We start from the raw sequence: 122,673 nt of genomic DNA, 5'->3' as shown, positions 1-122,673 counted from the left end.
AAGAAACTGGGACGAGGCAGCAACAGCTGCTCTTCATCACGGCACGTAGTAAGTAATGCACATTCTGGTATTGGATTAATACTATTGTTGTTGTTGTTGTTGCTGCTGCTGCTGCTTTGGTTGCTGGAGGAGGAGTGAGAGAGTGAGTGAGTGATTCCAGGGGTCTCGCCAGATGGCTTGCTGCTTATTATAGCCAGAGGATGCTGCCACTTGGGTGGGGGTCTCTTTTATCCCCCCCCCCCCATTGACCCAGTTCCTCGCTGTCAGCCAAAGCTTGCTCATCTCAAATGTCAGTCAGTTACACATAATATCTTTTCGGGAGAGATATTCCGTTCCGTTTTCTTTTTGCTTTTTGGTGCTATCGGAGGGTGGATATTTTTGCCTCGCATTTTACCTGTGTTGAGATTAAGATATTGATGTAAAGTACGGAGTGTGAAAATGTTGGGTCGAGGATTCGATCTCCCATTGCTACCCTTATGTCGCGAATCTGGTTGCAGTTTTCGAATCGCAACTGAAGTGGCGACTTATCAACTTCGCTCCAGATTGAAGAAGATGCCCACCCTCGCCCACAACCCCCCTCTCATTTGCCAAACAACAAATGCTGCGCTCGGGCATGCATTCACCCCACCACCTGAAAGCCCCCTCCGACACAGACTCACTTTGGAGAGTCTGGAACACATCATGTCCAGGGACGGAGCGCACTTTTTTTTTATTTTTACCGCGGAGCAGGGATTAGGGACCCAATGCCGCCGTGTCGTTGGCGTCCGTCTCCGTCCCATGCTCCCCGCAAGGAGATGTAAGCAATGATGAAAGCCTGGCGACACTCCCCCCAAACCCTAAGAGATTCCATACCCCCGAAAGCGATCATTTCACATGCCGTTTTCTTCGACACAAAGACCTCGCGTCGTCCACCATCGGATAAGGTTACCCATTGTCATCGTCAAGGGCCCTCTGCGCAGCAGCAGCAAGGAGGCGGGGGAAGCGATATGGTGCAGCCCTAGGAGAAAGGATTTACTTTTTACGCAGGGACCCTTTTCCCCGTTTTATCTCTGCTTCCGCTTTGCTTTAATTCTCCGCAGTCTCATGCCACTCTGAAAGCAAGAAGACAGCGGCAAAAGGTCTCCCAAGCCCCAGAACCGAGTCCAAGCCAAGTAGGAAAATGGCTTCAACCAATCCGGCGATGACGCCGCGTGAGGGTCCTCGCCACCGTCGACGAATGCGGCGAGTCTAAGGTTCGGAATGACGGAGGGTCGGTTCGGAGGGAGGGGGAGGAGGGTAGGAAGGGAGGGTGGGGGGGAGGAAGGGAGGGAGGGAGCAAAAGGGAGGAGGGGGGCTTGTTTGTTAGGGGCTGTGTCACTGACGCTCTCATTTGGCCTCTGCAGGCGACCCGCCTCGGATATATCGAGCGTCCCCGACCCAGGGTTGTGCTTCGGTGATCCTCCGCAGGCCCCCTCGCCCCCTCCCTTGTGCTCCTGGCTTCGTAAATTCCCCGTGGAGTGATTCATTCTCAGGAATTCTCGGGAGGTTGCTTGGTTTGGGAGGAATTTGCTGCCCCTTGCAGCGTTTTGGTGGGGGAGGGAGTGGGCGAGGAGGAGGAGGAGGAAGAAGAGACATGCAGAGTCTGTATGCAGCTTCAGCGGCCACCACGCCCGCGTGGTATGCCAGGAGTAACGTAGCGGTGAATGGGTTGAGGATGAAGACGGCGAGGCCGTCGTTGTCCACGGCCATGCCGGGGATGGGTGCATTCCGATCTCAAGCGTGCTTGAGCGGGTTGAGTTTTATGGGTACTCGGCGGAGCGGAATGCTGCATGAGATGGCGGGTTTGGGGATGCCTGCGTTGCTCCCTGCGTCGGGCTTGAGGAAGAGGCGCGAGGTGGGCGTGAAGAGCGAAGAGGGCCCGCTTGGATTGGGCTTGGGCTCGCGACTGCCCGTGCGGGCGCAAGCGGCTGCGGGAGGCGCGGCCTTGCCGAGCCAGCCTCAGAAGAAGATCCTCGGAATTGAGGCGACCACGTTTAAGAAAGTGATTCCCTTGGGTTTGATGTTCTTCTGCATTCTCTTCAATTACACCATTTTGCGAGACACGAAGGATGTGTTGGTGGTGACGGCGAAGGGAAGTAGTGCTGAGATCATTCCATTCTTGAAGACGTGGGTAAATCTCCCCATGGCTATCGGATTCATGGTTATCTACACGAAGCTGTCGAATGTTCTGTCGAAGGAGAACCTGTTCTACTCGTGTATCTTCCCCTTCATTGCCTTCTTCGGCGCTTTCGCCTTCTTCATGTATCCGATTGTGGATATCTTGCACCCTACTGCATTCGCTGACTGGGCTCTGGAGAAATTCGGAACTCGGTTCCTTGGTCCCATTGCCATTATTCGTAACTGGACGTTCTGTCTCTTCTACGTCATGGCTGAGCTATGGGGTAGTGTGGTGGTGTCAGTGCTTTTCTGGGGTTTTGCAAACCAGGTGTGTATTATTTTCACCTCGTTCTCTGCCCTGTACACACCTATACTGTACGTGCGCGCGCCTCTTTACTTTTGGTTGATAGCTTCCCGTGTCTCGTCTCTCTTGTCCACTCGAGTGTATTTAAAACAGTGCACGAGGGAATGGAGAGGTTCTACCTGTGTAGTAAATCTTAAGTTCTTCTGGATTGTACTTAATGCTTCCTAACGAGTGCGGGAAAACAATGTACCTGTGCTGAGTTTTTGTATGAACGCCTTTTGTTTAGCATGTAAAATGTGTTCGGAGCTGTGTGATTGAACCACACTATTAATGACTAACACATCTTGTCCCTCGATGTGGATAACGTTTGGATGCCCTGTTTATCATGTTGCTGGTTTTCACAGATTACAATTCACACTCACATCTGGGCTCATAATAATGCCAGGGAGGTTTCGCATTTCGTTCTCATAAACACTTTTGCTGCGCGTGACAGATTACGACAGTGGATGAAGCCAAGCAATTCTATCCCTTGTTTGGATTAGGTGCGAATGTCGCTCTTGTCTTCTCTGGAAGAACCGTCAAGTACTTCTCCCAACTCCGAACGAAGTTGCCACCCGGTGTGGACGGATGGGGTTACTCATTGAAGGGAATGATGGGACTCGTTGTCATTCTCGGTCTGGTTATCGTGGCTATTTATTGGTGGACCAACAAATATGTTGTGAATGATCCTGCATTGCCCAAGGTCGAGGTTCGCAAGAAGGTGAGTTCAATTCCTTTTCATTTATTGAGAAAGATTCTGCGACCCTAATTTTTGTTGTGATTGTGGAAGTCTCGTAGTCTCAAACCAAATTGTCCTTTAAGAACGTGAAGGAACTCGGAGGTAGAGTGTGTTGTCGAAAGGTTGTATTTATCCTCTGTATCATCAGACGAATTGTGAATACAAGCTTGTGTAGGGCATCAGCGTCGTCTAGTTTGATATATTCGCTTAATTTTCAGAGAACTGCCACTTACACGTGAGTATGTCTTTCTAGTGAAGGTTTCTATTGAGGGTCTCGTTTGAGTTCCAATGACGGATGCTTTGCTTTCACATTCCTGATACATTTTGTGTACTGATGTGGGTTTTCAGAAGTCAAAGCCCAAGATGGGAATGGTTGAGAGTGCGAAGTTTTTACTCACCTCACGCTACATTCGTGACCTTGCTACGTTAGTGGTTGCCTACGGTATCAGTATCAACTTAGTGGAGGTTACATGGAAATCCAAGCTTAAAGCTCAGGTATCAGTTCTTGCGATGTGTGATTTTCCTTGATTTTATTGAATTGTTTTGTATGGGTTGTCGTAGATTTTGCAAATTCCAGCTGCATCCGTAAGCCTGTAGTTTTTCGAGGATCGTCCTTGACATTTGTATGTTTGGTAGCCTCAGTTTCCTGAATTTGTGTTCGCATCCATGGTTGCAGTTCCCAAGCCCTAACGACTATTCCTCATTTATGGGAGATTTTTCAACGTACACTGGAGTGGCCACATTTATTATGATGTTGCTGAGTCGTTACATCTTTAGGAAGTACGGATGGGGAGTGGCAGCAGCCATTACACCAACGGTTTTGTTAGTGACAGGAGTGGCCTTCTTCGGTCTGGTGCTCTTCAGCACCCCATTGACACCTATGCTAGCCGGCCTTGGGATGACTCCCTTGCTTGCTGCAGTATACGTCGGAGCTCTTCAAAACATCTTCAGTAAGAGTGCCAAGTACAGTCTTTTCGATCCTTGCAAGGAAATGGCGTACATTCCTTTGGATGAGGAGACCAAGGTATGATTATATTGAGGAACTGGTTGTGCAGGCGCAATATGCTTGTTAATGCGTGGCAGTAATGTGAAAAGAAATTGCATTTACTTATGCAGCATTCTAATTACATCAAAGTTTTAACTGTGGAATAGAACTGCAACCTTCGGGAACGTGCTACGATTAGGAATTTGTTGAACTTGAATTTGTTCGTCCTTGCAGCTCAAAGGAAAGGCAGCTATCGATGTGGTCTGTAACCCACTTGGAAAGTCAGGAGGTGCTCTCATTCAACAGTTTCTCATTTTGGGCTTCGGATCATTGGCAACCTCAACTCCATACCTAGGAGCCATTTTGTTGCTCATTGTGCTGCTATGGTTGGGTGCCGCTCGTTCGCTAGATGCCCAGTTCACTCCTCTTGTGCAAAAAGACTTAAAGGGCAAGCTCTTGGAAGGAAAACTGTCTGCCATTTCTGCTGCAGTCTTGGGACAAAACAAGCCTAAGAAAGAGGTGAGTCTAACGAGTTTCTTGGAAATCTCTACTTGCTGTACAGTTGTGAAAAGGAAACCGCATCAGGGTTCCCAATCAATTCTTAAGCTTACTTTCTGAAGTGTTAGATGAATGGAATACTGCGTGATTAATCTAGTTAATTATCGTACGATATCATTTGACATCGAAAAGTGCGCCTTGCAGGTGACATACCGATTTGTGAGTGTTCTCAATGAACAAGGGTTCTTGGAAGGACGTTATGTACCCATTGTCGATGGGCAAGCCGAAACCCTAGCAAAGGCGCCTGAGACTCCTGCGTCTGAAACTTCTGCACAGACCTCTGAATCATCGCCATTGTTGGGGTCCAGCAATGGTGATGGCTCAGCAGCTCAATCTGGAGAAACCGATGTGCCATCCTCGGAAACAGCACCTTTGAAGTGAGGTGACATTTTGTTGGAGAGTTCAGTAGTTAATTGTTGGTTGAACCACATGACTAGTTGCTTGATTTTTCTTCAAGCATCGTGTTCATGGCGCGAGTAGTCACTGCCAGATTACTGATACCGCACTTTTCACTTAGGGAAGAAGTGTGGTACGATAAGTCTTGGCCTCGGTTATTAGGAAACATCATGCATGGAGCCTCCTGGTTCCTGGTGGGGCTTGAATGTAGGATTAGCTGAGAGTTCAGACACAAGATCATGAAGAATAACGTTAGAGAGGTGTACATTGGCTGTTGTATGAAGTTGATTGATAGTCTGAAGTTCAACCAATACCGCATCCTATTTGGGTCCGTACTACTTTGCTGCTTTTCCCGATTACTGCCTTTCTTTTAAAAACTGACGGCATGCAGTAAGATAAATTGTCTCTGTATCGGATTCTCATCATTGAATGATTCCTTAACCGCAAATCCTGAAAGAATTGGTGAAAGGAGTTATCACATCACTTGCTATTTTGTAGATCTGTGGTTGCCCAGCCTTTGGCAAAACTATTTATGAACTCTTAAGCTTCTTGTTATAAGCACTATCTTCCATCGTTTTAAGGAAATGCAGTCCGCACTGTTCAGTCAGAATTTTGAAAAAATTATTTGGATTGAAAATGACGAAGAGATACTTAGCATCAGCGATGACTGGACGATCTACACATCCTGGGACATTTTTTCTCCCACTGGAAGATTCTCGTCTATTAATACTCTTCGAGCAGAGAAACTGTTGTGATCTGGTCGACGAGGAACCCAGGCGTGTCGGTCGGATCACTTGTGGTTTGTCATTTCCAATCACTGGGGTCCTGGTGGTATTCGTGTCGAACAAATTTCAGTTGAGCAATCTGAGTCCTGTAGGCGTGTGCTCATAAGCCACCTGGTAGCCAGAAGGAAAAGTTCAAGAGCCAGGAGATAAAGGTTCTGTAGCAATCGATTCTTTTGCCCGCTCTCCAAATCTTCAATTGCAGCGAAATAGTATGTTCGTTTGGGGTCATTCATGCCATCATAATATGGGGCATGGAGATTGCAAGAGAGTGGTAGGTGTTGGAAAGGGGAAGGAAGGACGATACGAAAGGGAGAGTGTCAGTGTGTGAGTCTGGTTTCATCCTCGTTGGGAGGGAAGAATGTGTGCGAGTTGTGCACGGACCATGAAGAGCTTGGTGAGGTAACGCCGAAATAAGTGCTCGCGTCATTGGGTACAGATTTAGTTGCACTCGAGATCGCTTAAAATCCTCATGGTTGGCTACATGATATGGCGAGGAGTGCTGCGGCCGGGCGCACGAGCGAGAAGAAATTGGTGGTGCAGAAGCTTGGGTGATGGATATGGATACCCACGTCGCTCCCGATTTGTGCACGCGCCCGCGGAGCCCTCCGACATCACCCTTGTTGATCAGACACTGAAAATCTCGTCTCTGGTTACGGCCTTCCGCAGTCGAGGCCATTTCGTTGCGGCTCTTGGTAATTCCCTGTGTTCTGGATTTGACCGGATTGGGTACTTTCGCTAAAGTTGTGTATCGATCGACTTTCCCAAGCATTTCATTGAGATTCGCATTCCTCCCCTGAAGCTCGAATTTGGTGTTGTCTCGCTGAATGGCAGTGAATTTCGTGAGAGCAAGCTGCCCCGCTAGATAGTGCAGTTTATTTCTCCTGAATCTCAATGCTGTGAAATTGGAGAACCGTAATTGGGAAGTAGATTGAAATGACCATGGCGACTCTCACATAGCTTGCTTGAATCCGCGGCTGAGCGGACGATGTCCGCGCTGTCTGCGTCTGTTACCCACCAGCGAGTTTGAAAGAATTTTGAGTAATTGAAGTGATTGTGTGGCAGATCCGCTGGGTAGAACATTGGGACGATTGGTGGAAGGGAATGATGGCGCCGAATACGCTGAGCCCGAAAATGCGAAAGATCTGTTTGAACTTTTGAAAAACTATCCCTCTCTTAATCTCGACGCTGTCGGTTTGAAGGGTGTAGATCCCAATAAAAGGTTTGCGCCTGATTTTGCACTCGCTATGCGTCTCTTACTACAATTTCTTTAACCTTGCATGTTTGAGTGGGATTCTTTCACGGTTTCATAAATACTTGTGGTTGGGGGGATGACAGGTTCTATTTGGGTGACCATCTGCGCATGTCACGCGCCACGCAACTGTTTTGGACAGTGAATGAAGTGGTGGCGCTATTACGAGCGAGCTACTGCGGCACCACGACCGTAGAGCATGAGCATGTGGTTTCCAAGCCTGGAAAGGATTGGATCCGCCTCATGGTGGAGCGGCCTCAGGCACGGTCTCTGTTTCTGCCCTCTGTCCAGCGACGGATCTTGTACCACTTACTCTACGCTGGTTGATTTCTCTACCTCGACATTAATTTCGTTAGACATGGTGTGATCAGTTATGTTTCTTACTTTTCAGTTTTCTTTTCAATTATTGTGAGCAGAGTGATCTTATTTCAGATTCTAGTCCTTAGATTGTTCGTTACTGGATGCGCAGATCATTTTGAGCGTTTTCTTGCAAGAAAATTTCAGGCCTCCAAACGTTTTGGCATAGAAGGATGTGAAAGTCTAATTCCTGGCCTTTTCGCTCTCATTGAGGTGTGGCACTTACGACACATTTAGAGAAAATACTAGTTGAAAATCTATTTCTTCATTCTACATTGCTCGACACTTACTAGAACGTAGTTTTGTGTGGGTAAATTTGTCTTATGTGGTGTCAAAAGTTGCCATTCTAAGGTAGTGGGGCTGAAATGACGCAGCGTGCAGCAGAGGGTGGGATTAAAGCCATTGAGCTGGGAATGTCTCACAGGTTCTCTTCCTAACCTTCTACCTCTTATGTTTTTGAACGAGATCAGTGTCGTCAAGATTAAATGAGAAAGCTAGCAACTATCCTTACTGATTTTTGCGTTGTGGTCTTACGAGCGAAAGTTTTGTATCTAAGTTTGACATACGTTTTCAGGGGGCGGTTGAATGTCTTGCACACGATCCTTTCAAAGCCACTTGGAAGCATCATAACAGAATTCAAAAATGTTGGAGACCGACATTTCTTACAGGTTGGAGATGTCAAGTATCATTTGGGCAGTCGCGGCACTCTGTCGTATGGTGACAAAAAGGTACATAACGTCTAGTTATAACAGAAGGCAGATGATTTCTGTATGTTTCAGTGACAGGGCTTTTAGATCATTTTGAAAAAGAAAAAAAGAAAAAAAAGAAGAAGATTATGAGCACTTTAAATAAAAGTGTGGGATTTGCAGATTCAAATATCGCTTCTGCCAAATCCAAGCCATTTGGAAGCAGTCGATCCTGTCGTTCTGGGCAAGACTAGAGCTAAGCAGTTCTTTACTGGGGATATGAAACGGTTGCAAAACATGGTAGGTGCTGTGTACGGCAAATGCATCATTCTTCCGTAATACAGGATCTAGTCGTCATTGTGTATTTTTCTCAAATTTCCATCTCTGGTATCTAAGTAGTGTAGCGTATAATACACGACATATTGGGTGCAGGGGCTTTTACTTCACGGTGATGCTGCATTCAGTGGACTGGGATTAGCTGCAGAAGTTATGCAGGTATGTGTTCGAACTTCTCTACCCCTTGATCTTGCTTGGTCTTAAAGTGCTACGAAGTAAATACCAGTATAATTTTGTGCTGATCGAGGCATACTACGTTGCGTTGGTTGGATAAATGTTGTTTCTACCTCAAGCTTTCAGATCTACCCCAATATACCACAGGAGGCACTATCCATGTCATTATCAATAATCAAATAGGCTTCACGACTGATCCCAAGCTCGCTCGTTCTTCTCCTCATCCAAGTGATGTTGCAAAGGTACCCTAAATGATATTGCTTCTGATTATGTTCTGGTTCCTGTCGCACCTCAATAAGTGGCATTTGGTGGCAAAATGTTGATGTTCTAAGGATGCATTGTATCTACGACTAACTTGCATCAAGCTGCAATATTGTGATGAAAGTGGCATGGTTGCAGCTACTGTTGAATTTTTTTAGAGCGTTAAAATTTGATTTCTCAAGCAAACGGTGATATTTGGTATTTGTGCAGGGTGTCGGAGCTCCAATTTTTCATTGCAATGGAGATGATCCGGAAGGTGTAGCTCATTGCTGTCGGCTGGCTGTGGATTGGCGCCAGGTGACCACCAACTATTTAAAACAATCTTTACTCTCGACATCCCATACTCTCCTTTTGTTGGGTGTGACCTTGAACTCATCTAGACACTTTCTTCTCTTAAACTGTGGATGTGAGGTTTCGAGACGGTCAAATATGGTATATCAAAGCTTTCTTCTGAGAACCAGCTCTCAAGTACATATTGATTTTAAAATATTCACTAGGGGGATATGTTAGTAATATGCTGGTTATGTGACTCCGGTCATTTTGAAGGTACTTGGAAGCTTTGATCAATGGTTGTGACTCGTAAGCTGGTGGACTTTACTAACTGTACTGTTTGCTTTCTTCAGAAGTTTCAGACGGATGTTGTCGTGGATCTTGTTTGTTATCGGCGCCATGGTCACAATGAGCAAGTTCGTCTGGTTATCCTATCCTCTGTTTTTCTGGCTCCTGTTGCACCTCAATATTTGTTTTCTCAGTGCTGGCACTCATCAATTCTCTTAGTTTTGAGATTTTTTTTGGATTGAACTGACCTTCTTGCAGACTGACTTCAGTGCTGACGAGTGCACTACTGGATGTTCCAGGATGATCCAAGAGCAACCCAGCCTTTGACCTACCAGAAAATTCTTAACCATCCCACAACTCTGGAGATATATTCGCAAAAGCTTCTTCAAGAAGGCATCATCACCCAGGACGTATGTCCCTTCACTCTAACTTTTGTGCTCGCCGTTCTTGACCAGAAACCGAGTCTTTTCAATTCTTTATCTAAACATGTGAAACTTACATTTAGAGCAAACTGAATATTATAACTTATTTGCAGGTCTTGACTAAGTGGGCTGAGGATGTGGATGCCAAGTTTGAGGCTGAGTATGCTGCCGCCGATTCATATGCTCCCACTTTGCATGAATGGCTGGCGAGCAACTGGCAAGGTACGTTGAGTTACTGTTCTTTGTGAAAGATTTAATGAATTGACAAATAACTAGGGTTTGAAAACTATGTAATGAACCAGCAGGTGAAGTTTCTATTAATTCGTTTCAGTAAAAACAATGCAGGTGAGGCCCTTGGATCGTCGAGTTCGAAACGTTACATCCAGCCAACTGGCCTGGATATTGAGAGTCTTAAAAGTGTGGTGAGTGAATCACTACTGATTGTACTTGAGGTGTGCTTAAATTTTATATATAGAGTTCAACCTAATTTTCGAAATGTACTTGAACTGGTGTATATTTTCATGTGCTTTTAGTTTTCCTCAACTTCAGGTGACCAAAATCGAGAGTAAATCTGCTGTATGTTGATTGGCAGGGAATTGCGATCAGTACACCACCTCCTGGGTTCAACTTACATCCTGATGTTAGCATTCTCTCCCAAAAGTCAGTTTTGCAGAGTTATGGATTGTAGCGACTGGGTTTCAGAGAGTTGTGCAGGGACACCATATAATTTTTGGCTAGTTTTGTTCTTTTTGATAACAGTCATGATCTGTATTTAATTAGGGCACCTTGCAAACTGCAGGTAGCAAATTTGCTTAAATCAAGAGCGCAGATGATGGAAACTGGAACGGGAATCGATTGGGCAATGGCTGAAGCTTTGGCAATGGGGTGCGTGTTAAATGACTCTCTGCATCATGTAATATTTAGAGCAGGTACAGAATGTCACGAAGTCAATATTCTCAATTTGGTTTACATGATGAGCATTTTTTTCTGATGAATATCGACGTTCATTTACAGGTCGTTGCTGTTGCATGCGGATCCATCGCGGGGGCAGACCCCTGTGAAGAATCCTCATTTTCCTGTGAGACTTAGTGGCCAGGATTGCGAGCGAGGCACTTTCAATCAACGTCACTCTGTCCTCTACGATCAGTCTACAGCAAAGCGGTCTGCTCCTTTTCCTGTCCTCTACTGTTGAGTAAATTATTATGTCCTGGAATGCTTGGTTTCAAAATTGATGCCTCATGGAAACCGGTGGCGTGGATGACGACAAGTTTCTTGCTGGTTGGTTTTCAGATACATACCATTGAATAACATTTGTCCTGGGCGACAAGCCGAGTTCGTCGTGTGCAATTCAAATTTATCAGAAGCCGCTATTTTGGGATTCGAATATGGTTTCAGCTTGGAGAACGAGAATGCTCTGGTTCTTTGGGAGGCTCAGGTGTGCATGACTTCTTATCATTTGTGGCTATAGTCATCTATCTTCTGAATAGCAATGTGGAACAACTAAAGGATGATTGAGGGGGACGTTTGACGTATCAACAATTCTATCTTAATTTTGTGTCATGGACATTCAGTTGTTTTGACTCTCAAATGTTTTGTTTTGCAGTTTGGAGACTTTACCAATAATGCGCAGTCTATAATTGATAACTTCATCGCCAGTGGCGAGGAGAAGTGGATGACACCTACAGGTCTAGTTCTATTACTGCCCCACGGTTATGATGGTCAAGGACCCGAGCACAGCTCTGCTCGATTGGAGCGTTTTTTGCAGGTACTCTTGGCGCCAACTGTAGAATTCTTTGGCTAGTTATATTTTTTCTTTCACGGTCTAACAAATTTCTTCGTTGTCAGCTCTGTAATGACGATCCAGACCATCTTCCTGGATTTGGGCCTCAGCACAAGTTGCAAATGGAGGCCGGTTTTGCTGCTGCTGATGAAGGTTTGTAGGTGGATTCCACTAATCATTGAGATCAGCGGGATTTGGAATTCACAAGCAATGGAGCTACTGTCAAGTTGAATGCAGCACTTCTTGTAATGGTGCATACTTACCCTGTGTCTATGGCTTTGTAGATGGCAAAGGCTACTTGACTCGAGCCGATCTGAAGGCGCTGATTAAAGGAGTTAGCCCTGAGCGCGTTGAGGTTCTGATGCAGGAGCTTGATTTTGGGCAACAAGACCGAATTGAAAGGTGATATTATCTCTATTTTTCTTTTTTCGTTTTTTTCGTATTCATTTGTACTGGTATCTATGCTGATTAAGAATTCCGACCGACAAATGTCGCAGCGCGGTTGAACATCAAACGTACCAGATTTTTTTCGTGATGGCAAAGGAGTAAGTCTGCATTATAGTTCTAGACTCTGCAGATCCAAATTGCTTTGCTGCATCTATTATTTCTATGAGGATGTAATTCGGATCGATGGTGGTGGTAGTATTTCCTGGTAATATTGTGCTCTCATTCATGCAGACGAGATTGGGATGTGTTCATGGCGCAGTGGATGCGACGCAATGCTGAGAAGGATCACAATCTGTAATATGTTTAACTCGGATACACTTGCTTTCGTCAGCTAATTCTAGTGCCTCTTTCATGGGTCTTTGTAGTTGGTACCTCCATCGTTAGAACGTTTCCTTCGTCTTTGGAGGATGTTGCACTACTTGGTAGCAGACTCACTTTATTCTGAGTGAGTTTTCAGGTTTATTTAAATTTCTCAACTTGTTTCTGAATTAAATGCTTCTTGTCGAACTGGCAGATGTGTGGTGAATATTACAACGCCAGCAAACTTCTTCCACTTGTTGCGACGTCAAGTGAGTTGTTCAATTGCAATAACCCATGAAGCTTTCAAGTTTGAGATAAGTTAATTCTTCTTGTGGTTCTCATGTGGCGGAAATCTTTGTTTTGATGCAGATGAATCGGCCTTATTCCAAGCCTGTGGTTGTGATGAGTCCAAAGGTGGGTTACGTTCCTCAGTGTAAGTGGTTTCATAGTCATATCCGAAGAATGAAAACAGGAGTTTTAATAGCTTAATGCGTTGCAATTGGAATATGAATTTCTCTTCCCAGTATAAACGTTTAGTAAACATGCCCCTAACGTGCTACAAGTCGTAAGACACACCAGTGAAATAATATTGTACTCTTGATGCGTGGCTTAACATTTTACTGGTTGTGCAGTATCTCCTGCATCATAAGCTATGTGTTTCTAAGCTTGCTGATATGGCTACAGGAACTTATTTCAGGTAAGTAACTATCCTTGCCTTCGAATTTATACCTCTGAAATGTTCGATTGAGGTCTTTTTTGTGTCTCAATCTTCTATAATTTCTCCTTCATTGACCTCAACTTTATTTTTGCTCCATCAGGCGAGTAATTGCAGACGGAGATGCCGCTGACAACGTTCGGAATACAATTGAATTACTTCCGCGGAAAGACATACAGAACCTTCTTGTGTGTTCTGGAAAGGTTATAGAAACGAATCATATCTTTCTACTCTATTCGTGTTATATGTCTGTGTAATTTCTGGAAGCTAGAAAAGGACTTCAATGCTGTGAGTAAATACGGTGCATGAGTTTTGATGAGTAATTGCCAACATACCTTAACTTGGGCTGATTGCAGATTTTCTACTTGCTCAGCAATGCAAGGCGTAGCCGGAAGCTGCGCAATGTGGCCATAGTGCGTCTGGAGCAGATCGCTCCCTTTCCGTTTGATCGAGTAGCTTCGGTTATCAACCGATATCCAAACGCCCAGCTGACATGGGTTCAGGTATGGATAATGAATCCTCCCGCTCGATGTGTGACGAAATTAAGCTTGCGATTAGATGATACTTTCCAAAACACGTGTACTCGGAATCTCTAATGCTTGGAAGCCAACTTGGGGAGTGTAGGAGGAGCCCAAGAACATGGGAGCGTGGGCGTATGTGCAGCCCAGACTAGCTACCGCCCTGCGAGAGCTTTGCCGTGGACGTGAGCATACCAACGTCCGGTTTGTTGGTCGTGCAACCAGCGCAACCACCGCTACAGGGAGCTTCCAAGTGCATCAAATGGAAATGAAGGCTATCATCAACGCTGCTTTTGAACTGAAGGACGTCGAAAGCACTCCCACAATTACTAGTACAACGCATGCCACTGCATTCGTGTGAGATACCAACGCTACTGTTGGGTATCATGTAGCATCTATCTCATCCCCATTCAGTCCCATTTGGTGATGGCAGTGCAGCAACTTGTCATCTCGCAGAGGTTGTCTTTCTTGCCAGAATCTTCAAGTGACATAGCAGGTGGTTGAGCTGGCTTGCATGAGACTGGACGGCATTTAGTAGCTGTAATATTTTGAGGGTTTGCAACACTTCAGCAGTGAAGCTGGCTACACGTGGTCTAGAACTCTGTATCAATGGTCTTGTTTATGAGCTTGTTTATTGAGTTATTTGTAGCTTATCTCTACAGCTTCCTCGCAGAGCCGGAATGGTAGTGACGAGGTTTAGTTCTACCTGACTGGCCAGTGGGTTCTACCTTTTAGTTGGCTTAGGCTTCCGCTACCTGATTTTAACAGGTTGCATATTTTTCTCAGGAACGGATATTACATGCTTTCCAAATTTGGTGCCAGACATGATGTTTCTCTAACTGGTTGCTCAGTGTGTTAGAGTTGCTCCTGTAGCTCATCTGCATTGGAAACTGTTTATGTGCATTGGTCTCCTACATCTTTATATAAGTTTGTGACCCAACCAATCAATCTAACAAAGAAGCTACATTTGTTGAACTAGTTGTGGCATGCGATTCAACATTTCCCAGGGCTCTCATAATTCTTATAGATGTTTGCACATCTTTAAGAATAGGAGCATAGAAATATACATCTGTAATAGTCGCAAACTCTGCTAACACCGTGCTTCCCGTCTCCAATGCTCCGACCCTACCAGTTCACAACCACTCGTGAGGTTACTTTGCATGCAATTTCTTCTGTGAATCACTAATTATTGCGGTTAACTTACTTCTGGTGATTGTGGGTCCTTGCAAATAACGTCTGATTTTGCTTAGATGAACTTGTTGACACTAGTCGTTGTATGAATTCTATTAGCACTTCAACCATTAGCTCCGGCTGTGCAATATAAGCAAGTATTTTCCTAATAAACTATCCATATGGATTAGTATTTATATGTGTATTGCTTCCACTACTTGGGTATGGTATTAGAGCAATGTTGTGAAACTCAAATGATCATAGTGGACTTATCTCTTAGCCTTTTAGTATGATGTAGTTTCTAATCTCAAAATTTCTTTATTTACAAAATTCTTATGCTTATTCACTAATATTTAGAAATAGTTTTAATTCTTCCTATGTCTATTCTAATTAACTAGCACTATGTCAAAGAATAATCTAGTTCCGAAGGAGGCCAGGCTAATCAGTTCATCTAACTTCCATTTGTAGAAATATATGATAACTTGTATAGCTAAAAAGGAGAAACTATGGTCAATTCTTTCAAGACAAGCTTCTAATTTAAAGATGTTAGGGAATTTGGATGATGTGAAGAGAGAGAAATTTGATGATGATAGCATGGAGCATTTGATGTACATAATGACTATGTCCATTAAATCAAGTATTCTATCTTAACTTATCAAGTTCTTGAAGGCAATACGTTTGTGGGATTCTTTGTGCATATTATTTGAAATAGATAATAATAATAGTCAAAAGTTCAATTTCAAGAATTGATTGGCTTTTATTTCCTTTTCTAAAAGTTGAGGCATAGTAGCTTACTTCTCCTAGTTTAAACAGACCTTAGCTCAATTGTTAGCAATCAAAATTATGGTTGACAATTCTGATCTTGTGCAAATTGTAATGAAGTTGTTGCTTGAAAATTTTAATTACTAGGTGTAGAATTATATGAGCTCTTAGAATTTTCTAACATTAGACCAACTATAAGCTTGCTTAATATTCATAGAAAATAAAAGACAATCTAAGACTAGTAGCAGGAGATCTCTTTTGATACCAAATATTGATACCAAAGCATTACACTTTTGAAGTCATTAACACCCTTAATTTAATAAAAAAAATCAACTCAATATTATTATTTCAATATCTAGAAATATGCCCAAGAAAACCAAAATCATAGTGAGATGACTCAATTCCATGAGTCAAGTGTAGAATACAAAAACCACAATATCAAGTGTTTTATTGCAAACATCTTGGTTACCTCAAGAAGATGTATCTCAAATGACTTGCAAATATTTAAAAACTCCAGGTTGATATGAGAGCCAAACTTGGTGTTCATTATTCAGCCCATATTATTCAAGATGAGTAGAATTAGCCAAAATTTGATACTTACGTAGTCATTGAGATTGTAAAATCACTAAACAATGAAAATTATGAGATGTTCAAAGCTGCACTTTCTTCTTTAGACTTGAATAACTCCAATTCAAGGTAGTACTTAGATTCAAGTATAATTGAGCACATCCATGACAATCATAATAGCTTCTCTATCTTAAATAAGTACATTGGTAGTATTAAAACTACCAATGGATAAAGCCATACTATTTTTAGAAAAAAATTATACATTTCAGTTTACCATGTGGAGAAATAAAGGATGTCTCTAATATTTTGTATGTGCATGATTTTAAAAAAAATATATTCTTGATTGGCTCTTTCATTGATAAGAGAATAATAGTATGTTTTGATAAACACAAATGTATCTTCTATAATAAAAATCAAAAATAAATAATTACAAATGGCATATAAAATAAGCAAAATGAATTTTATCAACTTGCAGCTTGCAACTTGGATATCATAATAGGGCTTGTACAAACTAACATTGACTTAGTTAGGCTTTGATATTTTCAACTACTACACATTGGCTTTCATCATTTATGTGAATTTATATCCAAAGGCATGGTATTTGATATTTCATACATACCCATTTACAACAAAGTTTGGTTGGATTGCTAAGTAAGTAATTCAAAGAAGGTTTTCTTTGTCAAAGTGAATCTCAAGCAAAAGACCACTTAAGTTATTACACATGGACCTATGTAGACCATATAAATTGCTCCTCTTAGCAAATCAAAAGTTATCTTTACTATTATAGATGGTTATAGTCACTACATTTATATATACTTTTTATGAAAAAAATTAGCTATGCTTTAGAGCGTCAAGACCTTTAAAGTCATGATTGAATTATACCTAAATAAGAAAATTTAAACCATTAGATGTGACAATATAAGAGATTTTTTATATGACAAGTTTATCAAGCTATATGAATCAACAAGCATGAAGTGCTAATTTACAAATGCCAATACTCCAAAACAAAATGAGGTCATAGAACAAATAAATTGAAACCTACTCAAAACAATGAAATATATGATTCTTTAAGCAGCAGCTCTAAGATTCTTGTAAATAGAATCACTTAACACTGCAACTTTTTTTTATCAATTACTTACTAACAATCACTATTTCTTTTCAAGTTACTTCCTTCAAATGTGTTTTTTTTAAAAAAAAATAGATATTTTATTTCTTTATATTTATGGTTCATGTGATTACATTTTGATTGACAAAAAGAAAAAAAATGAGACAAATTACAAACAAAGACTAAATTAGAATTGTTTGTTGGATATGACAACCAAACCAAGGATCATTGCATATAGATACCAAGCAACCACAAATTAGTAATAACTAAAAATATCCACTTAGCCGAGTCTAATATGCTTTTAAAATCAAATATTTCAAACTATAGATTTGTACTTATCATGTCAACTTCAATGCCCACAATCACCATGATATCCAAAAGTTTTAGATTTGATTTATTGCTTGCCTCAGCAGTACATGTGTTAAGTCTAATCCAAGTCATATCAATTTGTTCCCTAATTATCCATGAACTCAAGCTCCTTGATTCATTCACATTTGATATACTAGAGTTTGGTACATTGGTTCATAAACCTATTCAATAGATATCCTCTCAAATCAGAATTTAACCACCCAAAACAAGACAACTTTCTATTTTTTTATATGATAGTATTACCTACACCTCTGAATAAGTAGCAACTTCTTGTCATTATGCCTTGCTACAAACATCTATTGATTCTATTAAATTCTATGAATTAATAGAAATAAATTTTTTCTTTTAAAAAAATTATTTTTTAATAGAAGTTATCAAGGAACCTATCAATTTGATTTACTTATAAGAAGCCAATTCTTATACTAACTTACATGAATCCGTGGAGTCCAAAAGAGATTCTTTATTAAAAAGTAATACTTAAAAATTCTATAATAGGTTTTAAGGAATATTGTCTATCATAATTCATTAAATCTACAAAATCAAGATAGGATCCAAAAGAAAATAAAAACCTAAAGTGCTATTAATTCCTCATAGTTTCCAATAAATCAAAAGAATTAATTTTGACAAAATCTTTGTACTTGTAGCAAACCAAAAGATTGTGAGATCAAAAATTGAACTTTTGGCTAACAGTGATTGACCATTAATTCATAAAGGGTTTCAAAACTCTATGATACAAAATAAGGTGTATAGGTTAAAGAAGTCCTTATACAAGCTCAAAAAGACTTAAAGAGCTTGGTTTGAAATAATAAATTCCTTTTCTAATTAGTTTGGTTTATCTCAAACTAAGGCTCACTATAGCTTGTTTCATATCACTGATACCAACAAAATCATTGTATTGATCTTATATGTTGATTACATATTGCTCATTGGGTCAAACTTTGGTCTCATCAATCAACTTAAGTAGCAACTCATGCAATTATTTGAAATGTCCAATCTTAAAAATGTGGCCTTATATATAGGCATAGAATTTATCAAACTTTATATTAATATATTTTTTTTTTGACTCAAAAGTCTTGCTCTTTATAGATTTTATGTGAGTTTGATATGTTATAATGTACCCTTGCATGACTATCTATGATCAAAGACTTAAAATTAAAGGCAAAAGATGATTCTTTTAATGTTGATGCTAAGCTCTTTTAATAGCTTGTTGGCATTCTAATATATTTGGTCAATATCAAACTTGAATTTTTTGTCACTAGTATTTTGAGTCAATTTATATATAGTCCTCAAACTCTACACTTAGAAGTAACCAATCAAGTACTTAGATATTTATAAGATGCATTAAAACTTGATATTTTTTTTTAGTAAGTATGAGTGTCCTAAAATTATAGGCTATATATAGATTCAAATTAAGAAAATTTCTATGTAGACAAGAAATCAATCATTAGTTTGAAGACCAATATAATAGTCATCTAAGAAGCAAGATACAATAATCATTTTTTCTATTGACACCAAATCAAAAGCTTTGTTAGAAGGAATTTAAAAAGCCATATTGCTTTTCATCTTGTCAACCAAGATTCATGGCCTTGCACCTAATTCCATCATGATTATTTTTAATAACCAAAGTATTTTAAAAGTAGTTTGAAATCCAATTTATCATGAACAACTTAAATATATAGAATTATGGTTGTATTTTATTTATAAAAAAAAAAAAAAAAAAAAAAAAAAAAAAAAAAACTTACTCATAGAAATAGTAAATATTATGCATATTCAAACTCATGATCAAATTTCTAACTTCTTTACAAAGCTGATAGGAAAGCAAAGATTTATTAAGCTTAAGAACAAGTTTGGAATTAAACCTAAATATATTAAAGCAAAACTAAAATCTCTGCAAATAATATTTAATTTCTTCTATACTCTTAAAACTACAAATCTTTACATTGCTATGCTTGCTAATTTTTCTTTTGCAATCAAACCAACTATAGTAAAGCACCAACTTGAAGCCACATCATATAGCATAATATTTCTTAGCATTTGTTGTACGTGGTTGTGAATATCCTCAATTCCCACTCAATGTGTTAAAGTTGGCCTCTAAACTTCAATAGATGAACATGAACTCAACCTTTGAGCTTCATCTATTATTCCTTAACTTTTACTTTTAGTTGTCCACTATTTAATTAAAGCCATTATTTGGATCAACACATCCAAAAAGAAGTCCAAGGCATAATGAAAAAAGATGAGAGATAGGAATTAAAGACCTCAACCTACAACAAAACAATATTGTTTAAATTTTAGTTAGTTATTTAGTATACAACAACAATCTTAAAATCAAGAATAATTTACACTATTACCAATGATATGTTGGTAACTTGACACCAATTTTGTAATCTCTCCTTAATTATTGTCATCTTATTCATTAATTGTAAAAGCATCTTTTTTCACCTTTGTTTTTTTTTTTTTAGTATATTAGTATTATTTATGTATTCTTGCATCTTTATGTAAAGAAATGTTGATATAAGTCTGTCCACCTCAATGGATAGCATCATATGAATTCTGTTAATACTTCATCTATTAGCTCCAGTTATTTAATATAAGCTCAAGTACTTTCCTAATAAACTATCCTTATTGAATCAATATGTATGTATGTATTGCTTCTACTACTTATCAAATACTTATTTGATCATTAGATGGAAGGATGTTAGTAAGTTGTGTAGTGTGATTGCATGACTTTGAGCAGCAACTTACTCTCTCTATTACACACTTTTAGACATTGTGATGCTCATGAAGTTTTTATTTTTGCTTTGATTTGAAATTGTTTGCACTAAACTAAGTTGATGATGCATACAAGAACTTCAGCCTTCAAGAATGTGCAAGTGTAAGTTATAAGTATAAGTCACATATGTATTCTTTATTTTGGTCTTGGTTTGGTTTGAGTATACAATTGTGATCCATTGGATTCCAATCATGTATTAATAATTTTTCTTGCGACTTGCAAACATTCTTGTATAATTTATAAACTAAAATGAGATCTTTTTGTAGGATTTGTTTAAATTGACTGAAGAGAATTTGATAATTATTTTTATTCATGAATATTTACTTTAATAAAATAATTAACAACCTCTTTTATTTAACTTAAAATCAGATTAATAAGTTGCTTTCATAATCAACATGTGAGAAATATAATAGTAAGCTTTTTTATTTTTTTCTTTTTTCTTTTATATTTTTATTTTTTCTTTATTTTTTCTATTTTTTCTTTTCTTTTCAAATAATACTTTTAGCTTCGTAATTGCTTTTTAGAATTTATATGCAGTCCAAGAAATGTATCAATAGATACTTTGAGTTATGACATAAACAGAAGGAGATTGTCTTATGAGATGGAATAATAAAAACATCAAAATTAAAAAAATATATTATATATCATTTATTTCAAATCTCTCTATAAAATAACCTTTAGAAAATTACAAATTAAAATATATATATATATATATATATATATTTATTTATTTGTATATTACATCATATTTCTATTGATTGCAAATAATAGGATACAATCATATGTAAAAAATGTTAATCAATTAATAATCAACATATGTCACTACCATCTATTATTTTTGTAATTATTTTATTAATTACTACTTACGTTCTGAAGTTTTATAATATATAATAAAGATAGCTCGAATTTATATTGCATTATATAAAATAGATTACTTTTACCTAGAAGATTTGGTACAAATAATAATAATAATAATTATAAAAAGTCATACTATAATTTCTAAACATTCAATACCACCACATTCTACAGTTTACTTTCGAATCTATACCACCACCTAGTTATCATCACCTTGTCAGGAATCTCAGATTTATTCAAAACTTTAACAGGAAGGTTCATCTTTCATAATTCTTTTATACCTACAACCTTCATGTCATGGATACACACAAATCATTTCAACTCACTCTCCACTGCACCCAGTAGAAAGTTACTGCAACAAGCCACAACTTATTAAGGTAACATTATAAACACATGGTGACTTGGGTGATGGGCATGGCAAGCTTGGCAAACATGTGATAGGCTGTGGATACAATTTGGTACTAAGTTAGGCTAATGTTTAACATAGATTCTAGCCCACTTCCTGTACGAATGAAGAGTATTGTGTCTTTCCCTGCGATCGAATCTCTAACAATCATGATCCATGGAGAATTGGTCTATTTACTGAAGTGAAGGTAAAAAATCTGGAAGCACTCGGGAACAGTGTGCTTCATCAGTAGGTTGGTGATGTGCTACCTCTAGACTGCAACAAACCGTAAGCCGGCAACCCTGCATAAGCGTCAAATGTCCCACTAGCCGCAACAATTGGTGGGGCCGGCAAAGCCAAAGGTAAAAGCTGCGCATACATATTCTGCAGGCAGCACGATGTTTTTAATCAACATGCCCTTCTTTTCAATATTGCAACTCCAAAAATGAGCAGACAGGCTCTACCAAACTCTTAGATTTAATTCCATCATAAATTTAGCACGCTGATAGAAGTGCATCATATCAAACTTCATTTACTGTACTGCTCAGCATGTAAACCAGCGACAGGATTTGTTGTACCGAATCTGCTACCAAATTGTGGTCGAGTTTCCCATGCACATCATCCTGGTTCTTGTAGCTCATGAGATGAGCAACCTTCAAAGAGTACTCTCGGAGGTACTGCGAAATTAGACGACTCAGAGAATGTAGGAAACCGATGTTCTGCATACCACAAGATCATACCTAGAGGAGAAAATTTTAACAATCACATTGACGTTACGAAAGCCACTGTTGCACTACACACCTGGAGCAGGAAAGGGTAGGCGAAATCCATCATATTGTTCATCCAAGCCAACTCTATCACCACATCAGCTTGAATGAGATCATAACAGGTGTACAGGCATGCGGCAAAACACTCTTTCTTGCCCTACGGATCAACCAGATTGAGGTTCAAACTCACACCACACCAAGGGTTCCCGAACAGTTAATTTCTTTGGTTACAATGGTTGAACAGTCAAATCCACTGGAAATCTCATGAGCAGCAATGCAAACAATCACAGATGGCCAAACTAATATACCTCTTTGACAAAGAAAGTTAGCAACTCTTCTACAAATACACTGTCGCCAGACTGTGACGTGGTCTCCATGGCATCCGAAAAAAGGTTATCCTTTTTGGAAAGAGCTACTGATTGCTGCCACCTCCCAGCCTTCTTATATATGTAAGCAGCAATTCTTCGCATTTCCAGAAGTTCATGATTCTCGATCTAATTGCAAAAAAGGATAATCGTTAGCCATTCAAGATAAATCAATCACACCTTTCGTTCTCCTTAAGTCATTTACTGCAAGTTCAAAACAACCCTGCAACTTTTGTCTTCCGATCGGAAGAAAACATGTGGTACCAAAACGTAGAACTGCAATTGTTTGAAAAAACTCGGAAAGCATGAAAAACTCAACTATGTAAATTACTTGTATGGATGGAGTAAAGATCAAACACTCACACGCTGTGCCATGGCAATTGGATCAAAATTATCATAAGTGTCGATGGACTCTCTAATCATTTCATAGTCCTCTTCTTCGATGTAGAGCTCATTGAGAGCTTCATTCACAGCACTCAAGTTGCAATTTTGAACAGCTTGCATATACGGCTTCACCAGAGGCAAATGTCCTGCCTGCGAGAATTAGTACTACGTCGCTTACGTAAGAAAGAAATGATATGCTCTGATTTAGCATCTTGACTCTATCCACATATTTGTTCTAATGAAGAGGCGCTGCTTTAAGTAATCGTACCTTCCTCATGATATCCACTGCACGGCTGTGATCAACACGGGTTACCAAAACAGCGAGAAGGTCGTTGAGAATTTCTGGATGCTCTTGCAGATAGAACTGGATAGCTTTGTAGTACAATTCTACGTTAGCCACCTTGCTAACCACATCCTTAAACTGAATATGATCCCAGGCGTCGGGAGAATGACCCATGATGGTTGCTGCTGCATTGTCATACTCTTCATATTGGATGTATAAGTAGGAAAGCTCCTTCCAGTGGTGATGCTCGTCACAGATACGAAGAAGCTTGGGAATATTAATGCGGGTAGAGAAGAGATTTAGATGTTCCATGAGCTTCTCTGGACGGTATTTCGCATATAAAATTCCAAGCTCCGTAAATATCCCCATGTGAGCCCGTTCCAGACCAATTCCACTTTCCATCAACATTATGAGCTCATCGAAGTTGCCCTTATTCTGGTAGTATTCGCTAACCTCTTCCAAAAGATCCACCTTCCACAGCCACAAAAAGCCCATTTCATTCAAATTCAAAAATGAACTAGGCATGGTGTTGATCCTGAAGATATCAGGTTTCATCCATTAAATTCTGTATGATACATTATGTTGACTAAGCCAATACCTGAATAATGATCTTAAGGCCACAAATTTGAGCCAACCGAAATTCCTCGGTATCCACGCAAGCAAAACAAACTTCCCTCCATGTTTTAGAGCTATTTGCTTTATGAGCAACTTCGATTGCAGCTTGGAACTGATATAACTTCACCAGAGTGCTGGTAAGACGAGGCCAATTCCCAATGTGAGAGAAGACAACCTTGGCAGCTTGATAAAGCTCTTCATTAAAGAGACGGTCCCCAACCACGAGTAGATTTGCTACACAGCCATTGGGTTGTGCGACAATTTCTGTAAGATCGTCAAGGCGACTCATTTTAGCATAGGCAAAGATTAGCGCCGAATCTACCTGTGGCTCCTTAACCTTCTGGCGCACCATAATCAAATAACGCACTAGATTATCATAAGCTTTGAGCTTTCCAGCTTCTCTTATGACATTAGTGAACTGGGAAGCATCTTTGGCGCGAACAAAGGAATCAATTGCATCACTTATGGGACCGTCTCTGAGTTGTGCTTTGCCAACTTGGCTCCACACCTCGTCTACTTCCACACGTTCGGCAAACTCGGCAGCTCGCCCTATGCTGTGAAGATTGTCTAGAAGGACATTGACAGCTTGCACATTCAAGTTAAATTTCTTGAAGATCATAAACGCTTCCTCGTACAGCTGGGCTCCAACAGCAATCTCTCCAACAGCTGGACCATCAAAGTTCTCCAAACGGTGGATGTAATCCATCACTCGTGATTTTTCAGTTTTCACGGCAGTTAAAATCAAGAGGTTTTGTAAATTGGGGTTGCTACTAAAGGCTGTGTTTTGAAGGACAATCTTCTCCAACAGTTCAATAAGTTCGTTTGGCAAGTTGGCAGACATGAAGGCTTTCACAGTAACTGAGACCTGCTCAGGGCTCTTGCTCTCTGGTAGTGCTGTAGATACCACCTGGTCAATCAACTGACGCCTGAATGGGTTCTCAGGGTCTAATATCTTAGCCCACAAAGTCGCATCCATACGCTCCACCACATATCTATCACAAAATTCAGGACATGTCGATATTGGTTAGAAAATGCTGGTTGTAACAATTAAAAGATTTATGCACTTATTTTGTAACGTCACTTCAGTTCAGAAGAATTTTCAGAAACATAAATTTCATATCTTAAGTTAGTAGAGACATCAAAGAAAGAGAGACACCTAGCCTGAAGCTTGAAAAGGGAGTTTCTTGTTGTCACGTTAACTAGTTCATCATCACATTGACCCCGCCGATATGCCACTACCGCTAGTGACGAATCCCGTTTCTCACAATACTTGCCAACAACTCGAGAATCATAGTATGAATTTGTATATAGGAACTGCTCTGGGTTGTTATTTGTGTCGATAGTAACCTTCCCCAAGGCATTGTGAACTTGAACGTCTTTGCTTCCCTCGCTTACAAGGTGCTCCAGTAACGGCGTCAGCAGTTTGAGTCGATTCCTGAAAAACATGATTCAAACGCTAAAAATCCTCATTATTGTAATTGAATTCACTTAAACTAGGAATCACATACCTGTGGATTTGGTCAATATCTGAGCTAATATGAAGAGAATTAGGTTCAAAGTTACTAAATAAATTCCAGGTTTAAGTCACACTAATTTGCATACCAAATAAATAACAGGCAAACTAAATGACCTTTTCTCACATTCGTCCACAAGTGCCTCCACCGACAATAGTGACCGAACGGAGAGCAGCAATCCTTTGATAAATTCTTCCGGGCAGTCATCATCCAATAATTGACTTAAGACTTGTGGTGCTTTGCTTGGATTAACCTGTCAACTTATCACGACAATAGATTATGAGGAGACATAAACTGTGAGCAAACAAGTTAGTTTCAAGTGGTGAAAATTGCAGACATAAATGATAAGGTAACATCTGATACATTGCAGCATTGGATTTGATTCTTATACAGCCAAAAGGAATAACAAATGTAGCAAATAAACAGGGCAAACTAATGTTGTATCGGATTTACCTTTTGAACATATCCTTCTATAAACCGCAGCATATTGTTCACATACAGATAATGTATTAAATCGGGCACAAAATCATGGCGATCACAGACATTTATAAGAGGGCGAGCATCCTGTAGTTTAGCTTCCATTAGAAAAGATTTTGTTCGCTCAGCTGGATAGAAATTGGACTCCCTTGTGATGCGTTCAACTTCCTTAAACTGAGCAGTCTTTGCTGCAGATTCAATGTATTTGAAATGAACCTCTGGATCCTCACTGCATCAACCTCTTGCAGCAACGAAGCTTGTTGATTTTTCAAACCGGATAACATAAAAGTCACCAAATTATATATATTGAAATAAAACCAAGCACAATTATGTATGAAAGATTTAGGAACAAGACGTTCAGGCAAGGACAGCTGTCATCATTACAAATTAAAATCTCCATGCTAGTTTCATTAGCGGAGAAATGGTTCTGGAGTGAAAAAGTCGGAACATAAACCTGGAGTTCACATAGAAATTGAGGAAGAGAAATAAACCCTCATAGGACTTGAATTCATCAAACATGTTAATACAAGCATTAATGCCTAGTTGCTCAGCATACTCCTTGGCCACCTTATACCACAAGTAAACATGGGTGCATCAAAGTTTGTTGGCTTTTGCGGAAGAGGTCATGAGTGTTTAACAATAATTATGGTATACCTCTGGTGTAAACAATTATTGTCTTAATTTGCGTAATTGCAGTATCATGAACTAATGGCTCGCATGAAAGTTCTGTAAGATATCTCCGTTGTTAAATATTTGTATGACAAAGTGGAAGACCACCTGTACTTTCAGCACATGAAGGCTCACTACACGAACAAGGTCAGCATAAACACTTTACCTATAGAAGCACAATAAGATCAACATAATTGTACCTGGACCACAATTTGCAAGTTGGCTCGCAAGTTAGCCGAAAGAAGTTCCTTCATACATTCTAATGCCCAATCTTTGGAGAGCGTCCCAAAGAAATCCATCAATGCCTGAAACAAATTAAAATAAAATAAAATTTTATTATCTGTAAATAGAACTTTGGTCTTACCTGGTTGTTTTCAGTACCTATAATTTTACAAAATCAGAACCAGAAATCCAATTAAAGACTTCGCATTTAACAGAAGAACAAATGAAGTATATACCTGAGATTCGATGGCATGGGTGTTGATGATCACACGCTTGATGTCGCTCAGCTCCGTATAGAGCTGAAGTGATAAAACATCAACGCGGCGATTTAAGTCGTGTAAAGTAGTTATGCTCAATTCTAGACGAGGTTTATAGTTGCAGCGGATAAAAAGTATGGTATAAAATGTCATTACACTAGCAAGCGAATTTCTAAACCTGCATAGCACGCATATACACGCCAGCCTTCTCACAAAGCTGAGCAATTCGAGGACGGTCATAATGTTTGAAGATGCCATTAGTCAAAATCGCATCTGCGACGTTTGGAAAAGTGACAAGATTGATTTCGAGAGCCTGTATACACGTGGAAAGTACAGCATGAGTTAAGGAATCATAAAAAATCAGCAAATGTAACTGAGAAGCTAGATTTAAATTTTTACCTTTGTTTGAAGAGCACCATGTTCCGGCAAGTTGGGCTTGAGAACATCAAGTAGGAATGCAGTGGCCTCCCTAATCATGTTACGCTGTACAAAGCGATAAATTAAACGTATTAGCACTTCCTGATACGTAAACCACACAATTCAATAATGGATTTACATCTTTTCAAAATGTTCGTACATATACTCAATATGGAAGCAGAGAGAGGTGACATTGGAGCATAACAATATCGGTGGGGTGCATTTCCAAGAAAATTTTCAGGAAAGTAGAAAGAGCAAAAAACTTCAACCTGGAGGAAAAAATCTGTAATGGTATTATAGTCCACTGGACTGCCACCTTTCATTTCTGACATCTTTACTGCAAAATTCACCGCCCCCTACATTGAAAAGTCTCAAGTCAACTTGGCATGTGAAAGAACATAAAGTGATGCAAGTTGAGATCTCTCATGCTTCAACTTCCATACGTCAAATTAACGGTTGGACTTAGTAGCACAGCTGTATACCTGAGGATCTGTTTGTGTGATAGTTTGCAGCAAAGATAAGTAGTCTGGAGTGTAGCCAACCTGAAAAACGAAACCAGGATGCAGTATTAACAAATGAAACCTTACCTTTGCAAATAGTAAGATCCAGTGCACTTAAAATGAAAAAAATTGTTGGGAAGTGAAAATCAATGTGTCAGAGTTTGCAACATGGTTTCTAGGAGGCAAGATTGGACTGCTCAAGCTTGTGCAGGAACCAGAAAACATGTTTTACTTGAGCAATGTCAACCGTAGATTCACGTACCTGATTGGAATAAATAAGGATCTTTTCAAATTCTTGACGTTGGGCAAACAGTACCACTACTTTTGGAGAAGCCCTAGCTTTAATGTAGATCTTTAGTGCCAAATCCTTATCTACGCTCTGCAAGCTCAGAAATATGAGAGTTAATCATATAATCATATAATCATAGAATACTGAAAGCAATTTGGTGAATGTGGACAGCATGGTTCGAACTTGCGGAACATAATTGTCACCCACCAAGGTGCACAACAAAGTCCAGATATTTTGTAATAAAATAATAACGTTCAGTGTGATGGAAAAACCTACCAAAATTCCTATTACGGTGACAATTCCAATATCAAGCACTTGCGCACGATACCCGAAAATGTGGAGTTATCAACATAACTTCAAAAGGATTCGCAATTTATTACCAAGCTTGCAAACTAGCCTTAACAAGTCCTTCTAATGTCCGGTCTCCTGTAATACCGCACTTTTGTATACCAGCATCGACAACACCGTCAAACTTTTGGTTCACGTTACCATTACTATTCTCACCTTTACAAGATCTCCCAGCTCCTCACTGCAATCTAGTTTATCCTCTGTTAACCATGTTTCCAACAAATGGTTCTTCTTTTGGCTTACAACCAAACGGGTAAGCTCCAAGGATTCGAAAGCATTTAATTTTCCTTTGTTCAACAAGGTTCCAAAGTATCGCAACAATGGAGAGGTCTGCCCTGCTTGTATGGGTACAGTCTGTCCAAACAAAAACCAACAGAAATGCAAATAAACCATGCCAACATTGCGAGTCTCACAATTTCGAAATAGAATGCATGTTATAGCTACATGGTCAATTATTTTTCAGCATTTACAAATCATCTTATCTTTTGCGTTGAAGCTTTCACAATTTAAGTTCAACATACCCGAAACCTGGCTATGGTTTCTGGAGTGCGGAGAATGCCTTGGGGCGACTCTGCTGCGAGCTCTGCTGCTTCTGTGTGTTTATGCTCGAGGAACAACTCCTGAAATCGCTGTACAATCTGCGTGGCACACAAAACGAAGTGGCCTATGCAATTACATTTTTCACACAAATTACCAGGACTATGCGAGCACAAACCCACATGAAAGCACATGGTTAACACATATTAGGTAAAGCATGATTACCAAATTATCTGCCCCTGGTAGATTTCCTCGCTTCGCAAGACTGACGGCAAGCTCCAGATTATTCAACTGTAATTTCCGTATATATTCAGTAATTCAAGGGTTAATCCATACCATTTCAACAACTGGAACTGAGACAAGAACCTCAACGCTTTAGAATCGTTACCCAGCAAAGTGGACTTGAAATTTTTAAGAGGGTAAAACAAATAAGAATATTCTTCAAATACTTTCACACTTCGTACCATATAGCAAATCGTTACCTGTATGCTAACGAACGGAACAATCGTTGCTTCATTCACAGTGGCAAGCAAAACTTGTCCACGGCGATTAATTGCATAAAACCCACCTGCTTCAGTAGCTTCTGCCGTCAAAAAGATTGGATCGGGGCTAATTCGGTTTCTGTAAACGGCTGTTGCAGTCTCTAGGTCGTAAACAAAAAGTAACCCGAGCTTGGTAATAACAAAAATCAGGTTGTATTTGGAGGTTATCTGCACAAAATTAGGAGATGATAGTATTATGCTTCACGGTATGCGTCCTCAAATGTCAACTCAAAAGGCTGTCTAGCGTATTGCAAGCTCCTGTGAATAAGCATTAGGGCTCTTCAACTCACTTGCATAGCCACTGGGAAATCATCTGCGAAGTCCGGCGGGAAGAAAAGATCTGCTTGCTTTTTGGTAAAACTAGGTTTGCCTGATTCAGCTTCAATCAAGCAAGAGTATACATCAAAGATGTGCGATCTCGCAGATAGATATGCAATATGCTTCAGAGGAATTGTTTCAGAAAAACGACGAATAGTTCTGGGAAAACAAGCGCTCTAAGTCTGCTTAATTAAATTAGAAAAAAAGTAAACAGTACTTTAATAAACGTTCACGATAGTGCAAAAATCACTCCAAATGTATGTGAAAGGATGACAGTGCACAGCATTTACCTGGTTGGGCTCCTAGTTCAATAACATGCAGCTTGGAGATGATTTGCCCCGCCACAACCGTTTTAGTCGCGAATGAGATGAGAGTGGAGGAATGATCACCACCTGGAAGCTGAGCAGGAATACAACAAATCAAAAGTCATAAGAAGACCTAGTTTATTAGAAAGACAATGACCATAACCAACATCGAACATGGTTCATACTCTAGAGAAGTTATATTACGATGTTCCTGAAATTCATGAAGGCTCATGATACCTCAATCGACGCGAAGACTGCTGCATGAGCTTCCAGGGCCTGACTCCGCTGCTGGTCCACGGAGAACAGCTGCATGTTGCCCTTAACCAGTGCCGGACGCTGCGGACGCCCGCATACTTATTTCAAAAATTCAGAAACGAGGGAGAACATGTTTATGAATTGAACAAAAAAATCTATGAGTAGGATTATATTTTCAAATTCTGTCCTCATTTTACTCCGCAGTCAATCAGTTTTACCTCCTGTGATCCAGGTGCAATGCCAATGAGCACGAGCCACTTCTCAGATGCGTCGCATCGGTAGTTAATTATCTGGTTGGACATGAGACTCGCCGTCCTCTCGAACATTTTCTGAGGCTCAGACTCACCTGTTTCGACAACCATGCTCCCTAATTAACTGCAATATGATGCAAGGCCTTCCCACACCAAGAACACTGACTATTTTGTTCACAACGGTTCTTTCGAATATGTTGGTGACCAGATATCTCTTGTGAAGAATGTTCACCTTCTATTGACCAGTGATACACCGCTGTCTGTGTGACAAGCCCTAGCAAACTTGATGTAACCCATTTCCAGAAAACAACCTGCAAAGTGATTAAAACAATGTGGCTCATGAAAGTTGCCATGGTTCATACACCGCTGATTGTCCCGTTTCCAAAATCAGAAAGTAGGTTTCCCGATTTGACAGTTTATCAACATTCAGTTCAATCATACCGGGGTATTATCTTGCCATATTGAACAACTTTTAAGAAATACAAGACCCGCGTTACATACCTGCTCCAGCATCATGTGAGCCTTAACTTTCGACTTCAACTCGATATTGAAGATCTGCAAATGGTCTTGTGTTGTTCCAGGAATTTGAGCTGTTTCCACCACACTTTTTGTTATAGCATGCGATATACTATCAAATCCGTTAATAACCGCATGAAAATCTCCGATCGGAATCTAAAAACAGAAGTATATCAACTTCAAATTTGTCAATCATCCTCTGAGACAATTCATGGTACGATGTTTTACACTTTGAAAACATAAGTGATTTCTTTTACCGAAATGTATACAATTATCGTGACACACACTGGAACAAGGTTACATTTGGAAGTAATCCGTGAAGTTCGAGATAACGCGCCTGCCCTAGAACTGCAACGTGCAAGATGCTGTGAGAAATTTCTCTAGTTCGTGATTTGTTAACCTAACTTGCCTTTGAGGGCGAGAACTTTGCTGGATGGATTCATAAGAGCCGAGTCTGCTGTTATGGGTCTTCGTAACGGCTGCATGGGCGAAGCCATGTCGATAATCACTACATTGTTTTGTGGCGATGTCTCGCGCACGCAGATGTACTTGTCAGAATCCATAGTCACATGTGTGAATGTGACAAACTGTGGGAGGATTCCGATGCTTGTAAGCTGAGAGACAACTATCCAAAAACATGGTTAGTCTCGAAAGGAATTTCTGTGATGATACAATCGTGGATCTTACACAAGAATCACATACTCCCCACAATAAAGTGAACGCGTTGAATTGTACCGCCAGAGCCTCTTTCACAGTAATCGGACCGTTCGCCGCCATAGCAACTTCACTAGCCTTCGGTTACCGAACTTTCTTTCTTGAACCCAAAAGGTTGATGGAAGAATAACTCCGAATGCCTGATTCGACGATTTGTGATCACGATGCCTCGAGGAGATACTTGCCCTCTTGATAATATTTCAATATAGGGGGTTCACTGGAGTGATCCGAATTGCAGAAAAGATGAGAAGGATGCTCAAATTTGACGACTGTCTTGTGCTAATCAAATTACATATGATTATTCAGTATCTGTGGTGACTTCAGTAAGGCACAAACAGTGTATGGGTTTGCGTGCGAACAAGCACTGTCATCAAATTATGCTGGTGCACAATTTCAAATAACTTATCATACAGAGACATGATGTTTCTCGTGTGATAAGCGAAAATTGTTGTAACGAACATATTTTAGCCAATTAGCCCGATGCCCATGCTCGACTACTTTCCCCTAAGCTACTTTAGACATCAATTTTCTCCTTCCGTGGGCCCAGACGAATCAAGAAGCACAAGAAATGGTTCACTATTGTGGGTTACGACAACGACGTTTTCCCTAACAAAGTCTGGTCAGATACACGTGCAAGAAAATGTTGGGGGACAATGGTGGATGTTGGTGCTGTGTGAAAGTCAAGGGATACTCCTGACAGATCTCCGGCTTTCACTAATGCTCATAAAATTAACACGGTTTGTCACGACCAATCATCGACCAGCAGAAACCATTTCAAGTTCCCGACTGCTCTCGTTCAAGGATTCTACTCAAGAAGTGTGCAAACTTCGACAGACATTTCGGAATACGTGACAGATTAACTAAAAAACCTTATGATCTGATTCGAAGTCATACATAACTGCTAATGAGCAGCCTCTAGTAAGTTGAGATGTAGCGAAATCGTATGATTTCATTCTTCGGAACCGTGCGAATTCATACTAAAAGACGCTCCCCCGCAAAACACATGTAACGTGACAATTTTACTCGCATTCTATGCAAACCATGCGGCTCGCCTTATCGATTACCGTTTACTACCTAGACGAAGACGAGACGATATCCCATATGACCCGGTTGTCCAGAATGGTGCTAGACGGATACCGTGTTAAGACATTTTTAGATCTGTCATTAAGTGCATCGATGAATGGAACTATACAAGAAATATTAAAAAAACAAAAAAACAAAAAACAAAGTATCAATGCAGTGCACAGTGAACAATAGCATCCAACAATTTCGTACACCGGAAACTGTCACTGAAGAGATACCACAAATCTCGACAATTAAGATGCTGACAATATACATAAGACAACACAAACTAAGTGAAAAGCTGGAGTCAGGTCTTGACTCATGAAACAAACTTGATGACATCTGGAGTCACTAAGCCCCAGTAAGCTCAAATGTGCCAAGCCTAAGACTAACAGGGCCGTCATGACTCTTATCCTGATTGCACACAGCTGGGAAAACGGCAATCCTTTCTGACTAGTAAACACCACTCAACCGACAGAAAAGTAGCATCAGCAAAGCATGAAGGCTGGTCTTCAACAATGGTATTGCCATCTAGACCTCAATATAAAGCCGTCACTAAAAAAAGAAAAAAGAAAAGGAAAAGAAACTTTCAAGCGTTGTAATAGCTTCACATCCCAACGTCGAAGCGCTTCATTCATGCACAACTGTTTGTCCAACACAAGGGGTCTTAGCATCTTCAAGTTTCATTCCTGCCTGCAAAACCAATTAATGCACATGATATTAATTCAGAAGGTGGTATTGTAGTCGGATCAGGAGGGGACTTGACGTACGAGAAAAGCGACTCAAACTCATCGCCTTTCATTTCACAACTGGAACATGCTTTTACATGGAAAAGAACCGACAAACAGCTTAGCTTGTCAGTTGAGTATGCAAACAATTACCTGAAATGTAGTTGGGAGATCTACATGTCCGCCTCCTGGAGCCTCCGTTCGTCGGGTGAGTATTGCCTCGGCGATGGGGACCTTCGTCTTCTTGGGGGAACCGATGGTGAACTACCCGGACTTCGCGACCTAGAAAATTTTCAAATTGCGATCAAACAAAGCACCAAAAAACATTTAAGGGACATTGGTTTAGTTTCGTTTGATATGTGTTTCCTGAACCCATTATAAGAACCGCGAGTACTTACCGAGAACCGTACTGATCCCTACCGTTTGCGCGGGCTTGAGGATCTCTAGATCGAGATGGTGGAGATGGAGACCTTTTAGACGAATCAGGAGTTCGATCTCGCGTCCTCCTATGAGATTTTACAGGAGAGGGTGATCTGGAAGGAGCATTACCATGATATCCTGGAGAGGGCGTGTATGACCTACGGCGGTGACCCCTGCCTGTTCGGGAAGGTGACCTGTACATCAGCGCAGCATCATTATCGGCACCCACCACAAAACGCACCTTAGCGAATTTCTCGAAACAATGTGAAAAAATGTTACGACTTGACATCATTAATCAATAATAGCTTACCTTGACCTGCGACCACCACGGGGAGAAGGGGAAAATCGCCGTGGAGAACGTGAACGTGATCCTATTGCATAAAGTAGCCATGAGATCAGAAATACAACCAAACTGAAAGAATACAGTAAATTTACACTTATCACCAGCTCATGAATTAGACCAGGTATTTGGCATAGACAAAAGGAGAAGCAGAGTCAGAGAAAAATATGCCAGGACAAGGACACACCTCTACGCCCTCCAAATCCAGGTCGACCCCTGCAAAACACACCAGATCCCTTCTGAATTTCGTAGCCAGTATGGTGACTTCTCTAAGGAATTATACCTCATTAATGCCTCTATTAAGTCAATATTGAATAACTATTTTCCACCTCAATAATGGCCAGCCACACCCATATACCAGTTCTCTCGATCCAACCAGACATAGCACCAAAATAAGTACCTGATACGCTCCTTTATGCGCATTTCTTGAGGTTTCTTCCGGTTCTCCTCGGCGAACACTACAGTAATTTCACGTCCTGCTATCAACTGGTGATCCAGACAGTACTGCGCTTCTGCAGCATCTCGTGGTTCTAAAAATTGCACAAATCCAAACCCTCGTGGTAGTCTGCAATCTCACACAAAAATCCTGTTAGAAGGTGAGGGACAGTTGCATCATGACTATCTTGTCCTGATACGAACCCGGACAAAGTGTAAGTTTCCAGCGCCGTGTGTGTTCGAGAATGTGCAAAACCCTGGTAAACCGTCCTCTCATGCATGAACCCCTGGTTACGCACGCTCTGAACCGAGTTTTTACTTAAAGGATTCTTTCGTACATTATATCTTAATACGACCACCCGTGATAATAGCTGCTAACCTTGAGGCCAACACACGCCCCTAATGACCGCCTTAATTGTGTATTCTTTCATCTTCCAATTCTTGCATAACATTCTTCCAGTAAATTTTGGGACTGCATGGTACTTCATACTTCATAGGATTTGATCTCAACTTCCACACTGCTGGGTAGACATCATTGACCCTTTCCATCCCTTCCACCACTTCAATCACCTTGGGCCACCGAATAGACACTATCTTCTCTTCAACTTGTCTATCTTGAAGCTTTCTTGGAACTTCATAGAACCTTCTGGGAACTGATTCCAGGAATAGGACCTTCATCTCTACAACCTTTCGGGAGCCAAGAGTTAGGCAAACCAATATCATTCAGTATTACACTTGTTTCTTTGTTCTTTTCTCTTTTTTCTTTTATTTGGAGAGTACCTTCAGGTTTTGTCGTACCAAGTACTCCTGACAAGTTTTCGTTCATCTACCGAATATCTGCTAATTTCCAAACAAAGTGGTCCTTCCACCCTTGTTTCACTCATGCCAGATAACAGCCAGAGTCCAAGCCCTCAGCATGAGACATATAAACATACCCTGTGTAGTAGTCCCTTGGTAAATATACGTCCTTTACAACCCCGTAACGCTCGAAAGGAATACGAAGATCGTCAGCGCTGTGTGATCATAAATTCACGATGTCAGTTCATTTTCGTTCCACAAGAGAACCCTATCGAATCCAAATCATGCAAAGCAGTACGACTAAAAGTGTTTCAAAAATTCACCACTAGAGGCCAGCCACGTGCCAAAACATAGAAACCACTCTTTAACTTACGTGCAGTCGCGCGGGATATTGCGAACGAGGAGACTAGTAGGAGGCTCGGGTTCCCTCCCATACCCACCACGACCACCTCGAGGGGGAGGGCTAGGACTGCGCCTCCTCCCGCCATAACTCCTTCGCGGAGGACTATCATAACCCCTGCGCGGAGGGCTGTCGTAGCCCCTGCGCGGACTGTAGTACGGGCTGCGCCCTCTCATTGCAACCTCTGCAAATAAAAACAAATAAAATAAAAAGAAAAATAAAAATAAACACACAATTAACCACAAAATTAACCACAAAAGAAAACAACATCGATCCCAACGAACACACACACACACGCAACTCCTCGAAAACACCAAACTAACCAATTCACAAGAAAGAGAGTAGCCACGAACGGCACTCAAACCCACAATACTGACAAAAGACGAGACGCTTGTCGAGGTACTCAACCAAACCAAAAACCCTAGCACTCCGCAAACTTTGACACGCGCTCCGCTCCTTTCTAAACAAGCTCACCAGCAGAAAAGACGACAATCACCACAGTCTCACAACGGAACGGCAAGGCTTGAGAAAACTCACCACACGTGATTGATCACTTGCCACAGAATCGACGTGGGCACGGGGACGAGCACGCACGCACGCGAGGCGATGGAGCGGCGGAGGAGGAGGAGGGGGGAGGGGGGGCTTACAGTAGTACCGCAACCAGAAGGCAGCAAGCCCGCATGCAGAAAAAGGTTAATAAGCGCGACGGAAAGTGACCCCCCCCCCCCCCCCTGACTGAGTCTGAAACCTCTCCCATATCCTTCTCATACGGGTATCATCTAACTGACAGGGTCTGATACCAATTCACACCCGCCCCGGACGGGTGTAACCCCCCCCCCTAATAGCCGTGACTTGTTCCTTGAACGCTATCCTCTTCGCTTTCATGCTCCTCGAGGCTGGCTGCTCCGCTCCATTTGGATGAAACTCATGGATGAATATATGAGTGGATGGATGTTACTTGGATGTGAAACTGGTTCGTCTGTGAAGGCTCTAATTGCTTTTACTTTAAAGTATGAGAAAGGAAAAATCTCGTCGACTTTGCTTTTTGGGAAATACTTTTTCAGTATTTTAATTGGCATATGCAGCTGTGGTAATAACGAAAGGTACTTTTTAAAAATAAAAGCCACCTCGAAGCCCCCTTGCTCCATGTCGAATGCTCAGTACACCACCTTGCTGGAGCCCCCCTCTCCAGGACCTCCCCCGTAGTGTGGGTATCGGCAGCATGGATCCACCGCTTTGATGTCCTGATTGCCACTTTCCATCTCCGTATGCGTGAGACGATGGGGATTAAGTGGGCATTCAATCATACAAGCAATGCACTCAAACTTGCGAAGAGTGACCGGCAACGATGAATTGGAGACCTTCAACACTCTCCCCTGCTCAGAACAATGCGAGCAATCAATCACTAAACTCGTGCATCGGCCATTTCCCAATGTAGAGTTGTAACTTCACATCCCCCGCTGATTATAGTTTTGCAAATAATTAGAAATGGTTCTAATTTTACGTGACTTCTGCGCTTTCAGTACAGTTTTAACTGACGTGTTCACCCTTTTGACTCATGTTCTCATTCACATCCTAATATACGAACACAAGCTCACTGACACATCCTCACTCTACCCAGTCATTACTTCATACATTCACTCATTAGTGTGAAAACATCCGATCAATCTCCGCAACTGAGAAGCTGTTGCGGAGATTTAACTTTTGATTTTTTTCTTAAAAAAAAAAGGGGGGCAAAAAGGCGCTGTTTGTAAAGTTGGCGATATTTTGGAGGCGCATGCAATGTAGCCTGTGCGACTGCATCAAGAGTTAGATTTTCTGTAGCCAACAAATAAGGTCATCAACAATGAAGCTCTTATCCCATACTATATTATGTTGTCCGAGCTACATGTTTTTTACTTCCAGCTACTGACAACTCAAATTTCATAACAATAGTGAAGTTGTTTCAGAAAGATATGGGCATACAGGTAACAATAACATGTTGGATTCTTTAAAACTGACACTGCCAATATATCATCAAAATACACTCGGTACTCCAGCCTAGTTTCGACTTCAGTTTTATTGCAGAGGAATTCGGGCTTGGGCCATTACAGTCAATCACAGGCTTTGATGCCCAGAGTGGTGTCCTGAAATGTAAAACTTTCTACCGAGGATATCAAGCTATAAACGCTTAACCATGGTTGGGATGACAACATCACGATGTCGCTCAGGTTAGAATATCTCTCATGCTTCACAGGTTTCATAACGGTGTTTCATCTTCCCCTAGTGCCTTCAAGCGGATGCTTCTGTCCAAAGAGTGTCCTAAGCTCCAGAAAATCTAAACCTAAACCATTTTTAAAGGAGGCTATTCAAGCAGTAGTTTTGTTCATGAGAAACCTATGAGGAGTCCTCAGGTCGCACCTCCAGGATCACCAATAAGTCCAAGAAAGTCGTCTTTGATTGTGCCAATACAGAACTGCATCGAAAGAGCGAGTTGAAAGTTAGTATACAGATTGAGAAGATCCTCGCGATTAATTGGTTCCGGTATTAGTTGAGGTTCTTCCAATGAGCTACTTTTGAAAATTCTGAATCTGAAGAAAAACAGGACGAAAGAAGCTCAAGGAACTAATCAATAAACTGTGTGTGTACCCGTTATGAGTCCACATAGTGCCTGCGAAGGTGAGAAACACTTACAATCTCTGTAGCGTCAACCCGGGTACCCACAATCTTAAGCCGAACTTCACTATCCTTCTGTATTCTTACCTGCATACAAAGAATGCTATTATAACTGACAAGCCAGAAATTGAACTAGGCTTTGACATGTGTCACCAACTTTAGCCTCCAAGATATCAATGCATCGAAAACCTACGGTTTGTGCTAAAGACCGTACATGAACACAGAGCTATCTCAACACTAAGAATATCATTAATGACACTCTTTTTTGGAAGATGAGCAATCATACCGAGCCATCCGAAGTTTTATAATTCGGTACATCGTCTGATTGAAACGCCATGTCATCTGGTATCAACTGCCAAACCCAAAAGCAGACAATGAGGACTCTCCAGTTGAAATATAATAACTCCTTTCCTTCAAAAAGACGTGGACATTAAATGTTCACCTTCAATAGCTTGCTTAAAACACGAACATGGAAATTGCGATTAAAAAGAGCAAATCCCCTTCGGAAACTTAAAACGTGGGGGTGGAGGGAGAGAGAGAGATAGCTCGTAAGGAAAAAAAATTGATGAGAGGTTTAAGCCACAGATAGCGTTAAGGAGCAGTCAGTGAGCTTACGTGATTTGACACAAAGATTTGAACAGGCCCCGCTTCAGCAAAGAAGCCCATCTGCACACACCAAGCTGAATTCAGATAATCACATCATAGAATTAATAATGCTTGATTTCTTCGACCTTTCCTTGAATTGGCACCTCTTCAAGCTTATAGAAGCATTGAAAGGGACGTCCATAAAAGTTGAGATTCAGTTCATGTCAACAAAAAAAATAAAAAATAAAAAATGACCACGGACTCTCATACAGGAAGTTTCGACAGGGAAAGGTGCAGATAAGTTACAACTAGTGATTTCATGTGATGGGACAGTCCTGAAAAACAATCTCAAGAAGAACAAAACCGACATATCAATAGCATATCCAGCTTCTGGACAGCTTAAGCAAACATACGTGAGCCACGTGTATCCCGACCTCATAAAAACTACACAGTTGAGGCCAATTCGTGGTAGATCTAGGGACTTCATTCCATCAACTGACAAAACGTTAGAATTAAAATGCCATCATTCTACCTTGTTCACCATCGTAACAACGCTCTCTAGTATTTCGCCTTTAAAGGGTCTGAAAACGACACATTGGTACTTGACGGGAAACGTTACGAATCCAGTTCCGTCACGGATGAGTCCCGAGCCAATTGTTTCTACTGCAGTAACTGCAACCACAAATCCATGACGTCCACTGCAACAGCCACAAAAAAAACATTAGCGGCATTAACAAGGGGATGATTATTAATGATAACTATCGAAGATCTTGAAGTGACGCTCCTGATACAGACATGCGCATGAGTTACTAGAGAAATACATTTTCATTAAGGATGAAGAACCAAAGCTCACAGCATCACTAACAGTTCCAAACAGGGTTTCCAAAAATTTAGGATGGCAAGACATAAAACAAAATACTCCCTATTACAGCCAGATTGTACGCATCAGCCCAAATTTTCGGCAGAGCATTCCTAGCTGGTGCAATGCGCTGCTACCGAGCCAGTGTGAAGAAACTGAACAAACGGGCATTCTCAGCGAACTAACACGAGTCCCGGTCACGTAGCGAAATCATTCTTTGCAGCGTGCCTAGGATGGACAGCGACTGTCCAAAACCCCATTTCGTCACAACACAGAAGCTAAACAAACCCACATACGCACCACCCTTCTTCCTACAACACTCGGCTAACCCACAAAGGGACTTACGCCGCTAACGAGGGTTTTACGCAAAGCCAAGGTCAGCAGCAAATCCACTATCGTCGCGAGGTAACCCACTCGGACATAGCGAACACCAGTTGCAGATTTCAGATTTTCCAAAGAAACCCACAATTCTACGACCCTAATCATGAGACTGAGGAGGAAGGGAAAGCAACACCTGCAGGTGCCCTCAACGTCCTGGATGAGCTTCGCAATGAGCTTGTCGCGCAGATGCGGTCCGAAGTGACGAGGGTGCAGCTGCAGATTCCGGTCCAAGTAGATGTGGAAAAACATGTTGCCCTCGCTTTCAATTCCTCGAAGAAGTGGAAAAACCTGCCTGATGAAGCACCGACAGTGCCGTAATAGCCCCAAAACTGGGACGGGGGTAGCGCTACGGGTGGCGAGAGCAAATTGTTTTGAAGGGTTTGCCGACTCGTCGGACACGGTGAAAGGAGACCCCTTCTTTTTTGTTCCTTCTCAAACACCATATGGGTCCTATCACCGTATACTTTGCTAATAGGTCCTAACTGTGAAGGCAAACGAAAATCCTCTGAACTCCCTCCGCTTTCGAGTTGGTTTGGGTTTGTTTACTGCATAAATGTAAAAAATTAATTAATTAAAAACAATATACATAGTTTATATATATATATATATATATATATATATATATGTATGTATACACACACCTTTGTTGGTGTTTTTTTTTTTTTTTTTTTTTTTCTCTTTAACATTTTGAGATTATACATTGGATATAAAAACCATAGTCAGATTTTCTTTACATACAGATGTATCCTGTTTATTGATATCCCTTAAATATTATTTGTTTATCTGATAATACTTTTTTTAGGTTGTTCCTAGGTTGTTAACTTATAATCTTGGTTTTTTCGTAATTAATATATTAAAAAAATTTAAATTTTTATAATTTAAGTGAGAAATGTTTGGCAACTATGTATTCATCCTAAACCTGTACGATTACTTCCCACATGCTTTCTCAATATGGCTTTGATCATGTGCTCAAATCCATTGTTCTATTTAGAATTCAAATTAATCATGGTTTCAATTCTCACAACATTTATTTTTATGTGTTTAAGGTCATTGCTAAATTAATCTCTGACGATTAGTCTGATTAGTCTCCTATATCTTCTCTTTATGCAAGAATATTCATAGAACTGCCTAAAATTTTGTTGATCTTCTAGTTGCTATTAAAAGTATAAATCAATTACTGTGATTGTGGGTGCATTGTCTTCTACTAATTACACTAGTCTGTTATTGTTTGATCATATGGCTTCTCCTTGTGCAGCCTGCATAAATACTTAATTCTCATTCAATTAATTGGAGAATTCTGTAGTGTTTGCAACAACCAATACCAATTGATTGCATGTGATGGCATCTAACACGTTACAAATTACAAGTCGTATTGCAAATGCTTTGCCATTGCAATTTGCATTGATTGATATTGATTGTAGAAAAGGCTCATGATTGCTGAAGTAATGTAATAGAGAATAATGAGAGAGTTTGGTTGCATTTGAACAAGGTTAAGTATTAGACAGAGATGAGAAGTTGACCAAGGGAGTTGTAAAGAGGGCTAACGCAATTGGATACTATTGTTTGGGAGAATACATGTGATTACTTGGGGGCTATGAAATTTCATAATCCCACCTATATTATAAAATATTTTATAATTCACAATATTCTATCTGCCAAGGTTATAATTTAAGCAGAGTGCACATATATATATAATGCAGAGGAATCTAAAAAGTTTTGCATGATACTATTATTATATAACATAAAACCAAAAATACTATAAAAGCTAGTATATGCAAAATATACTTCATATTTGAATCTATAATTTATAAATATATTCACATAATAATGTGTGTATATATGTATATATATATATATATATATATATATATATTGCATATAAATTTTAAAGACTTTATTCATAAATAATGTATCAACTAATATATATATATATATATATATATATATATATATTTACACATGTAAATAATCATATGATTAACTATAAAACATAAAAAAATAAAATTTTGAACTAATTTTTTTGATAAAAATTTAAAATCTTACTGGATTTGAAATAATAAAATTATAACATAAGAAGAAGTTTACAAATATTTTATATTTTATGTATAGGAAGCTAATATTTAAATTATTAGTTTCTATATATATATATATATATATATATATATAAAATTTTAAACTCAATAAAAAATCCATTTATAAAATATCTCATATTTTTATAACATAATTTGTATATAAGATTCTAATCTAATATTTCTTCTTTTCTTCTATATGTAGAGATTCAATTCTTCTGTATTTCTAAATTTAATATTATTTAATATTATTACAGCAATGTATAAGTTGTCTAAATCCTACTAAATCCTTAAGATGTATATACTCCTTCACTTATTCATTTTAAATATTTTTTAACCTTTCAAAGTTGTCACATTTTGTTCTATTAGGTACAAAAATATGGCTCCTACATATCTATGTTTAAAACTAAAGTATGTTTTACAATACTCTAATATATATATATATATATATATATATATATTTATTGTGTGAACTTGAAAATATAAAATTAAGAATACTTCTTTTTGAGAAAATTTTATGTAATTTGTTTAAATTAACAACATAAATAAGCTATAAATAGATTTCAGACTATACAACTATGATATTTCAATTTCTATATATAATAATAATAATAAACTTTTAGAATTTATCAATTGCAACACTTATCAATTTACTCTTCTTCTACATTACAATATTATAAATTCACTCAACCATCTTTCTGGCACACCACAATAAAATTTACTATTATTTGTTGTATTTTGAGTTATAAAAGTTAAAAGTCCATTTAAATACATTTTAAATTTACAAGCTAATTTATGTATATATAATTATTTTAAGCATCCTAAATAATAGTAATTAAATGTTGATATATAAAAAATGTTATATTATCCTATAGTTAGATTATTTGTTTTAAAATATTTAAAACAATAAAATACAAAAATTACAATTTAAAGTAATTAATTGATAATATACAAAAATGAAAGTACTACAAAAAAGGTAAAATTAAAAGGAAATATAATCAGATTGAACCTTTTATTACAAACTTATAATTAATGTTTTGAAGAATTGCTTGATAGCATAAACCTTGTGTTTTGTAGATATTCCCGTCATTGTTTGAACAATTTTCGTAATACAATTGTATTCTGTTCTTTGTAGAATGTTGTAAGATAAAAATATTCTACATTCCCAACAGAACCTTTGAATCAACAAAATTGTCACTATATGTATTCAATTATATTGGATATATCACTCACTAGTCTGCCACAAACACACATATTAAGTATTTATTTTCTATCTTGCTTTCCATGAGACATCCTCTTCATCTACCCTCTTCCACTAAGCCACTACATGTTGAAAGTGATTTTTCAGACTGTGTCTATCACCGTAGTTCATTTTCCACTGGTGGTCTTCCTCATTTTGATGCAGTTCTACGTCATGCGATTAGAAAGCAGCGGAAGCTACAGTAGAGGAATTTGTGATCTTAAGAAAAGAGCGACTTGTGAGAAAACTCTGCAATGTAGCATTACTCCGATAGTAGGCAAATGCGATCTGGTTTTTCTTACGTTCTAACAAAGAGTTCATTTAAGGTTTCGAGGTAGTTAATAAGATGACAAGTTCTAAACAATTTCATTCCGAGATCATCAGGCGAGAGGATTTTACAAAAGCAGACATAAATTCCAATACTAGCAACAGTTTATAAGGATTTTTTTTTTTTTTGTTTTTTTCGTAATCTGTCTACATGGGTTTCGTTGATACCGTGTCCAGATTAAGCTCACCCCAAAAGACATTACCCGAGGGACAGGACTGGTAGACTAGTATCGAGTTAAAACTGAGCGGCACACCACTTTCCAAATAACAGAAAAATCCATCAAATACATAAAATACACAACTAAAGCAGGAACTGCCTAGGAAAATGACTGGATTTCCAGCCAGCTACTCGAACTTCGGTGCAATTACATCTACATCTCGTTTTTCAAGGAGAAGGGTTGTATCCATTGAATACATATTTGTACAAGAAATCTAGGAACCCTAGACCTGCCAGGAATCCCTTGCCAGTAACGAGCTCTTGTATGATGAGCATGAAGAATCCAATCATAGCCGCCCTCCCGTTGATGATCTCATTCTTCCTTGTCCAGCCGAAGCCTTCCTCGGTCTCGACCACCTCCATCTTGACCTGAAGAAGAGAGTCAAAATGCAATTAGACAAGCAGGGACCATGGCACAGTTTGGCTATCTTCAACGTATAATTCTACTTGGAAAGAGTAGGCATGACGCGACATAATTCCACGGAGGTAGAGCATGCCTCGTCGACATCAATGTTTGTGGCAGTTCGGCCGGCGTTTCCAGAAGCTGCACCACCGAAGACAATCTCGGCGTACCCTCCACCTCGCACGTTGATGTAAATCGATTCGTCTTCAACTTTGACGGGGTATGTTACGAGGTCCCTCAGGGAAGGTGTCAGCACTCTGAGAACGGGGTTGGTGGGCATCCACTCCTTCACTTTGCCGGACTTCAAGTCGTACGTACTTTCGGTAGACGGGCAGACGATGCAACCATCCTGCCATTCAAATGAACCATAGTAATTGTCAGACAACCGGCGTGTGATGACGTCGCGCATAACGAGTAGTACAAGTTTTAGTACCGCTAGTCCAGAGCTAGTGTAAACATGCATGTCTGAAGGGGGCATGAATAAAAATGCAGGCCTCTAAGTGCAAAGCAAGAATCTCGTGTGAGACGACTGTTCAGAAGATTGTTTCCTTCGAAGCGAGTAACAATCATCTAAAACTGACATGTAGAACCAGATCTGAAGTGATTGTAAGTGGGAATGACGAAGAAAACACCCAGGGCAATTGATCTGCACTGTCTACGCAACTACTTCTGAAACCTGACTACCAAGCGTGCACATGAGCTCCGGAATGCATACCCTCACACATTGGCCATTGAGCTCATGGATGTGCACATGAGTTACACGCCACAATCGGAATTCAGGTTAAGAGAAATCGAGGCTCCATCTAGAGACGACTGGGCAGAACAATGCAGGGCACTTACGGGAGTAAGACGCGCATTGATGAGCCCCTCGCTGTAAGCTCCCTCCGCGGGACTCTGGTTCTCGATGGCATACACATCGTTCTTATACCACAACAAGAGTACAGTCTCACCGTCCTGGCGCACCAAACGCCTCTCACCCCTAGGCAACGCAGCCAGCGGAATCACGGGCACCCAGTTGCCAGATGCCTGCGACGGTCGCGCCTCAGCCGAAGCCTGCGACACCGAGACATCGCCACCCGAGCTGCTGCTGCTGCACACTACAACGTTTTTCCTCGCGCTTCCAGACACTAAAGCGCCGACCCTCGCATGACGTTTGCCGGAACCCAGCTGCGGCAACGCCACAGACGACGTCTCCGAGACACTACACGCCCCAGAGGCGCAGGGGCTAGCTAAACCGGCTCCGACCAACGGATTAAAGCCAACAACGGCCGCCATAGCCAAGGAATTGAGAAGAATTGGGAGGGAATTGGGGGGGGGGGGGGATTGCACTAGACCATCACTACGACGACGACGCGAGGAAGGAAGGGAGGGGTGGGTCTGGGTTATGAGGTAGCGGCGAAGGAGATGAGAGTGGGAGGAGGAGGGGAGAGATTGCGCTGCGGGGGGCTGTGGAGAGGATTGGGAGCCCGTGTGACGAAAGGGAGCCACATACTGGAATGCGACCCCAGCTGCGTGGCGGAGTGGTCGCCAGGGCCCCTCCCCCACCTCCCGGCCCGTCCCGTCCTGTCTTTCTGGTTTTTCCTTCTTTTTCTTTTGGGCTCTGTTTTCTCTTTCTTTTTCTTTTCCAATTTCTTTTTCCCTTCATTCGCTGTCCTGAATTGCTTGTGGCCTCGTTTCTATGCTCAGGGTTGAGACACCGTCCACGTGGCATCGCTCACATGTCAACCACATACATACTCTCACTGTCGTCTCGTGCCACATCCTTTATTTATTTTGTCTACTACAAACGGATCCTATGGGTTCAGGGTGTACAATATATATATATATATATATATATATATGTATGTTAATTCTAATAACAACAACAACAACACAAATTGAATCAGATTCAATTGTTGCAAATCACAATAGTGACTGTTTTTAAATATTACAAGAATATAGTGAAAATTTGGTAATTCAAAAATATAGAAGCAGATAATTACTGTGAATTTTATTTAGGCTTTTTACAAAGTGGCAAAAAAAAGTCATTTGTCAATATTATATATATATATATTGTTATTAGTGTTGATATAATAAAATCATATCTAGGAATTACTTTATGATGTTATTTTGATTGATGTATAAAAATTTGGTTTGTATGTGTATATAGCCAAATCATATGACAAAAGACTATAAATTCAAGAAACTACTACTAGTTAGTAATAAATCTTTAACCATTTTGATAAAATTTTCAATAAGTAGAAGTCAATTTATCAAAATGGTTAAAGAAAAGAAAATTAATTCCAAATGGTATTTGGACAAGCAATAAGTTAGCACTAAGTTGCTTCAAATCAGTAAGCCAATTTTATAAGATGAGAGTAGTAAGTGGAGAACCACATGTTATAATTGGATAAGAAGAAATTCATATAGAAATGGACAATCGAAAGTCAAAGAAGATAAGTAATATTTTATTTGTACTTTCCTTAAAAAAGAACTTATTGTCAATTGACTTACTTACAAATAAAGGAAACATAGTTGTTTTTTAGTTGACAAATGCTGCATCATTGATCAAAAAGAAAAACTAAGTATAATCACCATAAGATCTCAAGACCTAAGTAATGGACTATATTGTATAAATCAATGTATATCAAAAGTTAATTCTATTATTATAGAATATTCTAAGCTAAAGATTTGGACACCTTGCTTATGTTAGTTTAAAATAACTTCATACAAACCAAGGAGTAAAAGGTTTATTTTCTATTGAAAATAAATCTAAAGAAATCTATGAAGCATGTAATGCACATTGACAATATATATATATATATATATATATATATATATAAAATCTAAAACAAAGCATTAAGAGATTAAACAAGTTATTCCAATTGATATATAAAGATCTTATTGAACCAATATCAAAACCCTTGTTAAGTAGGACCAAATACTTTGCAATCTTATCTGATGATTTTTCTTGAAGAAGCTAGGTTTATTTCCTTAAAATAAAGAAAAAACTTTCTATAAGTTTTGCAAATTCAAAAATCAAGTAGAAAATGAAACATGTGAAAAATTTCTTGTGTTAAGATTAGATAAAAAATATCAGTTTTTGTCTAAAGAGTTTCAAGAATTTTGTTATAAACATAGAATAGCTAGGCAATTGACACAAGCATTGATCCCTCAGCAAAACATAGTGGCCAAAAGATGCAACATAATAATATTCAAGAAAGCAAGGAGCATGCTTTTTAAAAGAAATTTGCCTTCAAGCTTATGGCTTAAAGCTATTAGCATAACAAACTATCTAATAACCATATTTCCAACTAACACCAATAATGTGAAGACTCCCATAGAGTTGTACTATTAAAAAAAATCAAAAGTACAACACTTAAGAATATTTGGATGTACAACTTATTTTCATATATCAAAGGAGTAATGATTAAAATTTGATAGTAAAAAGAAGAAGTGCATCTTTGTTGGATATGACACCAACAACAATTCAAATAAAATCTATGACCTTGAAAGTAAAAGAATTATTATAAGTAATGATGTTACCTTTAATGAATCAAAAGTAGAGTACCAACATCTTGATGACAAAACTTATAATATAATTTTTAAAGATGTTTTTTCTTGTAATAGTTAGTATTGTAGAAGAAGATACAATATAAGAAGAAATAGAACTTAAATAAGATGAAGATCAATATGTTAAACTAAAAGATATACCTTATTATCTCCAAATTCTAATAAAAATATTGAAGCATCTTCATACTGCTAGAAGTCAACCAAATTTTCATGTTGTACACTCGCTAATATCTCATAATTTGCTTTTCCAAGTTGAACAACTTTCCATACAAAAAATGATGGACAAGTATAGATAACCATTGATAAAATTTAAAGACAATTGGCTATTAAGTGTAAATCCTATTGACTATTTCAAAGCAATCAATAATAAAAATTAAAAAGAATCTATATATTATGAAGTTCAAAGTATTAAAAAAAAAAAAAAAAAAAAAAAAAAAAACATAAAAGGTTTGTGATTCACTACCCAAGAAGAAGCCAATAACTATAAAATGAATCTTTAAAAAAAAACATGAGTTTTAAGTATTGCTGATAAATTCAAGGCTTAAATTGTGGCACAAGGTTTGAATAATAAGAAAGAGAATATTTCTTTAAAAAATTTTCACTTATCATATATTAGAATACTATAAAAATAGTTATTACCTTAATAGCTTCTTAACAATAGTAATTCAAACAATATGATGTCAAAATAAAATTTTTAAATAGAATATTAGAAGAAAAAATAATTATAGTGATTTCACTTGTTTTTGAAGGATATTAAAGGAACAAACGTGTATGTAAACTTTAATAAGCTGTCTATAATCTTTGACAATTCTCTTGAACTTAGTATAGAAGAATTGACAAGAATTTGTAAAATATAGGATTGAAAAAGTTATGAGCAGATTCTAATTTGTATATTCACTATTACAAAGATAAATGCATACTTATTTTATTACATGTAGATGTTTTAATTATCATAAGAGATGATTATGAAGGAATTAATAGAATTAATAGAAAATTGCTATCCAAATTTGAAATAACAAGTTTGGAACTAATAAGACTTTATCTTAGAGTTGAATTTAAATACTCACAAAAAAAATAAAAGCAAAAATCTCCATGAAAAAAACTATATCAATATTTTGTTAGATAGATTTTGCATGGTAAACTACAATTCTAACACTATTCTTATGAACAAAGGTATAAATAAAGAAAGAATGAGTGAAGAATTGATTGTCAACATAGAATATTAAAGACTTGTTGGAAAGATGCTTTATTTATCAAATATGGAATGTCTTGATATAAGCTTTGTAATGAGTTGTATTAATAAATATTATACTATACTTCAAAAATCACATTAAAGAGCAAAAATATGTATTTTATGCTATCTAAAAGAAACTACAAAATTATAAATCTATTATTCAAAAGAAAAACTAGGCAAAATGATTGGTTATATTGATATTGATTGATGGCAAGAAGAAGATTTATGCAAGCTTATGTTAGAACTCTTATATATGATTGCAAACTTATTACTTGATTAGAGTTTGAAGTTACAAAGCATAGTTGCTTTATCAACTATTGAGGCCAAATTATATATATATATATATATATATATATAATATAATATAAAATATTATCTGAAGCAATAGGAAGCATAACATGGCTTTGAAGATTATTCAAAGATTTACAAATTTAGCAAAGCAATAAAACAACTTTGATCATGAGTGGTATTCAAACATGAATTAAATTGGAAGCAAATCCCATATTATGTGCTATGACAAAGCATATTGAAATGCACTTCTACTTTATTTGAAAAAAACTTAAATTGGTAAAGATTAAGTATCATATATTTCAATTGAATAACAATTGGTTGACATACTTATTAATTTTATTAATAAAATAAAATAGTCTATACTAAAAAAAAATATACATTTGAAACATTTTTCTTCTTCAATATCAACTACATATTGAGTTTTTGATCTACACCTTTGTACAATGTTTATATGGTAAGTCCATCAATCATATTCTTATTATATATTATCATATAATATACATATTCATCTCTATATCTATGCAATAAGTTCTTAGATTTGATATCTTTGGCTATAGTCATATGTTGATAGCCAATGATATTAATTTTTTTAAAAAAAAAATATGCATATGATCAAAAGACTCTATTTCATGTCTCCAACTTCTACTTAAATTTTGTAGCATCATAAGCAAAAAAAGATTATTTACCAATATTAATCTACTTATAATTTTTTTTTTTTATAAATTTAATACCAAGTGATAATTGAGGTATTGAAACATTAAATGACCTATATGCAAAAAAAACTTATGCTATTAAGAATAAATTTTTCATATAAAACCTTCTCTTTGAGAACCGCATTTAAATTTGTGTTGTATTTTAGAGTTTTCGTTTTAAACTGTAAAAGAGATTCACCAAGAAAATGACAAGTATAAGAAATTATGGTGTCACATCTTCTTCTCAATTTTGTGACTAGAAACCAAATATCTAGAAGTATCAACTTACATTAGAAATGTGTAAGTTAGTAAGTAAACCAAAAAGAAAAAGTAAAAAGAGACAACAAATTAAGAGCTAAAATAAAAGCAAATTACCAAAGAGAGAAGGTTGACTTGATTTTGGAGCGCTAATACATTGAGCCTTGGCATTGCAGCATGAGAATCCAAATGAAAAATGAAAAATAAATGAAACCTTAGGCAGAAAGGAGTGTTGGCAAAAATGTGTGCCTAGAGTTTCCTTCCTTATACATGGATGAGACCATGCAATACCTAGGTTGTACATGGACGAAGTTGATACCCACCATTTTCCGCCAAAGACAGAATATGCATTAGACACTAGCTACAATTATGTGTAGTTTGAACAAAAGATCAAGTTCAATACAAATAGAATAATATTTAGAAAACAGTTCAAACTACTTTAATTCACAATGTATATATTGAATTCTATCTTAGTTATTCTCATTTATTGTGTTCATACAAATCTTTCAATTTCAAACAAGGAAACATCGGGCAAAGTTTGGGAGAGATTGTCCTCGGCTAAGGTGATTACTGATCTTTCTCATCCGATGGATTACCTACAAAAGCCAGGGGTTTCTATACCCAAGTATCGCTACTCACTCAAAATGATCCATTTTGCAAGACGTCTACGTGGTGATGACTATTTAGCAGCACCTGGGGAAGAAAAGAGCAAGTTGGATTTCCAGCGAACATTTTCCACTCATCTATTATTGCTAGAGATGGCCTTGTTGAGATGTCAAATTTTTCTAGCCTATGGGGGATGATTATGGTCACTGTCACATGCTGAATTTGACATTATTACCTGGAGGTCTTAGGCATGCAGTTAGCATGGTGTTCCGGTGAAGGCTGGCTTGTTGTTCCTTATTTTCGTTAGCCCTCTTTTCTTCAGTGTCATTGCTGGAGCTTGTTGGCTTTCGTGATAGGGTTTTTTTTTTTTTTTTTTTTTTTTTTTTTGCTGTGAGGCTGTTATTGACAGGCCCTGCCTCATGCGAGTTAGTAGACGCCAAGATCGGTTTGACATTCCGAATTTTTATGATGCTGCCCTCGGGCTCCACATTCTGCTCAACACATGATCTTGAATTCGTTCGGCCCTGAGGTATCAATTAAGCATGCAGGATCACTATCAAACATTCCACCCCATCACTTTACTCACAAGATTGTCTTGTTTTTGTGTTCATAAATAGTTTCCCTAAAAATTTACTTTTTTGTTGAGTACTTGCTATCGTGTGCAGGTCACTTATTTGCGGTTTGGGTTGGCGGTGAGACATATCATCGACAAAAAGAGTCCAATATTTGGTCATGCAATTGAATCTTTGATGAATGGGAATGCCTCTTATTTCTCTTACCAATATGGGCCTCGAACGCACCTCCGTGCAACCAATTTTCCACTTGGAAGTAAGCGCTGGTTTTCTTCTCGTAAGATCAGGGTTTTTGTGAATTCCTGTATCTTCAAAAAAATTTGTAGCATGCTAGAGACGGCTCAACCAAGTTTCCTCATCATTTTTGAATTTCCAGAATTACTTCGTTTGTGGTGGGGATAATGATTGGGATGGGCGTTACGAGGATTTCATCCATATTGATACACACGGACAACGTGTTCTGAACTATTCAAATTCCTTCAAGATCAGTGATCGATAAATTGAGTGTGTTGTAGATTCAATAAACAGAAGTTTTCATCTGTTGAATATTTCCCTGTCTGGTGATGTTTGATAAAATATTCATTTATTTCGGATCAGGAGTCTTATGGTTTCTTGTCCTGCCTTCATGTGGAGGGTTGTGAGGTTAGCTTTTGCATCAAATTTTGCTTTCAATTGCGTGGAGATGTGCAGGATGATGAAACTATTTCACAGGATACTAATAGAATGAAAAATGATGTTGCTGCCAGTGAGGAAGTATGCCCTCAAGAGGTAGTTGGGCTTCGGACAAAGGAATTATGGAAGTCGAAATCAACTACGTTTTCAACAGCACCTGGTTGGTGATCTTGTCCAATCCCTCACGCTTAAATCGTAGACTTTGGAGTAGCGGAAGCTAGTCAGTCAATGGTGCCAGTTGGTGCCCTCGCAACTAACCATATTGCAGATTTCTCTTCATTGGTTACAGCACCATCTGGAGATCGTATCAACCTCAGGTCTTAGTGCGATTTTCAAAGATTTGTGTCCAGCGTGGGTATGTGTGCTCATTTTTCCGACAAAGGTTCTGTGTAGAATTGCCTTGCATCGAAATTCTCATCATAAAATGTCAGCATTGAACTTGGTATACCATAAATCTACTTTACGAGACCAAGAAAAGGTTCGAACCTCAAGTGCGTAGATTTCCACACCGAGTTCACTCCGACTCTTTCAGATACAGTTTAGTGAACTTTTTCTACAAAACATGTTCACAAATTCAAGTGCCCATCGTATGCCCAAAACAATTATCCAGAGACGTCAAAATTCTCGATTGATGTTGTACAGCACATGAAATGAGAGCTATCCGTTCAGCTCCTCAAAGCAAGACGACTACACAGGAGTGAAATATCTTCTATATTTACAAAGTTTTTGGCTTTTGTTAGAATACCACCGAGTACAACAATTGACCCAGTACCTCTCCACTAATGTGATACAATTGAATTACTGCCCATGATTTAAAACTTCTTCATTCTTTGTCCTAAAATATTACCGACTTCAAGCCAAGACGCGTTAGTCTTAATCCAAAAGGCTGTTCCCCTTCTTGCAATGGGAAACTGTGGGGGAAATCCACAGCGGCCGCCACTCTCATTGTAGTGAACTGTGCTATGTGAAAGACGTGGTCATCAAATTGCACCCCTGCAAGTCGTCGTGTCCAAAATAGTGAGACGATCTGAAAATGAATTTGCTCAACACGACGATTTCTACAATGCAAGGTAAAGCATCACTGTCGCAAACACTCGAGCAATAAAAATCAACCAAGATACTCTGTCCACCTAGAGGATTTGGAAATGGGTGGCTCACCTTGAGGGGTGAGATGCACGCCTGTTCCATGAGGATGATAGAGGTTGATCATCAAACGAGCCTCGGTCGATTCCCAAAATCTCCCCAGTCCTGAAATTGGCACTCTGCACATGCCCACAAAAATTGGGCCGTAAGCATCGAAAACAGAACAGCGGTGTGGTATACGGTGACCATAGCAATTGTCAGAAGACTTGAGGAGGAGCTCTACATCTTTCTGCTAACACCGACCTGTATCGTGCATAGACCGCAAGATTGGTGTCACCGAGAGGCCATTTCCCCCTCATTTCTAAGGCCGGCTCCGGAAGTAGGTGTAACGCGACGTGCTGCGCTCGTAGCCGGAACTTGGGTTCAACTCGACCTTGGTCCATCACCACATTGGCGCCGAACCCAAAGTTGACATCCCACGGGGTTTTCTCTTCCCCTTCCTCCCTGTGCGGGAAGTCCCAAACCTGTCAAAACCCCGAAACTCAATTATTTTTATTACAACCACATGCCCAAATTTTGATGAAAATCATAAAAACTACTGACATCGACAGCAAGAAATTCAATCAGTTATGGCTAAAGTATAACGTCAGAAACTGCACAGGTCCTCGGTGAGATTTATGACCATGAAAATGTGTGAGAGGCTGTTGACCTAGAGTTTACTGTAGATCAGTCAAAGCTGCTTCCTCGTCGAAAAGACACAAGAGGCGAAAGAGAAGAAGAAGCAGTAAAAGAAAAATTGAAGGCAAAAAATAAAGAGCAGAAAAGCCAACAAAATTGAGAAATAGCTAAGTTTGCACCCAGAAACCCTAAATAGCTACCTCAATGAAATTCTCTTAGCAGCTGACATCAATGAGAACCAGCTCTAAGTTGGCAAAGCACAATCCGAGCATTCTGACGAAGCGTTCAGATTCTCGACTAAGACGTACTCAAGAGCTAGATTCGGAGACTCGCGAATGTATCAAACAAAGACATCGAAAACATAAAATTCCAGTCAGCTTTCGCGGTGCAAGATTTAATGTAGCCGCATAGATCATGAATTGAGCAGAAAACGAAGACACACAGACCTGCATGAGCTTTACACGAGCTCCTCCGCCGCGAATGCTGCCAAACAGGGATTCATCCTTGGCCACATATTCGTCGTCCACTGCGGCATCATACCCATAGCCATTGCCCTCCCCGCCATATAGGGGACCACCTGAGGAAACAGAAGCGCCGGGAAGTGCAGGTGAGCGAAGCAGATCACGGCGAACCGCCCGGCGGCGTCTCGTAGGAGGACGATAACTCACAGCCTGACGCAAATCAATGCGGAGAATGGTGTTCGAATGCTTCCAAGCGCCCTGAACCATGCCAGAAGCGATTTGCATAACATGGGCGCCGAGGGATTGATCGAGGGGAGGGCGGGAAGCGCCAGAATGCGAGGACCGGGAAGGGGGAGGGGGCGCATAGCGTGCATACTCGGGGTCAGAGTAGGGCGAGCTCGCAGAATGCAATGGCGGAGCAGATGGCTCATAGCCAGGGGCGAAACTCTGTTCACGCTGGTGCGATTGCAGAGCCATAATGGATGAAATGGCGAATGAACAACAAAGAAGGAGGAACAATAATAACAACAACAACAATAACAGCGTCCTGTATGAGCAGAATCGGAACTAAAACAGGGCCTCTTTGTGTTGCAATCCTGAGTTGCGAGGAATCCTTGTCAGAGTGTTCCACCCAGATCACGAGACCGACCTTTCCACCTGGCTGGCGGACTCATCCCTTTTGTGATCGTTCGCCGATTCTCAGCTTTCTGCCAAATGTTATCTCCATACTCCTGCCATATGTCACACCGAAGCCATGCACCCCACAGTGAGCTTTATTCGCGTAAAAGCGACCAGCGGAGAAACGCATCCCCCTGGGCTCTGCTCCGAAGCCCATTTCCTGCCGCGACAGCATTTCTGTCTCGTTCAATTCTCCCAATTATATGTCCTTTGGGAACTATAACTGCGCTCAATGAGGGGTTCACAGCTTCTCCAGAATTGCGCTTCTCTGTAGCATCCAGCAACCCACTTCCCCCAACTTTGCAACAAAGGAACGTTGTCACCAGCAGCAGATTCTACTCCCCCAACACTCTGCGAATTCACGAACCCGACTTCCTCGTTCAAGCCTCACTCATCATCCCACCATTTTACTTAATGTGCTTGCAAGTTGCGCAGGAAGAAAGGTAGAGTGTGTTAGCTCAAGTGCTCTCACCCTAATTGCATTTATCCATCAATGACATCTGGGTAATGATATTCATTAGAACACACGTGACCAGTTGGTTCACCTATTGTATATATACATATATATGTACAGAGTTGGTTTTATTTTCCTGCATAATCATCAGAACACAGAGTCTCAGTTGTGAAGCAAGGTCCTGAAACATGTGTAAACATGGTATCTATCGATAGGGAGAATAGCTCAGTGTTGTTTCGCTAGTGAGTATTGTCCCTAGAGTCACATGTGCTGAAAGTGAGCACTGCTGCTATATATATATATATATATATTTTTCTCAGTTGATCAATACAGAATACAGAAGAAAGAATGTAAGTCATCATGACAGAGACAGGAGGTTACGGAGGCATGTCGGTTGGTGAGCCTAACAATTGTTGTAGAAAATCTTGAAATAACACCGTTTGAGCTTAATGGTTATGTTCTATATAACTAGCCGTGGTATACAGATAGTGAAACAACTACCCATATTAATGCCTCTAAATAATATCCTAGTCACATGGGTGAAACTAATTGTGGCTAGAATATCAAAACAGATGGAGCAGAGAATTATAATGTTGAGGGAGTAAGCACTTCCACTATTCAAACTCATTCTAGAGCAGTAAACATCATTAACATTCTTTACGTTCCAAGTCTATATAAAAGTCTAATTTTTGTAAGCAACATTCTAAAATCTTGGTGTTCTCCAATACACATTATTGGATACAAGACAATTATCAAGGATATGAATCAAAAACAAATAAAACATCAATACATTCTTGTATCACTCAAAAAAAGTAGATATTTATTCAAAATTAGAATAATATTAAAATTGGAATGGCTATTGCCAAAGATAAGGAGACCAAAGATTCTTGAAACAAGTCTAATAACTCATAAGGCATAGACAAGAGTGAAGAAGGCTTCATTCTTACCTCCATATATACTATCCAATTAGGAGCAATGTGAGAATGTTCTAAAAGATCTCCAATATGTATCCAACTTATGAGACATATGCCTAATTCACAAAACAAGTTTCACATGTGCACTACATAGTAAACTTATACCACAAGTAGCCAACATATGCAGCATGTGGTCAACTTGTTGGCCAAGTTTCCAACCTACCAATGACCTATAAATACATATAAAGTCAAATTGCATCTATGAAGCTTTTAAAAAGCTAATTCATGAAATATTATCAAATTTATTTACTTCTACTTATTTCTATCTAACTTCTTTAATTTAGATAAATATACATATCCATGACATTACCTCTTCCACTCTCTCCTCCTTTTTTCTCTCTTCTTTTTAGGGACAAGTTCCATAAAGAGTAATAATAACATGTTGAAGAAGTTTAGAATACATCAAATTGTATTTGTCATATACTTTGATCTTTGTTATCTTTGAAGGTAGTAAATAGATCCTTTCAACTATTGATAGTATTCCATATTAAAGCAAAAAGACCACCTTGATATTTAATCATTATTAAGGCCTTCATATCTTTCTTCAAATAAAATATTTGAAACAACATCAAGGATGGTTTCTACCTCTAATAATATCACCAAATATCAAAATTTTCTTCTAAGATTGTAATACCAAATACGTTATATTTTACCATCTATTTGAAGAAAAATATGTCATTCTTAAAGGTCTTCATTCCTATTCTATTGTTTGAAAGGTTGTGACAATTGCAACATTGTTGTGTAATAATACAATGATTAGTTAAAAGATTAAAAGAAATATCATATTATAAAAAAGCTTAAATAAATATATTTTAGTAAATTATCTTAAAAACATAGATAATAGACAAGGAAGTAGTAAAAATTAATAAATATTAATATTGATTTTTTATAATAAAGACTTCTACTTATTTCGAAGGACCATAAATAAAACAAATCAAAATAGATAAGAAAGATAATTAATATAGATATGTTTAGAAAAAAATTAAGAATAACTTTAAGCAAAAATTATCTTAAGAAACCAAGAATTGATACTTGGAGAAGAGTGGTTGTGAATTAAGATTGAGATCAAATCCTAAGACACAAAATTACATGCTTATGGTAATTTTGGGATTTTTTTAGTTAATTAAAGAGCAAAATTCGAGGATACACTTTTCAAAGGCTTTTTGGACATTTTTTTTTGAGTAATTTAAGTTTTTAATAACTTTATAAAGACTTTGCAAAGTTAGAATTGTTTTGGGGGTTATTTTAGATTTTGACAACTATAAAGAATTTATACTTTCAATTTTTTTGTAAGATTAATCAATAAACTATAAATAAAAATTTGTAATTATGTGATTAATATTTTGTTAAATTTATATTATAAATTTAAGCTTGATCTAATGGTTTGATTAAAGATTATTAGAATTCAAACATATTAGAATAAACATTCGGAGTTTAAAAGACTAGTAAGGGTTTTCAAGATTTACAGTAATCCTCCAATTGGATTGATTTAAAATTTTATAAAATTGTGGTTGACTTGATTTTAAATAACATTACAAAGTTTGAAGTCTATTGAAAGGTAAAATTAAGAGATATTAGCTCTAGAAGATTGGCATCAAGGTTAGAGAAGGATGCTGACCAATATGAAAGTAAATATTGGGATTTATCTTTTATTTGGAAAATTCAATTTTTTTCAAATTTTTTGTGCTTGGTGAAAACTTAATATTTTATAGTTGTGAAAAATTTGAATTAAATTCTATGATAAGATTATTAATAATTGATATTTTAATCTACTATAAGATTAATTAAGATTTTATTTTAAATTTGAAGTTTGATTAGAATTTCATTAAAGTTTAGTTTAAAATTTATAGAATAATTAAGATTTAATTAGGATGTATTTTAGGATTCAATTAATATTTAATTAAGACTTGATTTAGGATTTAAGATCTAATTAAGATTTATTTTAGAATTTAAGATTTTATTAGGATTTATTTTAGAATTAAAGATATGAAAAGGATTCATTTTAAGATTAAAGATTTTAATAGGATTTGAATAGGATTTGATTTAGGATTTAAAATTTCATTGGAATTTAATTATGATTTTTTAGAATTTATTTAAGATTTTTATAAAAATATTTATGATTTTTTAAAATATTATTTATAATTTCTTTAAGATTTCAAATGAATTTGATTAAGATTTGATTAAGGTTTTAAAGATTTAATTAAAATTTATTTAGGATTTTATTAGAATTGTTAGAATCTTATTGTTGCAACTTTTATTTTGCTTTCCACAATCAAGTGTTTGGTGCATTCTCAAACAAATTTAACGTAATACAATAAAATCTTCTTTGATAACTTAGAAAATGACATCTTCTAAATTGAATCTATTGGTTGTTGATTCTCCATCTTCTTAGCATTGTAAATATATAAAAATTAAATCTAAAAATAAAAGATAGAATGAAATCTTTCTTGAACCTAATTTCTTTTATAGCAAAGAATTATTACTCTTCATCTTAATTTTAACAGATGCCATCAATTAAAAGTATCAATTTTTTTTATTATTTTTATAAGATTTTTGGTTGATGCCCATGTGCATTTTTTAATACTATATCCATGCCAATAAGTAAGATATTCCAACCTATTTTGGCAGCACTTTGAGTCTAAGTCTTCTTCAGCTTAATATTCTTGATTATTGTCTACTTTTATAAGAAGTGGCATTTGTCTTCTTCTTCATATATCTATTGCATTGTATGGTTTAAAAAGATATACATGGAATATATGATGGATTTTTATAGACTTTGGTAGGTATAATCAATATGTAGTTAGATTAATCTATTCATAAGTACAAAATGGTCCAAGTCTACTACAATCCAAATTGTCATAAAGACAATCAAAGATCCAAAAATTCAATATACTCTTATATTACTTAGAAAGAGTAGATACTTACTTAAAATTAATATAATATTGAAATTGAAATGATTAATGCCACAAATAAGAAAACTAAAAAATCTTGAAATAAAACTAAGGCCTAAAAAGGCATTGACTCTTGCCTCAATATATATTATCTAATTAGAATCTACATGGTAACATTCTACAAGACCTTTGAGATGTGTCCAATTTGCAAGACATGTGTTTAACTTACAAGATAAGTTTCTTATATGTGTACCACATAGTTAGCTTGTTCTACAAGCTGCTAATACGTGCAACACATGACTAACTTTTTGGCCAAGTTTTTAACCTACAAATCAATTATAAATACATATAAGATCAAATATACGTCTATGAAGCTTTTAAGAAGCTATGCTACAAGATAATATCTAATTTACCTACATTTATCTTCTACCTAATACTACTTATCTAAATAAATATGTATATTTGTAACAATAGTCTTGATATTATGATGAAGTAACCATACTTTGTTGTGTACATGAAATCAAGGTTGTTCTTTGCAATAATCATCCACGTTTATTTTTTGTCATTCTTGAGTTTTTTTTAATTGTGCCTTTATTGTTACATGCAACTTTTATAAATGATTTGCCAAATCTTCTATTACAAGATTATCAAATTTTGAAAAGTCAAAAATATTAAGTCATGGATAATAATCATAATTGATAAAGAAAGATATTTATTAAATAAAAGAATGTATTGTATTATTTTAAGCAAACTCTCACTATGATAAAAAATTTGTTTAATCATCTTGATGGTAGTTAATGGTATATTTCAAATAATGCTCTAAAACTTGATTCACTCATTTTGTGAAATAAATGATGTAAAAATTTGTATTTTCTTTTAGATCCAATCACTTATAAATGCTTGTCATACATTAAAAAGCTGGTGGTTGACAAATCCTACCACAGCTTAATCAAAAAATTTGATTATTATAAAGCTTCATTATTATGGTTTTGCAACTTTTATTGTAGAAAATATTATGTTGCACGGTTGTAAATTTTTTGCTGTAATTGATTATACTACATCCCTATAAACTATTAGAATGCTTTGTGTAAAGTATTTGTTTCTAGTACATTTTGAAAGTTGTGTTCTTGATCTTCGTAAAAAATATAATTTTAGTGTTAAAATTAATCAATAAATTTATTAATAATTATATATATAATAATATATTTTAAAATTATATACATATATATATTTTTTTATTTTTGATTGATATATTTTATGATGTTCATATGAGTACAATGTAGATTAAATTAATTGCCAAAAGAAACAACCGTCATGCCTAAAGTCAAAACAAATATGTCATTTTAAGATTTTTTTAAGTAAAAAATTCAAGTAGATTTTGAATTTTTTGTAAAAATATTAAGTTTAAAAGTTTTTTTTAATATGAATTTTATTAAGTGAGATTTCTTATGGAATTAAAAAGATCTAAAAATTCTAAAAATGTTAAAAAATTAATTTTCTTATTTTTCTATTTTTTTATATTTTTACTGGAAAATATTATCAAATTCAAAAATATTACTTACCACTTAAGAAAATAAAAAATAATTATTTAATAAAAATACAAAATTTAACTGATTTGAAATTTTTAATAATTTAAAAGAAAAAAATTATGATTTTCTTGATATTATTATAATATTCAATCAATCTCAAAGTATGAATTAATTTTTAAAAAATAAATCTTTTTTAATTTTTTAATTTTATTATATATAAAAATTATATAAAAAATATATATATTTATTTTAAATATTAATTAATTTAAAATTAATTTAAAATTAATTTAAAAAATCAATAATACTTGAACAATATAAAAACTAAATAGTCTTAAGAAAATTGATACATTAAATTTTTTTGGATAAAATTACTAAGCCATGGAATTATAATAAACAAATAAATGATTAATATTTAAAATATTTGAAATAATTTTATGTATGAAAAACGAAATATTTAAAGTTATTTAAAAAAAACCACTAAGTAGACACCTCCTATTTACTATAAGGACATTTTCAAGTGCTATTCTCTAATATTTCTTATTGAAAATACTATACTAAATAAAAAAATATTATTATTAATATTATTAATTTAATAATTAAATGTATTTTTAAAATTTTTTAGAATCATGTGAAGAATAAAAATTATAATAATCTTTGATGCTATAAAAAAATTATGTCCAATGTATTAAACATAATTTTTAATTTTAAAAAGATTAAAAATTATAAAAAATTCTTAAAATTATTGAATTCAATAATATTATATATTAATAATATTTAGAAATATCTATTTTTATTAATATTTTTATTTTTTTTAATATATATAATTAAAATAAAAAATATTGGTCTCAATTGAATGAATAATATCACAATAATACTTTGTCAATTTAAATTTATTTTCCATTATATAAAATCTCATCATTATATAATTTTAATTTTAAAATTATTATAAAAATGAATGAATTTCATAAAACTATCAAAAAAAATCATGAAGTTTTAAAAAAGAATACTTCTTAATAATTATTATAATTTTTTAAAAATAAAATTAATTTAAAAAGAAAATACCGTAAATATTGACATTTTTTGTTTTTATACCAATTTGTAAAGTTTTCAACATGAAAAAAATTATATGGTAGTTTTTTCAAAAAACTAAAAAATTTAAAAGAATCAATCAACAAAATTATCAAGTTAAACTATGAAGTATTAATAATACCTTTGTGAAAAAATCTTTCTAATTTATATAGCTATTATGATAAAATTAAACATAGAATTAAAATAAATATCTATTAAAAAAATAGTTTCAAAATCTAATTTTCAAACTTCTCAATTTAGAAATATAAAAAACTTTTAATCTTTAAAGTATAATAAAAAAAATCAATTAACTATTTAACCTTATAAAACTTGAGTAATTTTATTAATTAAATACTCTCAAAAAATATATATTTTCCAATTCATTTGACAAACTTGTCAATCTTGAAGAACCTCTCAAATCAAGTGTTATCAAATAAGAAAGATTTTCTAATTTATTTGACACATCAATGAAACTTGAAAAAACTTTAAAAATAAGTGTTGTCAAAGAAGAAACATTTTTCAAGCTAATCAAGCTTAAATAATTTATTTATTCAAGTATTATTAAATAAAAAAGATTAGCAAATTTATTTAGCAAGCTTATCAAACTTGAGCATTCACTCAAATAAAGTGTTGTCAAAGAAGAAAGATTTGTCAATTCATTTAGCAAACTTGTCAAGCTTGAATAAAAATTTAAATTAAGTATGGTTAATGAAGAAAGATATTTCAATGCATTTAAAAAGCTTATTAAGCTCAAACAATGAGTTAAATAAAGTATTTTCAAAAAAAAAATTGCTAATTTATTTAGCAAGCTTATTAAGCTTGATCAACCACTCAAATCAGGTCTTATCAAAGACAAAGGATTTTTAGTTCATTTGGCAAGCTTTTCAAGCTTGAGCAACTTCCTAAATAAAGTATTGTCAAAGAAAAAAGATTTTCCAATTTATTTGGCAAGCTTAGGCAACTACTTAAATCAAATATTATTAAAGAAGAAAGATTTTCCAATTCATTTGGCATGCTTGTCAATTTTCAGCAATCACCCAAAAGAAGTGTTATCAACAAAGAAAGATCTATCAAATTATTTGGCAAGCTTGTCAAACTTTTCAAGCTTGATAAATCTTTCAAATCAAGTTCTTTCAAAGAAGAAAGAGTTGCTAATTCATTTGGCAAGCTTGTCAATCTTAAGCAACTACTCAAATCTATTTCTTTCAATGAAGAAAGATTTTTCAATTCATTTGGCAAGGTTATTAAGCTTGAACAACTTCTTAAAGAAAGTGTCATCAAAGAAAAAAGATTTTTTCAATCACTTGGCAAGCTTATTAAACTTAAGCATTTACTTAAATTAAGTGTTTTTGGAGAAGTTAAGTTTGTAAATTCTTTTGGCAATATTTTTATAGCTTTGTTATTTATTAATCTCATGTTTGTTAAATATATAAGGTTTTTAAAGACTTTTAGTAATAATTTGAATTTAATAGATTTCTTCAAATCAAGTTTTATTGATGAATTATTTATAAATAGTATTTTTGGTAGTATTTTAATAAAAATAAAACTTATTAGATTCTTTATTTCATATCTTGTAATTGATCATACACTTTAATTACTCTATTTTTTATTTATTTTTTATTTTTTATCATTTATTGATAAATTAACATATCTAATATTGAAGAAAAAAAAGTTAAAAGCCACAATATTTAGCATCAGCAAGGTTGCACACAAAGTGAAGTGTGAAATAATATATTTCTCATTTCCAACATCCATTACTTATAGGAGGTGGTTGCTACCCTAATGAACAACTTTCATCTTTTGATGAATACATCCATCCAACATTCTACCGAGGCTATCCATTCCTATTTTATCTACCATAGTAATATCTTTTAATCTTTTGTTATCTTTTGACTATTAGCAACTTACTATGGTTTAATTTTATGTGGTGGCAAGTATATAAGATATTGCTGATCTTCAACACTCCCACTTTGCTAATTGTCAAAAGACTTTTAAGCCTAATGCCTCTATTACCATACCCATTGTATTTCTTTTAGTTCTAAATATCCACTTATAACCAACACTAGATTGATTTGCTGGAAGAAGTGACAATTTCCATGTACCATTCTTCATAAGAGATTGATATTCTTCTTCTATAGCCTTCTTCCACTTCATTGCATCTTGAGACTTTATAGTATTACACAAAGACAATGGATCAACAAATGAACAACATTTGCATGTTCTTCATTTTCTTGAAGAAATATGTAGTTCTTCTACTAATTACCATGAGATTTTCTTTTTCTCAAGGAATATCTTCTTTCATTCAAAGAAGATTCAACTTGTTATATTCTAAGCTCTCTTTCAAGTTTTTTTTTTTTTAAAGCTTGTCTTTTCTTACTTAAAGGTTGATACTCGTCATCATCATCATCATTATAATCTTTAATATCTTCATTGTTGGTCCTTGGAATGTATAAGGCCTTCTTTTTCAACTTCTTGGCCTCTTCATCTTCATTCATACCTTTATCATCTTCATTTTCTTCATCTTCTTCTTTTATTACTAGAATTTGAGATGTATCGACAAAAAAATCCTTACCCCCACTTGAATACATCTCCAAGTGCTCACAAGTACTTTTATGCTCTAAAAACTCAACATCACGAATTTTGATGATCTTTTTGGTATTCAAATACATTAGCCTATATGCCTTGGTACCTTAACAATATTCTAAGAAAATACACTTTCTTTTTACATTAAGTTTGGACCTCATATAATCTAGTGTCTTTGCATATGCAATGCATCCAAAGGTCTTCTTTTCACAATGTTTGTGGTCATTCTTCTCCTTTGTATTAGCATATATGCTTGGAGGCTCTTCACTCTCATCTATAATATTCCATAGGTCCAAGAAAGCCAACAAAAGCTCCATTTTGACCTTCCAATGGTAGAAATTATTACCTCAAATTTTTTAATTTCTCTCAAGCCTTCATCCTCACTTGAAGCCATGTTTAAAGAAGAGATGTATCAAAAAAGATCAAAAGAAATAGTCCTCAAGCTCTCAAAATCAATAAGTAAGAGTTACTGCGTTAAAATTTTAAAATGCCCTCTTTGTGATTAAATTAGTATTGTCACTCTCAAAATACTTTTAACATCATTTCTAGGACCTCTCAAAAGTTCAAAGATCAATATAAACGTCTCAAATCAGATTTTTCACTCTTTTATCACTTTTATGCTCATAAATCATCTCAAGACACCATAAGTGGTCTTTTAAGCATCTTAAGCTCTTTTAACACATGAAACTACAAAGTTAATCTAGAAAAGATCTTAATCAATCAGAAAACAAAATATTAGTATTCTATAACATCACTATAAGGTGCAAATCAAATCCTAAATCCAAGATGCACTTAACAACAAATAAGAGCAAACAAAGATCTAGATCTAGATTTGAATCTAAAAGTTAGGAGTATCAAAACCATAATGTCAGCAACAACAATATAATCTATTCCATACAATATCAAATACTTCATAAAACTTCAAAAAAACTCACAAAAGAATATGAGTCGGCCCATAATCTATTGAAGAAAGAGAAGTTAGAAGCCACAACACTTAGCATCAGTAAAGGTTGCATACAAAGTAAAGTGTAGAATAAGATGTTTCTCACTTCCAACACTCATTACTTATAGGAGGTCGTTGCTCCCTAATGATCAACTTTCATCATTTGATGAATACATCCACCCAACATTCTACTAAGGCTATCCATTGCTATCTTATCTACTATAGTAATATCTTTTAATCCTTTGTTATCTTTTGACTATTTGTAACTTACTATGGTTTAATTTTATGTAGTAGCAAGTATGTAAGATCTTGTTGATCTTTAATACCTAAAAAAATACTTCCAAATTACTTTTTAACTCCACTTCTCTTATTGGTCCATATTTCTATTATAGTTTCTTTCATTATACCACTTTAATCTACATTGTTATGAAAAAAATAATATATGTCCAAAAAAATATTCTTTTCTTCAAATTTTAAGGCATTAAAACTTATCTTCAAAGCAATCCATAACTTATAATTACTATTTAGTTCATTTCCATCATTTTTTTTTTTTAAGTTTTACAAATCTCTTTTCCAACATCTCAATCTATTTTGCTCTCATAAAAATGACTTGATAACTTTTAAATTCAAAGATAATCCATTATAAGATCTTACAATTTCTTTGCCAACTTCAATGAATTCTTTAGAAAATTCATCATCATCCTTATAAGAATAAGTTATAAACAACTTCAAACTTATATCTTTGTAAAGTTCGTCAAATATAAAATTTATAGATCTTTGTAGGATAGTCTTTTACTACTCAATTTTGAATTGTTACAATTAATATATTATATTTCATAGAATATAGAACATTCGTAAGTATTATATCATTGATATAATTCTAATCTTTTACATCATTCAAGACTAATATGAACTTTTTATTCATCAATAATTCTTTCATCATAGCTTAATCTTTTTCTAAATTCTTTGGTTTTGATTGAAATTTCAACTATTCCAAAACTTTGAAATTATTAAAAAACCATCATTTTTATTTTGAATACTTTCAACAAAGCATGATATATTATACATATGTTGCATGTTATCAAATATAATCTTTGCTAATGTAATCTTTTCAATTCCACCTAAACCAATAAAATATAATATATTTATTCTTTCTTTACATAGTTGTTTGATATTTGAATAATACTAATTTATACCTATTAACTTGTCTTTATAATCATGTTCCTATTGAAATAATTGAATCATTATTTTAACAAAATATATAATTTATATCATAGTTTTTAACAAAACAATCTAATCACATATTTATTTTTAATGAAACATCATTAAAGAACACATATTTGAATGTGTTGATCTTAAAATCAAATAAATCAAGTCTATCTATCTATCTATCTATCTATCTATCTATATATATATATATATATATATATATATATATATCACATAAAATCTTAAATATAAGATTTATCAGTGTATTATCAACATGTTTATCTTTTGATTTACTCTTTTCATGGTCTTTTTTCTTAAATACTCCAAAATAAGATGTTTTGGCTATATCAATTTCGACTAAGTATTTTTTCTTCAATATTATGAGTCTCTTGCAAATATTTATAAAATTAGATCTTATAAAGAATCCAAAGTCCAACATTCTTCAATCAATTTACTAAGTTCATTACAATTTGAAGGTAACTTTGATCTTTTGATGTTTTTAATAATTTTAAATATTTTTTTTATAATATTTATACCATCAAATGAATCTTTTCATAAAAGAATCTTAGAACATGTCATTGCAAAAGAATGCACATCTGCTTCAAAAATACATGTCCTTATAGTTTCTTTTATATTTTTAAATATCTTTGAAACTATTTATCTTGGAGTTTGATTATTTATTTATTTATTTATTTATTTATTTATTTATTATTTTTAATATCAATTTTTAGATTCTTTTCTACATTAATTTTTTAAAAATAAAATCAATCAATTTGACAACAACATATTAAAAACCATTATTAGATTTACCATCATATATAATATTAAGTAGCACATTATTCTATTTTAAATCTTGATGTGGAATTTACATATCATACAAATAATACATCTTTCTATCAATTTGATAAATAATATCAATAAAAAAAAATAATATGGCATCAATCTTTTTACCTTCAATATGTTGATCAAACTTCTTTGCATCAATTCCATCACCAAATATGTTTTTTTCCTTGAATTATTCATTGTTGAGGATTTTTTAATCTCATTTATATTACTTTTTGCAACTTAGTAATATTTGATTAAGTTTGCATGGCTTGTGCTAGCTAAGATACTCACTTCTTTTATAAACATATCATTCAAATCAACATCCATTATTTTTGTTGCACTTCAAAGCCTAAACCACTTTGATTCATAAACTTCTTCAAAAGTACATCCCTTTATTTCTTTCATAAGCTCTCAACTTTTAATATCACTTGATACTTCTAAAAAGTCCATCTCTTGACCTTTTACATGCCACAAGTCTTTTAATCTTACTAATAGATAGTTTGCTAAGCCATGATCTTAAAATTAAATATCTTTATTTATAGAATGTAATCTTTAATAAAATTCTTTACCATCATGTTTAACTTCTTCATATACAATAATACCAAAAAATATTAATGTAATGTCTTCCAACTTTTTTTGACATTCTTTTGATAGTAGATTAATTCTCACATTGTAAGAAGTCATCAAGTTCTATAATAACTCTTTAAACATTCCCTTGTTTTCTATTCGAAAGATATTTGCTTCACACTATTGTTGTTGTCAGTAAGCTATAATCAACATGTATATCTTTAATATTGTATATTGAAGTTTACCAAATAAAACTGTATATTCACTTCTTTTAATGCTACAAGCTTTCAAGCCTTCAAATACTTTGATAACATGGCCAAGTGATTTATAAATATTTACATATTGATTTCGATTCAATAATCTTTTGTCTTTAGTAATGCATCTATTTTTTGATTTTATTTGTAACATTGGAAAAATTCATTTCTTATATCAATTTCTCTTATTTTGAATTCAACTCCAATATCGTCTACAAACTTCTTACAAAATTCTATAGCAAGTGCAAATCCTAATATATAATAAGCAAATAAAAACCTCTATATTATTAAAACATACTTCATAAAAATCTTTATAAGATAGGCCATGGTAAATATTTAAATAATATATATAGTTTGCCTTCAATCACATGAATAAAAACTTATTACATATTTTATAATATTTCAATAATTTTGCATTACCAAAAAAAGTCTTCAATATTACATAAATATTACTAATAAACTTTATGTGGACTAAATAAATCTTCAATTAAATTTTTGATTCTTTTTAATAATTTTTTTATTATCTCTTTTTATTTTAAATATAATAAGTATTTTCACATATACATATATATAAAATAACACATAAATATTTATTTCAAACAACTTATCTACAGAAAATCAATATAAATGATGTTCATATTTCAAAATAAAAGTAGTATTTGATTCTTGAATATACTTCTTTGCTTACTCATATAACCATAGATTTTTGAGATATTATTTGATTGCCACAAAACCTTCACACAATGATAGTATATATGTTAATAAAACTAATTTATATGTAAAATCTCAAACATGCTTCATACAAATAAAATTGATTCATATCTTTAATAAATATTAAAATAGAATATTTTTTCATTGTATTATCCATCTTTTAATAATTATCTAATAATAATAACTATTAAAATTTCATGATAAATTTGATATGCCATAAAACTATTCTATTCAAAATGTTATCTCTTCTTATTAACTTTTAAAGCTTTTTTTCTCAAATACTTTGTATTTCCTAAATTGCTCATTATACAAATGATACAAATAAAATAATCAATCAATAAAAAGTCTATTCTATATAAAAAATGATTGTATACTTATAATTAATTTTGTAAACAATGATGTATGCTATTTGTGAATTAAATTTCTAATAAAAAAATAGTAATACTTCTATTATGCATATAATTATAATAGTTCCATTAAGTAAATTTAATAATAATGGATTATCATATACTAATCAATTTAAACCAAATAAATGGTATAAAAAATCCTACTACCAAGATAAATTAATATATGAATATTATGACAAGACTTTGATTTATCAACCCAATTTAACTCAACAATAATTTAATGAGAGCTAAATTTCTTAAATTTTCTTTCTACACTATTGAGATATGTTGTCTTATACTACATCAACATAAACATCAGTTCTTTCACAATTGATGAGAAAGTGAATGTAATCCACAACTTAAATTAAGTATTCTTTATAGTAAAAGAGGTCGAAGTTAGATCTTTCATTTAGAATATTGGGATTTTTAAGATACATGATATAAAAATTTACAATTGTGAGTCAAAGATAGTTCAATCTTCTAAATAAAATAAAAATCTTTATAGACAAATAAGTTTAAAGATGTTTTCATCATATTCCAGCTTGAAGAACTCTTTTGTCTTTTTAATCATTTAGATCAGTTCCTATCTCATAGTTCAAATGTACAAAAGACAAGCAAGAATACAATTATAATATGATATTTAAAGTGTCATTATTTTTTTACCAATTCTCATCCCTATAGCTAGATTTTCAAAATCAACAAACAAATAAATAAATATTGAGAACACATCAATGCAAGAATACCATATAAACAAAGTTTCTAGTAAAAAATTTGGACTTCTCTTAGATTGATATCATAAATTATAGTATTTACAAAATTCAATCTTCTTAAAAATCCAAAATCTTTTGATTATTCACTCGATTGCATAAGATATATCAAATATGAGCTTAAGATCAAGTCTATTGTCTAACTTTTGGGCATCACGTTAAGCACCATATTCTTATACAAAAAGCCATCATTACAATTTTGAAACTAAAAACCAAAAATCAAAAAAAAAAAAAAAAAAAAAAAAAAAAACACAAGATTAGCTATCATCTATAGCTCCTCGCTTTTATGTTGTTTGCATATGGTACAGAGATTTCACGGCATCATATATATAAGTCCACATTTGAGTAATTTGAAGTGAGAAGAGAGTGCATGGTAGTGAGGATTTTGTTGTAAGAAGGCAAAAGAGAGTAAACAAGGGACAAAAGAGGCGAGGATATATAGTGTGCTTGAAATTCTAAACAAAATGAACAAAAAAATGATGGATTATATCATATAAGGGACAATAATAAACTTATTAATAAAAAATGGTGTACCAAAGATAAACATCCAAGTTAAGTATAAATAAAGATAATTTATAATAATAGAATAAAATATAAAATGTATCATAATTAGATTCTTGACTGAACTTATTTTAAAAATATATCAAATTATGTGATATAAATTAATTGATAAAACCAAATGAGATAAAGAAATTTATGTAAACAAAGAAAATTTACTTGCTCTCTTATTTTAAACTATGATAAGAACTACTAGAAGAATCCTACGCTTATTGTTAGAATTAAACATCAGAGTATTTGTCACAATCTAATATTTGAAAGTTGATCATTGCTTCTTTCATAAGTTGAATAATCCAAGGTTCAAAGGGATAGTGGATTACTTGAATTGTTGCCAAAAAGTTTCATTCTAACTCCAATTTGAATGATTCTAGGGTCGTCAAGAAGTTAAGGTGGAAAAGCTCCAACACAAGAAATTCTATCTCAAAATTTACTAATGAATGCAAGAGACTAATTGAAGCAAATCCAAGGTGATCCAAGAATGAATCTACTAATAAATAATGGTGTACTTTATTATATTGAACTTAACATGAGGTTTCCAAATCTGAGTATGATGTTCTTTTGATAATTCAATTAAGAGCATTGCAAGAAAATTTATATGAAATTCAAAGATTTGAATTCATGCAAGGTACACAAGATTCTTAATAAGTAGATTAAATTTATAGTATACTTAAAATTTATCTCAAATGATTCCAATAAATTGATACATTATCATTGGATGTTGAGTTGAAATCCTGTTTTTATTGTCGAGGCTTAATTATCTATAGAGTATAAATACATCATTTTGCCATTATTATCCTCAAATATAAATATGAATGTATATATTTTTTACTTTGAAATTAAATCAAAAATATTTATAGTGTCATGTTACGATGAAAAAAAAGAATGAATAGAGATAATTGTTTTGGTGATTCAAAGTTTGTCTAATGAATCACGTCATGTAGGTGCAAAATGCAATATCAATATATTCAGATTTTTTTTATTTACCATTTTTCTTTGAATAATTACTTTTTAATTATGGATCAAATGAAAAAAATGTCATTATTTGTACCTTCCAAAAAACAAATTAGGTTGTTGGACACATTAAAATAGGCTAGTATTTGCATCAATGAGAGTACCTATGTAATTAAATCAAATGTCCAATGTTCTACTCATCTAACAATAATTTTTTTTCACTAAGTAGAATCTTTATTAAATTTTTTTATACTAATTGTATCAAAATTAAAGAATATATTCCATTTATAAAAAGATGGTATTCTAAAGCCTGATAAAACTTATCATCTCTCCTATATTAATGAGATTTTTCTTGCAAATATAAAGCTTTCTTTTGATCCAAATGCAGCAGATCCTATCATTAATAGAAGAAAAATTTTACAATATGACCTTTTTTTTGGCATTATTTGATAATATGACCTTATTTCATAAAAATTTGTAAGATGATTCTATTTTGAATCTGAAGAATTAAACAATCTACATAAAAAATCATCACTAATTATAGCAACTCACCAACAATTCATTGATTCACCATTGAGCATCATGATTTTGAACATATTTAGAATGTATTACCTATTAAAAGCATCTCTTCTTGTATTTCATATGGAATAGATAATTGGTACAATGCATTGTATTGCTTCTATTCATACAATATCAAGAACTTGAATTAATGGAATTCTAACTACAAAAATTTTAAAGATCAAAATTGTATGTATCATGCCTCTTATTCGAATGAAAAATTCTCATCTGCTTGTAAGCTTTTTTGCAAAAGCTACATATGCCTCTTTTGATGACATTAAATGTGCTACTCAAAACCTCACTACTACAAATAATTATAGCTTCAATGTTGTCATGTTGTAATATAATTATATTGTAAAAATATAATCAAAAATGAGTTTTTAATTAATATTTAATCATCTTGCTTCAATAACAATTCAAGACATTTAAACATGGATTTTATAAGAGCATCTTAGTTTATTTTATTTTTATCTTAATAGCAAGTAGATTAAAAGTTGATTAAGAATTTTATCTTCTAAATTGTAAAATTTCTTTTATTACCTTAGAAAGACCATAAATTAAAAAAAATATGATAGAAGAGATAAATAATTAATGTGGTTGGTATTAGGATTAAATTGAAGATAAGATTGAATTAAAAAATCCCAAGGATAGATTAGATTGATACTCAAGGGTTGACCATTTGTAGGATAGGATTGAAATCAAACCTCTAGCTACTAAAATGGCTGCCTAAAGTAAAATAAGGAGGCATTTGAAGATCAATAATTGGAATTTGCAAGTTACCTTTAACCTTATTCTAAAGATACAAGGCTTATTTTTGTAGGATTTGAAATGACTTTGCAATTTTTATTCAAAATTAGGGTTTATATTGGTGACTTAGAATTTATACAAAACAATTAAAGCTAGCGTTCTTGGCTAGTTCGTGTAATTGGTGTCACATCTTTAGTTCAAAATTTGATAGTATTTGGTTGATTAGGTGTGTTAAGTGTATGTAAAATTTTGTATTAATCTAATAATGTAATTGAGAGATATCTAGGTTTTGGTACAAGACGGTATTAGAAGTTGGTAGTTTGAGATCAAGTAGGATTTCTATGAAATCTAAAGATCTATTAATTAGATCAAGGTATAATTTGGCATAGTATTAGAAGACTTCAAGATCAAGCTATATATTGATTTGAATTGAAGTAAATAATTGAAAAACTAGAAATCACTACTAGAACATTTACATCAACTTTCAAGTTGGTAGTCAAGTGACATTAGCACAATTTTTGGACTTTTTCTTACAATTTGTAAATTAAATTGGACTAAATTTTTCTAAATATATAAAAGTTTTATAGTGGAATTTTTATATAAAATTTTGTACTAAGTAGACAATAAAATTAGGAGTTATAGCTCTCCAAAATTCACTGACTAGGATTTGGACTTACAAAGAAAAATCAAAATTATTTAATCATTAAAGTAATAAGATAATTAGAATTTATGTATAATTGATGTAACTAAAAAGAGTATTTTTGAGGACTTTGTACTAGGTTTAGGTAATTTTGAATTAAAATTCAAATTACATTCTTTTGATATAGGTAGAATCTATTTAGATTTCTTAGATATTTGTAAAATATAACTTTACCTTCCTTAATCAAGTATCTGATGCATTTCTAAATAAGACAACATATATTATAATATAAGTCATGAATCTAATGTGAAATTTTGAGGTTGTAAAATGAATTGAAACCTAAAACTTTTATATTGATTTTGAATTGAAATTAATGGTTGAAAAAAGAAAAATCACTACTGAAACATTTCTATTAACTTTCAAGTTGGTAGCCAAGTGACATCAATGCAATTTTTGGACTTTTTCTCACAATTTGTAAGTTGGATTGGATTGATTTCTTTTAAATATATAGATGGCTTATATTAGCATTTATGTACAAAATTTTGTATCAAGTGAATTATTAGATTAAGAGTTACAACTCACCAAAATTCATTAACTAAGATTAGGGCTTGTAAAGAAAAATTAAAATTTTCTAATTATAAAAGTAATAAGGCAATTAGAATTATTATATAGTTGAAATTACTCAAAAGAGTATTTTTAAATACTTTGTATTCACTTTAAGTACTTTTGAATTAAAAGTCAAATTACATTCTTCTTATATATATAAAACCTATTAGAGTTTTCTAAATATTTGTAAGCACAACTTTACCTTCCATAATCAGGTACCTGATTCATTTCCAAATAAGACAATATATATTATGACAACATGCAAAGATGTATTTGGTATGATGATGATTCTCATTCTCAAAAAGTTTATATTAAATTCAATGAATGATATAATAAGGTATTATTTTTTAGAAAGATAGAAAAGTGGCATTAAAGGATATTGATAATCTTCTTCAAACCAACTTTAATAACAGAGATATGAAAGCATTAGTTAAAGATTATTTGGCTACACATGGGGTTGCAAAAATGGAAGTTGGAAGTTATAGTACTAGAATAGATGATGATTACAAATAAGATTTTTTTGAAAATATTGTATCAAGTGAACTTTGGTCTTCTGTTATTTCTACAATGTAAAAAAGGAAGGAGCCATGGGAAGCATTGTTGAAGACTGCTATTTCAATTAGTGGAGCTACATGTTGGGAGGATCTTATAGAAGCTTTGTCAATGCATGCCTATATTATTAAAAACCAACATGAATTTTTAATAGAAGAGAAGATGAGGCAAGATTTTGAGGACACAATAGAAAGAAGTACTTTTAAGAGACAAACTTGAGGAGACAAGGCTCATAAAATGATTTTACAAGAATTAATAATAGAGGATGCTTTGACAATATTGAAAAAAAAATCAAAAGATATAGAAAATAAAGATAAGTCATCAACATATAAACTACTCTTTGATATTGAGGCAATAATAGATTTAAAGGGGATGCTTGATGAACATGTATTCAATGCTAAGATTGAGTTCACATTGAAGGAGATTTTAGAAATTACCAAGAAAGAATTTAATGATGTTATTATTGACAATATTAAATAAAAGAGGCAATTAATGAGAGAAGCTAGATTGAATCATACTTTTGATGCATACATATGTGAGAATGAAGAAGATAAATTTGATAATTATTGCAAATAATCAATAAATAAAAGAAGGAGTTATAATCAAAGAATAAATTTTAATGATCAAAGTAATAAGGATGAAGAGATTTCAAGTCATTATATTCAAAAGCATTAGACTAGAACAACTACAAAGGCATTTGTGAAGATTGGAGATATGGATGATCCAATTGTTGCTTTGATTGACCATGATTTGAAAAAAATATTTATGTTCAAGGATCTTTATATGAAGTAAAGATAGCCAATTGATATAGAACATAGATAGACAATATGGATAGCAAATAATATATAAGATGATTTATATGGTACTTGCGTAGATGTAAAAATTCAAATTGGTGACGTTGAAATAGAACAATTTTTATTTTTATTTTTTTTATTTAAGATGTAACATCTTATCCTCTTATTTTGAGGCATCCATATATTATTGCAACTCGGATGGAAACAAAGATACTTGATGATGGTTCAAATTATAGACAAATTTGTAGTAAAGATGAAAGCAGGGCAATATAATTTTTAAATGTGCCTCTAAATCATGAACAAAATCAAGAAAAATTGAAAAAACGTCCATTATTAAGAGTTGTTGAAGAATTTAAGGATTTTTGGAGAGTACCACTATAATATAAGATTATAGAAGTATAAAATGGGAGATACTCTTGTAAGATATATATATGCCTTTGATGCAGGATTTATTGGTATTTTTCAAGATAGAAGTATTATATATAAGAGGATTGAAGTTTTAAAAATAAATAAAAATAAAAGATTGTATGCAATTAAAATAGAATTATGTGGATTAGAAATATTAAAAAAAATGAAAAGATTAGTAATATTTATGAAGAAAATGGATTTAAAGATTCTTTAAAATTAATTACATCTATTGAATTAGGTGATGATGATAAGTTATACAAGTTCATTTGAAAGTAGTTTATGATACGATTGAATCTTTTCAAGCACCAGAGATCATCATTGAAACAAAATATAAGAAAATGGATAAAAAGATGAAACTTATTATTGAATCTTTGCTAAAAGATTTTAAAGAATAGATGGAAGAAGCGTCAAAGAAAAAGAGCTTCAAATATTCAAAGAATATTAGACACAAGTTTACTAAAGAGACTTTTGAAGAATTGAAGATTGATTCTAATGGTTCCTTGTTGCTAGAAGAAATTGTGTACTTCAAAGAAATATTGGTAAAATAAAGTAAATCATTTGCCTTTGAATCTTATGAAATTGGATGTAAGGATCCAAATATTATAATACATATAGTTATTTTCATTGTACCATATGTACTTTGAAATTTGAAGCCAATTTCAATACTAAGAGCACATTTACCAAGCTTGGTAAAATTATTAAAAGAAAAGATGAAGATGAAGATTTTAGAGCCTTCTTTTGTACTAAATTCTAATTAATGGTTTATAGTACCTTAAAAAAATGGATCATTATGATTTATTCAAGATATGTAGTTAGTCAATGCAATGACTATCAAAAATATATAAATTAGACTAATAATAGAAGAATTTATTGAAGTATTTATACAAAAAATAATCTATTCAATGGGTGATTTGTATTCAGACTATGACCAATTTTAACTTGTAGATGGAAGTAGAAACATGAAAAGAATGAAAATACTACTTAGATTGGTTAGAATGTGTACTCTTCCTCAAGGTGCTACTAACTCAGTTGTGCATATGATAAATAGAATGAGCAATGTATTCAGGGGTTTTATTCTTGAAAAAACTATGTTTTTTTTGGATAATATTCTTATTAAGGACTGCAAAGAAGAAGATAAGGATGAAACTTTATATTGAAAGGGATATTGCAATTATGTTATTGATCATATATAAGATTATAAAAAAATATTGAATCGACTAGAAGAAGTTCATCTTACACTATCATGTATAAAATCTATATTTGAAATATATGTCAGGGACATATACATGTAAGCCAATATTTACTTATATAAATAGGTAGAAATAAGTAAAAGTAGGTAAAAATAAGTTAATTCTATAATATTTGCTATGGAAGTTTTTTAGAAGCTTCATAGATGCTGCTTTGACTTTATAGGTGTCTTTGATTGACTTTTTGGATTAGAAACATGGTCAAAAAGTTGGCCATGTGACATACATGTTGTTAGCTTCAAGACTAAGCTAACTATGTGGCCCACACATAGAAAAACTTACCTTGTAAGTCAAAGCATGTGTTCTATAAAGTCAACACATATTGGAGGTCTTACAGAACATCACCGCGTAGCCCCTAGTTAGATAGTATATATAGAGACAAAAGTGAAGCCTTCTTCATTCTTGTCAACTCCTTTCTTGTTTCTAGTCTAGTTTCAAGGGTCTTTGATTTTTTTATCTTTTGGCAATAGCCATTCTAATTTCTTTCTTAATATACATATTGAGTTATTTCTATTTTGTCATCTTTCTTTGAGAAAAGTCTCACTTATTTATTTATTTTTATGAAGTTCTTATCCTTGAAAGATTCACAAGAGTACACCTATAATATCAAAGCTTTGTCTAATCTTGATTAAGAAAGGATTACTCCTTTTTCTTGATAAGACATAAGTATATTAGAAGTTACAGATTACCCTCTTCTAAATTGATATTGTCCTTAGTATTTTCTTTGTTCTTAAGTACTCTCTTCTATTTGTCTTGAGCGATATTAAATTTTTTTTTTTTTAAGTGTTAACATGGCAGAACTTACTGAAATAGAGAGTACAATGGCACAAATGCAAGAGCAATTGACAGAGTTAATGCTTACGATGCATCAACTCAATTTACCACTACAAGGAGCAACAAGATTGGCACGAAGTGAAGATATAGAAATGATTGGAGCTGCTTCAACATCTACACCAAATCATGTCCCTTCTCCTATAGTGGAATACCCTTCTAGTATTAGAGAACCTAGAATTGCCCTACTCGAGAAGTTTGATGGCACCAGTTCAAAGTTTAGAGGATTTATCAATCAAGTACAACTTGTGATTGAACTTCAATCCCAAAGCTATCCAATTTGAGGATTGCAAGTTAGATTCATTAGTACGCTTCTTTTAGGTTTAACATTATCATAGTTTTTATCTTTTCTTGAACAACGAGATCCAATATTGAATAATCTAGAGGCTTTTTTGGTAGAGTTTTGATCCATGTATGGAGAACATGATGCAATTTATATTGCAACCAATAAGATCCATATTTTGCGACAAGAGAATTGATCAATAACATTATATGCTTTATAATTTCAATAATTTACAACTGATATCAAGTGGGATGATGTTATAATTGTTAGCTAATTTTTCTATGGATTACAATATGAGGTAAAAAAATTAATGCTCAATTTATATGATTCTCAAACATTGAGTCAAGTAATTGACTTTGTTGTGAAGTGCAACAATCGTCTTTTTGAATTCCAATATGAGAATCATATAAGTGGACCTGAATGTTATTATAATTCAATGGCAACACCAAGATCTCTTCAACACATACATTTGGAAGTAGAGAATATGCAAATTGATGTAGTATGTTTCAAATCTCTTATTGAGTAAGAAAAGATTTATCGTTATCAAGAAGGATTATGCTTATATTGTGGAGAATCTAAGCATACTACTCAACATTGCTCAAAGAAGCAACACGACCATAAAATGAGGAGTACAGCTACTAAAGAAGATAGCATGTCAGAAAACAAATTTATCCAACTACAATAGGGATCGTGTAGCTGGAACCTTGTACAACACTTAGTGAAGGTCTTATTCTTTCCTCAGTACCATCTCCATGTTTTACGATAAATATTATTCTAGGACCTAAACATCACAAAGCTTCTATCTTAATAGATTCAAGAGCTTCAACATGTTTCTTAAATGAAGAATTTGCTAAAAGATATAGCATACTTTTAGTGAAGAAAACTAAACATGTTCATGTAGAAGTCATAGATGGTCATCCATTGTCTTTAGGAGATGTTACTCATGAAACCCTTACTATAGATGTAGCAACTAATGGTCATAGTAGCTTTGTAATATTTAATATCATTAGATCTCTCTCTAATCTAGTCATTTTAGGTTTATCATGGCTAAAAAAATATAATCCTAATACAAATTGGATTTCTTATAGTCTTGAATTTTCTAAACATATAATTAAGAGCATAGTTAATCAAGTAGAAAGTCATAAGTCTAGTACAATTAAACCTATATTTGTAGGAGCAAGAGCTTTCTTGCATGCTGCAAAAGAAGGATCATCTTGTGTCATTTGTGCCACACATGTTTCTACTGGTGGAAAGACTTTAAGTGGCATTCCAAGCTAATATCAAGATTTTTAAGATGTATTTGAGAAGAAAAATAGGAATATTCTTTTAGAACATCATTCCTTTGACTGCTCAATTGACCTTCAAAAAAGAGTACAACCATTATTTGGACCAATCTACAATTTATCACAAAATAAGTTGGTTAAATTCAAGGAGTATATTGAAGAGAATTTGGCCAAGAACTTCATACGCCATTCCAAATCTCTAATAGGAGCTCCAATTTTATTTGTGAAGAAAAAAGATGGATCATTGTGGATGTGTGTTTATTATCAAGGACTCAACAAAATCAAAATCGAGAACAGGTACCCACTACCTTTGATAACTAGACTCCTTGATCACTTGAATCAAGCTAAGATCTATACAAAAATAGATCTACAATGAGCATACAATCTGGTACGCATCAAAGAAAGAGATGAATGGAAGATTATGTTTTGAACAAAGTATGGATATTTCGAATACAACGTCATACCTTTTAGACTTTATAAATGCACCAACAGCATTCGAACATCTAATGAATGATGTCTTTTGGGAGTTTTTAGATGATTTTGTTGTCTATTACCTAGATGACATCTTAATCTATTCTAAAAACATAGAAGAACATGAACTTCATATTCCTTGTGTGTTACAATAACTAAAAGATGTGGGACTCTATGCCAAGATAAAAAAATGTATATTTCACATTATTCAAGTTGACTTCTTAGAATACATTATTTCAAATGATGGACTTATGGTAGATCTTAAGAAAGTTCAAACTATTATGGATTGGAAGATCCCACAAATGATAAGAAATATCTAATGTTTTTTGAGATTTGCCAACTACTATCAGATCTTCATCAAAGACTTCTCTCAAGTTGTAGCTCTACTTACACGTTAGACTTGTAAAGATAAACTTCAATGGAATGAAGAAGCGGAAGTAGCATTTGAAGCTTTGAAGACAACTTTTGTTTTTGCACCAATCTTGTATCATGTTGATTTTTCTAAGCCATTTTATTTTATGGAAACAAACGCATCAAACTTTGCTTTGGGTGTCGTATTTTTACAAATGGAAATAGATGATAAACTTCACCCAGTAGCTTTTCATTCTAATAAATTTTCAGTAATCAAGATCAACTACGAGATCTATGATAAAGAACTTCTTACAATCGTGGATTTATTTCAAGAATGGTACCATTATCTAAAAGGTGCTTCTAACCTAATCAACGTGTATACAAATCACAAGAATCTTGAATATTTTATGTCAGTACGTGTTTCAAATCATCACTAAGCCCATTGGAGTATGTCTTTGTCTAGATTCGAATTCAAGATCACTTATCGACCAAGAAAACAACAAGATTTGTCAGATGTACTCTTTAGACAATCTTACCTTGCATCAAAGGAAGCAGATGCTTCTTTTGATGAACAACGAATAATTCTCTTGAAGTTAAAGCATCTTCATCTTTGAGCAATGAAATCAACACTAACTATTGATTCAACTTTCATTAAGCAAGTTCAGTCAAGTATGTCTTCTGATCCTCTTCTTCGTGATATTAAGAAAAATCCTTCAAAGGCTCATGATGCTTCCAAGTTTGAATTTAAGAACAATCTACTATATTTCAAGGGATGCCTATATGTTCTAGAAGGTGAAGCTTGATTACGTATTTTTTAAGCTTATCATGACTTTCAAATACCAGGACATTTTGGGATACAATAAAACTTTGGAACTAATAACCAAGGACTTTTGGTGGCCCCAAATGTAGAAAGCAATCAAAAGTTTTGTACAATCTTGTAATGTTTGTTGAAGATCAAAAACTCCTTGTCATCGACCTTATGGACTTTTTCAGCCATTACCCATTCCAAAACAACCATGATCTTCTATTTCTATGGATTTCATCACGATTCTTCCAATTTCAGGTTCTTATGACTCTATATTCGTGATAGTAGATCATTTTATTAAGATGGCATATTTTATACCATTTATAAAATCCATCACAGGTCAAGAAATAGCTAAGCTCTTTCTTGACAATATCTATTGCTATCATAGATTACTCAATGATATTATATCAGATAGGAAAACTCAATTTGTATTAAGATTTTGATGGACTTTTTTTAAGATTCTAAAAATAGATATAAAACTATCTTCAACATTCTATTCTCAAACTCATGGACAAACAGAGCATGTTAATCAAGTTTTGGAGCAATATTTAAGATGTACCATAAACTACCAACAAGATGATTGGACAACTATTTTGTCATTGGCAAAGTTTGCTTAGAATAACATGGTACATTTTTCTACAAAACAAATACCTTTCTTTGCTAATTATGGTTATCATCCACAATTTGATACTTTTGACTTTTCAAAAGTTGATAATCCTATGGCAAAAGATTTGGCAATTCATTTGTCAAAGCTACATGCAACGATGAAGGCACAATTAAAAGAAGCTCAAAAACAATAAAAGGTCAATGCGGATGTCTATCGAAAGGAACAACCACCATTCCACTTGGGTGACAAGGTATGGTTACTTCGTTTCAATATCAAGACCACTTGTCCTTAAAATAAGTTAGACTATTGAAGGCTTGGACTATTTTCTATTTCTGTATAAATCAATGTAGTTGTATATCGTCTACACCTACCGAAGTCAATGAAAATCTATCCAAAATTCCATGTGTCTCTTTTTGAACCATATAAGACAGTGGACATACCAAGAAGTAGACAAGCTCCACCTTCTCTTATAGAAGTAGACAATAATGAAGAGTTCAAAGTGGAAGAAGTGCTGAATTCAAGGCGGCGCCAAAATAAATTGGAATATCTTATCCATTGGCATAGATATGATATTAGTGAACACACATGGAAGCCAGTAAAGAATATTGCAAATGAAGCAAAGGCGATAGAGGCTTTTCATCGACGACATCCATCAAAATCAAGATAAAACCTTTTTTATAAAAGAAACAAGATCTAGATAAGATAACATTCTACTTTCAATCCTTGTTTGTAACTTTTTTGTAGTTGTGATGCTGAGGACATGGAGAATCAACAATCAGCAAATTCAACTCAAGAGCCTTTGTTTACTGACATGCTGGATGAGATATTACGATTGTCACAACCTTCAAGACAATGCAATCGAGATGAAGATCTTCAAGAATGACATGTTCTTCTTCGAATAGATGGTGAGATACAACACGTTTGGTATCATGACCTTGGAAGAGACTCTCAATGTTTGGTGATTTTATTAGAGGTAGAAACAACTCATGATGATGTTCCAAATGTTATATTTGAAGGAAGTTATAAAGGCCTCAACAACGATCAAATAACTGGGTGGTCTTTCTACCTTGATATAGGACACTATTGATGGTTGAGAGGCCCTATCAATCATCTTCGAAGAGAACAAAGATCAAAGTATGTAGCAAATATAATTTGTCACATCATAGATTTTCTCAATATATAATGACCGCTCATCATAGAACTTCTTCTTAGAAGAGGAGATAATGACATGGACATACGCATGTAAGTCAATAATTACATATATAAATAGATAGAAGTAAGTAAAAATAGGTAAAAATAAGTTGATTCTATAATATTTACTGTAAAAGCTTCCTAAAAACTTTAAAGACACTTCTTTGATTTTATAGGTGTCTTTAATTGATTTTTTGGATTAAAAACGTGGTCAACAAGTTGGCCATGTCCCACACATGTTGTTAGCTTGGAAACCAAGCTAACTATATGGCCCACACGTAGAAAAACTTGCCTTATAAGTCAAGGCATGTGTCTTACAAAGTCAACACATATTGGAGGTCCTATAGAACATTGCCATGTTGTCGTGTTGTAACATGAGTATACCGTGAAAATATAAAGAAAGGGGACTTTTATTAATGTTCAGTTACCTCGAATATTGGGAGCAACGACCAACTCCAGTGCAAATACTGAGTGGCCAGGTTCAGTCACCCCATTACAGTCAGCCGGGGCATACTGAAATGCTCCGTTCGATTCCAATAACGAGAGTCAATAGGAAGGGAAAGGACCAATGCACACGACGGATGAGCCTGGTTCGAAGAGCCAATTGGATCCAATTTCAAGAATCCAATCCGGGTCCTCTTACCCAATATGAGACCTGAATTGGTCGGGCAATCCAATGTAGTCTAATTTTGGGAACATCCGGCTCTTACTACTGGACTCTTAGCTAATATGAGACCTGAATTGGTCGGGCGACTCAATGTGGTCCTGATTACGGGGTTTCGATTCTGTTTCAGGCTGTCCTGTTCTCTGTGCCGTTTCAAGGAACGTTGTTTTTGGTAAAAGGATCTCTTAAAGGTAAAAACAGAGGAGAAATCTCTGACGGCGAGAGCCAATTTTGGATCCAAGCTCTAACGGTGGGAGCCAATTCCGGATCCAAGACGGAAGATTGAAGAAATTTAGAATTAAGGTTAAGAAATGAAAGGGGGAGAGAATAAGTTTTGGGGAGTTTTTTGAAGAATCGGAGAGCTAGCTTCATGCTTCGGGCGGGAAAAAAAGACAGAGAATTGGGTTTTTTTTCTTTATAGGGTTTTGGGAAGACTGAGGCAATTCTTGCTGAAGTCAGTGTTGTAATGGTGAATCGGGATTTTTAATGAAGTGGGTTTGATTACTCTTGACTGTTTTGTGAAATCGAGTTACGTCTGTAATGAAGAGTTAAAAGGGTGTCTATAGGATTGAGTATGCGGAGTGAATGAAATTTATTGGATTAATCTAACAAGACAGTCAGTGGATACAAGATCGTGAGTAAAAAGCGGTATTAAAGATTAGGAGTTTGGATTGTTTGGGGTTCTCTGTAACGTCTAGAGACCTACCGGCTGGGGCAAAAAGGACTTCGACAAGCAGTCGAAGGGCATCCGTATAGATTTATAGTGTATTCTTGCAGTTGTTTATATTCCAACAGTCAAAAACCGATAAACTGCTTGAATATTGGTAAATCTCTATACCACCTTCTACAGCCAGACGCCCGGCACGTTCTCGAGCAGGAAAGCACGTAATACGACAACGTAGCTCCTAGTTAAATAGTATATATAGAGATAAGAGTGAAGACCTCTTCACTCTTGTCAACTCCTTTCTTGCTTCTAGTCTAGTTTCAAGGGTCATTAATTTTCTTGTCTTTTGGCAATAGCCATTTCAATTTCTTTCTTAATATACATATTGAGTTATTTTTATTTTGTCATCTTTCTTTGAAATTTTTTTTACTTATTTATTTTTTTTTATCAAGTTCTTGTCCTTGACAATAAAAGTAGTTGTAATTGTTAGATATTTATGTAGATTTTATAAAAAATAACTAAATCAAACCAAGGTTGATGCAATTGAGAGAATAAAAGAGGATTGAAGTTCTTTAACAAAGATGAATAAGTTTTTAGATATATGTATATTTTATTATATTTGAATTCCTCACTATGCTCACATAGTGGATTCATTGTATAAATTGTTATGCAAGAATTATTGGTTTAAATTGAAAAAAATATATTAAAGCAATACAAAGATTAAAGAAATTATTGATATTATCTCTAGTATTGAAAAAAATTAATTATATGTATAATAGACCAATGATTCTTATAATGGATACTATTTTGATTGCCATTGGATGGATTGTAGGTCAAGGTGATTTGAATGGATACAAATTTATAGTATAATTTGGAACTGAGGATTTAAGTATTTTCCAATATACATATTTATAAGTAAAAAGAGAATAATGGAGAGTTATTTTAGCTTTGAAAGCTAAAAAATATTTTTTTATAAATACAATGATAGTAATTAAAATAGATTATTTGCCTTTATTTGAAATGAATACTAATTGTACAATATCGGATATTACAATATTGAGATGGATTGCTTATATTGAGTCATTAAATTTAGAGTTTAGGAATATTGTAAAAAAAGATAATGTAGTAGTAAATATGTTATCTTGAAAAAAATATGATGGAAAAGATGAAATGATTGAAGATAATGATAATGTGGATATAAAATTTTATTTGGTTTCATAATTAAATAAAAAAGATAAGCCATTTCATGAAGAAAATTATGAAGTAGAATTATTAGATATTAGACATTATTTGAGTACATTAACCAAACATGCTAATTGATCAAATAAAAAACTTAAACAAATTAAAAAAAAAAATGCATACAAGTTTATATCATAAAGAAGATTTCTTTGAAAGAGACCAAAAATAAATATTGGAATGCTACAACAAGTAGTAAGTACCAAGGAAGATCAACAGAAACTACTTAAGGAGTTTCATGATAGTATGTAGGTGGAGCATAAAGAAATTTGGACTACTTTTGCTGAATTAAAAGAATGATATTGGTAGAAGAATATACATTAAGATGTAGCTTTGTTTATAGAATTTTTTGTAATTTATCAAATGTATTCAAATATATGACATAAAAATGGTTATATCTATTTTATCTTTTGATTATTCATTTTAAATGGATTATAGATTTTATTATTATATTGATAGGACTATGATAAATGAGATATTTAATTTTAGCTTGTGAAGATTTATCAAACCAAGTAGAATGCAAGGCACTAAGAACAAAGTCTATAGAAGAAATTTATAGGTTTTTGCTTTAAAATGTTATTTGTTGCTATGAATATGTCTGAAAGTTTTCTACAAATTGTAAAGAATTGAATGCACATGAAGCTTGTGATTTCTTTAAGAAATACAAAATTAAATTATCATTGACTACTGCTTATAATCTATAAAGAAATGCAAAGAAAATAATGTGGACATCCACCAATTATAAAAGCCTTAGTTAAAGCTTACAAAAGAAGAGTAGAGGAATAGCCTAAACTTCTATTTTATGCATCATAGGCTAATCAAATAATATATGCTTCAATGAAAAAATATATGCTAGTAGAACTCATATCAAGTCAAAAATCTATTATGCTGATTAAAGAACATGTGCCAACTTGAAATATACTACCTTTAGAAGATGGATTGACAAGAGAAGAGTTATGGGCTATTAGAATTTGACAACTTGAGCAAAGATTAGAAGATGTGGAGCTGACATTGAGAAGATTATAAAAGGTTAGGCTAGAAAACAAGACTTAATTTTATAAACAACATTGATTGAGGCCTAGAACAATTAAAGGAGGTGATTAAATACTTATTTATGACAATAATTTGGATTACTAATATGATACTTTATAGAAGTTTTTAAAACAATAATTTGGAACATATGTTGTATTAATAATCCATAATAATGCCACATATTCATTGAAGAAGTTTGATGCTACAAGATTAAAGATACCTATTGCTAGAAAGCAAGTAAAGATTTTTAAAAGATAAGATAGAAAAATCAGTGTGAACAATCATGCTGAAAATATCAATATTTTTGAAGAAGATAATTATATTGAAATAAATGGTGAAAATAGTAATGAAGGAATTGATGTAAAAATTTAAAAAATAGTGTGATGCTAATTATGACATATGGTTCATTTGGCACATATTGGAGGATGTGCACGATTAGAGAGAATGGATGTCATATTATAATACAAATATATGGTGAAAATGTAATCAAAATCGAATTTCTAATTAATATTTAATCATCTTGGTTCAATAATAATTCAAGATATATAAACATGGCTTTAATAAAAGCCTCTTTGTTTATTTTTTATCTTAATAGCTAGTAGATTAAAGGTTGGTTAATAATTTTATCTTTTAGGTTATAAAAAACTCTTTTACTACCTCAAAAAGGCCATAAATTGGTAAAATCAAATTAAAAGAGATAAATAATTAACATGATTGATACTAAGATTAAGTTGAGTGTAGGATTGGACTAAAAAATTCTTAGGATAGATTAGATAGATATCCAAGGGTTGACCATTTGTGGAACAAACTTGAAATCAAACCTCCAACCACTAAAATGATTACTTGTCAATGACATGAATCTCAAAGAAAAAAAATCTTTAATGCACTTATGTATCACTGAATGGAACTAGAAAGTCATTCAAAGATGATATAATATTGAACTAGAATATCTATTGTCAAAAACAAAAAGACTAGAAAGTCTTAAAATAAGACTAAGAACTAGAAAGGCATTGACAAGAGTGAAGAAGGCTTCACTCTTACCTCCATATATACTCTTAATTAGGAGTTATATAGCGATGTCCTATAGGACCTCCAAAACATGTTGACTTTGTAAGATAGGTATCTTAACTTGCAAATTAAGTTTTCTATGCATGTGCAACATATTAGCTTGTTCCACAAACTACCAATACGTGGTTAAGTTTTTGACCAAATTTCTAACCTACCAATCAACTACAAATATATGTAAAATCAAAACAGTGTCTATGAAGCTTGTATAAAGCTTTTTTAAAAGATCTTATAAAATTAATCTATTTTTATTTATTTTTATTTACTCCTACTTAATCATATAGATACTTAATAAAATACATATGTATGTTTAAGTTACCTCCCCTTTCTAAGAACAAGTTCTATAAGGAGCGGTTTTCATATATTGAAGAAATCTAAGATCCGACAAATTATATTTCTCACATACTTTGATCTTTGTTCTCTTTGAATATGGTTGATAAGTCCTCTCATCCATTGATAATGGCTTATACTAGGATGAAAAGACCACCCTATTATTTGATAATTGCTGAGGCCTTCATAAGTTCTTTCAAATAAAATATTCAGAACACTGTCAAGAGTTGTTTCTACTTCTAATAAAATCACCAAATATTGAGAGTCTCTTCCAAGTTCATGATATCAAACACATTGTATCTCGCCATTTATTTGAAGAAGGACATGTTATTCTTGAGGATCTTCATTTCAATTTCATTATCTTAAAGGTTATGACAATCATAATATCTTATCTGGTAAGTCCAAAAATGAAAGCTCTTGAGTTGAATCTATTGGTTGTTGATTCTCCATCTTTTTAGCATCACAAATATACAAAAGCTACAAAAAAAAATAGAAGGTAGAATGTTATCTTCCTTTGATCTTATTTTTTTTATAGCAAAGATTTACTATTTTATATCTTAATTTTGATAGATGTCGTCGATGAAAAGCTTGAACTCTCTTTGGTGCATTTCCAAGATTTTTTAAATTTGGCTCTCATGTGCATTCAATAATATCATATCCATGCAAATGAACAAGATATTTTAATCTATTTTGGTGCCGCCTTAAATTTAAAACTTCTTCCACCTTGAATTCTTGATTATTATTCACTTCTATAAGAGGAGGTGGCATTTGTCTTCTTCTCGAGATATTTACTATCTTATATGGTTCAAGAAGAGACATGTGAAATATAGGGTGGATCTTCATAGACTCCGGTAGATGTAATTGATAAGCAATAAGATTGACTTATTTACAAATAGGAAAAGGATTCAACCTACGATAATCCAACTTATTATAAGGACGAGTAGTCTTAATATTGAGACAAAGTAATCATATCTTGTCACTCACATTGAATTGTGGTTATTCCTTGTGATAGGTATTTGTATTGGTCTTTTGTCATTCTAAAGCTTTTTTTAATTGTGTCTTCATTGTTGCATATAGTTTTGACAAATAATTTACTAAATCTTTTGTTGTAAGATTATCATCTTTGAAAAAATCAAAAGTATCAAGTCATGGATGATAACCATAATTCACAAAGAAAAGTATTTGTTGAGTAGAAGAATGTACCAAATTATTATATGCAAACTCTACCAATGGCAAAAGAGTTGTTTAATCATCTTGATGATAATTGATGGTATACCACAAATACTATTCCAAAACTTGATTCATCTATTTCGTTTATCTATTAATTTAAGAATGAAAAGTCAAAGAGAGCTTTATATCTATCTTTAAAATCTTGAATAGGATTCTCTAGAATCTTGATACAAATTAAGTCCTCCTATCTAATATAATATCCTTTGGCAATCTATGATAACAATAGATATTATCAATGAAAAGCTTGATTGTTTCTTCACTTGAAATAGATTTTGTACATGATACAAAATATGCCATTTTAGTGAAGCCATCTATAACTACCAATAGAGAATCATATAAATTTGAATTTGAAAGATTTACAATAAAATCCATAGAAATGAAAAATCATGGTTGTTTATATATAGGCAATGGTTGGAGAAGTCCATAGGATCAATGAAAAGGAGTTTTTGATCTTAAATAAATATCACATGAGTAGATAAAGTCTTTTACAGCCTTCTACATTTGCGGTGTCGTAATATGTGAAGTCTTACTTGAGAATGCTCCGGGCACTTGGCTATAGAAGGAAGAATGGAAATTGCAATAACAAAATCTTAATTCTAATAGAATACTAATAATGCTCTAATTAGACCATAATAATGCTAAGTAAGCTTAATCAAATTCAAAAAAACTTCAAAGAAATTTCAAAAAAATAATAAGAATTTTTAAAAAAATATTAAAAGGATCACAAATATCACTCAAATACATCTCAATTCAATCTTAATTTAATTCTAGTTAAAATCCTATTGAACTTCATTTAGACTTTAGGCCAAAATTAATTGAATCTTAAATCTTAATAAAATCCTAAATCCTAAATCAAACCCTAAACAAACCTTAAACCAAATTCCAATCAAATCCTAAACCAAATCCTAACCAAACCCTAAACCCTAAATCAAACCCTAACCAAATCCTAGTAATTCCTACAACATAGTTAAACCTCAATAACTAATGAATAAACCATTGATCTTAACTCAAAATTTATACAATTCTAAAAAAATAAGTTAAAAATAAGCACAAAAAAATTAAAAAGGATCGGAGTTACCAAATTGACCATAACCTCAAAAATGAGCTTGGATATTGGCCAGCCTCCTTCTCTAATCTTGATGCCAATCTTCTAGAGCCAATATCTCTCTTTTCCACTGTTCGATTGATCTCAAAATTTCCATGCACATAGAAAAATAAGTCTTATATCTTCTCACATAAGTTTCATTCCAATCCAACTAGTAGATTGCAAGAAATCTTAAAAATCCCCACTGGACCTAAAATTCTACTTTTTGAGACCTTGATCCACTTAAACCTCAATATCTCTCAATTCAACCATTAGATCGAGCTCAAATTCATGAAAAATATTAAACATAACCATAAATCCATAAAATTTCATCCGTAGATCTATTACAAAACTCTTAAAATCACCCAAAACGTAAATCCTATTTTATTTCATAAAACCCAAGTCATCCGAAACAAACCTTGACTTTGGAAAGCTCTTACAAAGTCATATCAACTCTAAATCATCCAAAATTAATGCCTATAAAAATCCTATCCAATCTTCTATCAAATCCCACTCTCTGATCTGCCAAAGAGTCCCGGAGTCGTCGTCGAGACTTGATTTTGTGCCTCAGGGTCTGATTTCGATCCTAGTTCATAACCGGCCCTCTCCGGGTATCAACATCTAGTTTTTTTTAAGTAATTTTTACTAGAATTTACTCTTAACTTCTTCCTAAAGATGTCTATATCATTTATTTTTTCAATCTATCTTATTTTACTTTATTTTTGGCCCTACAAAGTAAGTAGAAGCTATTTTTCTAAAAAGGCAGCATTACTATTAAAAATTTTACTACCTTCCTATCTTTTATCCATATTTTTCTACCTTTTCTTTTAACTTGGCTCTTCTATAATAAGATCCATATTATCATCTTTCATCATATAGTTGTATTACAAGACGACAGTAGTATCATATTATATGTTGTCTTTCTTAAAAATGCACTAGGTATTTAATTGTTGGTGTGCAGCTTGATCTTTAAGTCCTTCAATACCATGCCAAATTTCATCTTGATCTGATTAGTAGATCTCCAAATATCATAGAAACCCTATCCAATCCCAAACTACCAACGTTCGAAACTCTCTTGTGCTAAAAACTAGATATCTCTAAATTATATTATTAGATTATCACAAAATTTTGTATATACTTAGCACATTCAATAATCCAAATAGTATCAAATTTTGAACTATAGATATCACACCAATTGCACAAACTAGCTAAAATTGTTAGTTCTAATTATATTATATAAAATCCAAATCATCAATATAAACCTTGACTTTGAATAATAATTGCTAAGTCCCCTAAAATTCTAAAAAAATAATCTATATGCCTTTGAAAAGAACTTCAAGCTAGCTCTCAAATTCTAATCTTCAATCTTCAAATGAATCCCTAGTTTGCTCTAGGCGGTTGATTTAGTGATCAAAGGTCTGATTTTGACCATGTCTCACAAATGGTCGACCCTAGGGTATCAATCTAACCTATCTTAAAGATTTTTTAGCCCAATCCTACCCTAAACTTGATCCTAGTATCAACCATACTAACCATTTATCTCTTCTACTTCGATTTTATCAATTTATGGCCTTTCTAAGGCAATAAAAGAGTTTCTATATCCTAGAAGGTAAAAATACTAATTAACTTTTATCTACTTGCTATTAAGACAAGAAAATAGGCTATGAGACTTTCATAAAAGACCTATCAAAATATTTTGAATTCTTATTGAATTAATTTAATAGAGTATTAATTAAAAAATTATTTTTAGTCATATTTTTACCATATAATTGTATTACAATACGATAGCTGCCACCAAAAATCTCTAGATATAAGCTCTAAAGTCTTGTTGTATCTAAAATACCATATTGTTAGAAAGTTGTAACATACTTGAAAAATACGTAGACGTGCTTCTCTTTTTAGAACATATAACTGTCCTTTGAAATAGAATAAGTTGTTCTTGAACTCAAACTTTGAAACATCATGAGACTTAGAAGAAAGATTCTTGATATCATGAACAAGACGATCAAAGGACATACTTGATTGAATTTATTTGATAAAGGTCGAATCAACAATCAATGTTGATTTCATTGCTCGAAGATAAAAATGCTTTGGCTTCAAGAAGATTACTCTTTATTGATCAAAAGTCATGTCTTTTTCTTTTAGTACAAGATAAGAGCATCTAGAAAGAGCATCTCATAAACCTTATTATTTTTCAGGTCAATATGTGATCTTGAAATCAAATCTTGATAAAGATATGCTCCAATAGACTTGACAATGATTCAAAACACTTGTCGACATGAAATACTCGAGATTCTTGTAATCTAAATATATTGTGACTAGACTTGAAGTGCCTTCTAAATAATAATTTTATTTTTGAAATGAATCTATAATTGTAAGAAGTTCTTTGTCATGGATCACATAATTAATTTTGGCTGTTAAAATTTTTTTGGAATAGAAAGCTACTAGATGGAGTTTATTATCTATTTTCATTTGTAACAATACTGCATCCAAAGCAAAGTTTGATGCATTTCTTTGTATAAAAATACTTTAGAAAAGTCAATGCGATACAAAATTGGTGCAAAATAAATTCTTTCTTTAAAGCAACAAATGATGCTTTGCCTTCTTTATTCCACTCAAGTTTGTCTTTACAATTCAAATGTATAAGTGGAGTTGCAACTTGAAAAAAGTTCTTGATAAAGATTTGGTAATAAGTGAAAAAGCCCAAAAAGTATTATACATCTCTTATCGTTCTTGGAATCTTTGAATCTATGATAGTTTGGATCTTCTTTGGATCCATCATAAGGCCTTGATTGGAAATATTGTATCTCAAAAAGTCAATTTGGATAGTGTGGAATAGGCACTTTTTTTATCTTCATGTATAATCCTACATCTCTTAGTTTTTGTAACACATGATGAATATGAACTTCATATCCTTTTGTATTCTTAGAATAGATTAAAATGTCATCTAAATAATAGACGACAAAATCATCAAGAAATTCACAAAAGGCATCATTCATTAGATGTTGAAAAGCAATTGGTACATTTATGAGTCTAAAAGGCATGAGATTATATTCAAAATGTCGATACCTAGTTTGAAAAGCAGTCTTCTATTTATCTCCTTTTTTGATGCAAACCAAGTTATATACTCTTCGAAGATCTATTTTTGTAAAGATCTTTGCTTGATTTAGTTATTCAAGAAGTCTTAAAATCAAAGGTGGAGGATATCTATTCTTGATGGTGATCTTATTAAGTCCTTGATAATCCAAACACATCCACAAAGATGCACCTTTTTTCTTCATAAATAAGATAGGAGCTCCGACTCAAAATTTAGAATGGCATATAAAATTTTTTAGCTAAGTTCTCATCAATGTATTCTTTGAATATAGCTAACTCATTTTGTGATATGCTATAGATTGGTCTAAATAGTGGTTGAGTTCTTTCTTGAAGATCAATGGAATAATCATAAGGACGATGCTCCAAAAAAATATCTACATTCTTTTTTTAAAAAATATACTAGAAATCTTAATACTAACTAAGAATACTACTTGATATCTTCTAACTATTAGCAATAGATGTGGCATATATAACGAAAGATGGCCCTTCATTTGCGACATGCATGAAAGCTCTTGCATCTAGCAATAAAGATTTGGATGTACTAGACTTATGGATTTCTACTTGCCTAGTAGGACCTTAGGCTAAACTATGGAAAAAATCAAGATTACAAGAAATCTAGTTTATTTGAATATTATATCTTTTTAACCATGATAATTCTAAAATAATTGAATTAAAAAGAGATTTAATTATATTAAATATTATTAAACTATTATGACCACCAGTTGCTACTTCTACAAGAAGAATTTTATGTGTAACATCTCCAAAAGACAATGAATATCCATCTATTATTTCTACATGCACAAGTTTGATTTTTTTAACTAAGAATATATCTTGTTTTTTGACAAAGTCTTCATATATAAAACATGTTGAGGCTCTTGAATCCAACAAGGTTAAGACTTTGTGATTTTTTGGTCCTAAATAGACTTCTATTATGAAACAAGGTTAAGAATCTAAGGAGAGAATAGAACTTTTATTAGATATTATATATGATTCTACCCGCATGGTTCCTATTATAGCTAGAGTAACTTATTTTTCAACACATTGTCTTCTTTGGCAATTGTGCTTCTTATTTTATAATTGCATTGTTTTTTTAAAAAATATTGAGTAATATATTTAGCTTTTCTATAATATAAGTATAAATCTTCTTGACATCGTTGACTCTTTTCCTATTGTATGAAGGATTTAAAATATACCATATTAATTTACATAGTTTTTGGCCTTGAAGAATAAGTTTCTAAAAATTTAGGAGTTGTCGTTATTATTTGATTAGTTCCTCTTCAATCATATCTTTGTTCTTGATGTCTTTCAAATAATTGATTGTCACATGTAGTGGCTTGAATAATAAATTATTTCAAAGATTCTACCTTTGGTATTGTTAGTAACAAGTCTTTGACACTATCCTTCAATCTATATCAAAATTGATTATTAAGGGCTTTGTCATTCTAGTCCATGTCACAAGCAATGTTTTAGAATTTAGGAGCATATATGGTAGCTAATCGTGATCCTTGCCATAAAGATAAGAGATTGGTCTCTGCTACTCTTTTTCAATCACTTTCTCTGAATGTGGCAGTAAACGCTTTTAAGAATGAATTCAAATCATAAAAGACTTGCAAATCTTTTTTCATTAAAGATACAAATCAAGAGAGAGCACTTTTTGATAGAAGTGTGCCTATGAATCCAACTTGAGTAAATCCATCAAAATATTAGAAAAGTTGCAACTTTAGATAAAGCTTGACTTATTTTAAAAATCCTCAAAATTTTGATTTTGTTCCATAAAACTTCTTAGATATACTAATCCTTGTGCCCATCATACTTGTAAAAGCAAAATTCCTTGGATTTGGTTGGAATGTCGATCTATTTACTTCCTTCAACTGCACAACTTTTTATTATAGATTTTGAACTTCTTCCAAAGGCATAGTACTTCCATGATTTACATTGGAAATACGTGAGATTTCTATTTTTAGAATATTGACAAGTTCATAAAGATTTGTAATAGTTACAAATCTATTCTCACTTTTAGTGTGAATAGCATCCCTAAACAACTCAAATAAATTCAAAAAATTAAATTAGAAGAAGGTAATCTACAACCTTTATTAAAAAAATTCACAAAGAGAGATAATTTACTTTCTTTAAAGAAAAGATGAATGTTAGAAAATAAGATTTTTTGTTTAACGATCGGTAGTTAGAAATCTTTAAAATACAAAAATAGAAATGAGATAATCCACTCACTTCTAAAACAAGACAGAAACAGTATATTAGTACTTTTGTCAAATTGTTAAGGACATGAATCTCAAAAAAAGAAAATCTTCAATACACTCTTGTATCACTCAATGGAACTAAAAAGTCACTTAAAGATGATATAATATTGAATTAAAAATAGCTACTATAAAAAATAAGAGACTAGAAAGTGTAAGAACAAGACTAAAGACTAGAAAGGTATTGACAAGAGTGAAGAAGGCTTCACTCTTGCCTTCATATATACTCTCTAACTAGGAGCTGTATAGGAATATTCTATAAGGCCTCAAACATGTGTTGACTTTATTAACTATATATCTTAACTTATAAAATAAGTTATCTATGTATGCATTGTATAGTTAGCATGCTCTATAAGCTACTACACAGAGTTAACTTATTCTACAAGCTACCAATACAAGATTAATTTGTTGGAAAATTTCTAACCTACAAACATATTTAAAGTCAACCGCATCTTTCAAGATTCTAGAAAGCTTATCTAAAAGACTTTATGAAATTAATTTATATTTACCTACTTCTACTTAATCATATAAGTAACAATTTTGATAAATATATATGTCCGTTGTCGTATTACGTGCTTTCCTACTCGAGAACGCGCCGGGCGTCTGGCTGTAGAAGGTAGTATGGAGATTCGCCAATAATCAAGCAGTCTATCAGTTTTTGACTGCTGGAATATAAACGACTGCAAGAATACACCATAAATCTATACGGATGCCCTTCGACTGCTTGTCGAAGTCCCTTTTACCCCAACCGATAGGTCTCTAGACGTTACAGAGAACCCCGAACAACCCAATCTACTAATCTCCGATACCACTTTGTACTTACAATCTTGTATCCATTGACTGTCTTGTTAGATTAACCCAATAAATTTCATTCACTCCACATACTCAATCCTATGGACACCCTTTTAATCCTTCAATCACAGACGTAACTCGATTTCAGAAAACAATCAGGAGTGATCACACCCACTTCATTAAAAATCCCGATTCACCATTACAACACTGACTTCAGCAACGATTGCCTCAGTCTTCCCAAAACTCTATGAAGAAGAAAAATCCAATTCTCCGTCTTTTCTTCCCTGACCCAAAGCATGAAGCTCCTCTCCAATCCCCTTGATCTTCAAAAACCTCCAATGAAAATCGAACTAGTAACCTTCAAAAAAAACTTGAAGCTTGCTCCTTGATCTAAAAAACCCCCCCCCCTCCTCCTCTTTGATCTGAAAAAAAAAACCTCCTAAAAACTTATTCCCCCCCTAACCTTATCATCTGAATTTCTTTAATCTTCCGTCTTGGATCCGGAATTGGCTCCCGCCGTCGGAGCTTAGATCCAAAATTGGCTCTCGCCATCAAAGCTTTCTCCTCCGTTTTTACCTTTAAGAGATCCATTTACCGAAAACAACGTTCCCTAAAACAGAGAATAGGACAGCCTGAAACAGAATCGAACCCCGTAATCGGGACCACATTGAGTCGCCCGACCAATTCAGGTCTCATATTGGATAAGAGTCTAGTAATAAGACCCGGATTTTCCTGTAATCAGACTGCATTGGGTTGCCCGACCAATGCAGGTCTCATATTGGGTAAGATGCCCGTAGTAACCTGGATGTTCCCGTAATTACTCTGCATTGGATTGCCCGACCAATACAGGTCTCATATTGGGTAAGAGGACCCAGATTGGATTCTCGAAATGAGACTGCATTGGGTCGCTCAACCAATTCAGGTCTCATATTAGGTAAGAGGACCCGGATTGGATTCTCGAAATTAGATCCAATTGGCTCTTCAAACCAGGCTCACCCGTCGCGTGAATTGGTCCTTTTCCTTCCTACTGACTCCCGTTATTGGAATCGAACGGAGCATTTCAGTATGCCCCGGCTGACTGTAACGGGGTGACCGAACCTAGCCACTCAGTATTTGCACTGGAGTTGGTCGTTGCTCCCAATATTCGAGGTAACTAATCATTAATAAAATTCCCCTTTCTTTTTATTTTCACTGTGTACTCGTGTTACAACACGACACCGTGACATAAGGCTGGAACTTCTTCTCTTTCTTTTCTTATATTGATGCAAATCATGAACTTCTTTCTTGTCTTTCTTGTTTAAATAAAGATTCTACTTCTTTCTTCTTTTCTTCTTTATTTCAATATAGATGCAAGAACATAAAAAAAATGAAAAAAAAAAAAAAAAACAAAACAAAAACAAAACAAAGAAGATTAAAGGAAGAAACAAAGACTTACATTACAACTAAGAAGAGAAAGATAAGTTCCAAGAATAATCCCAAGACAAGCAAGAGCAGCCAATTAAAGGCCTTTGATGTATGTATAGATATATTAGATGTATATATAGTAATGTAAGATATCTTTGTAATTTGAATTAATTTATATTAAGATAATTCAAAGCTATTTATAAATAGTTTTAAAAGAGGTAATCTACCTAGACCATATTATCTTTCTTTTCTTAAGAATTATCTTATATAATATATTAAATACCTAAAAACTCATAAATTATGTTAAGACTTTAAAATAGCTTTATTTCTTCTTAAAAATTTATTTTTTTAAAACTTATCATATAATTTTATAGGATTTTATATTGAAAAGATTAATATTCTTCAATTTTGACATTATTTTTTTTCATATAATTAAAACTAGTTTACAAGAATTATACATAATAGTAGATAATAATAGTACTTTTATAAGATTCGTCTTAATTAAAAGAAATATAAGAAAAAGATGTCCTTTAGCTCTTTATTTTTTTACTTTGGTTAATAAAATTTTTAATATTTTTATTTTTTATATTATGAATCAATACTTATTTACTTTATTTTACTTCTTATCTTCCTTTTTGCAACTTTTTGTTGCTTAAATTGTTAGAATTAATCAGCAACTATGCTCAATTACTTCTAGACCTTAAAATCTAGCAAATTATCATATAATTTTGCAATCAATCAAGTAAGTTCTTCTCAAAGATGTGCATCTTATTAGCAAATTGCCTCTATTTTTTGAATATAATAGCCTCTATAAAACTTTACTATCTTTTTAACTTACTTGTGAAACTAAGCTGCAAATTAGAGGTCCAAATTTCATGAACATAGATGTATACCTCTATATCATTTAGAAAAGTTGCATTCATGTTAAACCTAAATAAATGCTTAGTCACAAATTTAAGTTGTATAGAGCACTAAACTAAAAGATGATCCATATGATTTTTACTACTCCAAATGTGATAGTCTACTACATATAGGATGTTGGCTCTTATTTGCTAAAAAACTTAGTATTCATTAAGCCTTGATAAGATCCAAGCATTATTTTTTTAACAATTGTTCTAAAAAAAAATAGATATAGCTAATTTTGAAGAATTTATCTTCTACTTGCAATGAAAATTTAAATAAATAAAATATGTGTTTCTTTCCTTCAAACACCAACTTCCTTTATAACTTCAATTTATTATATCAATATTTTTAAAAAAAAAATTATCTCTTAAAAAATTCTACTAGTAATTTTTAAAAAGTATAGCTAATAATCTTTTTAATAATAAGCATCTATAGCAACCATTATAGAAGCATATAAGTTTATAATAACAAAGTTGTAAAGATAAATTTCATCCTTTAATCCAAATTTTAAGATGACATCCACTAAGAATTATTTATAATTGGTGGTGTAAAGTTAAGGAAGCAAAAAACAAGAAGAAAAGAAGAACAAATAGAAAAAAAAAAAAAAAAAAAAAAAAGTAAAATGAATGCAATTAAACAAGTACACACTCCAAAACTTAGTCATAATTTGTTCAATGAATTTTTATCTAATAAAAATTAAAATTTTAAAATAATAGTTATATTTTTAAAATTTTAATTTTATTATCTTTTCAATGACATAAAAACATATAAATCCAATTTATTATGATTAAATTATAAAAGTATAAAAATAATAAGTAAATAATTAAAATTTTAAATAATTTTTTTTTTATCTCAATGATAACTTACTTATAGATCAAGGGTTTGAACCTTATAAAGGCTCACATGTAATGTATATGAGTGTCTAAGAGAGGCCACAATATTTTAGTCTTATCTTCTTAATTACATTCAAGATGTTATAATTCATGTTGAACTTGTGGACCTTCTTTTTACAAAGACTAGATTAATTACTAGTCCTACTATTTTTTATTATTAGAATTATTTTTTGTGAATTTTTTACTTCACTATAGTATTTAAAAACATCCAATCAGCCTTAGAATCTTGTATGGCTTTCAAATCTTGCTTTATTTCTTCATAATAGCTCCCAAGGTGATAAAAATCAATTTTATTAAAGTCTTAAAATTTCTCTAAAAAATCCCCAAACATTCCAAGTAAACTTTAATATTCTTATAATATTTTTATAATATCAATATCAATTTAAGACTAAATTTTTCTATCTTTGTAATTTTCTGTAGTAATAAAACTAATTTAAATAAATTAAAACTTCTATTTTTAAAATAAATAATCAAAAAAACATGAGGTTCTTTTTCATGCTTCTTTTAATTATTATTTAATATTTATAAGTATCTTTATAAATAATACATATAAATAAAAGGCCAATATAAAAATTGGTGTTTTAATTAATAATTAATATTTAATACTAAATAAAAATACTAAATCAATTAAGATAATTACCTCTAAGACTTTATAAGACTTTTTTTTTATAAATTTTTTTTTAATAAGACTCTTATATCCTATAAATATTTTAATATTCTAATAAATACTTAAATGATCAAAAATATCTTTGAATCTAATATTTTTATATTTAAATAACTTAAAATTATATTTTTAACAATTCTATCAATTAAGATCTATTGTGGAACTTACTCAGATACTCCCTCCCTTCCTTCAATATCTCATGGAATCAAATCCATTACACATGTCTGCATCTTGAGTAGTCCAAATTTGAAATCAAAATCCTAGATTATAAAAGAGATCCAAAAGCAAATTCTTTCTTGGCCAACTCTAATTGCACTTTAATTATGATCAAAGCCAATTGTAGCCTCTCTTCTATAAAATCTAGTTTGAAACCAAAGAATATCTTTGAAGGCCAATAATCAATTTTTTTGGAGCTGATGGTCTCAAAAACAAAAAATGAAAGCTATGCTAAGAGTGGTTGATAATAACTCTTTACAATATCAAGTTTTGTGAAATTATTAAGGCCCTAGAAATTTTATGTAATAGTTGTGATGATTATATATATGAATTGAAGGGATGTATTAATAATAGATTTATAATTTTGAAACTAAAAAATAGTGGATATTACAATCAAAATTTTGCTTCCTCTTCTAGGCAAAGCTCGTGGCAATATTAGTTTTTTAATAATAGAAATAATATTAAGAAGGTAGTCATCTATAGCAATATTATCTCTTTACGCGAAGCTCCCAAGACCACCATATGATATTGATTGGATTAAAAGAGGGGATTTCAAAGACTAACCCTTCATCTTGCTTTGGCATATACTCATTGATTATTTAGTTGCTAAAGCCCAACGTTAGAGAAGTCAAATACTTTCATATCTCTATTATTATATTATAATACATCTATTAGATATATATATATATATATATATATATATATATATATATATATATATAATCCAAGAGCTTAAATAAAAATATTTTAATAAATTATCTAAAAAATATAGATAATAGACAAGAAGATAATAAAAATTAGTAAGTGATAATATTGCCTTCTTGTAAAAGAAAATTTTACATATTTTGTATAGCCATAAATTAAAAAAATCAAAGTATATCAAATAAATAATTAATATAGTTATTTTTAAGAAGAAGTTGGAAATAATTTTTTATCTAATATTACATTAATAAACCAAAATTTGATACCCAAAGAGGACTAGTTAAGAATATGGATCTAAATTAGATATCAAGATACAAAATTGCATACTCATGGAAATTTAGGAGTTCTTTTGCTAATCAAAGAGTGTGCTTAAGGATATTAAGAAATAAAAAGAAGCTTACAAATTTGAAGTTGTGTGAGTATTGTAACAAATTTCAAGTGAAATTTTATGAGTTTTTTTATTATACTTGTCTTGAATATATTTGAAAAATTTGATATCAATTAAATCATTAGATTCAATTATATAAGAATTTTAATTACATTAAGAACTTGAATATTTAAAATTTAGGATTAGTGAGGATTTTTGGAATCCTAAAAAATCCCCTAGTTTGATTGAAGCAAAATTTAGTGAGAAAAATATTAATATAAATTTTTACAAATTAGTTAATTTATAAAGTAACTAGATAATTAAACAAGGAAAAATTACTACTTAAAGATCAATATCTATATTGGAAAAAGAGGGCGGCTAACATCTAAGATTTTTAAGAGATTTTTTCTTCAATTAATGAATTTTATTTTTCTTAAATTTTTTATATTTATTATTTACTTATAGATATAAATAAGGTTAATAATTATTGAGATTTTAAAACGGCTATAGGAACTATTGAATAGTTATTTAGATTTTTTTTAGATTTTTTTAATATTTATTTAGGATTTGATTTGGGATTTAAAATTTAATTAGGATTTATTTAAGAATATATTAGGATTTCATCAGAATTTTTTTATAGTTATATTAGAAATAAGTTAAGGTTGGTTTAGGGTTTTATTTTTAATATTTTTTTAGAACTTTTTTATTATACATATTTTCTTAAGGTTAATTTATGATTTTTTTTTTTGTAATTTTTTTAAGACTTCTTTTAGATTTGATTCAAGATTGATTAGCATTGTAAGATTTAATTAGAATTAATTTAGTATTCTATTAGAGTTATTAGGACCTTGTTGTTGCAAATTCTATTTTACCTTCCATATCCAAATATCCAATATATTTTCAAGCAAACTTTACAAAATATAATATTGCTACTCTTATCAATTAAATTGAGCTAGGCTAGACTATTTTTGATATTGATAGCACAATCTTTATTATCATATCTTCTTATAACCCTTCAATATTTTGGATTATCAAGTTTTTATGCCCGACGTCCATTGAAATTAGGCCCGAATTACCAAGCAACATATTACTTATCTAAGCTCTTAAACAAGCTTCAGATTATAAATCAATAGAGTCCTCTTCATAGGTGGGAGCCTAGTTTATTATCTCAGCATTTCTAAAGATTTTATGGACTAAATTTCCTTTTGATTATAAAACAATGCTTTTTGTCATTGATTGGGCCAAATTTAAGACCAATTATTGTTGCAAGCTCAATGTAGAGCTACCGAATTAAGAAATAGATGTGACCACTTGTGTTTATAAAAATCAATAATTTCAATATTTCAAATATATTATTTCATATTTTTATTCTTTTACAAATTTTAAAACTTAATATTTTTAATTTCAATAGCTTATTCTATATTAATAGTATCTTCTTTAGATTCTTATATTATTTGATTAATAATACTTTTAAATCATTCATTCTCTTAAATATTATATCTATTTAAAAAAAATAATATAATTATATAAAATATTTCAAAAGAATATAAGAAAATCAAAGTTCTTTTGTATCATCTCTAATTTCTTCCAATTATGCAAGTCTCTACAATTTAATAATATCAATGCTTTAAATAAGTCCTTAAAAATCCTTATTTATTTATACCTATTAGGGACATAGTCCTTAGAACCATCTAGAGACAAGTTTCTAGAACCTTCTAGAAGCAAGTCTCTCCAACCTTCTAGAAGCTTCCTAGTTGATGGAAGTTGCTTGAGAAGCTTCCTAGTTGATGGAAGTTGCTTGAGAAGCTTCCTAGTTAGTAGAAGATGTTAGGGACATAGTCCTTAGAACCTTGTAGAGACAAGTTTCTAGAACCTTGTAGAGACAAGTTTCTAGAACCTTTTAGAAGCAAGTCTCTCGAACCTTCTAGAAGCTTCCTAGTTGGTGGAAGTTACTTGAGAAGTTTCTTAAATAAGAGTATATATTAGAATTGAGGCTGGAGAGTTCTTCAGTCTCGACAATACATCTCTTGGAGCTCTAGTTCATCTCTCTGGTGTTGTTCTTGTATTCATTTGATTAATCTAGTTCTTGCTAGTTCTTCTTGAACTTCTTGTTAGATCTCGAGATTGTATTTCTGTGTCCGTGATAATTTCTGTGTCCGTAACAGTTTGTCAAGACTGAACTCACCTCAGATATCAGAGTTAGTTTCTTTCTTGTTAGAGTGTGGATTATTCCTCTGCTTAAAGGTGTACTAGCATTTTAGAGGTTGCAAATTATCCTCCTCTAAACTGATACTTCTTTTGTTACAATATTGATGTCTTATTCTTCTTGGAGAGAGTGGATTACTCTTTTCTTGAAGCTCTTAAGGCATTTTAGAGGTTGTAGAGTATCCTCTTCTAAACCAATATTATCTTCTTGTAGAGTCATTTCTATCCTTTTTTTAGAATGGCTGGAGGCGAAGACATTAGTATGACTGAAAGTTCAGAGTCCAAGTTGGACGCTATCATAAATGCCCTCACTACGTTATCGCAAAGAACTGCAGAGATTGAAGGAGTCGTGGCAAGGCTTCATAATGATGGAGCATCTAGGATGGCACAATCTAGGTTGTACCAACCTCAAATTTCTGCACTTGATGAAGCAACTTTGCCTCAAGTTCGACAAGCACCACTGGTTCTATAACATAAGGAGTCCCGAGTTAGCCTTTCGGACAAGTTCGATGGTACGCGTTCCAAGTTTCAAGGATTCGCTAATCAAATCAGGTTGATAATAGTTTTACAGTCCAAACGCTATCCAATGGAGGTGTCACGTATTGGGCTTGTTGGAACCTTACTTACATGGAAAGCTCTATCATGGTTTGTTCCTTTGTTTAAGAAACGATCGTCCATACTAAACAACTTTGAAATCTTTTTGGAGGCATTTGTGGAAGCATTTGGTGAACACGACAAGGTTCGATGGGCTACAACAAAGATCCGGTCACTACGACAAGAGATGTGCTCTACATCAATCTATGCATTGAATTTCAGGCAATTAGTATGCGACATCAATTGGAACGAAGAAGCATTGATGAGTCAATTCTATTGGGGTTTAAGGGATGATGTGAAGGATTTGTTGTTAACTCTTTCTGATCCGCGAACGCTCAACGAAGCTATTAACCAAGCTGTGAAGTGCGATAACTACCTATTTCAATGTCGCTAAGATCAACGCTCAAGACAACATACGATTTGCCACGCCCCAACTATGTCGGCAAACAGCGTGAATTCACATTCAGAGGTAGAAGACATGTAAATTGATGCGGTACGTGTGAAATTTCTTACTCTAGAAGAAAAAAAGCAGCGTATGGAAGCAGGTCTATGCTTATATTATGGTGAAGAAGGCTGCAAAGTTGGAAACTGTCCCAAGAAGCAAAATCGACGTATTGTCAGGACAAGGAGCGCGTTTGTTCAGAAAAACGAGGATGCCCAGCCACAATAGGAACCATGCGGCTGGACAGTGAAATATTGCAACAACAACCAGGTTCCATTCTTTCCACTCAACCTGCCCTTTGTTTTACAATCCTTTTGTTTATTGGCCCTCAAAAACTGAGAACCTTAGCATTATTAGATTCAAGAGCATCTACTTGTTTCTTAGACAAAGAATTTGCAAAGCGTCATAAGATCTTTTCAGTACAAAAATCCAAACCTGTTCACATTGAGGTCATAGATGGACAACCTTTATTGTCTGGTAGTGTCACCTATGAATCAGAACCTATAGAAGTGACGTTTAAGGGCCATAGTAGTCAATATTATTAGAATCCCATCAAATCCTATTATTCTTGGTCTTTCCTGGTTAGAAAAGTACAACCCATCCATAGATTGGAGGTTGCAAAAGATGACCTTTTCCACAAAACCATCCAAGAGCAAGCTTAGTAGAAAATCCCGAATAGAGAAATCCTTATTCATTGGAGCAAGAGCGTTTGTAAGATCATCCAAGGAAGGCACACCGTTTGTCATTTATGCGGCTCTAACTACTGGAAAGAAGATCTCGACAGCAAGTATACTAGAGTAATATAAGGATTTTAAAGATGTGTTTCAAAAGAAGAATGCCGACATGCTACCGGAATACTGACCATATGATTGCGCCATAGACTTGCAGGAAGGAGCACAACCGCCTTTTGGTCCAATCTACAATCTATCGCAGATAGAGTTGGTGGAGTTGTGGAAGTACATCGACGAGAATCTAGCCAAGAACTTCATCCGTCATTCAAAATCATCAATTGGGGCACCCATCTTATTTGTGAAGAAGAAAGATGGCTTGTTGCAGATGTGTGTGGACTATCGAGGCCTCAACAAGATAACAAAGAAGAATCGTTACCCGTTATCCTTAATTTCTGGTCTCTTAGAACAACTTGGACATGTAAGGATCTTTACAAAAATTGATCTAAGGAGAGCTTACAACCTCTTACGAATCAAGGAAGGAGATGAGTGGAAGACAGCGTTCCGTACAAGGTATGGCCATTTTGAGTATAATGTCATGCCATTTGGTCTTACCAATGCTCCAGCGGTCTTCCAACACATGATGAATGACATTTTTTGGGAGCACCTTGACGATTTTGTGGTCATCTACTTGGATGATATTTTGATATTTTCCAAAAACGAGGAAGAGTATGAAAACACGTTTGTTTGGTCTTGGAGAAACTATGCGAGTGAGGACTATATGCTAAGTTGGAGAAGTGTTTATTTCACCAAATGGAGATGGAGTTTTTGGGATTCGTTGTGACTATGGAAGGCTTGAAGATGGACCCCAAGAAGGTGGAAGCAATCGTGTCCTAGGAAGTTCCGAAGATGGTTAGAGACGTACAATGCTTTCTTGGTTTTACTAACTTCTATCTGATCTTCATCAAAAATTACTCTCAAGTTGCTGCTCCTCTCACTTGGTTGACATACAAGGATAAGCTGGAATGGAGACCTCTAGCGGAGAAGGCATTTCAAGACTTGAAGATAGCATTTACTACGGCTCCAATCTTGGTACATTCAGACTTTACAAAGGCCTTCTGTTTAGAAACTGATGCTTCAAATTTTGCTTTGGGAGCTGTACTTTCACAAATAGGAGAAGACAAGAAGCTCCATCCGGTTGCATTCTATTTTCAAAAGTTCTCTGTTGTTGAAATCAATTATGAGATCCACGATAAGGAACTTCTTGCTATAGTGGATTCTTTCCAAGAATGGCGTCACTTTCTTGAAGGAGCTACATACCCAGTGATCGTATATACAGATCACAAGAATTTGAATTATTTCATGTTAGCTCGAGTTCTAAATCGACGCCAAGCTCGGTGGAATATGTCGCTATCTAGATTCGATTTTATTATTACTTATCGACCTGGAAAGCAGCAAAGACTATCCGATGTCTTATTGAGGAGATTGTATCTTGTACCAAAGGCTGGAGAAGCAGCGTTTGATCAACAATGTACGACGTTGTTGAAGCCAGAGCAATTTCGGCTCTGTGGTACTATTGTGCCAATTGATGCTGACTTCCTGTCACGGACACAAAATACAGACTTGAAATCTAATAAGAAGTTCAAGAAGAAGTGGCAGAACTAGATTAAACAAATGAGTACAAGAACAACACCAGAAATGTGAGCTAGAACTCCAAGAGATGTATTGTCGAGACTGAAGAACTCTTCAGCCTCGACTCTTATATATACTACTGGCCTATGGTTCTAAGGAAGCGCATCAAGAAGCTTCCCAAGAACTATGAAGCTTCTCGAGCAACTACCCAAGAGCTAGGAAGCTTCTCAAGTAACTTCTTAGAATCTACTAAAATATTCTAAGAATCTTCTAGAGTCTTCCTAAGGGAATCTTTAGGGAATCTTTAAAGAATCTTTAGAGAATCTTTGAAGAATATTCTAAGAAAATATTCAAAGAATCTTCTGGAAGTTTCTAGAGACTTCTTTCTAGAAGGTTCTAGAAACTTGTCTCTAGAAAGGTCTAAGGACTATGTCCCTAACATCACCTCCTCCTTTAGCTTCGAGGTCTCCGAGAAGCAATGTTATCGTCAGTCAATATCAACGCAAGAAAATGAAGATCTGTCGCATAACCTCTGCAATGAACTCCAATTGTTGTTCACGAGGCAAGTGATTCAATGGTCTTTGAAGCCAACGGTAGTGGCCCACGCCTTCAACTTCTGACCAAGCATGAACCTCCGTGTCTTCATTGTGAAATTGTCCTGCAAACACTCCTTCTGGCTGACCATTGTAGGCAGGCTCGACCTCAAATACAATCACCAGCGATCTGTTGCTCGGAATCCTTCGACGTTGTCGTGGTGCAGGCGGTTCTTCATCTCGCGATCGTCTTCGTGAGCTAGTTGCTTGAGATGACATGACAAGTGTAGTATCTTGGCTATCCATATTCAAAGGCTAAAACAATAAGAACAAACTTGGGCTACTAACAAAGCTCTACGCTATCTTGGAAAGAATGACTACATCAACTATGGATTTTGGTGGTGCTCTCTCCTCTTTTCTGTTTTCTGGATGAGCAAGCTTCAGTAAGAAGCTATCGTCGAACCGGCTTGGATTTCTCAGGATATCGTCGATGAAACTCCTGTACCTTTTGTGGCGCATTCGCGAGATTTTTGGCCGGCTCCCATGTTCGTTCATTAATATCGTAACCGCTCCAATGCACAAAGTATTCTAATTTACCTCGTCTTTGCCGTGAATCCAGGACCTTTTCCACCTCGTATTCTTCGTGGTTCTCTATTTCTATACTAGGTGGTGGACATTGTACTCTTCCAGAAAAAGACGATTCTCGATAAGACTCCAACAAAGAAACATGAAAGACAGGATGTACCTTCATAGTAGCTGGTAACTCCAGACGATACGCTACAGGATTGATCTGCTTCTGGATAATAAATGGTCCCAATCTCCGATAGTCCAATTTGTCACATGGCCGCTTAGTCTTAATATTTCGTCGAAGCAGCCAAACTTTGTTTCCAATCGTGAATTTAGGTGCCTGATTCCGAAATTTGTCCACGGAAGCCTTGTAAGATTCTTGGGCAGTTTGCAATTGAAGCTTCAATGTAGTTTGAAGCTGCGAAAGCTCCTTCACCAATCCTTCAGCTGCCGGATTGTTAATCGTTGATGAACTCCATAAGTCAAGCTTCGGATGGTATCCATAATTGGAAAAGAATGGCGTTTGTTGAGTTGACGCATGAAGGGTGTTGTTATATGCGAACTCTGCTAGCGGTAGATATGCAACCCAATCATCTTGTTGATAGTTGATGGTGCAACATAAATATTACTTTAAAACTTGATTCACCCGTTCTGTTTGGCCGTCCGTTTGAGGATGAAATGTCAAAGAAAGCTTGATATCCACCTTCAATATTTCAAAAAGAGATTTCCAAAACTTTGATACAAATTGGGTTCCTCGATCCGATACGATATCATCTGGTAGACCATGATATCGATACACATTATCAAGAAAGAATCTTGCTGTGTCTTCGCTTGACGATGTCTTCTTGCAAGGGACAAAATGCGCCATCTTTGTGAGCCGGTCTACGACAACAAAAATGCTGTCAAATGAATTCGATGGTGGTAGATCCGTAATAAAGTCTATGGAAACCGAAGACCATGGTCGGCACGGAATAGGCAATGGCTGTACAAGTCCATAAGGCCGATGTCGAGGGTTTTTGGATCTTGAACAAATGTCACAAGATACAACAAAATCTTTCACATCCTGGTCGAGGAAGTCAGCATCAATTGGTACAATAGCTACGTTGAGCCGAAATTTCTCTGGCTTCAACAATGTCGTGCACTGTTGATCAAATGCTGCATCTCCAGCCTTTGGCGCGAGATATGATCTCCTTGATAATGCATCTGACAACCCTTGTTGCTTCCCAGGCCGATAAGTAATAACAAAGTCGAACCTGGATAGCGACATACTCCACCGGGCTTGACGCCGATTCAAAACCCGAGCCGACATAAAATACTCCAAATTCTTGTGATCCGTATATACGGTCACTGGATGTACAGTTCCTTCGAGAAAGTGGCGCCACTCTTGGAAAGAATCTACTATAGCAAGGAGTTCCTTATCGTAGATCTCATAGTTGATCTCAGCAGCAGAGAATTTTCGAGAATAGAACGGAACTGGATGGAGCTTCTCATCTACACCCATCTGTGAAAGTACAGCTCCCAAAGCAAAATCCGATGCATCTGTCTCCAAATAAAAGGCCTTTGTAAAGTCCGGATGTACCAAGATTGGAGCTGTAGTAAATACCATCTTCAAATCTTGAAATACTTTTTCTGCGATAGGTCTCCATTCGAGCTTGTCCTTACTCGTTAACCGAGTGAGGGGGCAGCAACTTGAGAATAATTCTTGATGAAGATCCGATAGTAGTTAGCAAATCCAAGAAAACATTGTACGTCCCTAACCGTCTTCGGAACTTCCCAAGACATGATTGCTTCCACCTTCTTTGGATCCATCTTCAAGCCTTCCGTAGTCGCGATGAATCCCAAAAACTCCATCTCAGTTTGGTGAAATAAGCACTTCTCCAATTTGGCATAGAGTCCTCGCTCCCGTAGTTTTTTGAGTACCAGACTAACGTGCTTCTCATGTTCTTCCTCGTTCTTAGAAAATATCAAAATATCATCTAGATAGATGACAACAAAATCGTCTAGATGCTCTCGAAAGATGTCATTCATCATGTGTTGAAAGACCGCTGGAGCATTAGTAAGACCAAATGGCATGACATTGTATTCAAAATGGCCATACCTTGTTCGGAACGCTGTCTTCCATTCATCTCCTTTCTTAATTTGCACAAGGTTGTAAGCTCCCCTTAGGTCAATCTTTGTAAAGATCCTTGCACGCCCAAGTTGTTCTAGAAGACCAGAGATCAAAGGCAATGGGTAGTCATTCTTTTTTGTCACCTTGTTGAGACCTCGATAGTCCACGCACATCCGTAGTGAGCCATCCTTCTTCTTCACAAATAAGATTGGTGCCCCAGTTGGCGACTTCGAATGACGGATGAAGTTCTTGGCTAGATTCTCGTCAATGTACTTCCGCAACTCAGTCAACTCCGTCTGCGACAAATTGTAGATTGGTCCAAAAGGTGGTTGTGCTCTTTCTTGCAATTCAATGGCACAGTCATAGGGTCGATGCTCTGGCAGCATATCAGCATTCTTCTTTTCAAAGACATCTTTGAATTCTTCATACTGCTTTGGAATAACCAAAGTCGGAGTTGCATCTTCTCGAGTCAGAGTTGCGAAGATGACAAGAGGTGTATTTTGCTTGGCTTCCTTCATGAAAGCCCTTGCACCTATAAACAAGGATTTGTTTCTAGACATTGTCTTGGCAGATTCCACCTTCAAGGAATTTGTTGGAAATGTCACTTTCCGCAACTTCCAATCTATCAATGGATTATATCTATCAAGCCAAGATAGTCCCAAAATGATAGGACATGAAGAGGTCTTGATAACATTAAACATAATATTGCTCTCATGGTTTTCAAGACGTACCTTCAATGGTTTAGTTTCATGGATAACATTGCCCGAAGACAATGGTCGTCCGTCTATGACTTCTACATGGACAGGCTTAAGTTTCTTTAGAAGAGAAATATTGTGAAGCTTGGTAAACTCTTCATCTATAAAGCAAGCGGATGCATCCGAGTCTAATAAAGCATCGACTTGTAGTTCTTGAATACCCTGATGTAAAGGTACCATAAAACAATCTGAAGGTTGAGCTGAGAGAAAGGGACCTTGATTAATTTTGGATGTTGAGATGTCCAGCCGCACGGTCCCTATTGTGGCTGGGCGTCCTTGTTTTCCTACATGCTTGTACTCCTGAGTCTTGTTGTTTGAGGCTTCTGTTTCTTCCGACAATCTACAGCTTTATGGCCTGCTTCTCCGCAATATAAACACAAGTTTTGTTCAAACCGTTGCTTCCTTTCCTCAGCTGTGAGGGGTTTGAAACGTACCGCATCAATTTGCATGGATTCAGGATCTGTGGAGTGATTCTCTGGACCTTTTGAAAATGTAGCAAATGCTCCATCATTTCTCCAGCCTGATCGTCTTTCTTGTAGTAATTCAAAGAGGCGGTTGTCACAAATAATTGCCTGAGATATAAGTTCTTCTAAAGTATCCGCCTTAGGCATGGTGATCAATAAGTTCTTGACATCATCTCTCAGTCCATATCGAAATCGTGTCATGAACGCCTTATCATTCCAATCAAGATCACATGTAAGCTGTTGAAATTCTGCAGCATAGATTGCAGCAGAACGTGATCCTTGTCGCAGATTTTGTATCTTTCTTTCAGCCACTCTTTCTCGATCGCTATTTCCAAACGCAGCAGTAAGTCTCTCTATGAAAGCCTCTAGGTCGTACAATATTGGAGAATCCTTCTCCAATAGTGGAGCAAACCAAGAGCGAGCATTTCCTGATAGAAGAGTACCTATGAAAGCAACCTGGGTAAATCCATTCGGATAACGAGAAGGGTATAGGCGTAGGTAAAGCCGTACTTGTTGCACAAAACCTCGGAAGTTGGCTCTTGTTCCGTCAAACTTGTCTGGCATACTCGCTTTTGGTTCTTTCGTACTAATCCTTGAAGTATCTATAGGGGTCGTATGTGACACATGTCTTGCTTCTCTCAGTCGAATAATCTCTTATTGTAGGCTATGAATTTCGCGTCTAACTTCTTCGGTCACTAGATCAATTTGAGGTTCTTTACTTGGATTGCGAAGAAATGCAATCTCCTTTCGTACACTATTCATAAGAGCTTGAAGATCTGCAAGAGTTGCTACTCTACTGTCTACTTGTGGAGATGCATTGTCTATGACCTGGTCTACTTCTATATTTAGAAAATAGATGGATTAAAATTTTGAGAGAAGAAAAAATTGCTAAGTCTCTTGGAAAAAATTGTAGCACTACCTATCACTAAAACCTACTCGGAGAAAAGAAAAAAAAAAAACACTAAACGATTTTAGTTTTAGAGGAGAGTAATCCGCAACCTCTAAAAAATGCTAGTATACCTTCAAATAGAGGGGTAATCCACACTCTACTAAGAAAGAACTAGCTCTGATATCTCAAGTTAGTGTAGTCTCGACAAACTGTCACGGACACAAAATACAGACTTGAAATCTAATAAGAAGTTCAAGAAGAAGTGGCAGAACTAGATTAAACAGTTGAGTACAAGAACAACACCAGAAAGGTGAGCTAGAACTCCAAGAGATGTGTTGTCGAGACTGAAGAACTCTTCAACCTCGACTCCTATATATACTACTGGCCTATGGTTCTAAGGAAGCGCATCAAGAAGCTTCCCAAGAACTATGAAGCTTCTCGAGCAACTACCCAAGAGCTAGGAAGCTTCTCAAGTAACTTCTTAGAATCTACTAGAATATTCTAAGAATCTTCTAGAGCCTTCTAAGGGAATCTTCAAAGAATCTTTAGGGAATCTTTAAAGAATATTCTAAGAGAATATTCAAAGAATCTTCTGGAAGTTTCTAGAGACTTCTTTCTAGAAGGTTCTAGAAACTTGTCTCTAGAAAGGTCTAAGGACTATGTCCCTAACACTTCCTGAATCAGGTACATGACGTGACCATTGAAGATTCAGTAGCCATTGATATCAAGTAGCGTACCAATGATGACAAGTTCAAGGTGGAGGGAGATCTTTTATACTTTGAGGAGTGGTTATATATTCCAAAAGGACCAACACGACTCCGAGTTCTTCAATCTCGCCACGATTTTTCAATTGCGGGATATTTTGGATTCAACAAGACCTTGGAGCTTATTTCTCAAGATTTCTCGTGGTTCCAAATGTGGAAGGATGTGAGATTTTGTCCTCTCCTACGACATTTGTTCAAGATCTAAGAATCCTCGGTATCGCCCTTATGGACTTCTACAGCCATTGTCGATTCCACATCAACCATGGTCTTCAGTTTCTATGGACTTCATCACAGTCCTGCCATCATCGAACTCATTTGACAACATCTTTGTCATGGTAGATTAGCTTACAAAGATGACGCACTTTGTCTCTTGCAAGAAGACATCGTCCAGTGAAGTCACAGCAAGGCTTTTTCTCGATAATGTATATCGATATCATGGACTACCAGATGATATTGTATTAGATCGAAGAACCCAATTCGTATCAAAGTTTTGGAGATCTCTCTTTGAGATACTGAAGGTGGATATCAAGCTTTCTTCGGCTTTTCATCCTCAAACTGACGCCCAAACGGAACGGGTGAACCAAGTCTTGGAACAATACTTACGATGTAGCATCAACTATCAACAAGACGATTGGACCGCATATCTATCGCTAGCCAAGTTTGCATATAACAACACCCTCCATGCGTTGACTCAATACACTCCATTCTTTTCCAACTATAGGTATCATCCAAAGCTTGATTTATTGAGTCCGTCAACAAATAACAATCCAGCAGCTGAAGGATTTGCAAAGCAACTATCAGAGCTTCAAACTACGTTGAAGCTTCAATTACAATCCTTTCAAGAATCCTACAAGGCGTTTGCAGATAGATTTTGGAATCAAGCACTTACTTTCAAAATTGGAGATAAAGCATGGCCTCTTCAACGGAATATCAAGACCAAGCGACCATGTGATAAATTGGACTATCGAAGATTGGGATCATTTATCATCCAGAAGCAAATCAATCTAGTGGCGTACCGTCTGGAATTACCGGCTCCTTTGAAGGTATATCCAGTCTTTTATGTTTCTCTGTTGGAGCCTTATCGAGAGTCATCTTTTCTTGGAAGAGTGCAATGTTTGCCACCTAGTATTGAGATCGAGAACCATGATGAATACGAGGTTGAAAAGGTGCTGGATTCATGGCAAAGGTAGGACAAGTTGGAGTATCTTGTTCATTGGTGTGGATACAACATTAATGAGCGAACGTAGGAACTAGCTGAAAATCTTGCCAATACATCGCAAAAAGTATAGGAGTTTCATCAACAATATCCTCATAAACCTAAGCCGGTTCGACGATAGCTTCCTTCTGAAGCTTGATCACCTAAGAATATAAGAAAGGGGGAGAGCACCACCAAAATTCATAGTTGATGTAATTATTTTCTCCAAGATAAAGTAGAATTTTTTTTAGTAGCCATAGTTCGGTCTTCTGATATGGATAGCCAAGAGATAGATACTATGCCAATCAGATTATCTCAATCGACTAGCTCACGAAGGCGACCCTGAGATGAAGAACTGCCTACACCACGACGACGACGGAGGATACCGAGTAACCAATCACTGGTGATTGTATTTGAGTTCGAGCCTGCTTACGATGATCAGCCAGAAGGCGTGTTTGTAGGACAATTTCACAATGAGGATACGGAAGTTCATGCTTGGTCAGAAGTTGAAGGCGTGGGCCACTACCGTTGGCTTCAAGGATCAATGAACCACTTACCACGTGAACAACAGTTAGAATTCATAGCAGACGTTATGCGATAGATCTTCATTTTCTTGCATTGGTACTGATTAACAATAACATTGCTTCTCAGAGACCTCGATGCTAAAAGAGGGGGTGATGTTAGGGACATAGTCATTAGAACCTTTTAGAGACAAGTTTCTAAAACCTTCTAGGTGCAAGTTTCTCGAACCTTCTAGAAGCTTCCTAGCTGATGGAAGTTGCTTGAGAAGCTTCTTAGTTGATAGAAGATGTTAGGGACATAGTCCTTAGAACCTTCTAGAGATAAGTTTCTAAAACCTTCTAGAAGCAAGTCTCTGGAACCTTCTAGAAGCTTCCTAGTTGGTGGAAGTTACTTGAGAAGTTTCTTAAATAGGAGTATATATTGGAATCGAGGTTGAAGAGTTCTTCAGTCTTGACAACACATCTCTTGGAGCTCTAGCTCACCTCTCTAGTGTTTTTCTTGTATTCATCTGATTAATCTAGTTCTTATCAGTTCTTCTTGAACTTCTTGTTAGATCTCGAGATTGTATTTCTGTGTCCGTGATAATTTTTGTGTCCGTGACAATACCTTTCAAATACCAAAAAAATCCTTTTAAATATTTGGTTCAATCTTAAAAGTTTTTTTTTTAGATTTTCACATCATTTGATTGATGATAATTCTTAAGCCTTCATTTAATAAATTATTGCATCCACTTTCTTTAAATTAATGTAATTAGTAAAAAAAACTCTTTTGAAGAAGATGTGGTGATTAAAGTTTTTTTGCATCTTCTCTATTTACTCACAACTAGTTATGTCTAATAAAACTAATGAAATCATTGAAACAAATGTATGATTTGCAACCTTTGTCTTCTTATAATTTTTAAAACTTTCTTATTCCAATTTTATTAATTATTCAATTTAGAAGATGTTTCTTCTGATTTTTACATTATTTCAATAATAACAATCTTATTAAATTCCTACTATCAAATTTTGCATATATTTTTTTAAGTTCATATAATAATTAAAATAGAGTTTTTTAAAGATATGTAATGTATTTAATATTATTTGGTATTATATTATTTATAATTATTTTTATCAAAATAAATTAATAATTTTGATGCTTTAAATATATCTCATGAAATTTGCATGTTTTCATAATTTAAAAAAATAAAAAATTTAATCTTAAAAATTTACTAAATTTTAATAATATTTTTTTTAATATTTTATATTATTTCAATAATAAAAATTTTAAAAATTTTATACCGTCTAATATTATACCTAGTTTCTTCAAGTTCATGCATTTATTAAAATAGATTTCTTTCAAATATGTGAAGTAATTGAAACTAATTGGCACCATCTCTAATTGCTCAAAACTATTCATAACTAAGTACATTAATAATGACAATTGTTTAAATGGTCCTTTTCAATTCTCATATCTTGATACATTTTAAAATATATTATCTTATTTAAGATATAACTAAACTTGATTATTTATAATATTTATGCAAGATTTAATGATTTTGAAAATATTAAAATGTAAAAATTTTCAATTTTAAAAACTATACTTTAAGACTTTTATTTTCTAAAATAATCACGTTTTCAAGATTTGAAAAAAAAAATTACATTCTAATATTTTCAAAATAATTATAATATATGTATCAATAAAAAAATATATTTAAAAATATAAAGCCAATTGATTTTAATACAATAAAATTTTTATATTTTTGAAATGCATAATACTTCTAAATACTATTAGATTATCTTTTAGAGATAATATAGTCTAATATTTAAGATATTAAAACCTCAAATATATTATTTTATTAGATTCTTCCTTTTCTAACTATGCAATTCTTAATTATAAATTTAATTGTGAATTTGTCAAATTATTGGTAATTTAAAAACCAATTTAATAAGACATACAGTTAGAAATGTTTTTAATACAATTATAATCTTTATATACATTAATTTTGATATTTATACATATATATATATATATATATATAGATAAACACACACATACATATATATATATATATATATATATATATATATTAATAAAACTATATTAATATAAATATAATATTTATTATTGTATTTTTTTATTTTTTTATAAATGCAATTCAAAAAAACTTATGTATAAATAATTACTACTTGATATATCTAACATACATATATATATATATATATGTTTATAAACTTAAATCATCCATTTTCTAAAATTTACGATAAAGTTCAATAAAACTTTGTAATTAATCTATAATTATAGAATTTGAATAAAAATTAATAAATTATTCTTTCATAATCAAATATTAGAATTTAATATAATCATTTCATTTTCTATGAATTGATATTCTAGTAGTATTGTCTTTATTTCTATTGAGTTCTTCAAAATTTGTAAAAATGATAATTTTTTGGAAGGCTTTTTAGTAATTAAAGTACTCTCTAATTATTGATGGAAGTTTTGCACCACATTTAATGCTTTGTAATTTACACGTTTTTCTTTTTATATAGTGTAGAATATATCTTTTATTAAAATTGTCTTTTTTTGTCTCAAAATATTTCACTTAATCCTCTATTTTTAATGATTTCATAAACCACCTCACAAAACTACTATAATTATAATGGTATTTTTTAAATGATTCCTTATTTTTCTTTTGTATTTATATAATTTATTTCTAATTTTTAAAATAGCATACCATCAACTTTTTTTTATTTGTATTAATTTAAAATAAAATTTTTAATATTTATTGCAAAATATGTGTATTGTATTCAAAAATAAATTTTACTTCTTTTCATCTTTTTTTAAATTAAGCGACAAATTCTTATATTATCTAATATGAAAAGGCTCATATTTTTTCATTTTGATAGGTCTTCAACTTCTAATTTTTAAAAAAATATATTAAATATCAAAAAAATTCCATATATTTGAATATTTTTTCTTATATATATATATATATATATATATATATATAATTATTTATTTATTTATAATACATACATGACATATTTATTGAAGAAATACATTAAATAAGACACAAATAAGTAAAAATCAAAATTATTGCATAGAAAAAAAGTGTAGAATGAAATGCTTCTTTCTTCCAACATTCTTTACTTATAAGAAGAGTTTACATCTATTGTAATTGAACTTCATCTATAATCATCTTCATCCATTTAACTAAACCTTAGATTCTTCTTAATCTAGTAGCCACATTAGAAACTTCATTTTTTTACTATTCTTTGACCATTAGAAAATTACCTAAAATAATACTATCTTATTATTACTTTAACATTTTTATTTTACTATTAGTCAAAGATTTTTAAACCTAATGCATTTTTCAACTTCTCATGCCTATTCTTTATAAGTTTTTGTTAGCAAATCAGCATGCATGTCTTCTGTTGCACAATACTTCATGCCAATCACTCCCATTTCAATCTTCTCTCTTATGAAGTGATGTTGAATATGAATGTGTTTAGTTCTTGAGTACTGCTTTGGATTCTTTGCAAAAAAAAGACATCCTTGGTTATCAAAATTCATTGGATTTGCTTCCAATTGCACAAATCTAATGTCTTCTAAAAATTATCTGAGCTAAATTGCTTCCATTGCACCTTAACTTGCTACCATCTATTTTTCTTTGATTGCATCTTAACTTGCTACTATGTATTTTGCCTCCATTTTGGACCTTATAAATGTTGATTATTTCTTGTAATTTTATGAGATTGCTACTATTTTAATAAAAATATATATATCTTGTTGTTGACCTTACAACATTTGTATCTCTAGCCCAATGCGCATTACAATAACTATGTAATGTAATATTATCTTCTCCAAGATTTAATTAGAAGATTGAAGTACCTTTCAAGTACATCATAATTTTCTTAATTTTTATCCAATGAATTTATTCAACTTTTAAAATGTGTTGATTGATAACACTCACCACATATTTCAGATCCATCCTTGTACCAACCATTACATACATAAGTGAGCCTACTGCTCTCTTGTATGGAACATCTTTCATTTCAGCTTTAACTTTAGGAAATTTCTCATCCGTGAACTTCATCAACTTCAAATTGGCCTCTAAAGGTGTTTCAATGGACTTGCATTCCTTTACATTAAATTGTTTCAGCATCTCTTCAATGTACTTTCTTTGGCTTATTTTAATGGTCTTTTAACATAATTTCTTATAAATTCTACTTCCAAATAATACTAGAGATCTTCAAAATCACTCTTCTCATATTTCTTCTATAACTTTGCCTTCAACCAATCTATCTTTTACATGGTGTTACTTAATATGATTAAATCATCAACATAGAGGATAAAAATCTATATAAACTTATTTGATTGCATCACATATAAGATATGATCAGTCTCATTCCTTACAAATCCCTCATTAACAAAGAATGTATCAATATTTTGGTATCATATTCTTGATGATTGTTTTATTTTATATAAAGATTTTTTTAACTTACAAACAATGTGTTTTTTTTTTTTTTTTTTTTTCAAAACATCCTTGAAGTTAATACATGTATATATCTTCTTTCAACTTTCTATTCAAATAAGCTGTCTTTACATCCATTTGATGCATTTCAAAAGATATCTCCTTTTATTTGAAGAAGATTCATCTTATTGCACTCTATGCTCTCTTCTAGGCTTCTTTTCTTTTATAGCTTATCTTTTTCACTCAAAGGTTGATATTCTTCATCATCATCTTCGACATCTTCATTGTTGGTCTTAGGAATTGTAGAGATCTTCTTTTTCAACTTCATTGTTTCTTTACTTTCATTTACACATCTACCATCTTTATTTTCATCATCTTGTTCTACTTTCTTTACTGAAATTGAAAATGTATCTACAAATATATCATTACTTCCACTTGAATATATCTCTAAGTGCTCGCAAATACTCTATGCTCTAAAAATTTTACATCACGATTTTTAATAATCTTCTTGGTATCCAAAAATATTAGCTTATATGCCTTGGTACCTTTATAATATTCAACAAATACACATTTTATACCTTTTGTATCAAATTTGGACTTTATATAATTTAATACCTTTACATACGTAATGCATTTAAAAGCCTTTATGTATAAAATAAAAGGTTTCTTTCCACTTTATGTTTCTTCTAGAGTCATTGATGTGAGTGCACTTTTAGGGCATTTATTCCTTGTATATATCGCATTGACTACGGCTTGTACCTAAAACTCATGTTCAAAGTATTGAGCATGCAACATACTCCTTACCATCTCTACAATAGTTTGATTTGTTCTTTTAATAATTCTATTTTGTTGTGGAATCTAAGGAGTTGAAGTTAATCTTACAATACCTTAAATTTTTAAGAAGTCATCAAAAGCCTTTGATATATACTCATTTCTATTGTTTGTATGTAATACTTTGATCTTGCATTCACGTTTCTTTTCCACAAGTGCTTTAAAATCCTTAAACCTTAAAAAGTAATCACTCTTAAATTTGAGAATGAAAATCTACATTTTTCTTAAAAAACCATCAATAAATATAACAAAATATCTTGTTCTTCTAATTCATGGTATTTTCATTCGTCTACAAACATTTGAATGCACAATTTTCAATAACTTGCTTGCATGTTGTTGTATTATGTGTGTTCTTACTTGAGAATGCATTAGGCACCTAGCTATAGAAGGTAAGTAGAAATTCAACAACAATTCTATTAAGTCTAATAGAATTTAAATGAACTTTAAATAAACCTTAATAATTCTAATCAAATTTTGACTAATTCAAAATAAATTTAAAAGAAGTTATAAAAAAAAATAAACAAAAAAAATAAAAATAATAAAAAACAAAGAAACAAACAAAGAAGTCCTAAACTAATGTCAAAAAATAATAATAAGAAATCTTTAAAGAAATAATAATAATCTTAAAAAAATATTAAAAAAAAACTTTAAAAAAAAACAAAGAATCCTAAAGAAATACTAAAAATAAAAATCCTTAATAAATCCTAACTAGATCTTAGGTCAAATCTTAACTAAAATTCTAATAAATCTTAATTAAATTCTAAGTCAAATCTTAATTAAATCTCTAATTAAAACTTAATCAAATCTTAAACTAAATCCTAATTAAAATCTTAATTGAATCTTAATCAAATCTTAAATCAAATCCTAATTAAAATCTTAATTGAATCTTAATCAAATCCTAGGTCAAATCTTAATTGAATCCTAATTAAGTTCTAAACCAAATTCTAAATCAAATTTTAAGTAAATTCTTAATAAATTCTATAACATAATAGAATCTCAACAACTAATTAGTTCAAACTATTGATATCAACTCAAAATTTACACACTTATTAATATCTTAGTTAAGAATAAAGATAAGAAAGAAAAAATCAATTATACTTATCAATTGAGAGAAATACAAGATAATCCAATCAGGTATTAGGTGGCCTCTTATTCCAACTTAAATGTTGAACTTCTAATGCCAATATTTCCTTCTTAAACCATTGAATTGCTCTCAAATTTCATCCAAACGTCAAAAATTGAGTTTTTAAAATTCCTCAATATTTCAATATTAATTTAAATCAAATGAAACTAATGCTTAAAAATCTTTCCTAAAGTTTGTTGTCAAATTTCATTTTTCAATCTCCAAAAGAATCCTAGAATCACAATATGGATGTGATTTTGTACCTCAAGGTTTGATTTTGATCTAGAATGACAATTGATCCTTCTTGAATATC

General features: G+C 33.8%; 7 protein-coding genes and 1 long non-coding RNA gene across 16 annotated transcripts; 3 read left to right on the top strand and 5 right to left on the bottom strand.

The window, feature by feature from the left end:
• Positions 1-1,380: 1,380 nt before the first annotated feature.
• Positions 1,381-5,475, top strand: LOC112283995 (ADP,ATP carrier protein 2, chloroplastic). Its single transcript, XM_024523433.3, has 6 exons — positions 1,381-2,464; positions 2,934-3,200; positions 3,567-3,713; positions 3,895-4,242; positions 4,438-4,722; positions 4,906-5,475. The coding sequence occupies exons 1-6, from the start codon at positions 1,613-1,615 to the stop codon at positions 5,140-5,142; spliced, it is 2,136 nt and encodes a 711-aa protein (XP_024379201.1). The 5' UTR covers positions 1,381-1,612; the 3' UTR covers positions 5,143-5,475.
• A 446-nt stretch (positions 5,476-5,921) lies between these two features.
• On the top strand, positions 5,922-14,568 carry LOC112283994 (2-oxoglutarate dehydrogenase, mitochondrial). Of its 2 annotated transcripts, XM_024523431.3 has the most exons (29): positions 5,922-6,634; positions 7,005-7,161; positions 7,278-7,513; positions 7,661-7,761; positions 7,923-7,972; positions 8,123-8,276; positions 8,418-8,534; positions 8,667-8,729; positions 8,864-8,986; positions 9,216-9,302; positions 9,629-9,691; positions 9,863-9,973; positions 10,099-10,207; positions 10,331-10,407; positions 10,578-10,625; positions 10,785-10,870; positions 11,000-11,146; positions 11,276-11,420; positions 11,589-11,750; positions 11,831-11,918; positions 12,050-12,167; positions 12,263-12,310; positions 12,444-12,506; positions 12,727-12,781; positions 12,882-12,926; positions 13,145-13,209; positions 13,331-13,430; positions 13,584-13,730; positions 13,852-14,568. In XM_024523431.3, the coding sequence occupies exons 1-29, from the start codon at positions 6,412-6,414 to the stop codon at positions 14,104-14,106; spliced, it is 3,243 nt and encodes a 1,080-aa protein (XP_024379199.1). In that variant the 5' UTR covers positions 5,922-6,411; the 3' UTR covers positions 14,107-14,568. The 2 variants fall into 2 exon arrangements, with proteins under 2 accessions (XP_024379199.1, XP_024379200.1); XM_024523432.3 differs by lacking the exon at positions 12,263-12,310.
• Positions 14,569-21,388: 6,820 nt separating this feature from the next.
• On the bottom strand, positions 21,389-33,428 carry LOC112283117 (clathrin heavy chain 1). 6 transcript variants are annotated; one of them, XM_024521459.3, is made up of 31 exons: positions 32,298-33,428; positions 31,972-32,187; positions 31,548-31,636; positions 31,279-31,357; positions 31,014-31,141; positions 30,778-30,876; positions 30,526-30,634; positions 30,208-30,296; positions 29,858-30,085; positions 29,601-29,666; positions 29,360-29,476; positions 28,995-29,192; positions 28,464-28,580; positions 28,184-28,243; positions 27,971-28,057; positions 27,684-27,767; positions 27,463-27,597; positions 27,264-27,326; positions 27,006-27,110; positions 26,591-26,703; positions 26,113-26,365; positions 25,776-25,912; positions 25,302-25,580; positions 24,129-25,137; positions 23,516-24,001; positions 23,227-23,397; positions 22,807-22,992; positions 22,533-22,655; positions 22,310-22,408; positions 22,001-22,115; positions 21,389-21,698 (listed from the first exon to the last, which is right to left on the bottom strand). In XM_024521459.3, the coding sequence occupies exons 2-31, from the start codon at positions 32,123-32,125 to the stop codon at positions 21,664-21,666; spliced, it is 5,013 nt and encodes a 1,670-aa protein (XP_024377227.1). In that variant the 5' UTR covers positions 32,126-32,187; positions 32,298-33,428; the 3' UTR covers positions 21,389-21,663. The 6 variants fall into 6 exon arrangements, with proteins under 6 accessions (XP_024377227.1, XP_024377223.1, XP_024377225.1 ...); XM_024521455.3 differs by having other exon boundaries at positions 31,972-32,176; XM_024521457.3 differs by having other exon boundaries at positions 21,389-21,678; positions 31,972-32,176.
• A 132-nt stretch (positions 33,429-33,560) lies between these two features.
• LOC112283118 (serine/arginine-rich SC35-like splicing factor SCL30A) lies at positions 33,561-37,115 on the bottom strand. 3 transcript variants are annotated; one of them, XM_024521464.3, is made up of 9 exons: positions 36,997-37,115; positions 36,433-36,643; positions 36,197-36,274; positions 35,227-35,391; positions 35,014-35,042; positions 34,797-34,857; positions 34,465-34,680; positions 34,220-34,348; positions 33,561-34,031 (listed from the first exon to the last, which is right to left on the bottom strand). In XM_024521464.3, exons 2-8 carry the CDS (start codon positions 36,633-36,635, stop codon positions 34,240-34,242), a joined length of 861 nt encoding a protein of 286 aa, XP_024377232.1. In that variant the 5' UTR covers positions 36,636-36,643; positions 36,997-37,115; the 3' UTR covers positions 33,561-34,031; positions 34,220-34,239. The 3 variants fall into 3 exon arrangements, with proteins under 3 accessions (XP_024377232.1, XP_024377231.1, XP_024377234.1); XM_024521463.3 differs by having other exon boundaries at positions 34,487-34,680; XM_024521466.3 differs by having other exon boundaries at positions 34,616-34,680.
• A 1,385-nt stretch (positions 37,116-38,500) lies between these two features.
• LOC112283177 (DNA-directed RNA polymerase II subunit RPB7) lies at positions 38,501-41,272 on the bottom strand. The gene is made up of 6 exons (XM_024521584.3): positions 41,073-41,272; positions 40,232-40,397; positions 39,730-39,780; positions 39,401-39,466; positions 39,133-39,201; positions 38,501-38,914 (listed from the first exon to the last, which is right to left on the bottom strand). Exons 1-6 carry the CDS (start codon positions 41,186-41,188, stop codon positions 38,849-38,851), a joined length of 534 nt encoding a protein of 177 aa, XP_024377352.1. The 5' UTR covers positions 41,189-41,272; the 3' UTR covers positions 38,501-38,848.
• Positions 41,273-44,805: 3,533 nt separating this feature from the next.
• Positions 44,806-46,536, bottom strand: LOC112283070 (uncharacterized). The gene is made up of 3 exons (XM_024521341.2): positions 46,036-46,536; positions 45,290-45,544; positions 44,806-45,161 (listed from the first exon to the last, which is right to left on the bottom strand). Exons 1-3 carry the CDS (start codon positions 46,468-46,470, stop codon positions 44,961-44,963), a joined length of 891 nt encoding a protein of 296 aa, XP_024377109.1. The 5' UTR covers positions 46,471-46,536; the 3' UTR covers positions 44,806-44,960.
• A 5,682-nt stretch (positions 46,537-52,218) lies between these two features.
• Positions 52,219-53,286, top strand: LOC149989133 (uncharacterized). The gene is made up of 3 exons (XR_016503261.1): positions 52,219-52,357; positions 52,494-52,656; positions 53,147-53,286. It is a non-coding gene; the product is annotated as an uncharacterized LOC149989133 (long non-coding RNA).
• Positions 53,287-53,674: 388 nt separating this feature from the next.
• Positions 53,675-56,148, bottom strand: LOC112283234 (uncharacterized). Its single transcript, XM_024521698.3, has 4 exons — positions 55,280-56,148; positions 54,459-54,679; positions 54,231-54,334; positions 53,675-54,065 (listed from the first exon to the last, which is right to left on the bottom strand). The coding sequence occupies exons 1-4, from the start codon at positions 55,769-55,771 to the stop codon at positions 53,908-53,910; spliced, it is 975 nt and encodes a 324-aa protein (XP_024377466.1). The 5' UTR covers positions 55,772-56,148; the 3' UTR covers positions 53,675-53,907.
• Positions 56,149-122,673: the final 66,525 nt, after the last annotated feature.

Source organism: Physcomitrium patens, chromosome 6 (genome assembly GCF_059467195.1).
Source record: "Physcomitrium patens ecotype Gransden chromosome 6, ASM5946719v1, whole genome shotgun sequence".
Classification (NCBI taxonomy): Eukaryota; Viridiplantae; Streptophyta; class Bryopsida; order Funariales; family Funariaceae; genus Physcomitrium; species Physcomitrium patens.
The sequence above is the reverse complement of the archived record's forward strand: the minus strand, read 5'-3'. Positions and strand labels throughout refer to the sequence as shown.

What these genes read in the sequence shown, in the direction of transcription:
- LOC112283995 (XM_024523433.3), top strand. Translation starts at nt 1,613, where the DNA reads ATGCAGAGTCTGTATGCAGCTTCAGCGGCCACCACGCCCGCGTGGTAT. An exon ending in TCTGGGGTTTTGCAAACCAG is followed by an intron (nt 2,465 to 2,933) that starts GTGTGTATTATT and finishes TGCGCGTGACAG; the next exon opens with ATTACGACAGTGGATGAAGC. An exon ending in AATCCAAGCTTAAAGCTCAG is followed by an intron (nt 3,714 to 3,894) that starts GTATCAGTTCTT and finishes CCATGGTTGCAG; the next exon opens with TTCCCAAGCCCTAACGACTA.
- LOC112283994 (XM_024523431.3), top strand. Translation starts at nt 6,412, where the DNA reads ATGGTTGGCTACATGATATGGCGAGGAGTGCTGCGGCCGGGCGCACGA. An exon ending in GGTTCAACTTACATCCTGAT is followed by an intron (nt 10,626 to 10,784) that starts GTTAGCATTCTC and finishes TGCAAACTGCAG; the next exon opens with GTAGCAAATTTGCTTAAATC. An exon ending in TGGTTGTGATGAGTCCAAAG is followed by an intron (nt 12,927 to 13,144) that starts GTGGGTTACGTT and finishes CTGGTTGTGCAG; the next exon opens with TATCTCCTGCATCATAAGCT.
- LOC112283117 (XM_024521455.3), bottom strand. Translation starts at nt 32,339, where the DNA reads ATGGCGGCGAACGGTCCGATTACTGTGAAAGAGGCTCTGGCG. An exon ending in TGAACTAGGAGCCCAACCAG is followed by an intron (nt 30,297 to 30,525) that starts GTAAATGCTGTG and finishes GCTTGATTGAAG; the next exon opens with CTGAATCAGGCAAACCTAGT. An exon ending in AATTTCTATGTGAACTCCAG is followed by an intron (nt 26,366 to 26,590) that starts GTTTATGTTCCG and finishes AGGTTGATGCAG; the next exon opens with TGAGGATCCAGAGGTTCATT.
- LOC112283118 (XM_024521463.3), bottom strand. Translation starts at nt 36,635, where the DNA reads ATGAGAGGGCGCAGCCCGTACTACAGTCCGCGCAGGGGCTACGACAGC. An exon ending in TGGATTTGGAGGGCGTAGAG is followed by an intron (nt 34,858 to 35,013) that starts GTGTGTCCTTGT and finishes TTTATGCAATAG; the next exon opens with GATCACGTTCACGTTCTCCA. An exon ending in TCCTCAAGCCCGCGCAAACG is followed by an intron (nt 34,349 to 34,486) that starts GTAGGGATCAGT and finishes AAAATTTTCTAG; the next exon opens with GTCGCGAAGTCCGGGTAGTT.
- LOC112283177 (XM_024521584.3), bottom strand. Translation starts at nt 41,188, where the DNA reads ATGTTTTTCCACATCTACTTGGACCGGAATCTGCAGCTGCACCCTCGT. An exon ending in TTGTTACGATGGTGAACAAG is followed by an intron (nt 39,781 to 40,231) that starts GTAGAATGATGG and finishes TGGTGTGTGCAG; the next exon opens with ATGGGCTTCTTTGCTGAAGC. An exon ending in GGGTTGACGCTACAGAGATT is followed by an intron (nt 38,915 to 39,132) that starts GTAAGTGTTTCT and finishes CTTTCGATGCAG; the next exon opens with TTCTGTATTGGCACAATCAA.
- LOC112283070 (XM_024521341.2), bottom strand. Translation starts at nt 46,470, where the DNA reads ATGGCGGCCGTTGTTGGCTTTAATCCGTTGGTCGGAGCCGGTTTAGCT. An exon ending in TCAATGCGCGTCTTACTCCC is followed by an intron (nt 45,545 to 46,035) that starts GTAAGTGCCCTG and finishes TTTGAATGGCAG; the next exon opens with GATGGTTGCATCGTCTGCCC. An exon ending in CAAACATTGATGTCGACGAG is followed by an intron (nt 45,162 to 45,289) that starts GCATGCTCTACC and finishes TCTCTTCTTCAG; the next exon opens with GTCAAGATGGAGGTGGTCGA.
- LOC112283234 (XM_024521698.3), bottom strand. Translation starts at nt 55,771, where the DNA reads ATGGCTCTGCAATCGCACCAGCGTGAACAGAGTTTCGCCCCTGGCTAT. An exon ending in CTCGTGTAAAGCTCATGCAG is followed by an intron (nt 54,680 to 55,279) that starts GTCTGTGTGTCT and finishes GGGTTTTGACAG; the next exon opens with GTTTGGGACTTCCCGCACAG. An exon ending in GCGGTCTATGCACGATACAG is followed by an intron (nt 54,335 to 54,458) that starts GTCGGTGTTAGC and finishes GGGCATGTGCAG; the next exon opens with AGTGCCAATTTCAGGACTGG.